A 115,934-nucleotide genomic window follows, 5' to 3' on the forward strand; every position below is an offset into this window, starting at 1 on the left:
ATCGGGCCTTGTGTCCACTCACATGAAGCCAAATCCCAAATCCCCACAAGATAGAGGTCTCTATTTTCAATTATTGATATGAAACTGTGTATTTTCCGCTTACGGTCGCTACGTTCTTGACTTTTGACCTACTGACCTCAACAGAAATAAGGTTCATCTGCTGGTTATAACAACCTGCCAACAAAGTTTAAGGTCCTTGGGCCATAGCGTTCATTAGACATTGGGGTAATCTTATCAACGCACATATCATAGGATCGCTTCTTCGAATTATTATATTTAAGTAAACATACCCTCTGTTTCAAAAATGAATGCTTTTCTGGCCAGTTTAAGCTAAGTGAATATATATTTGGAATAAAAACTATCAATTTAAGTTGTGACACTTAATAAATATTAAACAGACATTCTTGATATTACGATATGTTGTCGTCCGACCGTTGAAAAGATGACCCAAATCGGAAATCGATTTTCAGATTAAGGTCATAACCATCTTGACCTTTGATTCACTGACATATTTTCTCATTTTAATCATCTGCTGGCCATAGCCGATGATAATACCAGATTCGAGGTCCCTGGGCCTACCCATTCTTTAGGTATTGACTGTAATTAGATGTTCAACTGAAGTTCACCCCGACCTTGACCTTGGACCCAATGACCTACAAATCAATAGAGTCCATATGATGGCCATCGAGAACCTTCCTACCTAGTACGTTTAAGATCCCTGAGCCTAGGTGTTCTTCATATATTGAATGGTAACCGATTTTCAACTGAAGATAATCGTAAGGTGACATTGACCTTTGACCAACTGACATCAAAATCACAAAACTGACCTTGGAAACCGTGGGGACGGGCGGGTGGATGGACAGAAGTTTAGATAACTATATGCTACCCTTTCGGGCATAATAATCCCAGGTACCATTACCATTACAATTATAAACTTAAGGTTAAATGATTTAGTTACGAGTTAAGTCACGTAAGCTTTGGATGAAATTCTAAACTATTTCAGTTTATGAGGGTACGATAACACAAACTGAGCTGGTATCCATAAAACGGAAGTCGGACTAAACTATACTCTATATGAAATTATTTGTTGGTGCATTCGTCAATATCGATCGACGTTAAATTAATGAACAGAAAATTAAAAAAAATCCCCGGTTGCCAATAACCAGATTTAGGGTTTAACGCTTGGTTTTAAAAATGAATGGAATAAACCGATATACTTTTTCTTTTATTTCACGTTTTACCAATAAAAAGCGTTCTACTCGTACATTTAAAAATGTTGATTGATAGTATTCATTGGTGTATGCGAGGTTGGTTTAAAGTAAGACACTGTAAGCCTAGTTTTAATGCCTTGTATTTGCGAGATAATTAAACAGAAGCTTAATTTACAATAAATCATTCTATAAAATAACGATATAATATATAACTCTATAAGTTAACACTGATTTATATTACAACTCTTTACTATATAACTATATTTTTAACATAACTTACGGTGCAGGAGTGATATAACCCCATGCAATATTTTTCACATATAACTAGTGTAATAATTATGCAAATTAGGTAACCGCATCACAGAAAAATGTATTCATACGCGCTGTCAATGAATGTCAATAAACATTAGAAACGATATTTCAAAAGAAATCATGTCGGTGTCAACAAACTCAATTCCACGATGAAACGAATGGTGAAGAAGGCTGGGCTTAATCCAAACTAACACCTCCCTGATCATAGCGCCAGAAAATACGTCGTCAAGAAATTAAATGACAACGATGTTCCTGCGAACCAGATTATGCAAACATCGGTACACAAGAACATCGCATCTATAAACAACTATAGCCACATTAATCCAAATCAACACAAGGAAATGTCCAGCATCCTGTACTCCAGTGAAAATACCCCGTCTACTTCATTGCAAAATGCTCATTCTAGGCAGTTCGCCAGCAATGATCAAGTTTAAACACTGTCATGCAGTCACTGATTCCACATCAAATCCTACTTTTTCTGGTGGATTTCACATTTATGGTGCTCCAATTCACGGAGGTAATGTCCTGGCGCACATCCATCAAAATCCATGCTGTAATCGACCAGCTACAAAGCGAATTCGCACTTTTGAAAGCGACTGTGACGCTGAATTATGTTCTTTTTAAACTTCAACCGCCAAATGGCATGTACACACTCGCGTAATGACGTCACGCAGTCATGACATTGTTCTTCTTTATTGATTTGCTTGATTTAAATGGATTGAAATATATATGTTTGTTATTTTTAAGTGAATCGTTTCAAAATGGGTTGATTATTGAGACATAATTTATGTTTCTTTATTGTTTATAAAAAGTTTTATGTCGGGCTATTTTCTTTTCTGCGGATTACGCATCCTAATAACAAACAAGGTAAATACTTCGCACTATAACAAGAGAGGTGTATTGAAGAAACTTTGACATATAATTCGACCGTCAATGAGTTATGTAATAAATATAATCTTAAATTCGTGTTAACTTTGTATCAAATTCATTAAACGAATTATTTAAAAATGAACTCGTTTAATAAATTCGATATAAAATTAACACTCATTTTAGATCTTCTATATCAAATAATAACTTTTTATTGTATATTTTTTGTCCTCATAATCGATGTCAAAATGGACTGCGCTGTTGTAGATTTATAGTGTATTATGTGCTGATGGCCTATATACTTAGATACTAATTGTTTACCATTGACTTTTTGTCCGCCATGAACGCTTCATTTCGTTACTGAATACAGCCTAGAATTTGTTTCTCCATGACTTGTGATTATTTTTAGTGGAATTCCAGTTAATCGGCTGTTCCTAACCTCGGTAATGGATAAAAAACGAAGTAAGCCTTTACGTCAGTACGTTCCGCTTCAGCAGGCCATAATTGTCTTTACATAACTTTCAACAATGGAAGGGCCGCCTCCTAATCAGACCAACGGTTTGAATCTTCAGACCGAGTCGAGGGACTAAAAAACGAACACGATTATCCCGCTGACGGCACCCACACCTATCTTTGCGACTTCGACCGTCACCGCCAACCATCCAAATAGAGCGGATAGAGCAAGTTTTGAAGCGTCATATACCGACACATCAGAGCAGTGTAAGAATGAAACAAATATTGATACAACAATATCTTCTAAGGTTATAGTTGCCGGTAAAGCAGCACACACAACAGATTCAGTAACTGGTAGATCGGCAAAATCGTTTAGGTCCAGGAACTTCCCAAAAGCACAAGAGGAAGGTGAAGAAAATGACGATGATACGATTGCTCGTTTGAGGGAAGACGAAGAACTTGTCGACGGCCTGCGTAGTTTAAAATTAGAGTTTGTGAAAAATGAGGAAATGCGCAATGAAAGCCATCAATTCGAAATCAAAGCTATGCTCGGACACGGCAAAGCGCAAACATCTACAGTTTCTTTCGCTAATGATCATTTTCCACCGCTAACAACTAACATGGCTTAGGATGTTAGCGAGCCCAAAGCCAAGATTTGGACAGAAAAAAACATGGACTAGTAGCAAGCAAGGTTAGCTTAATAAAGGATTATGACTATCAGAGGCTACTTATTGACCGTCCTTCGAAATGGGCGATGACCGATAACCTCTTGAATCCGATGCGGGATGTACATTGCCGACCTGAGATAGCCTAATTGCTATAAATTTTCAACAGCTTGAAACTGTCTTTCAGTGCTATGATTCGTAACAGGTTTGATGAAATATGTATAAGACATTGAACCATTTTGTACACAAATCATTTTTTCTAGTGAAATCCTAACACTCCTGGAGATCCTGCTCAGCCCACATGTATTGTTTTATCAGATGATTCGTGCTTGATACCCTGCTAAACCCAAGTTTACACCTTTTTCAGATGTTTAATGCTCAATCAAGTCAAGGCTTTCCATACGATCCGTGTTAATAGGTACAGCTCAGCTGCCAATTATAAGCTTTCCAGATGCTTGGTCTCAAGCTAAGTCCCCAAACCATGGCTATCCAAATGCCCCATGTACACTCTAAGTCTCAACTCTAATCACAATTTTCCAAATGTTCAACATTCGATCCCCTTAATTGACTAATTACAATATGTACACATACCAACAAATAAAGAGTATCATATTCTTCACGCTAAATTTTCTGCACAGCCCCATGCAAGGCCCCCAGGATGTTTTTTTCGTTCCCTGCTTAAAATATGCATATAGTTTTGTACCCAGCTCACTCCCGTTTTACATCTTTTCAAGCCTCGAGAAACTTGATGTGTGAGTCCCTGCTCAGCCCCAACTCATGCCTCCCCAGATGTCCCATCATCGATATCACGCTCAATCTTAATCAAAGCTTAATCAAGATGCTTGATGATATTTTATATCCCCTACTTAACCCCTTATTATGTCTTCCATGTTCGATTCCCTGCAAAACCCCAAGTCAATGGTTTGCACGATGGTTATGTTTGATCTCCTTCTTGACCCCTAATCAAAACTGTCCAGCTACTTCAGTTTTGATACCCTGCCCAACCCCAATTAAGGTGGTTATGATGCGGTATAACCCCTTATTATTGCTTTCCGGATGATACATGTTCTTTTTCTATTTCAGCTCAATGCATTATCTTCGATTACCTTGATAACCTGTTACTTATATTGCCCTTTTACAATTTAACGATTTGCCGACGATACCACAAACGCCAAGAACTCAGCTTCTTAGCCTTTTTAAAAAACGTTCAGTGCCTTTAATAAATAAAACACATTTAAATTGCCGTGATCAAATTTAAAGTGAAATACGATTTAAATATAATGCTGTTCATTTGTTTAAATCACCGCTTTAATGGAGAAAAATAATCAAAAAGTAATTATCAGTTGTCATAAAAAGTTGGCTTCTCAACACAATGTAGTTCATGGCATTCACTTGTTCATTTATAACGTAACTCACTGATGCAGATTTTTTAAAAATTAATAAATCTGAATGTTGTTCATTATTGAGTTATTCCCGATCATTGAAATCAAAACTAATTAAAAACTCTTAGTTAACATTCATCTCGAAACATGTCTTTTATCCGTGCACTTTCAAACATAACTTGATAATGTTGCTTGTGCAACCATCTGCGAAAATTTGCGTAAACTTTAAGCTAGGATGAAGGTTTATATATTGCGTTTGCAATAACTATTATCATTTCGAAAGCTACCGTTATGGTGAAGTTATTTCAGTTTCGCAATGTTATTCTATGGCTGACACTGCTGTCGTTGTCATGCCGACTGGATGCCGGTCAGGGTGTGAAGGCGACTCGTTCAAAGTTCAATGCCGCCGTCATCCAAGCGGCAGTCGGGGTGGACGCGAGGATTGCCGAGGCAGACAGACTTGACAAGAGCGCATTTGATGAAGGTACGGCAACCTTATAATAAAAATGTATTATTTAAATATAGATTTTGAAAAAAAAGTTAAATAAAAAATCGTGTTATACATATTTTGATCAATCAAAATGTATCCAGTCCAGTTCTGGCACAATATACATACACATACAGTTTACCTTTACTACAAACCACTTTGTTACATGTCCATTGTTTTTACAAATGTCAAAACATCCAAATATGTGCAAAGGATATATACTACACATCCATTAAAAACATACCAAATGTATGTAAAAATGTTCATGCAAAACTACAATATAACATTTGTTTATACATAACCGAGAAGGGTTTTAGTGCACCATGAACGCGTGTTTCAACAAAAACGTTTCAGCTGTTCTTTATTGATGTTATAATTAAAAACGTTTCAGCTGTTCTTTATTGGAGTTATGATTCCGTTTTGCATGCCTTCAACTTGGACTATATACATTGAAAACTTTGCATAAGAACATGAAACAAAACATTTAAATAATGCAATTTAAACTGTTTGATCTTGTTGCTTACCCTAATAATTTTACACACACATATTTCTATGTGTGTGTGTATGTGTATATATGTGTGTATGTATATATATATATATCAATGTGTTATCCTTTTTCTTGTACTGAACCAGCTTAAACTTGACAAAAAATGTAACTTACTGATAGTCAATGTTTCTTGCATGTTAAGGAATCATAAATAACCACTGTTTTTGGTTAACTATATATAAAATTTCTGCTTCTTAATCTGAAATTATACGATCATTTACTCGAATAAATATAACAATCTTCTTAATTGAATTTATCTTCGCCAATACTTTAAATATATCCGTATAATAATTTAACCTCAAATACCATTTAATAAGATGAACAAACTACTAATTTCTTTATACCTCCTCAGTTTTAAATTATCTGGTTTTAATGTTTGTTTTCTCCATGGTAAACGTTTTTTGTCATGTTTGAACATATGCCTTGTAAAGTTTATATATATATATATATATATATATATATATATATATATATATATATATATATATGCTTTAGTTCGTTCCGGTACTAAATGTCACATGTTAAAGTTAGCTAAGAATTTAATTTTATAGCCTATTATATTTTATTGGACTAACTTCTTCCGATGAAAATGCTTTTTTTTTTAAATCAACTAAACACTTTAATGTTCCATGATCCTGTCAAATTACTTGTCTTGGTTTTCCTCTTTGTTGTAAAAATGCATCTTTAATAAGTGTCGTGATGTTATTAACATAATTATGTTAATAGGATTAAATATGTCATGAAATTAAAACTCAGTATTGTTACTACCTGATTGAGCTAACACTGTCATCATACTGCGATGCTTTCAAGCTGCTAGCACTATCTATATATACATATATGTGTGTGTGTGTGTGTGTGTGTGTGTGTGTGTGTGTGCGTGTGTGTGTGCGTGTGTGTGTGTGTGTGTGTGTGTGTGTGTGTGTGATGTTCATATTAACACCGAATCACTGTTTGTTCTCTCCATGAATGAACGTACTATCACCATGATACTAATTCATTCAAACAATAAAAATTATACAAATAAATTCGCATCGTTGCTACATCAGCATCAATATCCGCTCACACGAATAAAGTACATCCTTACTTTATCGTTTGCCACTGGACAGATTAAACACTTAAAAACTTACATACTAAAAAAAATCAAATTACTTACGTTCCAAATGATCACATATTCCCCATTAATAATAAATTAATATAGTCGTAATGTCACACAAAGAATTAAATCTCATCTATTAATCCGTATACACTGACAGCAAAGACTTTTATTGATAAAATGAGATGTAGGCCGATCTGACGTAATTTTGATCCTCGTCTGTCTGGAGAAAAGCGTGCACACCTATTGACACATTAAAGGCACATACTCACTCGCACTAAAATTCTGCAATATTCGGTAAAAATATTTCTTAACATATTTTCTAATCCCGCGGCACTAGTTCCACAAAGTTTGGAGTATCTGTCAAAGAATAGCCTTTCTCATATGTTGCACGAGCAACATCCAGAAACATTTACGTTCTAACATTAGATCTGAAAAACAACAATTTCAGGTTTCTTTGGTAGCTGCTTCTTTAAAAATTGTTACGTATATATTGGTAGGAAAAGTCGATTTAATGCTGTCATGTCCGTAAACACATCGTATCCATGAGATATACTTTAAGAAAATGTCGACCCTATAATACTACTGTATATAAAGCTTTTCAGACGCTACTCGCATTTTATAATAACACATCCTGTAACTAATTCTGCATAAAAGTGCGTAATAGAATTTTCCCATTCGCGCAATACATTATTAAATGCATCCAAACCCAACTTATTTAAGAGAACTCCCTATTTACAAGTACTTGTTGTGTTACTCAGGTACTTCCTCCATACATTCTTTCCTCCTACTTCCTCTTTCTTTTCCCTATATCTCCGTAGTACAGGTCAGTGAGTATGTAGATATCCCTCATTCATAGAGCTATATGACCACGGTTGACACTATTATAAATGTCTATTTAAATAGGCACATATCGGATGAGGGTCGGTTTGTTCTACTATTTTTAAGTTCAACCAAAAGGTTTTACACATTAAACACATTTTGAATGAATTTGTTGGTTGTCTATGCTTCTAATTCTTTCCGGTGATGTTCATGAAAATCCTCGTCCTACATCAACTCTGTAAACCACCTCTTCTGAAGTTTTTACTGCGATTGTTGGTACAGTTAAGTACATTACAATGTGCAGAGCTTTAACGGCAAAAAGACGTTTTGTATGCCGACCTACATGACTTTGATACCCTAGCCTTTACTGAAACATGGCTCACGCCTTACATTGAAACTTCTGAGTTGATATTTCCTGCCTTCCATATTCCATTTAAAAGAGATAGATCTACTAACCCCCATGGAAGTGTCTTAGTCTATATTAAATCTGACATATTTGTGTAAGAGCGACGTGATCTAGAAGTAAACGATGTAGAATGTCATTGGCTCGAATTACGCATAAAAACAAAACGTCTTTTGCTTGGTACTTTTAATAGACCTCCTAATTTCACTTCATATGTTCTTGAATCCATCACCAACTCAATGCCACTGGCGGTTGATACTGGTATAAAAGATAAGATTGAGTCATCATGGCATAATTGAATCCGTCACAATTAATCCGTGACGCTACTCATTTTACCGAAACGTCGGAAACCCTTCTCAACTTATTCTTAGTTTCATCATCAGATATTGTACTGAAAGGTGGTGTAGGCGAATCTTTTCTGGATCAGTTAGTTCGTTACCATTGCCCTATTTTTTGCATATTAAAATTCAACAAAACGGTCGGATCAACATTTAAACGAAAAGTTTGGAAATTTTCACAAGGGGACTACTTCAAACTCCGAACGCTTGTGTCATCCTTTGACTAGAATACATGTTTCACACGAAAATTGATATATACGCTAAACAATTTACCAATCAACTGATGATGTTTTGTGAAATATGTATACCGTCAAAGTCTATAACAATTCGCAATCAGGACCCCCGTGGTTTCACAATGAAATTCGTAAACTACTCCGTCAGAGACGAATGACATACAAAAGGGTCAGATGTTCAAACTATGAAAATCACTGGCAAGCTTACAGGACTATTCGCAATCATGCTAACCATATCTCAAAAATTGTCAAACAATCACATTATGAAAAACTTGCTTCGAAACTTCCGGGATATACCTTTATCTCTTCTGATTTTTTGGAAAACTATTAAATATTTTACTAGTGCTACGTCGGATTCGATGCACATTCCCCCTCTCATCCACGATGGCACCGTCTACGAAACTAACATTGACAAAGCAAATCTTCTGAATAACTTTTTCCAATCACAGAGCCTTCTGACTGTATATAACAGACCTCTTCCTACTGTCTCTGATGTCCCATTCCTGTAAGATTTTGATATTTCCATCAAGATGTTATAGACTCAATTAAGTAACTAAAAACTGGCAAGGCAACAGGAACTGACTCTGTAAACAGCTTTGTACTAAGGGAGATAGCCATCGAAATTTCACAGCCCCTTCGAGATCTTGATAATTACTCTCTTCGTTCTGGTAAAGTACCTAACCAGTGGAAACTGGCTCATGTCTGTGCGATTTTTAAGAAATCAGATCCCCAAGCTGTTGGTAATTATCGTCCATTATCCCTTTTGAGTGTTATTAGTGAGGTTCTAGAAAGTATTTTGCATAAATACATGTTTAACTTCTTCCGTCAAAATGACATCTTAACCCCATTTCAGTCAGGTTGTGTTCCAAATGACTCCACTGTATATGAGCGTGTATCTTTCTATCACTCCTTCTGCCTTGCACTAGACGAGAGTAAAGAAGTAAGGGCAGTATTCTGTGACATCTCTAAAGCCTTTGATCGCGTATGGCATGAAGGTCTACTTTTCAAGCTTCGTGAAAGTGGTATTTCCGGTTCCCTATTATTTTGGCTAACTGATTATCTCAGTGAAAGAAAACAGGGAGTTGTCTTGTCTGGTACTATGTCAGATATGGTTTCAATATCTGCCGGAGTTCCATAGGGTTCGATTCTTGGACCCCTACTGTTTCTTGTCTTTATAAATGCTATCGTCCGGGAAATAAAATCACCCATACATCTTATCGCAGATGATACTTCCGTGTATATTGTTGTCGATGATCCTTTGTCTGCCGCTCAGCAACTAAATGATAACATGAACAAAATCCATATGTGGGCAGAAAAGTGGCTTGTATCATTTAACCCCGCGAAAACCGAATCATTTTTAATATCTCGAAAAACAAACATCCACCTATCTTTATGGATAATGTTTAAATAGCGTAAGTTACTACTCATAAAAATCTCGGCGTCTAACACTCGCCAATAACTGCTCATGGCATGAGCCCGTCAAAACCAAGGCATGGCAACGTATTTACCTCATGCGATCATTTAAATACGTCCTTGATCGCAAATCGCTTGAATATCTATGCGAAAAGCTACAGAAACAAGTTCAGTCCCCTTTATCGTGCACAAAGGCATCATCTATTCAACCAACTGTCTACTATTATGCCTATGTCACTTCAAGTACTACTGTTTGGTTCAAGAAATGGGACGGATTTGACCAACTCAACAATAATCAATCACGTTCAACACTACATTCGCCAAACTAAACACTTTTGATCTCTTAAGATAATACGAACAAACCAGATTCTACAACTGACCTGACATGTACATGCCCTGCCCCGTCTTCCTGCTTCTTGACGTTTCTCTCTATGTTGATTTTATCATACTTCCAACGCATTCTGCTAATTCCTTCATTTGTCATTCACCTTTCATCTTATTCATCAAATTGTAACGGTAACGAAAATATAAAAATCAGAACAACCTTTTACACCATAACAAGCAGCTTGAAATGTGACGGAAGCGAGACACAGTATAAGCTTATAAGCTTCCTCTTTAATTATGTTGTGATTATTTTGTAATATGCATATATCACTAAGTCTTGCGTATTTTGCCTGTATTATTATGTAAGACAACCTTTTATTATTCATTATGCTCTTACCTTGTGTATTCCTTTTTAAATATATCTTTTGAAATAAAAATTGTTTAAACCGAACATTTAATTAAACGTTTTTTTTATTATGTCAAATTGAATTCAAAGTTGAAGATTTTGCATAAACCACATTCAAGTGTTTTGATCATTATCTGGTGAAATCATAACACACTTTGACGTTTGTTGTTAGAATATTTCAACATATATCATGACAAAATGCATGTATGCGATAAAAGTTGCCAATGTGATATGATAAAGGAAAAAGGAAGAATTCTGTATATTCTATTACAATATGTGAATCAGATTTACTAGTATTTATGTATTTTGTTAGCTTGTAGAATTTCAATTCAATAAATTTAATAGTTGCCTCCTTAAAGAAAATATGAAAATGCATGTACATTTATAACAAGAAAATACATTTACAACGATACGACTAGCATATTATGTTAATATTTGCATTGTGCTTGGATAGTCACGCAGGACGTACCTTTCTGTGAGTGATCCCCCCATCCCAATTATGCATATTACAAGCAATCAGAAATAAATCGATATGACGTCAACTTCGCTCATCTCCGATCATTTTTATATACATCGTAGATTGTGAATATATCATTCATTTAATGATGTGCAAATTTCAGTTTCTTTCAGGAAGTCACAATAATTTGCATGACCAGTCTCTTGACAGAAAATCGTCGTAGAAAAATCTGGGATTTTAATAATTTCTCATCACCATGTGTGACTGCATATAGATTTGCTGTTGCAGGCACAGACCGAGTAATACCCGGTCGGAAGGATTCTTCAGGGCCACATCTGCTGACTTCCGCTACCGCAAATGGGATCGGTCGGATGGGTCGGGCCTTCCTAGAGATCGCCAGAAATATTATAAGCAGGTAGGTGTGCCATTCTCTGTTATATTTTAAACTGGCAATGCAGGGAATCAAGGTCTTGAAAATTATTTAAGCAATAATCTATGCTCAACGTGTGTCTGTATACGCAACCAACAGTTTTCGATCGTAACCATTATTTTGTAACATCCGTATTTCTAGCATGAAAATTCATCCTGAAGACGCTGGTCGGCAGATAACCGCCGCTAGGATCACGCCGCCGAAGGCCCTGCACTGTCCTTTCCAAAAACCCAACTGTGACCGTTCAGTGAAGTTCCGGACGATAGATGGATCTTGTAATAACGTGGCCAATCCCCTGTGGGGGAGATCGCAGACGCCTTTTGAGAGATTATTGTTGCGTATGACAATGTTTAATACCATTCTTGGCATATGCATGATCATATGATAAATAAAGAAATACAATTTTGACAACTGTTTCTTTAACATCATAATATTAGACTCTGGCACGTTTCACAGGAGTGTCTGAGCCCCGGGCCGCCAGCGTGTTTGGAGGACCACTGCCGAACGCGCGCCTCATTAGTCGGAAGTTCCACGATAGCATGTCGAATTCTCTAGCCGGCTCCACGCACCTGCTAATGGAGATCGGCCAGTTCATTAGCCATGACGTAGAATTTCAGGCGCTCTCGCAAGATTATAATTTATCCCCTCTTGCACGTTAATAAATCCCCTCGTGCGTGCAGTTTTACATCATTTACACATAAGTTATCATAATCAACTTCTGAAAATATGTAGGATGTTTCTGGGACAAATGGTTAAGATTGATGACTTCAATTTACTCACGTAAAAATAATAATGGGTGGAAAACAAATGGCATTCAAAATTGATGTTAGGTAAATTAAAAGTAAACCATTTTTCAGGTCATGCAAAGGCCAACTTGGATTGCTGCACGAAGCCAAAGAGGTGACTTGTATTGATTTAGATTCATGAACATGTTGATAAAAATATACTTTTTATCGAAACAAGTGATTAACTCAAAGGGATTGTTCACGTATATGCTGATCTGGTTTTCACTTAGTAATAGTTTTCCATTTTATTTGTGTTTTAGGCCAGGTTGCTTCCCAATAGATATCCCACCGAATGACCCTTTCTTCCCGCCAAATCGCACGTGCATCAACATGGTTCGAGCTCTACCAACAACTCCACTTGACTGCACCATAAGTAATATTAGCTCCTTCTCATTTATTGAGCTCTTTATAATTTCTTGAGGTATTGCGTCCGTTCATAGTTTGTGCATTCACTGTAAATACCATCAACTAATGCAAAACATCCTTAGTCGTTTTTATTCTGAAAATCTTTTTTTGCTTTTTTGTTTTATAAACGCTACAACTTCCTAAAATACCGCCATAGACCGAGTTCAAATGACATTTTATAATTTCGTGATATGAAAAGTATTTAATATTTAAATATTTTATCTAGTGGAACGGTAATGACTGATTGTAGTTTGATTGAGGAGATTGTACTCTTATATATTTATATAAGATATCTTAGTTTTTGATGTTAAGCCTAAATAAACCAGTAACTGTTTAGAAAGCTTTTACTATATGATATGCCTGGGGAAAAAGTTCACATAAAGTAGACTTAATATTTTCAATACAGACAGATCTGACAGAACTTTTTGAAACCAAGTCATTTAGAAGTTAATATGTTTAGAGTTTAACTTAGTAGTTGTTGTATTGTCATTAATATTTTTAATTATCCTTGTTCAGTATGAAATTATTCTGGTTTTGGTATAAACATACAAGCGCTAAACATTAAGTTCGCTAAATATCCTGTATGGTGGTATCGATTATTTTCATTCATCATTCGCATATACATTTATAAACCTTTGGCCGAACTCGTTCTAAAATGTCAACATTACCGTACCCCCATATTTCACCACCGTAAAGTAAACTCAGACGAATTGCTTTAACAAATAAATCAATTTGAATATCATACGGTAATGAAATAATCTTTGATTTCTTTAACAGCGCAAACATAGCCTTTGAAGCCTGGTCAGTTAGGATTTTTTGTCTTAACATTTAATCCACGTTAGTAAACTATAATCCAAGATATTCATATGCATGAATAATTTAAGGTTAAGACATCCATTGTACTATCTTTATTCACACGTTGAATATCAATTTGATCAAGATATGATCAACATGATTTAAAACCATAGAAATACGAAAAAGAGATACATTGTCTCCTTGCCTATCCCCTGATAAACATTCAAAGGTTTGAGAAACACCTTCTGAAGTCATAACTTTGGATTGTATGTTCTTGTACATATTAACTATAAGTATGAAACAAGATCCATTTATATCATTATTTTTTTACGAAAACCTGCTTGGTTCACAATTATAAGGTTAGGGTTTCCTGCATAGGTGTTAAGTAAATAATTTAAAACGCATGTAAAACGTTTGCCTGAGCAAGTTCAAAGAGATATCGTTCTATAGTTTTAATGGTTTTTATGATCACCTTTATTTTTATAAATTGGTTTAATGATACATTCCGTTCAACTGGAAATTAACCTTATATTCGAATGACATTAAAACAGGAAAACATTAGACAAGAAGCAAACTGTGTTTAGTTGATTTGATGTGTTTATTAAGGATACTATCATCACCCGATGCTTTATTGTTTTTACTGATTAAACCGCTTTAATCTTCAATACCTTCATTTGCTTGCATGCTTCTTTCACATTGCAAATTATAATCATTTGAATTGGGAATCTCAATTACCTTCTTGTAAAAATGACAAAGTCATCTGTGGATGAAATTGTGTTGTTTTTTTTCTTGTAAAATCAGAGTTAAAGATTTTCCAAGAAAAAATTGGGTCAGAACTTTTGATAGCTCTTAACTGATTAATTATATTTGAGTTAAATTTATTTCAAGCTACAGGGATCGTATTCTTTAATTGCTTACTTATTTGTTTTGTCGCATTCTTTAAATATATACTTTTATACTTAATATAAGCTTTTTTTGCCTTATGTGATAATGTTTATTACCCTGTGGCATTTACTATTAAACCAGGGGAATTTGTGTGGTGTGTTGATATTATTGTGGTTTCGCTTTCTATGCACTCTACTAAAAGAAACCAACTGGTACTAAAGACATTATATATAGTACAAGCAATATAATCAATATTTTTCAGAGAAAAATAATTATAAGAATCTATTTATTTTAATTCTGTTTAGAATTTCATTAACAACTGTATTAATATTATTTTATAAAAAAAACATGTTTTTTATGCTTTATCCATAATTAAGGGATTTTAAGTTTGTTTTATGTCTCAAATCATGAATACTTAAGTATATGATATTCTCAAAAACATTAGAACTTCAACTTGATATGACATAATCAACTGTACTACATACCCGACAAGAAAACTTTGGATTACAAATATCAGATTCAATACAATCGTTTAGCAAAAACAAATTATTATTTTTGCATATTTCTATAAGCATATTACCATAGTAATTCACATTTTGGTCGACAACATTTCTATACAGTGGTAAATTCAGTATCTCAAAAGCTGCAAATACGTTTGAATCATTGTTGTATATATCCTGCATATTAAACAAATCAGATAATAAAAGTTAGAATAAGAAAATTGTAAAAGTAATTTAAATCAGAAAAAGATGGATTAGTAACATTAAAAAGGTTCGAAGACAAATAATGTTAATTCAAAATTTCAAACAACAATTGACAATTAACAATTACTTAATTAATCACCTGCAAATGAAGTTCACATTTACGTTTGGATGCACGTAGTTTTACAAAACAATGCTTTCAAAATAACTTTGAATTAATATAAAGAAAAGGAGTTTACACGTATGATGATATGAACGATTTTGGGAGGTTCGTTGATACCTCTTTACCACCAAAAAGTATTTTTATTTTCAAATAAAAGATGAGGATAAATCTAATGATGACTACAAACATGCACACAATCTGGAAGTAATTTGGCTCTAAAACAATATAAGATTATTTGACATTTACTTAAAAACAGATGTTCTTTTATAAGCAGATTTACAACAAAGTTAGATCCATTCCATTACTTTAGTTCTCATGGTCTCTCATCGGATGCATGACTGAAAATGACAAAAACAGAACAAGAATTAATTATTAATATTGGTATGCAATTTATTATTGTTAAAGAGCTACGCGGCGGCAAAGGTTACATCTCGTACAGATATTCAAAAGCAAATAATAAGAACATAAGTAATTATAATTAGAACGAAGATGATACACTGTTTATCCGAAATTATCGCTATTGCGAAATTATTTTTCGGTCCCGATTTTACTCCTGTTGTTTTAATAAAGAAGTATAATTACGAATTATTTGTCAATTATTAAAGACTAAATCAACAAATATGTTTCTATACGAAAGATAACTCAAACCGAGTGTATCGTATTGGTAACGTGTAACCCACATTGCAATCTTCACGACTTAGTATTTCACGTCATCTTTCATTCGCGAACGCTGTCATTTGCGGACAATTGTTAATCCGAAACACCGCTATTCCGAAGTAATTTGTTGGGTCCTTACGACTTCGGATTTAAGGTGTTCAACTGTATTAAAACAAGCGTATTAATTATTGATTGTGATCCTGGATACCCAAAGGAGATTGATGGCATTCATTTTGTTTATCAACTAGCACCTGAAAAGTCATTTGTAAAAGATGAATGGCTCTTCCCTTACCGTGCAGAACTTAAAAGTGCATTTCAGTCAGCAGGCTATAACATAACAAAACCAATCCCATTTTTTTCATATAGAAAGGTATGCACTTTAAAAACAGATCCCTTATTTATTTCGTAGTTTTGGAATGAAATAAACTTACACAGGTTATTATAATTTGATTAAAGGTAGTGGCTAAACGAATCTTGTATTTAATACACAAAAACAACTAACGTCAAAAATGCATTTTAAAAAGATTTCTTTAAATTGATGACCCAGTATTTGGAAGAACAATGAAAATTCTTTGTTGAAGAGTATGTTTTTCTCTTACACATGATGAAAAATACTTGAAAAGCTTGTAAGTTAGAAAACATTTTTTTTCTGCTAAAATGTTTAACGACAATCTATAAGCAATGAATACAATTTAAGATCAGTTACTTCTAGTTTGTCATTGCTATGTTTTAATGGCTATTCTTGAATTTTGTAAGGACCTAATGTACGATTTTCATTACAATTACATTTTGAAGAAAAACGGTAAAGAGAATGTAATCCTACTGACACTGGCTCTCTTCGTTATTTAATAAAAACAAAAGATGCATGTGAGGATTTGTTTAAAGATAAACACCTGTTGAATAACAGTGAAAACCCCAATCAAAAAATACCTGCTATTAATAAGCATGTTGGACTTCGGTCAAAGATGTATTCCTACACACTAAATGACATATGCGTCAGGGATAACCAGTTGTAACGTATAATATAACTTTTGAAGATTACAAAGAAACACTATTCAAAACATTATCAAAGAAACATAGAATTAATACCATAAGATCACACAAACACAATTTTAAAAGCTACACTATTACAAAGACTAGTTAATCTTGTTTTGATAATAAGAGATTTATTTAAGATAATGGGATAAATTCAATACTTTATGGACACTATTCAATTAATCCCTCGAAGTGTACCCAGGAATTAAAGTCATGGGAATAACCTCACTATTTTACAAGAGCTTTTTTTCTTTTCTGTTATCTTTTCTGATGACCTTTTCGATTCTGACAACAGATTGTTTTGCGTGGATAAGCTCTCGTCCATAAAAGGAACCCAAAATAGATTTTCAAAACTATTTTAATTGATAAGTAATTGTGTCTTTCCTTAATATTTTATCTTCAACAAATATTCCTTCGGTCCAATTTGGTGTAATAACTTTTTCAAAGTGGTGTTTGTGTTTACTTATGCAAACTTTATCTCCTATTTTGTACTTTAATGTTTCATTCTTTATTTTTTTATGCAAATTAGAATTTAGATTAAAGTTAACTTCTCCTTTATTTTCTAACTTGTTTACTTCCTTTGGTGGCATTTAAATACCACTATGTCTTGTCTTATTGTTATGCTGAACCATATCTTGTAAAGCGTCTATGCGATAATGGTGTTATGTGCAGTAAAATATTGTCTTTTCTTTTCTCTTTAAAGGGTCAATTAAAGAGTTCAATAACATCGGCCTTCCCTTTATTAAATGTAAATATACTTTAATAAAATTCATGGTAAAAAGGTTGTCCGAGTGATAACTCGAATTTTATCTAGTCCAATGGAATACTGTTTATTTTCATTCAAAACAACTGGTCTATCCAATACAGTTGTAAATTCGCTCGGTGTATTTGATACATCAATTTGTCTAGCCCTTACGGATGAAACTGTTTAGTTCCACTGTTTATTAATAATGATAATATACTTTTATTGTGTTATTTAAGATAATAGCCTTATATCCAATAAGTTTCATCGGTATTGAGAAGAAGAAAAATCCAGGATTAATATATTTTGTGAGTGTAAATACATCCACTTACTTTGGATAAATTTTACCTAGAGATCTTTCAGCTGACCACGAAGAATAACCACTATAACCTGACCTTATAATTGTTTGCCCTCTATTTCATACTTTTGAATTAAATAGGTATTCCCAAACAGGAATGTTAAACCATCTAGTGGCAGTTTTAGTTTAGTATTTTCCTGCTTTATTGTATCAAATTCAACACTTTGTAATGACTGTAAATTAATTTCTAAATTGTTCACCTTATCTGATAATCGTATGCCTTCATCAACATTCAAACCTATATTTTCATTTATGTCTTATTTTCTTTCTTAAATTTAAAACTTTGGCAACATTTCCTAATGATGATATCATACCTTTAAATCAAATAATTCATCTGTAGCGTACTTTTGTTCCCTAACGGTTCTATGCAGCTTATTTAATTGCTACTCCACATTCCTTATCAATAATGTCACCTGCTTTATTTTGGAATCATAAGCTTTTACTTTTGTGTTTAAAGAATTATATTGCGCATCACGCTGAGTACAATGTTAATTTGAAATGTTGTCTTAGTTTTTTTTTTGTAACTCATCTGTGTCATTAACTTATTTTTGTTATTTTCTTCAAATGTTTCATTACAGATTTCATTGTTTACACTGTCCTGTGCTTCATGAATTTTAGATCTGTAAGACTGAATTTTGTTTTAAGTTTTCTTAGATCATCATCTGTATGTTGTGTTTAAAGATGCACTCTTGCTCCCAAATAAGATGTACCGCAATTTATATTTTTTCCACTAAGAATGAATAACGAAAACAATGATTATTATGAAGGATACCGTGTTTATTTTGAATGAAAGGTGCAGAATTTCTACCTTATAAGACAATAGTTGGTCACTGTAAATCTTTTAAGACTCACCAGCCATTGACTATGTGTGCGTTTTCAGATATTAAATAGGTAAACAGATTTATCATTCAAAATTTATGCTTGTTAAACATGTCTTGATATTAAATTAGAGTACTTCTTTAAGTCTCAATCATATCTGGCAACATTCCAATCTCATAAAATTTAGGGTTAAGCAAATTGCTTTAACACAATCATATTGTTCCTTAGGATCCCCAAGATTTTCTATTTTAGTATTGTGCATGTCAAGATTCCTATGTCAAATATTAACATGGTCTGTTTCTTTGTCAAGGTAATTAACTCTTTCTCTTTAACATAATCTAATAGTACTATCGTGTCTAAAAGGTATTTAATGTACTTGTTGCTGTCTAGTTGTTGTTGTTGTTGTTTTTGTTTCTACGGATATATCATTTAGTAACCCCATATAAAAGTAATGGTTCCTTTAATTGCAGAATTGTTAAGAGATTCATGATTTTTCTGTTCAACACAGATGCTGCCTGATTCCCTTTCGATGGAGACCCCAAAAATATGTAATGGGAACAAGTTAATATTTTGTCTGTGGCGACTTGTAATATGATTGAGAAAGATAACAAGTACAACAATGTTTATGTCTACCCTGAATAAAGTAATCAATTTTGCCTTTTTGATTTTTCTCGCAAAAATAATCATCAATTATTACTACTTTCTGCTGTTTACTATCTATCTCTATAACAAGTATTATTTCATTGCTTGAGGTGTGTAATATGTATTTTAGTTTTTCTTGCAATCTCATCCATTTTATTAATTAAGTGTTGATGTTTTGAATGCTCCAAATATTTAGCATAAAATAAATGTTATTATAATAAATAAATGGTTTCAATAGCATATAAAGAATCGTATGAGTCTTCCATGAACGACTATTGCCAGAAATCAAAATTCTAAAACAAGACATTGGCATGTAATCTTTAATTTGTTAAAAGAATTAATTTTCCGTTTAGCATTATATTTTGGAAGTTTCATTATATCATTTTGATATGTTAGCGAAACCTGGAATTGAGCAAGCATCGCAAATTTAATACTAATGTTATAACATACATGTCTACCTCTAGCATCTAGAGGCAAATGGTTTGTTCAGGTGATTGGAGTATAATAAAATGTAGCATGCAACCAATACTGGTAGTTTATTTTTACCTATGCGTAATTTCTGTTTTTCTATTTAAAAGATGCACTCTTACTCCCAAATAAGATATACCACAATTATAAAATTTTCTCGAAAAGGATGGAGTATTATCACAAACAATTAGGGATGGGAACGAGTAGTAAAATTGGTACTCGAGTAATAGGACAATCTTCCGATCGGGTACTCGATTTCTCGGATAACTTGAATTGTAAATCGGGAATGACATGTTCGTGTATACATGTATCGTTCATGTACTTCGTTCGTTGGTCGTGATATTGGCCATTTTCATCCCTTAACAGAAACAAAATCTATAAAAAGAAAACATGCTTTTAATTTGTCCTTTTCATTTCATTTTATACATACATATGAAAGTTTAACTCGGATTATAATAATTATTCGGATAGATTATCGAGACTACAGTTCCATTATAAAGAACATTTATCTAATACGCGTTTGTTCATGTTCTAAACTTGAGAGACATGGAGACGACAACCGTGTCGATTTTTGTATGTTTAAAACTCGCATACACACTGAAAACTGTTTATTCAGTATATTGGTAATTTATGGTTTATTCTTGGCCCTTTTATTCGTGGTTATCTAATTAACCACTGACCAGTGAGGTTAACTTACGTTTAAGAAGTATGCAATATAAACCCAATATTGCATACTAGTCATGTTGCGAAAAACTGCTAAATGTATCAATTTAAAGAAATTAAAAAGAAGAGAGTAGTCTAATGAATCAACAAAATCGTACAAAGAAGTCCATGTTGAATAGGGAAGAAGCTCATTATTACTCGGACGCGTTAACGTGATTGTAGGTCAACTAGGCTTTCCGTTCTTGTATGTTTCAGGTGTCCGTCAGCAGTTGAACACAGATCACCCACTACCTGATGGCTCGCCCATCTATGGCTCCTCGGACGACGAGATCCGTGACCTCCGCACTCTCACTGGAGGTGGGTACTTATTTCTGAAGTGTCCAATGGCCCTAACTTTCACATAGCCCCCGTAACTTCCCATGGACGTGAAGTGCACAGTTAAAGTATGTAAGATTTGTTTGCGAGGAATGATAAAAGTCTCAAAACGTTTGTCACCTATGATACAAAATATAGTAATACAAATTCTTTAAAACTTTAAAAACTATTTAATTGTGTTCGCAGGTCTTTCTTAAGACGAGCTCCAACAACCTGTTACCGACTGCGCCTACGACCGGAACTGGCTGTATTTCTGACCACCTCGACAAGGCCGTGCTTCAAGGCTGGTACTAGCAGTATTCAATCCACAGGAGCGATAACAATATCTAATCTTAAGAAATTCAGTAGTATAGTAGTTAGTAAGATTGAAAGGATAAAAGTATTGGTATGTGGATAAGATAAACACATTTACTATCATTTAGTAAAATTCATCAATACTAATGAAGAAATCCCCACTCAAATCAATAGTAGACATCTAAAGTCGTTCTGAGTTTCCTTTCCACACAGGTGACGTCCGTGTGACCAGCAGCCGATGCTGATGTCTATGCACACGGTTTGGGTGCGGGAACACAACCGCCTTGGCGCGCGGCCTCGCGCGTCTCCTCAATCCAACTGGGACGACGAGCGACTCTTCCAGGAGGCACGCAGAACTTTGGGGCGCCGAGCTCCAGCACATCACATACAACGAGTTTTCTTCGGCAATACTGGGCGCAGAGTTATGACAAAATACGGATTGAAGCCACTTTCAAACGGTTATTTTAATGGTAGTAAGCTGATCATCTTTGAACATGTTTTTTTTTTTTTTTTCAAATGTAACAAGAGATGTTTGTCAAACAGTATGCCCCCCTTGCGCCATGTTTTCATGATTATTTGGACTATTGAATGAATTTGCATGGTCCTCCAAGTCAAGTTTGAGGGCCATGGGTGCAGGCAGTGTCCAAGTTATCACACATACAACCTTCTTCTGCGTTAAAGTCACTGTGACCTTGACCTTTGACCCAATGACCCGTTAAATTAAAAGGGACCATCTACATCTCAGGTCAACCCCCAAGTCCGTTTGAGGGCCATGGTGAAGGCTTGTCGAGTATCACTAAATACATTTTCGCATTCAAGATCACTGGACATTGACCTTTGACCCGATGACTTCTCAAATCAATAGGTTTCATCTACTGGTCAGTCCTAGCCTTCATGTCAAGATTGATCATAGGTCCAGCTTTGTTGAGTTATCACTGGGAATAGCTTTGTTAACTTTTTCGTGCTAAAGGTCAACTGTGACCTTGACCTTTGACCTGATTAAACCCAAAATCAACACGGGTCATCTACTGGTCAGGCCCAACCTTCATGTCAAGTTTGATGACCATAAATCCAGGAATTGTGAGTTTGGCTTCAAGGTCACTGTGACTTTGACGCAGACCCGATGACCCCCAAATAAATGGGGTCATCTACTGGCCTGGCCCAGCCTCCAAGTCAACTTTGAGGGCCATGGGTGCAGGCATTTGGCGAGTTAACACTCGGACAACCTTAAATCATTCAGGCTAATAATAGCTTGACCTTTTGCCCGATGATCCCCAAAATCAATATGGGTCATCTACTGGTCAGGCCCAGCCTCACATGTCAAGTTTGATGACCATAGGTCTAGAGCATTGTTAATAATCACTCGGACAAGCGTTACAAAGGCAGTCCAAGAAACGGCTACATCCCCCGCCGTTGTTTTTTTAGTATATTTTTGTTTTTCTCTGCAACCTGACTGTACGTTGAATCTGACCAAATTGTACACAACCACTGGTCAGGAGTGGAATATAGGAAATACAAGTTGTTTGATCGGTAATCTAAATATTCTTGGATATTTTATTTGAACATATTATAAAAGGATATTTGTTAAATTTTTTTATATGTTGTGTAGTGTAGGTAAGATCAGGGTCAGGTTATTTTGGCTAAACATAGGAAGAAAATGAGTCTTTGATTTATAATATCGATGAAATAGTAAGTCTTAAGTATTTTCGATAAAGTGATACATATATATTGTGGTGACGTCATAACATTGTTTTACTGCTTTTGAAGAGAAAACACATGTTATAAATATATTATCACATTTGTGTCCATTTGTTTTTTTAAATATTAAGCTTGTTGCACATAATGATAATGCTTGGTAGAGTGCGCTAAATATCAATCTGTGTACTTGTTAAACACTTTCATTAACATTTATATCTTATCCTCTATTTAGCATTGTCTAATATGGACCTAAAACTTAATGATGGAATACTGGAACAAATTGCAATTAGTTTGAGTTCTTCGATAAATTCAGTAACTGTTGCTAAGAACATGAAATTTATAAGGTCAATAAATCCAGTAAGATTTGACTACCTAACTGCTAGTAAGAATTGACATACCTAAACTGCTTAATGTGAAAAGCCCGGACACAAGCATGTGTACTATGACCTTTAAATGTCATGTGACCTTGACCTTTGAGGTATGAGCCCGGTCAAGGACCACTGCACATTATCTCAAAAAGGAAAACATTTGTCCTAGTAATATGTGTTATCCATCATGCATAAGTAAGTTATGGCGCGGAACACGAATGTTACAGCCAGACGGACAGACGGACGGACGGACATACTGACAGACGGACAAATGCCATTCCTATAATCCCCTCCCCACTCCGTGGTGGGGGATTAAAAATCCTTTTTACCATTTAAGGTCACTGTGACCTTGAACCTTTGACACGATGGCCTCTAAAATCAATAGGGGTTATCTACTAGTCAAGGCCCTTCTTATGTGAAGTTTCGTGACCATAATGTGCAGGAATTGTTGAGTTATCCACTCGACAAGCTTTGGTCTACCGACGGACCGACGGACCGACAGACCGACCGACAATTGCAAGGCAATATACCATAATTATGTATAATATAACTAATTATGTAAACATAGACATCAAGGTTATTTTCAAATTGTCAGAACACGCAAACATTTTATTGCTGAAAAACATATTTCAAGGCTACGACGCGAGCGAGCAGCCAATGGTACGGAGCGCATTTGTCGACGGCGGCCTACCGTTTGGCCACAGCCTCATCTGGCAGGAGAGTGCTTGCCCCAATGGCGCCATCAAGGTGTCCGATCGCCTCCTCAAAGAACGAGTTCCTGATCCGACCTCGTCTATACGCGGGGTGTCGGGGACATTTGTCCGGGGCCTCACACGTTCACCGGTGGAAAAGGTGGCCAAATCGCTCACTGAACAGATAACAAGTCATATATTTCACTGTTATACAGCATTTATTATCATAATACATCTTTAACCAACACAATGTAAAAGTACAGACAGGTGTAATTAGAATATATTGATATCAGTCTTGCGCTTAATACTTTTTGTGGCAGCATACATGTACACGGGCATGCACGTTTTATGAGGATCTCATTTTATGCAAACAAACAAACACACACAACATAAGCCAATCGTAATCAAAACCCTTTGTCCCTGTTTACAGTCACCTGTTTGAGCGGAAAGGGTTTTCGGCGGGGACCTCGCTGCAACAAATATCCAACGGGGCGGACTATGCCATCCCTGGCTACCAGCTTATCGTCGCCTCTGTGAACTTCACGGCCATTCTCTCACACACGGATTTGTACAGCGAAAGCTCAACGATATCTACAGGTAAACAACGATTGATACATGTTCCTTTGCGGTGGTTTTTTAAATACAAATTTAGGCTTCTTCTGAACTCTTAAATCATAACAAATACATCATACATGGATATTCCAAATACCGTTTGCCACAACAAACCTGACATTTATTTTCTTTTCATTTTTTTTGGTTAATGACATTAAAAACGCTCATGAATACCGACTGGACAGCTTTCTCTATTGCTTGTTTATCAAGTCTCAAGAATATCAATTACAGGTCACCAGAGGACATGATCTGTTTCCCGTGGCGTGTCTGAAATCCCCGTCAACGGGAGAAGGTTGGCCCGACCTTTGCCTGCCTCATTGGACGCCAGTTTTAAATCACTAAAGAATGGAGACAGATTCTACTATGAAAACAGCGCGACACCGCATTCTCAGGGAACACATGCAGGAAATTAGGAAGGTTATCGCTCGCTTCCCTCTTTTGTGCTATACAGACATTGGTACCATACAGCCGTCTGCATTGAAAGAGCATCCGCGAGGAAACACTCTGTCAACTGCAATAACATTCCGCACTTAGACCTAGAATCCCGGCGGCGACCGGCTGTGTCCCTGTAAACGGCGGCTACTCGGCCTGGGAGCGAACGCGCTGTTTTGTGGACATGCGGATCAGGTATCGGATTTGTAACAATCCTCTGCCAAACGAGTGCGGCAATCATGTCCACGTCAGTTTGAATCCAAATAGAACCGTGCGGTATCCGTCCGGCCTGGTTTTCGACGGGCAACGCGGTCCCCAGATGTAGCCATGGTAAGCGCAGAGGTTCACGGCTGTCGGGGGAAAGGATTTCCGCTATTGACGATCACTTATGACGACGCCATGAAGGTTTTCGGCATTTTTAAATATATTATTTTATATATATATATATATATTGTCCTGTAAAATTCTTTGACATTCATCAATTTTAATGTATTGTGTATGTTTGATTTTGAATAAAATTGTACCTTCTTGATCAACTCAGCGGTTCATCTAATATACTGGACAAGTGGGTTTTTTAATTATTCGCTAATATAAAATACAGAAGAATATATTTTTAAAAACGCATACAGCTTTGGAGTTAGAGCGTACACTTTATACGTTTTTTTTTTGTCTAGACGTCACTAGTACTGGCCTACTAGTGACCTGGCTGTAGTCTTCCCGTTAACTTAATGATGTTGTTTTATAAGTTATAAAACGCGACCTGTGACTTATGACATGACCTAGGGCACTGCCTAGTCTAGGCTCTAGCATAGGTTGCAGTGGTCCCCTTTGTCCGATTTTAAGGCATCACCGATATACATTGTTGGACAGATCGGGCCCTTGTGTCCCACTCACATGAAGCCAAATCCCAATCCCCACAAGATAAGGTCTCTATTTTCAATTATTGATATGAAACTGTGTATTTTCCGCTTACGGTCGCTACGTTCTTGACTTTTGACCTACTGACCTCAACAGAAATAGTTCATCTGCTGGTTATAACATACCTGCCAACAAGTTTAGGTCCTTGGGCCATAGCGTTCATTAGACATTGGGGTAATCTAATCAACGCCATATCTAGGATCGCTTCTTCGAATTATTATATTTAGTAAACTACCCTCCTGTTTCAAAATGATGCTTTCCTGGCCAGTTTAAGCTAAGTGAATATATATTTGGATAAAAACTATCAATTTAAGTTGTGACACTTAATAAATATTAAACAGACTTCTTGATATTACGATATGTTTGTCGTCCGACCGTTGAAAAGATGACCCAAATCGGAAATCGATTTTCAGATTAAGGTCATAACCATCTTGACCTTGATTCACTGACATATTTTCTCATTTTAATCATCTGCTGGCCATAGCCGATGATAATACCAATTCGAGGTCCCTGGGCCTACCCATTTCTTTAGGTATTGACTGTAATTAGATGTTCAACTGAAGTTCACCCCGACCTTGACCTTGGACCCAATGACCTACAAATCAATAAGAGTCCATATGATGGCCATCGAGAACCTTCCTACCTAGTACTTTAAGATCCCTGAGCCTAGGTGTTCTTCATATATTGAATGGTAACGTTTCAACTGAAGATAATCGTAAGGTGACATTGACCTTTGCCAACTGACATCAAAATCACAAAACTGACCTTGGAAACGTGGGACGGGCGGGTGGAAATGGACAGAATTTAGATAACATAATGCTAACCCTTTCGGGCATAAATAATCCCAGGTACCATTACCTTACAATTATAACTTAAGGTTAAATGATTTAGTTACGAGTTAAGTCACGTAAGCTTTGGATGAAATTCTAAACTATTTCAGTTTAGAGGGTACGATAACACAAACTGAGCTGGTATCCATAAAAGGAAGTCGGACTAAACTATACTCTATATGAAATTATTTGTTGGGCATTCGTCCAATATCGATCGACCGTTAAATTAATGAACAGAATTAAAAAAAAATCCCCGGTTGCCATAACCAGATTTAGGTTTAACGCTTGTTTTAAAAATGAATGGAATAACCGATATACTTTTCTTTTATTTCACGTTTTACCAATAAAAGCGTTCTACTCGTACATTTAAAAATGTTGATTGATAGTATTCATTGGTGTATGCGAGGTTGGTTTAAAGTAAGACACTGTAAGCCTAGTTTTAATGCCTTGTATTTGCGAGATAATTAAACAGAGCTTATTTACATAAATCATTCTATAAAATAAACGATATAATATAACTCTATAAGTTAACACTGATTTATATTACAACTCTTTACTATATAACTATATTTTTAACATAACTTACGTGTGCAGGAGTGATATAACCCCATGCAATTTTTCACATATAACTAGTGTAATAATTATGCAAATTAGGTAACCGCATCACAGAAAAATGTATTCATACGCGCTGTCAATGATGTCAATAAACATTAGAACGATATTTCAAAAGAAATCATGTCGGTGTCAACAAACTCAATTCCACGATGAAACGAATGGTGAAGAAGGCGGGCTTAATCCAAACTAACCCTCCCTGATCATAGCGCCAGAAAATACGTCGTCAAGAATTAAATGACAACGATGTTCCTGCGAACCAGATTGCAAACATCGGTACACAAGAACTCGCATCTATAAAACTATAGCCACATTAATCCAAATCACACAAGGAAATGTCCAGCATCCTGTACTCCAGTGAAAATACCCCGTCTACTTCATTGCAAAATGCTCATTCTAGCAGTTCGCCAGCATGATCAGTTTTAAACACCTGTCATGCAGTCACTGATTCCACATCAAAATCCTACTTTTTCTGGTGGATTTCACATTTATGGTGCTCCAATTCACGGAGGTAATGTCCTGGCGCACATCCATCAAATCCATGCTGTAATCGACAGCTACAAAGCGAATTCGCACTTTTGAAAAGCGACTGTGACGCTGAATTATGTTCTTTTTAAACTCACACCGCCAATGGCATGTTACACACTCGCGTAATGCGTCACGCAGTCATGACTTGTTCTTCTTTATTGATTTGCTTGATTTTGGATTGAATATATATGTTTGTTATTTTTAGTGAATCGTTTCACAAAATGGGTTTGATTATTGAGAATAATTTATGTTTCTTTATTGTTTCTAAAAGTTTTTTATGTCGGGCTATTTTCTTTTCTGCGATTACGCATCCTAATAACAAACAGGTAATACTTCGCACTATACAATAGAGTGTATGAGAACTTGACATATAATTTCGAACCGTCCATGAGTTATGTAATAAATATAATCTTAAATTCGTGTTACTTTGTATCAATTCATTAACGAATATTTAAAATGACTCGTTTAATAAATTCGATATAAATTAACACTCATTTTAGATCTTCTAATCAAATAATAACTTTTTATTGTATATTTTTTTGTGACCTCATAAATCGATGTCACAATGGACTGCGCTGTTTTATATTTATAGTGTATTATGTGCTGATGGCCTATAGTACTTAATACTAATTGTTTACCATTTGATTTTTTGTCCGCCATGAACGCCATTCATATTCGTTTACTGAATACAGCCTAGAATTTGTTTCTCCATGACTTGGTGTTATTTTAGTGGAATTCCAGTTAATCGCTGTTCCCTAACCTCGGTATGGATCAAAAACGAATATTTTGTAAGCCTTTACGTCAGTACGTTCCCGTCAGCAGCCATAATTGTCTTTACATAACTTTCAACAATGGAAGGGCCGCCTCCTAATCAGACCAACGGTTTGAATCTTCAGACCGATCGAGGACATAAAAAACGAACACGTTTTCCGCGCTGACGGCACCCACACCTATCTTTGCGGATTCGACTCGTCACCGCGCAACCCATTCCAAATAGAGCGGATAGAGCAAGTTTTGAAGCGTCATATACCGACACATCAGAGCAGTGTAAGATGAAACAAATATTGATACAACATATCTTCTAAGGTTATAGTGCCGGTAAAGCAGCACACACAACAGATTCAGTAACTGGTAGATCGGCAAAATCGTTTAGGTCCAGGAACTTCCCAAAGCACAAGAGGAAGGTGAAGAATGACGATGATACGATTGCTCGTTTGAGGAAGACGAAGAACTTGTCGACGGCCTGCGTAGTTTAAAATTAGAGTTTGTGAAAATGAGGAATCCGCAATGAAAGCCATCAATTCGAATCAAAGCTATGCTCGGACACGGCCAAAGCGCAACATCTACAGTTTTCTTTCGCTAATGATCATTTTCCACCGCTAACAACTAACATGGCTTAGATGTTAGCGAGCCCAAAGCCAAGATTTGGACAGAAAAAACATGGACTAGTAGCAAGCAAGGGTTTAGCTTAATAAGGATTTAGGACTATCAGAGGCTACTTATTGACCGTCCTTCGAAATGGCGATGACCGATAACCTCCTTGAATCCGATGCGGGATGTACATTGCCGACCTGAGATAGCCTAATTGCTATAAATTTTCAACAGCTTGAACTGTCTTTCAGTGCTATGATTCGTAACAGGTTTGATGAAATATGTATAAGACATTGAACCATTTTGTACACAAATCATTTTTTTCTAGTGAAATCCTAACACTCCTGGAGATCCTGCTCAGCCCACATGTATTGTTTTAATATCAGATGATTCGTGCTTGATACCCTGCTAAACCCAGTTTACACCTTTTTCAGATGTTTAATGCTCAATCAAGTCAAGGCTTTCCTACGATCCGTGTTAATAGGTAAACGCTCAGCTGCCAATTATAAGCTTTCCAGATGCTTGGTCTCAAGCTAAGTCCCCCAAACCATGGCTATCCAAATGCCCCGACACTCTAAGTCTCACCTCTAATCACAATTTTCCAAATGTTCAACATTCGATCCCTTAATTGACTAATTACAATATGTAACCATACCAACAAATTAAAGAGTATCATATTCTTCACGCTAAATTTTCCTGCACAGCCCATGCAAGGCCCCCAGGATGTTTTTTTTCGTTCCCTGCTTAAATATGCATATAGTTTTTTGTACCCATCTCACATCCCGTTTTACATCTTTTCAAGCCTCGAGAAACTTGATGTGTGAGTCCCTGCTCAGCCCCAACTCATGCCTCCCCCAGATGTCCCATCATCGATATCACGCTCAATCTTAATCAAAGCTAATCAAGATGCTTGATGATATTTTATATCCCCTACTTAACCCCCTTATTATGTCTTCCATGTTCGATTCCCTGCAAAACCCCAAGTCAATGGTTTGCACGATGGTTATGTTTGATCTCCTTCTGACCCCTAATCAAACTGTCCAGCTACTTCAGTTTTTGATACCCTGCCCAACCCCAATTAAGGTGGTTATGATGCGGTATAACCCCTTATTATTGCTTTCCGGATGATACATGTTTTTCTTTCTATTTCAGCTCAATGCATTATCTTCGATTACCTTGATAACCTGTTACTTATATTGCCCTTTTACAATTTAACGATTGCCGACGATACCACAAACGCCAAGAACTCAGCTTCTTAGCCTTTTTAAAAACCGTTCAGGCCTTTAATAAATAAAACACATTTAAATTGCCGTGATCAAATTTAAAGTGAATACGATTTAATATAATGCTGGTTCATATGTTTAAATCACGCTTTAATGGAAAAAAATATCAAAAGTAATTATCATTGTCATAAAAGTTGGCTTCTCAACACAATGTAGTTCATGGCATTCACTTGTTCATTGTTAACGTAACTCACTGATGCAGATTTTTTTAAAAATTAATAAATCTGAATGTTGTTTCATTATTGAGTTATTCCCGATCATTGAAATCAAAACTAATTAAAAACTCTTAGTTACATTCATCTCGAAACATGTCTTTTTATCCGTGCACTTTCAAACATAACTTGATAATGTTTGCTTGTGCAACCATCTGCGAAAATTTGCGGTAAACTTTAAGCTAGGATGAAGGTTTATATATTGCGTTTGCAATAACTATTATCATTTTCGAAAGCTACCGTTATGGTGAAGTTATTTCAGTTTCGCAATGTTATTCTATGGCTGACACTGCTGTCGTTGTCATGCCGACTGATTGCCGGTCAGGGTGTGAAGGCGACTCGTTCAAAGTTCAATGCCGCCGTCATCCAAGCGGCAGTCGGGTGGACGCGAGGATTGCCGAGCGACAGACTTGACAAGAGCTGCATTTGATGAAGGTACGGAACCTTATATAAAAATGTATTATTTAAATATAATTTTGAAAAAAAAGTTAAATAAAAATCGTGTTATACATATTTTGATCAATCAAATATGTATCCAGTCCAGTTCTGGCACAATATACATACACATACAGTTTCCTTTACTACAAACCCACTTTGTTACATGTCCATTGTTTTTTACAAATGTCAAAACATCCAAATATGTGCAAAGGATATATACTACACATCCAATTAAAAACATACCAAATGTATGTAAAAATGTTCATGCAAAACTACAATATAACAATTTGTTTATACATAACCGAAAGTGTTTTAGTGCACCATGAACGCGTGTTTCAACAAAACGTTTCAAGCTGTTCTTTATTATGTTATAATAAAAACGTTTTCAGCTGTTCTTTATTGGAGTTTATGGATTCCGTTTTGCATGCCTTCAACTTGGACTATATACATTGAAAACTTTGCATAAGAACATGAAACAAAACATTTAAATAATGCAATTTAAACTGTTTGATCTGTTGCTTTACCCAATAATTTTACACACACATATTTCTATGTGTGTGTGTATGTGTATATATGTGTGGTATGTATATATAATATCAATGTGTTATCCTTTTTCTTGTACTGAACCAGCTTAAACTTGACAAAAATGTAACTTACTGATAGTCAATGTTTCTTGCATGTTAAGGAATCATAAATAACCACTGTTTTTGGTTAACTATATATAAAATTTCTGCTTCTTAATCTGAAATATACGATCATTTACTCGATAATATAACAATCTTCTTAATTGAATTTATCTTCGCCAATACTTTAAATATATCCGTATAATAATTTAACCTCAATACCATTTAATAAGATGAACAAACTACTAATTTTCTTTATACCTCCTCAGTTTTTAAATCTATCTGTTTTAATGTTTGTTTTCTCCATGTAAACTTTTTTTGTCATGTTTTTGAACATATGCCTTGTAAATTTATATATATATATATATATATATATATTATATATATATATATATATATATATTGCTTTAGTTTCGTTCCGGTACTAAATGTCACATGTTAAAGTTAGCTAAGAATTTAATTTTATAGCCTATTATATTTTATTGGACCTAACTTCTTCCGATAAATGCTTTTTTTTTTTAAATCAACTAAACACTTAATGTTCCATGATCCTGTCAAATTACTTTGTCTTGGTTTTCCTCTTTGTTGTAAAAATGCATCTTTAATAAGTGTCGTGATTTTTTACATAATTATGTTAATAAGGATTAAATATGTCATGAAATTAAAACTCAGTATTGTTACTACCTGATTGAGCTAACACTGTCATCATACTGCGATGCTTTCAAGCTGCTAGCACTATCTATATATACATATATGTGTGTGTGTGTGTGTGTGTGTGTGTGTGGTGTGTGTGTGTGTGTGGTGTGCGTGTGTGTGTGTGTGTGTGTGTGTGTGTGTGTGTGATGTTCATATTAACACCGAATCACTGTTTGTTCTCTCCATGAATGAACGTACTATCACCATGATACTAATTCATTCAAACAATAAAAATTATACAAATAAATTCGCATCGTTGCTACATCAGCATCAATATCCGCTCACACGATAAAGTACAATCCTTACTTTACCGTTTGCCACTGGACGATTAAACACTTAAAAACTTACATACTAAAAAAAATCAAATTACTTACGTTCCAAATGATCACATATTCCCCATTAATAATAAATTAATATAGTCGTAATGTCACACAAAGATTAAATCTCATCTATTAATCCGTATACACTGACAGCAAAGACTTTTTATTGATAAAATGAGATGTAGCCGATCTGACGTAATTTTGATCCTCGTCTGTCTGGAGAAAGCGTGCACACCTATTGACACATTAAAGCACATACTCACTCGCACTAAAATTCTGCAATATTCCGGTAAAAATATTTCTTAACATATTTTTCTAATCCCGCGGCACTAGTTCCACAAAGTTTGGAGTATCTGTCAAGAATAGCCTTTCTCATATTGTTGCACGAGCAACATCCAAACATTTACGTTCTAACATTAGATCTGAAAAACACAATTTCAGGTTTCTTTGGTAGCTGCTTCTTTAAAAATTGTTACTGTATATTGGTAGAAAGTCGATTTAATGCTGTCATGTCCCGTAACACATCGTATCCATGAGATATACTTTAAGAAAATGTCGACCCTATAATACTACTGTATATAAAGCTTTTCAGACGCTACTCGCATTTTATAATAACACTCCTGTAACTAATTCTGCATAAAAGTGCGTAATAGAATTTTCCCATTCGCGCAATACATTTATTAAATGCATCCAAACCCAACTTATTTAGCAGAACTCCCTATTTACAAGTACTTGTTGTGTTACTCAGGTACTTCCTCCATACATTCTTTCCTCCTACTTCCTCTTTCTTTTCCCTATATCTCCGTATACGGTCAGTGAGTATGTAGATATCCCTCATTCATAGAGCTATATGACCACGGTTGACACTATTATAAATGTCTATTTAAATAGGCACATATCGGATGAGGGTCGGTTTGTTCTACTATTTTTTAAGTTCAACCAAAGGTTTTAACACATTAACACATTTTGAATGATTTTGTTGTGTTGTCTATGCTTCTAATTCTTTCGGTGATGTTTCATGGAAAATCCTCGTCCTACATCACTCTGTAAACCACCTCTTCTGAGTTTTTTACTGCGATTGTTGGTACAGTTAAGTACATTACAATGTGCAGAGCTTTAACGGCAAAAGACGTTTTTGTATGCCGACCTACATGACTTTATACCCTAGCCTTTACTGAACATGCTCACGCCTTACATTGAAACTTCTGAGTTGATATTTCCTGCCTTCCATATTCCATTTAAAAGAGATAGATCTACTACACCCCATGGAAGTGTCTTAGTCTATATAAATCTGACATATTTGTGTAAGAGCGACGTGATCTAGAAGTAAACGTGTAGAATGTCATTGGCTCGAATTACGCATAAAAACAAAACGTCTTTTGCTTGGTACTTTTAATAGACCTCCTAATTTCACTTCATATGTTCTTGAATCCATCACACTCAATGCCACTGGCGGTTGATACTGGTATAAAAGATAAGATTGAGTCATCATGGCATAATTGAATCCGTCACAATTAATCCGTGACGCTACTCATTTTACGAAACGTCGAAACCCTTCTCAACTTAATTCTAGTTCATCATCAGATATTGTACTGAAAGTGGTGTAGGCGAATCTTTTCTGGATCAGTTAGTTCGTTACCATTGCCCTATTTTTTGCATATTAAAATTCACAAAACGGTCGGATCAACATTTAAACGAAAAGTTGGAATTTTTTACAAGGGACTACGTCAAACTCCGAACGCTTGTGTCATCCTTTGACAGGAACACATGTTTTCACACCGATATTTAATATATACGCTAAACAATTTACCAATCACTGATGATGTTTTGTGAAATATGTATCCGTCAAAGTCTATAACAATTCGCAATCAGGACCCCCGTGGTTTCACAATGAAATTCGTAAACTAACTCCGTCGAGACAATGACATACAAAAGGGTCAGATGTTTCAAACTATGAAAATCACTGGCAGCTTACAGGACTATTCGCAATCATGCTACACATATCTCAAAAATGTCAAACACATCACATTAATGAAAAACTGCTTCGAAACTTCCGGGATATACTTACTTTATCTCTTCTGATTTTTTGAAAACTATTAAATATTTTTACTAGTGCTACGTCGGATTCGATGCACATTCCCCCTCTCATCCACGATGGCACCGTCTACGAAACTACATTGACAAAGCAAATCTTCTGAATAACTTTTTCCAATCACAGAGCCTTCTGACTGTATATAACAGACACTCTTCCTACTGTCTCTTGATGTCCCATTCCTGTAAGATTTTGATATTTCCCATCAAGATGTTATAGACTCATTAAGTAACTAACACTGGCAAGCACAGAACTGACTCTGTAAACAGCTTTTGTACTAAGGGAGATAGCCATCGAAATTTCACATGCCCCTTCGAACTTGATAATTACTCTCTTCGTTCTGGTAAGTACCTAACCAGTGAAACTGGCTCATGTCTGTGCGATTTTTAAGAATCAGATCCCAAGCTGTTGGTAATTATCGTCCATTATCCCTTTTGAGTGTTTTAGTGAGGTTCTAGAAAGTATTTTGCATAAATACATGTTTACTTCTTCCGTCAAAATGACATCTTAACCCCATTTCAGTCAGGTTGTGTTCCAAATGACTCCACTGTATATGAGCGTGTATCTTTCTATCACTCCTTCTGCCTTGCACTAGACGAGAGTAAGAATTAAGGTGCATATATCTGTGACATCTCTAAGCCTTTGATCGCGTATGGCATGAAGGTCTACTTTTCAAGCTTCGTGAAAGGGTATTTCCGGTTCCTAATTTTTTGGCTAACTGATTATCTCAGTGAAAGAAAACAGGGGAGTTGTCTTTTGTCTGGTACTATGTCAGATATGGTTTCAATATCTGCCGGAGTTCCATAGGGTTCGATTCTTGGACCCCTACTGTTTCTTGTCTTTATAAATGCTTATCGTCCGGGAAATAAAATCACCCTACATCTTATCGCAGATGATACTTTCCGTGTATATTGTTGTCGATGATCCTTTGTCTGCCGCTCAGCAACTAATTATAACATGAACAAATCCATATGTGGCAGAAAAGTGCTTGTATCATTTAACCCCGCGAAAACCGAATCATTTTTAATATCTCGAAAAACAAACATCCACCTATCTTTATGTGATAATGTTTTAAATAGCGTAAGTTACTACTCATAAAAATCTCGGCGTCTAACACTCGCCAATAACTGCTCATGGCATGAGCCCGTCAAAACCAAGGCATGGCAACGTATTTACCTCATGCGATCATTTAATACGTCTTGAATCGCAAATCGCTTGAATATCTATGCGAAAAGCTACAGAAACAAGTTCAGTCCCCTTTAATCGTGCACAAAGGCATCATCTATTCAACCAACTGTCTACTATTATGCCTATGTCACTTCAAGTACTACTGTTTGGTTCAAGAAATGGGACGATTTGACAACTCACATAATCAATCACGTTCAACACTACATTCGCCAAACTAAACCTTTTGATCTCTTAGATAATACGAACAAACGATTCTACAACTGACCTGACATGTACATGCCCTGCCCCGTCTTCCTGCTTCTTGACTTTTCTCTCTATGTTGATTTTATCATACTTCCAACGCATTCTGCTAATTCCTTCATTTGTCATTCACCTTTCATCTTATTCATCAAATTGTAACGGTAACGAAAATATAAAAATCAGAACAACCTTTTACACCATAACAAGCAGCTTGAAATGTGACGGAGCGAGACACAGTATAAGCTTATAAGCTTCCTCTAATTATGTTGTGATTATTTTGTAATATGCATATATCACTAGTCTTGCGTATTTTGCCTGTATTATTATGTAAACAACCTTTTATTATTCATTATGCTCTTACCTTGTGTATTCCTTTTTAAATATATCTTTTGAAAAAAATTGTTTAAACCGAACATTTAATTAAACGTTTTTTTTATTATGTCAAATTGAATTCAAAGTTTGAAGATTTTGCATAAACCACATTCAAGTGTTTTGATCATTATCTGGTGAAATCATAACACACTTTGACGTTTGTTGTTAGAATATTTTCAACATATAATCATGACAAAAAATGCATGTATGCGATAAAAGTTGCCAATGTGATATGATAAGGAAAAAGGAAGAATTCTGTATATTCTATTACAATATGTGAATCAGATTTACTAGTATTTATGTATTTTGTTAGCTTGTAGAATTTCAATTCAATAAATTTAATAGTTGCCTCCTTAAAGAAAATATAAAAATGCATGTACATTTATAACAAGAAAATACATTTACACGATACACTAGCATATTATGTTAATATTTGCATTGTGCTGATAGTCACGCAGACGTACCTTTCTGTGAGTTTTGACTGGAAGCCCGTCTCCACTTTTATCCATGATTGTAGTAAGTATCATTAATTTCTAAATCGATAGGACGTCACTTCGCTCATCTCCGATCATTTTATATACATCGTAGATTGTGGAAATAATATCATTCATTAATGATGTGCAAATTCAGTTTCTTCAGGATTCACAATAATTGCATGACCAGTCTCTGACAGAAAATCGTCGTAGAAAATCTGGATTTTAATAATTTCTCATCACCATGTGGTGACTGCATATAGATTTGCTGTTGCAGGCACAGACCGAGTAATACCCGGTCGGAAGGATTCTTCAGGGCCACATCTGCTGACTTCCGCTACGCAAATGGGATCGGTCGGATGGGTCGGGCCTTCCTAAGATCGCCAGAAAATATTATAAGCAGGTAGGTGTGCCATTCTCTTTTATATTTTAAACTGGCAATGCAGGAATCAAGTCCTTGAAATTATTAAGCAATATCTAGGCTCAACGTGTGTCTGTATACGCAACCAACAGTTTTCGATCGTAACCATTATTTTGTAACATCCGTATTTCTAGCATGAAAATTCATCCTGAAGACGCTGGTCGGCAGATAACCGCCGCTAGGATCACGCCGCCGAAGGCCTGCACTGTCCTTTCAAAAACCCAACTGTGACCGTTCAGTGAAGTTCCGGACGATAGATGGATCTTGTAATAACGTGGCCAATCCCCTGTGGGGAGATCGCAGACGCCTTTTGAGAGATTATTGTTGCGTATGACAATGTTTAATACCATTCTTGGCATATGCATGATCATATGATAAAATAAGAAATACAATTTTTGACAACTGTTTCTTTAACATCATAATATTAGACTTCTGCACGTTTCACAGGAGTGTCTGAGCCCGGCCGCCAGCAGTGTTTGGAGGACCACTGCCGAACGCGCGCTCATTAGTCGGAAGTTTCCACGATAGCATGTCGAATTCTCTAGCCGGCTCCACGCACCTGCTAATGGAGATCGCCAGTTCATTAGCCATGACGTAGAATTTCGGCGCTCTCGCAAGATTATAATTTATCCCCTCTTGCACGTTAATAAATCCCCTCGTGCGTGCAGTTTTACATCATTTACACATAAGTTATCATAATCAACTTCTGAAAATATGTAGGAGTTTCTGGGACAAATGGTTAAGATTGATGACTTCAATTTACTCACGTAAAAATAATAATGGGTGAAAACAAATGGCATTCAAAATTGATGTTAGGTAAATTAAAGTAAACCATTTTTCAGGATCATGCAAAGGCCAACTTGGATTGCTGCACGAGCCAAAGAGGTGACTTGTATTGATTTAGATTCATGAACTGTTGATAAAAATATACTTTTTTATCGAAACAAGTGATTAACTCAAGGGATTGTTCACGTATATGCTGATCTGGTTTTCACTTAGTAATAGTTTTCCAATTTTATTTGTGTTTTGGCCAGGTTGCTTCCCAATTAATTCCCACCGAATGACCCTTTCTTCCGCCCAAATCGCACGTGCATCAACATGGTTCTGAGCTCTAACACAACAATCCACTTGACTGCACCATAAGTAATATTAGCTCCTTCTCATTTATTGAGCTCTTTTATAATTTCTTGAGGTATTGGTCCGTTCATAGTTTTGTGCATTCACTGTAATACATCACTAATGCAAACATCCTTGTCGTTTTTATTCTGAAATCTTTTTTTGCTTTTTTGTTTTATAAACGCTACAACTTCCTAAAATACCGCCATAGACCGAGTTCAAATGACATTTTATAATTTCGTGATATGAAAAGTATTTAATATTTAAATATTTTATCTAGGGGAACGGTAATGACTGATTGTAGTTTGATTGAGGAGATTGTACTCTTATATATTTATATAAGATACTCTTATTTTTTATGTTAAGCCTAAAAACCAGTAACTGTTTTAGAAAAGCTTTTACTATATGATATGCCTGGTGGAAAAGTTCACATAAAGTAGACTTAATTTTTCAATACAAGACAGATCTGACAGAACTTTTTGAAACCAGTCATTTAGAAGTTAATATGTTTAGAGTTTTAACTTAGTAGTTGTTGTATTGTCATTAATTTTTAATTATCCTTGTTCAGTATGAAATTATTCTGGTTTTGGTATAAACATACAAGCGCTAAACATTAAGTTCGCTAAATATCCTGTATGGTGGATCGATTATTTTCATTCATCATTCGCATATACATTTATAAACCTTTGGCCGAACTCGTTCTAAAATGTCAACATTACCGTACCCCCATATTTCACCACCGTAAAGTAAACTCAGACGAAAAAAATGCCTTTAACAAAATATCAATTTGAATATCTACGGTATGAAATAATCTTTGATTTCTTTAACAGCGCAAACATAGCCTTTGAAGCCTGGTCAGTTAGGATTTTTTGTCTTAACAATTTAATCCACGTTAGTAAACTATAATCCAAGATATTCATATGCATGAATAATTTAAGGTTAAGACATCCATTGTACATCTTTATTCACACGTTGAATCATTTTGATCAAGATATGATCAACATGATTAAAACCATAGAAATACGAAAAGAGATACATTGTCTCCTTGCCTATCCCCTGATAAAACATTCAAAGGTTTGAGAAACACCTTCTGAAGTCATACTTTGGATTGTATGTTCTTGTACATATTAACTATAAGTATGAACAAGATCCATTTATATCTTATTTTTTTACGAAAACCTGCTTGGTTCACAATTATAAGGTTAGTTTTCCTGCATAGGTGTTAAGTAATAATTTAAAACGCATGTAAAACGTTTGCCTGAGCAAGTTCAAAGAGATAATCGTTCTATAGTTTTAATGGTTTTTTATGATCACCTTTATTTTTTATAAATTGGTTTAATGATACATTCCGTTCAACTGGAATTAACCTTATATTCGAATGACATTAAACAGGAAACATTAGACAAGAAGCAAACTGTGTTTAGTTGATTTGATGTGTTTATTAAGGATACTATCATCACCCGATGCTTTATTTGTTTTTACTGATTAAACCGCTTTATCTTCAATACCTTCATTTGCTTGCATGCTTCTTTCACATGCAAATTATAATCATTTGAATTTGGGAATCTCATTACCTTCTTGTAAAAATGACAAGTCATCTGTGATGAAATTGTGTTTGTTTTTTTTTCTTGTAAAATCAGAGTTAAGATTTTCCAAAAAATTGGGTCAGAACTTTTTGATAGCTCTTAACTGATTATTATATTTGGTAAATTTTATTCAAGCTACAGGGATCGTATTCTTTAATTGCTTACTTATTTGTTTTGTCGCATTCTTTAAATATATACTTTTATACTTAATATAAGCTTTTTTTGCCTTATGTGATAATGTTTATTACCCTTGTGGCTTTACTATTAACCAGGGGAATTTGTGTGTGTTTGATATTATTGTGGTTTCGCTTTCCTATGCACTCTACAAAAGAAACCAACTGGTACTAAAGACATTATATATAGTACAAAGCAATATAATCATATTTTTCAGAGAAAAATTAATTAATAAGAATCTATTATTTTAATTCTGTTTAGAATTTCATTACAACTGTATTAATATTATTTTATAAAAAAAACATGTTTTTATGCTTTATCCATAATTAAGGGATTTTAAGTTTGTTTTATGTCTCAAATCATGAATACTTTAAGTATAGTGATATTCTCAAAAACATTAGAACTTCAACTTGATATACATAATCAACTGTACTACATTACCCGACAAGAAAACTTTGGATTACAAATATCAGATTCAATACAATCTTTTAGCAAAAACAAATTATTTATTTTGCATATTTCTATAAGCATATTACCATAGTAATTCACATTTTTGGTCGACAACATTTCTATACAGTGGTAAATTCAGTATCTCAAAAGCTGCAATACGTTTGAATCATTGTTGTATATATCCTGCATATTAAACAAATCAGATAATAAAGTTAGAATAAGAAAATTGTAAAAGTAATTTAAATCAGAAAAATATGGATTAGTAACAATTAAAAAGGTTCGAAGACAAATAATGTTATTCAAAATTTCAAACAACAATTGACAATTAACAATTACTTAATTTAATCACCTGCAAATGAAGTTCACATTTACGTTTTGGATGCACGTAGTTTTTACAAAACATGCTTTCAAAATAACTTGAATTAATATAAAGAAAAGGAGTTTCACGTATGATGATATGAACGATTTTGGGAGGTTCGTTGATACCTCTTTACCACCAAAAAGTATTTTTATTTTCAAATAAAAATGAGGATACATCTAATGATGACTACAAACATGCACCAATCTGGAAGTAATTTGGCTCTAAAACAATATAAGATTATTTGACATTTACTTAAAAACAGATGTTCTTTTATAAGCAGATTTACAACAAATTAGATCCATTCATTACTTTAGTTCTCATGGTCTCTCATCGGATGCATGACTGAAAATGACCAAAAACAGACAAGAATTAATTATTAATATTGTATGCAATTTATTATTGTTAAAGACTACGCGGCGGCAAAGGTTACATCTCGTACAGATATTCAAAAGCAATAATAGAACATAAGTAATTATAATTAGAACGAAGATGATACACTGTTTATATCCGAAATTATCGCTATTGCGAAATTATTTTTCGTCCCGATTTTACTCCTGTTTGTTTTAATAAGCAGTATAATTACGAATTATTTGTCAATTATTAAAGACTAAATCAACAAATATGTTTTCTATACGAAAGATAACTCAACCGAGTGTATCGTATTGGTAACGTGTAACCCACATTGCCAATCTTCACGACTTAGTATTTCACGTCATCTTTCATTCGCGAACGCTGTCATTTGCGGACAATTGTTATTCCGAAACCGCCGGGGGGTAATCCGAAGTATTTTTGGGTCCTTACGACTTCGGATTTAAGGTGTTCAACTGTATTAAACAAGCGTTTATTATTGATTGTGATCCTGGATACCCAAAGGAGATTGATGGCATTCATTTGTTTATCAACTAGCACCTGAAAAGTCCTTTGTAAAAGATGAATGGCTCTTCCCTTACCGGCAGAACTTAAAAGTGCATTTCAGTCAGCAGGCTATAACATAACAAAACCAATCCCATTTTTTTCATATAGAAAGGTATGCACTTTAAAACAGATCCCTTATTTATTTCGTAGTTTTGAATGAAATAAAACTTACACAGTTATTATATAATTTGATTAAAGGTATGGGCTAAACGAATCTTGTATTTAATACACAAAAACACCTAACGTCAAAAATGCATTTTAAAAAGATTTCTTTAAATTGATGACCCAGTATGTTTGGAAGAACAATGAAAATTCTTTGTTGAAGAGTATGTTTTTCTCTTACACATGATGAAAATACTTGAAAAGCTTGTAAGTTAGAAAACATTTTTTTTCTGCTAAAATGTTTAACGACATCTATAAGCATGATACAATTTAAGATCAGTTACTTCTAGTTTGTCATTGCTATGTTTTAAGGCTATTCTTGAATTTTGTAAGGACCTAATGTACGATTTTCATTACAATACATTTTGAAGAAAAACGGTAAGAGAATGTAATCCTACTGACACTGGCTCTCTTTCGTTATTTAATAAAAACAACAGTGCATGTGAGGATTTGTTTAAAGATAAACACCTGTTTGAATAACAGTGAAAACCCCAATCAAAAAATACACTGCTATTAAAAGCATGTTGGACTTCGGTCAAAGATGTATTCCTACACACTAAATGACATATGCGTCAGGATAACCAGTTGTAACGTATAATATAACTTTTGAAGATTACAAAGAAACCTATTCAAAACATTATCAAAGAAACTAGAATTATACCATAAGATCACACAACACAATTTTAAAAGCTACACTATTACAAGAGACTAGTTTAATCTTTTTTGATATAAGGAGATTTATTTAAGATAATGGATAAATTCAATACTTATGGACACTATTCAATTATCCCTCGAGTGTACACCCAGGAATTAAGTCATGGGAATAACCTCACTATTTTACAAGAGCTTTTTTTCTTTTCTGTTATCTTTTCTGATGACCTTTTCGATTCTGACAACATATTGTTTTTGCGTGGATAAGCTCTCGTCCAAAAAGGAACCCAAAATAGATTTTCAAAACTATTTTAATTGATAAGTAATTGTGTCTTTCCTTAATATTTTTATCTTCACAATATTCCTTCGGTCCAATTTGGTGTAATAACTTTTTCAAAGTGGTGTTTGTGTTTACTTATGCAACTTTATCTCCTATTTTGTACTTTAATGTTTCATTCTTTATTTTTTTATGCAAATTAGAATTTAGATTAAGTTAACTTCTCCTTTATTTTCTAACTTGTTACTTCCTTTGGTGGCATTTAAATACCACTATGTCTTGTCCTATTGTTATGCTGAACCATATCTTGTAAAGCGTCTATGCGATAATGGTGTTATGTGCAGTAAATATTGTCTTTTTCTTTTTCTCTTTTAAAGGGTCAATTAAAGAGTTCAATAACATCGGCCTTCCCTTTATTAAATGTAAATATACTTTAATAAAATTCATGGTAAAAAGGTTGTCCGAGTGATAACTCGAATTTTATCTAGTCCAATGGAATACTGTTTATTTTCATTCAAAACAACTGGTCCTATCCAATACAGTTTGTAAATTCGCTCGGTGTATTTGATACATCAATTTGTCTAGCCCTTACGGATGAACCTGTTTAGTTCCACTGTTTATTAATAATGATAATATACTTTTATTGTGTTATTTAAGATAATAGCCTTATATCCAATAAGTTTCATCGGTATTGAGAGAAGAAAATCCAGGTTTTTCTGCTAAAATGTTTAACGACAATCTAGCAGAAAAATGTTTAACGACAATCTATTTGCAATAAAAATAAATAAAGAACAGTTACTTCTAATTCCTCTATGTTGGAATGGCTATTCTTGAGTTAAGTAAGTACTTAATGTACGATATCCATTATTGTTACATTTTATAGAAAAATGGTAAAGAGAATCTAATCATACTTTTTTACAGACACTGGATCTCTTTGTTATTTGATAAAAACAAAAGATGCATATGAGGATTTGTTTAAAGATGAACACCTGTTTAATAACACTGACAACCCAAATCATAATAACCACCTCCTTTTAATAAACATGTTGGACTTCGAACTTTATTTTGAACTTTAATGGTTTTACTTTATTATGTAAATTGAAATATAGATTAAAGTAACCTCCTCCTTTATTTTCTAACTTGTTTACTTGTATTGGTGAAATTTAAACACCAATATGTCTTGTCTTATTGTAATGCCGAACCATATCTTGTAAAGCGTCTTTGTGATTATTGGTGTTATGTGAAGTAAAATTATACCACATTACTTACCATATTTTATCAATACCACTAACCATAACACGCCTTCTTCGAAACTTTCTGTTAATTGGTTTGTGCAATTCTTCTGCTCATGTGTCAGACCACTTGGACTCAAAACAAAATCTATTTCGTTACAAAAATCTACGTAGCTAGAGTCCTTATCCCGTTTTTTCATTCATTTTCACTAAATTCTTTGCAACCTTTACTCCGAATAATTTTGACTTACTTGTTTTTAATTTCTGTAACATTGTTTTATCACACAACGATTTATTATTTCGGTCATCATCATAACAATGGTCGTGTTGTTCACATATGACATATTATTCATTAATTGCTTGTCCACTATCCAATGTATTGCCTGGTCCACAGTACTAATATCCAGGTGAGCTTCATCCGTTTTTAGGAAGTAATGGTAACATCTGTAACTGGGTGCCTCGGACTGTTCTTTCTCTGGCATAATGGACAGTTTCCAATAGTTCACCCTTACTTTGATAACTCTTTCATAATTATATTTCCTGTTGGCGTTACTTGCGTTGCTTGCCTTGTTGTATATTTTAACCCAAAACGATACAACCTTGTTACCAGTAATTGAAATTTTCCATCAATGCATTACTTTAGATTTTAAAGGCTTATCATTCAAAATTGATGTTTGTTATACATATGTCTTGATTTTGAATAAAAGTATCACTCTTTAAGTCGCAATCATATCTGGCAACATTCCAATGTCATAATCTTCTTGTGTTTTGCAAATTTGCTTTAACACATAGCGTTTGTTAACACAATCATATTGTTTCTTAGGATCCCCAAGACTTTATTATTATTATTATTATGCATGTCAAGATTTTTCGTGTATAAAATATTTAGTGTACATGTTGCTGTCTGTTGTTTTTCCTTGAATTGAATAACCGCATTATATTATATTTTTCCATTAAAAGTTCTTTTAACCAACTTTGTTGGTTTGTCTAAATTTATAAAATAAAATTGTTCCTTGAATTGCAGAATTGTAAAGAGATTAATGAATATTATGTTCCACACAGATGCTGCCTGATTTCCTTTTCGATGGAGATCCCCAAAAATATATAATGGGAACTTCTGTCGTCTTTCGCGTCTTGTACTATGATTAAGAAAGATAACAAATACAACAATGTTCATGTCTGCCCTGAATAAAGTTATCAATATCGATATTTTATTTTTCTCGCAAAAATAATTATCAACTATTTCTACTTTCTGCTGATTACCATCCGTCTCTGTAACAGGTACTATTTCATTGCTTGAGATGTGTTATATGTATTCTAGTAATATTTTAGTTTTTCTTGCAATCTCATCCATTTTATTAATTAAGTGTAGACATTTTGACTGCTCCACTTTCGTAGCATAAAATAAATGTTTTTATAATGAATAAATGGTTTTAATAGCAAAGAAGAAGAAGCGTATTAGTCTTCCGATACCCACTATTTCAGAAATCAAAATTCTAAAACAAGACTGTGGCATGTAATCTTTATTTATTTTTTTAAATTATGTTTTTTTTAGCATTATAATTCGGAAAATGAATCATATTAATTTCTTTAATAAATAAAACACCGAAGTTTCAAAATACAAGCATTAAAACATAACAAAGTCAAATGAATGTTTATCAATTCAATTTCAATAAAAGTTTTTATTAATGACTGGTACAGTACACTTGATATTACAATGTCAATTAAACTTGTATGAAAATCACTACAACGGTTTCGCTTTTCGCACATGTATTTTTTCAGTAATTTAGATCTGCTTACACCTACCTTACCTCTGAATTTAAACCACAATTGCACAATCATATGAAGCGTGTTCATCACTTGTCTGTGAAGAACAAAGTAACATCTGCATTCAATATTTTTCATTAATATCGCCATGCGCAATAGTTGCTTTCAGTTTTTACCATGAATCTTCACACAAGTCATTTTCTAATAACGCGTTTGTTCATTTCTAAACTTGAGAGAAATAACGACACCGGTGTCGATTTTTGTATGTTTAAACTCGCATACACACTGAAAACTGTTTATTCAGTATATTGGTAAGTTTATGGTTTATTCTTGGCCCTTTTATTCGTGGTTATCTAATTAACCACTGACCAGTGAGGTTAACTTACGTTGTAAGAAGTATGCAATATAAACCCAATATTGCATACTAGTCATGTTGCGAAAAACTGCTAAAATGTATCAATTTAAAGAAATTAAAAAGAAAGAGAGTAGTCTAATGAATCAACAAAATCGTACAAAGAAGTCCATGTTGAATAGGGAATAAGCTCATTATTACTCGGACGCGTTAACGTGATTGTAGGTCAACTAGGCTTTCCGTTCTTGTATGTTTCAGGTGTCCGTCAGCAGTTGAACCAGATCACCCACTACCTTGATGGCTCGGCCATCTATGGCTCCTCGGACGACGAGATCCGTGACCTCCGCACTCTCACTGGAGGTGGGTACTTATTTCTGAAGTGTCCAATGGCCCTAACTTTCACATAAGCCCCCGTAACTTCCCATGGGCGTGAAGTGCACAGTTATAAAGTATGTAAGATTTGTTTGCGAGGAATGATAAAAGTCTCAAAACGTTTGTCACCTATGATACAAAATATAGTATACAAATATCTTTAAAACTTTAAAACTATTTATTGTGTTCGCAGGTCTTCTTAAGACGAGCTCCAACAACCTGTTACCGACTGCGCCTACGACCGGAACTGGCTGTATTCTGACCACCTCGACAAGGCCGTGCTTCAAGGCTGGTACGAGCAGTATTCAATCCACAGGAGCGATAACAATATCTAATCTTAAGAAATTCAGTAGTATAGTAGTTAGTAAGATTGAAAGGATAAAATATATTGGTATGTGGATAAGATAAACACATTTACTATCATTTAGTAAAATTCATCAATACTAATGAAGAAATCCCCACTCAAATCAATAGTAGACAATCTAAAGTCGTTCTGAGTTCCTTTCCACACAGGGGACGTCCGTGTGAACCAGCAGCCGATGCTGATGTCTATGCACACGGTCTGGGTGCGGGAACACAACCGCCTTGCGCGCGGCCTCGCGCTCCTCAATCCAACCTGGGACGACGAGCGACTCTTCCAGGAGGCACGCAGAATCTTGGGCGCCGAGCTCCAGCACATCACATACAACGAGTTTCTTCCGGCAATACTGGGGCGCAGAGTTATGACAAAATACGGATTGAAGCCACTTTCAAACGGTTATTTTAATGGTAAGTAAGCTGATCATCTTTGAACATGTTTTTTTTTTTTCAAATGTAACAAGAGATGTTTGTCAAACAGTATGCCCCCCTTGGCGCCATGTTGTCATGATTATTTGGACATTGAATGAAATTTGCATGGTCCTCCAAGTCAAGTTTGAGGGCCATGGGTGCAGGCAGTGTCAAGTTATCACACATACAACCTTCTGCGTTAAAGGTCACTGTGACCTTGACCTTTGACCCAATGACCCGTTAAATTAAAAGGGACCATCTACATCTCAGGTCCAACCCCCAAGTCACGTTTGAGGGCCATGGGTGAAGGCATTGTCGAGTAATCACTAAAATAACATTTTCGCATTCAAGATCACTGTGACATTGACCTTTGACCCGATGACTTCTCAAATCAATAGGTTTCATCTACTGGTCAGTCCTAGCCTTCATGTCAAGATTGATCATAGGTCCAGGCTTTGTTGAGTTATCACTGGGAATAGCTTTGTTAACTTTTTCGTGCTAAAGGTCACTGTGACCTTGACCTTTGACCGATGATATCCAAAATCAACACGGGTCATCTACTAGTCAGACCCAATCTTCATGTCAAGTTTGATGACAATAAGTCCAGGGTATTGTGGAGTTGCCTCAAGGTCATTGTGACCTTGACCTCAGACCCGATGACCCCCAAAATAAATAGGGTCATCTACTGGCCTGGCCCAGCCTCCAAGTCAACTTTGAGGGCCATGGGTGCAGGCATTTGCGAGTTAACACTCGGACAACCTTAAATCATTCAAGGCTAATAATAGCTTGACCTTTTGCCCGATGATCCCCAAAATCAATATGGGTCATCTACTGGTCAGGCCCAGCCTCCATGTCAAGTTTGATGACCATAGGTCTAGGCATTGTTAATAAATCACTCGGACAAGCGTTACAAGGCAGTCCAAAGAACGGCTACATCCCCCGCCGTTGTTTTTTATATATTTTGTTTTTCTCGCAACCTGACTGGTACGTTGAATCTGACCAAAATTGTACACAACCACTGGTCAAGAGTGGGAATATAGGAAATACAAGTTGTTTGATCGGTAATCTAAATATTCTTGGATATTTATTTGAACATATTATAAAAGGATATTTGTTAAAGTTTTTTTATATTGTGTGTAGTGTAGGTAAGATCAGGGTCAAGGTTATTTTGGCTAAACATAGGAAGGAAAATGAGTCTTTGATTTATAATATCGATGAAATAGTAAGTCTTAAGTATTTTCGATAAAGTGATACATATATATTGTGGTGACGTCATAACATTGTTTTACTGCTTTTGAAGAGAAAACACATGTTATAAATATATTATCACATTTGTGTCCATTGTTTTTTTTAAATATTAAGCTTGTTGCACATAATGATAATGCTTGGTAGAGTGCGCTAAATATCAATCTGTGCAACTTGTTAAACACTTTCAATTAACATTTATATCTTATCCTCTATTTAGCATTGTCATAATATGGACCTAAAACTTAATGATGGAATACTGGAACAAATTGCAATTAGTTTGAGTTCTTCGATAAATTCAGTAACTGTTGCTAAAAGAACATGAAATTTATAAGGTCAATAAATCCAGTAAGATTTGACATACCTAAACTGCTAGTAAGAATTGACATACCTAAACTGCTTAATGTGAAAAGCCCGGACACAAGCATGTGTACTATGACCTTTAAATGTCATATGTGACCTTGACCTTTGAGGTATGAGCCCGGGTCAAGGACACTGCACATTATCTCAAAAGGAAAACATTTGTACCTAGTAATATGGTTATCCATCAATGCATAAGTAAGTTATGGCGCGGACACGAAATGTTACAGCCAGACGGACAGACGGACGGACGGACATACTGACAGACGGACGAAATGCATTCCTATAATCCCCTCCCCACTCCGTGGTGGGGGATTAAAAAATCCTTTTACCATTTAAGGTCACTGTGACCTTGACCTTTGACACGATGGCCTCTAAAATCAATAGGGTTATCTACTAGTCAGGCCCTATCTTATGTGAAGTTTCGTGACCATATGTGCAGGAATTGTTGAGTTATCACTCGGACAAGCTTTGGTCTACCGACGGACCGACGGACCGACAGACCGACCGACAATAGCAAGGCAATATACCATAATTATGTATAATATAACTAAATTATGTAACATAGACATATCAAGGTTTATTTTCAAATTGTCAGAACACGCAAACATATTGTATTGCTGAAAAACATATTCAAGGCTACGACGCGAGCGAGCAGCCAATGGTACGGAGCGCATTTGCGACGGCGGCCTACCGGTTTGGCCACAGCCTCATCTGGCAGAGAGTGCTTGCCCACAATGGCGCCATCAAGGTGTCCGATCGCCTCCTCAAAGACGAGTTCCTGAAGCCCGACCTCGTCTATACGCGGGGTGTCGGGGACATTTGTCGGGGCCTCACACGTTCACCGGTGGAAAAGGTGGACAAATCGCTCACTGAACAGATAACAAAGTCAGTATATTTCAACTGTTATACAGCATTTATTATCATAATACATCTTTACCAAACACAATGTAAAAGTACAGACAGGTGGTAATTAGAATATATTGATATCAGTCTTGCGCTTAATACTTTTTTGTGGCAGCATACATGTACACGGGCATGCACGTTTTATGAGGATCTCATTTGTATGCAAACAAACAAACACAACAATAAGCCAATCGTAATCAAAACCCTTGTCCCTGTTTACAGTCACCTGTTTGAGCGGGAAAGAGGTTTCGGCGGGGACCTCGCTGCAACAAATATCCAACGGGGGCGGGACTATGCCATCCCTGGCTACCAGGCTTATCGTCGCCTCTGTGAACTTCACGGCCAATTCTCTCACACACGGATTGTACAGCGAAAGCTCAACGATATCTACAGGTAAACAAACGATTGATAACATGTTCCTTTGCGGTGGTTTTTTAAATACAATTTAGGCTTCTTCTGAACTCTTAAATCATAACAAATACATCATACATGGATATTCCAAAATACCGTTTGCCACAACAACCTGACAATTATTTTTCTTTCAATTTTTTGGTTAATGACATTAAAACGCTCATGAATACCGACTGACAGCTTTCTTATTGCTTGTTTATCAAGTCTCAAGAATATCAATTACAGGTCACCAGAGGACATTGATCTGTTTCCCGGTGGCGTGTCTGAAATCCCCGTCAACGGGGGAAAGGTTGGCCCGACCTTTGCCTGCCTCATTGGACGCCAGTTTAAATCACTAAAGAATGGAGACAGATTCTACTATGAAAACAGCGGCGACACCGCATTCTCAGGGAACCAGCTGCAGGAAATTAGGAAGGTTACGCTCGCTTCCCTCTTTTGTGCTAATACAGACATTGGTACCATACAGCCGTCTGCATTGAAAAGCATCCGGCGAGGAAACACTCTTGTCAACTGCAATAACATTCCGCACTTAGACCTAAATCCCTGGCGGGCGACCGGCTGTGTCCCTGTAAACGGCGGCTACTCGGCCTGGGAGCGAACGCGCTGTTTTGGGACATGGCGGATCAGGTATCGGATTTGTAACAATCCTCTGCCAAACGAGTGCGGCAAATCATGTCCACGTCAGTTTGAAATCCAAATAGAAACGTGCGGTATCCGTCGGCCTGGTTTTCGACGGGGCAACGCTGGTCCCCCAGATGTAGCCATGGTAAGCGCAGAGGTGTCACGGCTGTCGGGGGAAGGATTTCCGCTATTGACGGATCACTTATGACGACAGCCATGAGAGGTTTTCGGCATTTTTAAAATATATATATTTATATATATATATATATATGTCCTGTAAAATTCTTTGACATTCATCAATTTTAATGTATTGTGTATGTATTGATTTTGAATAAAATTGACCTTCTTGATCAACTCAGCGGTTCATCTAATATACTGGACAAGTGGGTTTTTTAATTATTCGCATAATATAAATACAGAAGAAATATATTTTTAACAACGCATAAGCAGCTTTGGAGTTAGAGCGTACACTTTTATACGTTTTTTTTGTCTAGACGTCACTAGTACTGGCCTACTAGTGACCTGGCTGAGTCTTCCGTTAACTTAATGATGTTGTTTATAAGTTATAAAACGCAGACCTGTGACTTATGACATGACCTAGGGCACTGCCTAGTCTAGGCTCTAGCATAGGTTGCAGTGGTCCCCTTTGTCGATTTTAAGGCATCACCGATATACATTGTTGGACAGATCGGGCCTTGTGTCCACTCACATGAAGCCAAATCCCAAATCCCCACAAGATAGAGGTCTCTATTTTCAATTATTGATATGAAACTGTGTATTTTCCGCTTACGGTCGCTACGTTCTTGACTTTTGACCTACTGACCTCAACAGAAATAAGGTTCATCTGCTGGTTATAACAACCTGCCAACAAAGTTTAAGGTCCTTGGGCCATAGCGTTCATTAGACATTGGGGTAATCTTATCAACGCACATATCATAGGATCGCTTCTTCGAATTATTATATTTAAGTAAACATACCCTCTGTTTCAAAAATGAATGCTTTTCTGGCCAGTTTAAGCTAAGTGAATATATATTTGGAATAAAAACTATCAATTTAAGTTGTGACACTTAATAAATATTAAACAGACATTCTTGATATTACGATATGTTGTCGTCCGACCGTTGAAAAGATGACCCAAATCGGAAATCGATTTTCAGATTAAGGTCATAACCATCTTGACCTTTGATTCACTGACATATTTTCTCATTTTAATCATCTGCTGGCCATAGCCGATGATAATACCAGATTCGAGGTCCCTGGGCCTACCCATTCTTTAGGTATTGACTGTAATTAGATGTTCAACTGAAGTTCACCCCGACCTTGACCTTGGACCCAATGACCTACAAATCAATAGAGTCCATATGATGGCCATCGAGAACCTTCCTACCTAGTACGTTTAAGATCCCTGAGCCTAGGTGTTCTTCATATATTGAATGGTAACCGATTTTCAACTGAAGATAATCGTAAGGTGACATTGACCTTTGACCAACTGACATCAAAATCACAAAACTGACCTTGGAAACCGTGGGGACGGGCGGGTGGATGGACAGAAGTTTAGATAACTATATGCTACCCTTTCGGGCATAATAATCCCAGGTACCATTACCATTACAATTATAAACTTAAGGTTAAATGATTTAGTTACGAGTTAAGTCACGTAAGCTTTGGATGAAATTCTAAACTATTTCAGTTTATGAGGGTACGATAACACAAACTGAGCTGGTATCCATAAAACGGAAGTCGGACTAAACTATACTCTATATGAAATTATTTGTTGGTGCATTCGTCAATATCGATCGACGTTAAATTAATGAACAGAAAATTAAAAAAAATCCCCGGTTGCCAATAACCAGATTTAGGGTTTAACGCTTGGTTTTAAAAATGAATGGAATAAACCGATATACTTTTTCTTTTATTTCACGTTTTACCAATAAAAAGCGTTCTACTCGTACATTTAAAAATGTTGATTGATAGTATTCATTGGTGTATGCGAGGTTGGTTTAAAGTAAGACACTGTAAGCCTAGTTTTAATGCCTTGTATTTGCGAGATAATTAAACAGAAGCTTAATTTACAATAAATCATTCTATAAAATAACGATATAATATATAACTCTATAAGTTAACTGATTTATATTACAACTCTTTACTATATACTATATTTTTAACATAACTTACGGTGCAGGAGTGATATAACCCCATGCAATATTTTTCACATATAACTAGTGTAATAATTATGCAAATTAGGTAACCGCATCACAGAAAAATGTATTCATACGCGCTGTCAATAATGTCAATAAACATTAGAAACGATATTTCAAAAGAAATCATGGCGGTGTCAACAAACTCAATTCCACGATGAAACGAATGGTGAAGAAGGCTGGGCTTAATCCAAACTAACACCTCCCTGATCATAGCGCCAGAAAATACGTCGTCAAGAAATTAAATGACAACGATGTTCCTGCGAACCAGATTATGCAAACATCGGTACACAAGAACATCGCATCTATAAACAACTATAGCCACATTAATCCAAATCAACACAAGGAAATGTCCAGCATCCTGTACTCCTGTGAAAATACCCCGTCTACTTCATTGCAAAATGCTCATTCTAGGCAGTTCGCCAGCAATGATCAAGTTCAAACACTGTCATGCAGTCACTGATTCCACATCAAATCCTACTTTTTCTGGTGGATTTCACATTTATGGTGCTCCAATTCACGGAGGTAATGTCCTGGCGCACATCCATCAAAATCCATGCTGTAATCGACCAGCTACAAAGCGAATTCGCACTTTTGAAAGCGACTGTGACGCTGAATTATGTTCTTTTTAAACTTCAACCGCCAAATGGCATGTACACACTCGCGTAATGACGTCACGCAGTCATGACATTGTTCTTCTTTATTGATTTGCTTGATTTAAATGGATTGAAATATATATGTTTGTTATTTTTAAGTGAATCGTTTCAAAATGGGTTGATTATTGAGACATAATTTATGTTTTTTATTGTTTATAAAAAGTCTTATGTCGGGCTATTTTCTTTTCTGCGGATTACGCATCCTAATAACAAACAAGGTAAATACTTCGCACTATAACAAGAGAGGTGTATTGAAGAAACTTTGACATATAATTCGACCGTCAATGAGTTATGTAATAAATATAATCTTAAATTCGTGTTAACTTTGTATCAAATTCATTAAACGAATTATTTAAAAATGAACTCGTTTAATAAATTCGATATAAAATTAACACTCATTTTAGATCTTCTATATCAAATAATAACTTTTTATTGTATATTTTTTGTCCTCATAATCGATGTCAAAATGGACTGCGCTGTTGTAGATTTATAGTGTATTATGTGCTGATGGCCTATATACTTAGATACTAATTGTTTACCATTGACTTTTGTCCGCCATGAACGCTTCATTTCGTTACTGAATACAGCCTAGAATTTGTTTCTCCATGACTTGTGATTATTAGTGGAATTCCAGTTAATCGGCTGTTCCTAACCTCGGTAATGGATAAAAAACGAAGTAAGCCTTTACGTCAGTACGTTCCGCTTCAGCAGGCCATAATTGTCTTTACATAACTTTCAACAATGGAAGGGCCGCCTCCTAATCTGACCAACGGTTTGAATCTTCAGACCGAGTCGAGGGACTAAAAAACGAACACGATTATCCCGCTGACGGCACCCACACCTATCTTTGCGACTTCGACCGTCACCGCCAACCATCCAAATAGAGCGGATAGAGCAAGTTTGAAGCGTCATATACCGACACATCAGAGCAGTGTAAGAATGAAACAAATATTGATACAACAATATCTTCTAAGGTTATAGTTGCCGGTAAAGCAGCACACACAACAGATTCAGTAACTGGTAGATCGGCAAAATCGTTTAGGTCCAGGAACTTCCCAAAAGCACAAGAGGAAGGTGAAGAAAATGACGATGATACGATTGCTCGTTTGAGGGAAGACGAAGAACTTGTCGACGGCCTGCGTAGTTTAAAATTAGAGTTTGTGAAAAATGAGGAAATGCGCAATGAAAGCCATCAATTCGAAATCAAAGCTATGCTCGGACACGGCAAAGCGCAAACATCTACAGTTTCTTTCGCTAATGATCATTTTCCACCGCTAACAACTAACATGGCTTAGGATGTTAGCGAGCCCAAAGCCAAGATTTGGACAGAAAAAAACATGGACTAGTAGCAAGCAAGGTTAGCTTAATAAAGGATTATGACTATCAGAGGCTACTTATTGACCGTCCTTCGAAATGGGCGATGACCATAACCTCTTGAATCCGATGCGGGATGTACATTGCCGACCTGAGATAGCCTAATTGCTATAAATTTTCAACAGCTTGAAACTGTCTTTCAGTGCTATGATTCGTAACAGGTTTGATGAAATATGTATAAGACATTGAACCATTTTGTACACAAATCATTTTTTCTAGTGAAATCCTAACACTCCTGGAGATCCTGCTCAGCCCACATGTATTGTTTTATCAGATGATTCGTGCTTGATACCCTGCTAAACCCAAGTTTACACCTTTTTCAGATGTTTAATGCTCAATCAAGTCAAGGCTTTCCATACGATCCGTGTTAATAGGTACAGCTCAGCTGCCAATTATAAGCTTTCCAGATGCTTGGTCTCAAGCTAAGTCCCCAAACCATGGCTATCCAAATGCCCCATGTACACTCTAAGTCTCAACTCTAATCACAATTTTCCAAATGTTCAACATTCGATCCCCTTAATTGACTAATTACAATATGTACACATACCAACAAATAAAGATATCATATTCTTCACGCTAAATTTTCTGCACAGCCCCATGCAAGGCCCCCAGGATGTTTTTTTCGTTCCCTGCTTAAAATATGCATATAGTTTTGTACCCAGCTCACTCCCGTTTTACATCTTTTCAAGCCTCGAGAAACTTGATGTGTGAGTCCCTGCTCAGCCCCAACTCATGCCTCCCCAGATGTCCCATCATCGATATCACGCTCAATCTTAATCAAAGCTTAATCAAGATGCTTGATGATATTTTATATCCCCTACTTAACCCCTTTATGTCTTCCATGTTCGATTCCCTGCAAAACCCCAAGTCAATGGTTTGCACGATGGTTATGTTTGATCTCCTTCTTGACCCCTAATCAAAACTGTCCAGCTACTTCAGTTTTGATACCCTGCCCAACCCCAATTAAGGTGGTTATGATGCGGTATAACCCCTTATTATTGCTTTCCGGATGATACATGTTCTTTTTCTATTTCAGCTCAATGCATTATCTTCGATTACCTTGATAACCTGTTACTTATATTGCCCTTTTACAATTTAACGATTTGCCGACGATACCACAAACGCCAAGAACTCAGCTTCTTAGCCTTTTTAAAAAACGTTCAGTGCCTTTAATAAATAAAACACATTTAAATTGCCGTGATCAAATTTAAAGTGAAATACGATTTAAATATAATGCTGTTCATTTGTTTAAATCACCGCTTTAATGGAGAAAAATAATCAAAAAGTAATTATCAGTTGTCATAAAAAGTTGGCTTCTCAACACAATGTAGTTCATGGCATTCACTTGTTCATTTATAACGTAACTCACTGATGCAGATTTTTTAAAAATTAATAAATCTGAATGTTGTTCATTATTGAGTTATTCCCGATCATTGAAATCAAAACTAATTAAAAACTCTTAGTTAACATTCATCTCGAAACATGTCTTTTATCCGTGCACTTTCAAACATAACTTGATAATGTTGCTTGTGCAACCATCTGCGAAAATTTGCGTAAACTTAAGCTAGGATGAAGGTTTATATATTGCGTTTGCAATAACTATTATCATTTCGAAAGCTACCGTTATGGTGAAGTTATTTCAGTTTCGCAATGTTATTCTATGGCTGACACTGCTGTCGTTGTCATGCCGACTGGGTGCCGGTCAGGGTGTGAAGGCGACTCGTTCAAAGTTCAATGCCGCCGTCATCCAAGCGGCAGTCGGGGTGGACGCGAGGATTGCCGAGGCAGACAGACTTGACAAGAGCGCATTTGATGAAGGTACGGCAACCTTATAATAAAAATGTATTATTTAAATATAGATTTTGAAAAAAAAGTTAAATAAAAAATCGTGTTATACATATTTTGATCAATCAAAATGTATCCAGTCCAGTTCTGGCACAATATACATACACATACAGTTTACCTTTACTACAAACCACTTTGTTACATGTCCATTGTTTTTACAAATGTCAAAACATCCAAATATATGCAAAGGATATATACTACACATCCATTAAAAACATACCAAATTTGTAAAAATGTTCATGCAAAACTACAATATAACATTTGTTTATACATAACCGAGAAGGGTTTTAGTGCACCATGAACGCGTGTTTCAACAAAAACGTTTCAGCTGTTCTTTATTGATGTTATAATTAAAAACGTTTCAGCTGTTCTTTATTGGAGTTATGATTCCGTTTTGCATGCCTTCAACTTGGACTATATACATTGAAAACTTTGCATAAGAACATGAAACAAAACATTTAAATAATGCAATTTAAACTGTTTGATCTTGTTGCTTACCCTAATAATTTTACACACACATATTTCTATGTGTGTGTGTATGTGTATATATGTGTGTATGTATTATATATATATCAATGTGTTATCCTTTTTCTTGTACTGAACCAGCTTAAACTTGACAAAAAATGTAACTTACTGATAGTCAATGTTTCTTGCATGTTAAGGAATCATAAATAACCACTGTTTTTGGTTAACTATATATAAAATTTCTGCTTCTTAATCTGAAATTATACGATCATTTACTCGAATAAATATAACAATCTTCTTAATTGAATTTATCTTCGCCAATACTTTAAATATATCCGTATAATAATTTAACCTCAAATACCATTTAATAAGATGAACAAACTACTAATTTCTTTATACCTCCTCAGTTTTAAATTATCTGGTTTTAATGTTTGTTTTCTCCATGGTAAACGTTTTTTGTCATGTTTGAACATATGCCTTGTAAGTTTATATATATATATATATATATATATATATATATATATATATATATGCTTTAGTTCGTTCCGGTACTAAATGTCACATGTTAAAGTTAGCTAAGAATTTAATTTTATAGCCTATTATATTTATTGGACTAACTTCTTCCGATGAAAATGCTTTTTTTTTTAAATCAACTAAACACTTTAATGTTCCATGATCCTGTCAAATTACTTGTCTTGGTTTTCCTCTTTGTTGTAAAAATGCATCTTTAATAAGTGTCGTGATGTTATTAACATAATTATGTTAATAGGATTAAATATGTCATGAAATTAAAACTCAGTATTGTTACTACCTGATTGAGCTAACACTGTCATCATACTGCGATGCTTTCAAGCTGCTAGCACTATCTATATATACATATATGTGTGTGTGTGTGTGTGTGTGTGTGTGTGTGTGTGTGTGTGTGTGTGTGTGTGTGTGTGTGTGTGTGTGTGTGATGTTCATATTAACACCGAATCACTGTTTGTTCTCTCCATGAATGAACGTACTATCACCATGATACTAATTCATTCAAACAATAAAAATTATACAAATAAATTCGCATCGTTGCTACATCAGCATCAATATCCGCTCACACGAATAAAGTACATCCTTACTTTATCGTTTGCCACTGGACAGATTAAACACTTAAAAACTTACATACTAAAAAAAATCAAATTACTTACGTTCCAAATGATCACATATTCCCCATTAATAATAAATTAATATAGTCGTAATGTCACACAAAGAATTAAATCTCATCTATTAATCCGTATACACTGACAGCAAAGACTTTTATTGATAAAATGAGATGTAGGCCGATCTGACGTAATTTTGATCCTCGTCTGTCTGGAGAAAAGCGTGCACACCTATTGACACATTAAAGGCACATACTCACTCGCACTAAAATTCTGCAATATTCGGTAAAAATATTTCTTAACATATTTTCTAATCCCGCGGCACTAGTTCCACAAAGTTTGGAGTATCTGTCAAAGAATAGCCTTTCTCATATGTTGCACGAGCAACATCCAGAAACATTTACGTTCTAACATTAGATCTGAAAAACAACAATTTCAGGTTTCTTTGGTAGCTGCTTCTTTAAAAATTGTTACGTATATATTGGTAGGAAAAGTCGATTTAATGCTGTCATGTCCGTAAACACATCGTATCCATGAGATATACTTTAAGAAAATGTCGACCCTATAATACTACTGTATATAAAGCTTTTCAGACGCTACTCGCATTTTATAATAACACATCCTGTAACTAATTCTGCATAAAAGTGCGTAATAGAATTTTCCCATTCGCGCAATACATTATTAAATGCATCCAAACCCAACTTATTTAAGAGAACTCCCTATTTACAAGTACTTGTTGTGTTACTCAGGTACTTCCTCCATACATTCTTTCCTCCTACTTCCTCTTTCTTTTCCCTATATCTCCGTAGTACAGGTCAGTGAGTATGTAGATATCCCTCATTCATAGAGCTATATGACCACGGTTGACACTATTATAAATGTCTATTTAAATAGGCACATATCGGATGGGTCGGTTTGTTCTACTATTTTTAAGTTCAACCAAAAGGTTTTACACATTAAACACATTTTGAATGAATTTGTTGGTTGTCTATGCTTCTAATTCTTTCCGGTGATGTTCATGAAAATCCTCGTCCTACATCAACTCTGTAAACCACCTCTTCTGAAGTTTTTACTGCGATTGTTGGTACAGTTAAGTACATTACAATGTGCAGAGCTTTAACGGCAAAAAGACGTTTTGTATGCCGACCTACATGACTTTGATACCCTAGCCTTTACTGAAACATGGCTCACGCCTTACATTGAAACTTCTGAGTTGATATTTCCTGCCTTCCATATTCCATTAAAAGAGATAGATCTACTAACCCCCATGGAAGTGTCTTAGTCTATATTAAATCTGACATATTTGTGTAAGAGCGACGTGATCTAGAAGTAAACGATGTAGAATGTCATTGGCTCGAATTACGCATAAAAACAAAACGTCTTTTGCTTGGTACTTTTAATAGACCTCCTAATTTCACTTCATATGTTCTTGAATCCATCACCAACTCAATGCCACTGGCGGTTGATACTGGTATAAAAGATAAGATTGAGTCATCATGGCATAATTGAATCCGTCACAATTAATCCGTGACGCTACTCATTTTACCGAAACGTCGGAAACCCTTCTCAACTTATTCTTAGTTTCATCATCAGATATTGTACTGAAAGGTGGTGTAGGCGAATCTTTTCTGGATCAGTTAGTTCGTTACCATTGCCCTATTTTTTGCATATTAAAATTCAACAAAACGGTCGGATCAACATTTAAACGAAAAGTTTGGAAATTTTTACAAGGGGACTACGTCAAACTCCGAACGCTTGTGTCATCCTTTGACAGGAACACATGTTTTCACACGAATATTTATATATACGCTAAACAATTTACCAATCAACTGATGATGTTTTGTGAAATATGTATACCGTCAAAGTCTATAACAATTCGCAATCAGGACCCCCGTGGTTTCACAATGAAATTCGTAAACTACTCCGTCAGAGACGAATGACATACAAAAGGGTCAGATGTTCAAACTATGAAAATCACTGGCAAGCTTACAGGACTATTCGCAATCATGCTAACCATATCTCAAAAATTGTCAAACAATCACATTATGAAAAACTTGCTTCGAAACTTCCGGGATATACCTTTATCTCTTCTGATTTTTTGGAAAACTATTAAATATTTTACTAGTGCTACGTCGGATTCGATGCACATTCCCCCTCTCATCCACGATGGCACCGTCTACGAAACTAACATTGACAAAGCAAATCTTCTGAATAACTTTTTCCAATCACAGAGCCTTCTGACTGTATATAACAGACCTCTTCCTACTGTCTCTGATGTCCCATTCCTGTAAGATTTTGATATTTCCATCAAGATGTTATAGACTCAATTAAGTAACTAAAAACTGGCAAGGCAACAGGAACTGACTCTGTAAACAGCTTTGTACTAAGGGAGATAGCCATCGAAATTTCACAGCCCCTTCGAGATCTTGATAATTACTCTCTTCGTTCTGGTAAAGTACCTAACCAGTGGAAACTGGCTCATGTCTGTGCGATTTTTAAGAAATCAGATCCCCAAGCTGTTGGTAATTATCGTCCATTATCCCTTTTGAGTGTTATTAGTGAGGTTCTAGAAAGTATTTTGCATAAATACATGTTTAACTTCTTCCGTCAAAATGACATCTTAACCCCATTTCAGTCAGGTTGTGTTCCAAATGACTCCACTGTATATGAGCGTGTATCTTTCTATCACTCCTTCTGCCTTGCACTAGACGAGAGTAAAGAAGTAAGGGCAGTATTCTGTGACATCTCTAAAGCCTTTGATCGCGTATGGCATGAAGGTCTACTTTTCAAGCTTCGTGAAAGTGGTATTTCCGGTTCCCTATTATTTTGGCTAACTGATTATCTCAGTGAAAGAAAACAGGGAGTTGTCTTGTCTGGTACTATGTCAGATATGGTTTCAATATCTGCCGGAGTTCCATAGGGTTCGATTCTTGGACCCCTACTGTTTCTTGTCTTTATAAATGCTATCGTCCGGGAAATAAAATCACCCATACATCTTATCGCAGATGATACTTCCGTGTATATTGTTGTCGATGATCCTTTGTCTGCCGCTCAGCAACTAAATGATAACATGAACAAAATCCATATGTGGGCAGAAAAGTGCTTGTATCATTTAACCCCGCGAAAACCGAATCATTTTTAATATCTCGAAAAACAAACATCCACCTATCTTTATGGATAATGTTTAAATAGCGTAAGTTACTACTCATAAAAATCTCGGCGTCTAACACTCGCCAATAACTGCTCATGGCATGAGCCCGTCAAAACCAAGGCATGGCAACGTATTTACCTCATGCGATCATTTAAATACGTCCTTGATCGCAAATCGCTTGAATATCTATGCGAAAAGCTACAGAAACAAGTTCAGTCCCCTTTATCGTGCACAAAGGCATCATCTATTCAACCAACTGTCTACTATTATGCCTATGTCACTTCAAGTACTACTGTTTGGTTCAAGAAATGGGACGGATTTGACCAACTCAACAATAATCAATCACGTTCAACACTACATTCGCCAAACTAAACACTTTTGATCTCTTAAGATAATACGAACAAACCAGATTCTACAACTGACCTGACATGTACATGCCCTGCCCCGTCTTCCTGCTTCTTGACGTTTCTCTCTATGTTGATTTTATCATACTTCCAACGCATTCTGCTAATTCCTTCATTTGTCATTCACCTTTCATCTTATTCATCAAATTGTAACGGTAACGAAAATATAAAAATCAGAACAACCTTTTACACCATAACAAGCAGCTTGAAATGTGACGGAAGCGAGACACAGTATAAGCTTATAAGCTTCCTCTTTAATTATGTTGTGATTATTTTGTAATATGCATATATCACTAAGTCTTGCGTATTTTGCCTGTATTATTATGTAAGACAACCTTTTATTATTCATTATGCTCTTACCTTGTGTATTCCTTTTTAAATATATCTTTTGAAATAAAAATTGTTTAAACCGAACATTTAATTAAACGTTTTTTTTATTATGTCAAATTGAATTCAAAGTTGAAGATTTTGCATAAACCACATTCAAGTGTTTTGATCATTATCTGGTGAAATCATAACACACTTTGACGTTTGTTGTTAGAATATTTCAACATATATCATGACAAAATGCATGTATGCGATAAAAGTTGCCAATGTGATATGATAAAGGAAAAAGGAAGAATTCTGTATATTCTATTACAATATGTGAATCAGATTTACTAGTATTTATGTATTTTGTTAGCTTGTAGAATTTCAATTCAATAAATTTAATAGTTGCCTCCTTAAAGAAAATATGAAAATGCATGTACATTTATAACAAGAAAATACATTTACAACGATACGACTAGCATATTATGTTAATATTTGCATTGTGCTTGGATAGTCACGCAGGACGTACCTTTCTGTGAGTGATCCCCCCATCCCAATTATGCATATTACAAGCAATCAGAAATAAATCGATATGACGTCAACTTCGCTCATCTCCGATCATTTTTATATACATCGTAGATTGTGAATATATCATTCATTTAATGATGTGCAAATTTCAGTTTCTTTCAGGAAGTCACAATAATTTGCATGACCAGTCTCTTGACAGAAAATCGTCGTAGAAAAATCTGGGATTTTAATAATTTCTCATCACCATGTGTGACTGCATATAGATTTGCTGTTGCAGGCACAGACCGAGTAATACCCGGTCGGAAGGATTCTTCAGGGCCACATCTGCTGACTTCCGCTACCGCAAATGGGATCGGTCGGATGGGTCGGGCCTTCCTAGAGATCGCCAGAAATATTATAAGCAGGTAGGTGTGCCATTCTCTGTTATATTTTAAACTGGCAATGCAGGGAATCAAGGTCTTGAAAATTATTTAAGCAATAATCTATGCTCAACGTGTGTCTGTATACGCAACCAACAGTTTTCGATCGTAACCATTATTTTGTAACATCCGTATTTCTAGCATGAAAATTCATCCTGAAGACGCTGGTCGGCAGATAACCGCCGCTAGGATCACGCCGCCGAAGGCCCTGCACTGTCCTTTCCAAAAACCCAACTGTGACCGTTCAGTGAAGTTCCGGACGATAGATGGATCTTGTAATAACGTGGCCAATCCCCTGTGGGGGAGATCGCAGACGCCTTTTGAGAGATTATTGTTGCGTATGACAATGTTTAATACCATTCTTGGCATATGCATGATCATATGATAAATAAAGAAATACAATTTTGACAACTGTTTCTTTAACATCATAATATTAGACTCTGGCACGTTTCACAGGAGTGTCTGAGCCCCGGGCCGCCAGCGTGTTTGGAGGACCACTGCCGAACGCGCGCCTCATTAGTCGGAAGTTCCACGATAGCATGTCGAATTCTCTAGCCGGCTCCACGCACCTGCTAATGGAGATCGGCCAGTTCATTAGCCATGACGTAGAATTTCAGGCGCTCTCGCAAGATTATAATTTATCCCCTCTTGCACGTTAATAAATCCCCTCGTGCGTGCAGTTTTACATCATTTACACATAAGTTATCATAATCAACTTCTGAAAATATGTAGGATGTTTCTGGGACAAATGGTTAAGATTGATGACTTCAATTTACTCACGTAAAAATAATAATGGGTGGAAAACAAATGGCATTCAAAATTGATGTTAGGTAAATTAAAAGTAAACCATTTTTCAGGTCATGCAAAGGCCAACTTGGATTGCTGCACGAAGCCAAAGAGGTGACTTGTATTGATTTAGATTCATGAACATGTTGATAAAAATATACTTTTTATCGAAACAAGTGATTAACTCAAAGGGATTGTTCACGTATATGCTGATCTGGTTTTCACTTAGTAATAGTTTTCCATTTTATTTGTGTTTTAGGCCAGGTTGCTTCCCAATAGATATCCCACCGAATGACCCTTTCTTCCCGCCAAATCGCACGTGCATCAACATGGTTCGAGCTCTACCAACAACTCCACTTGACTGCACCATAAGTAATATTAGCTCCTTCTCATTTATTGAGCTCTTTATAATTTCTTGAGGTATTGCGTCCGTTCATAGTTTGTGCATTCACTGTAAATACCATCAACTAATGCAAAACATCCTTAGTCGTTTTTATTCTGAAAATCTTTTTTTGCTTTTTTGTTTTATAAACGCTACAACTTCCTAAAATACCGCCATAGACCGAGTTCAAATGACATTTTATAATTTCGTGATATGAAAAGTATTTAATATTTAAATATTTTATCTAGTGGAACGGTAATGACTGATTGTAGTTTGATTGAGGAGATTGTACTCTTATATATTTATATAAGATATCTTAGTTTTTGATGTTAAGCCTAAATAAACCAGTAACTGTTTAGAAAGCTTTTACTATATGATATGCCTGGGGAAAAAGTTCACATAAAGTAGACTTAATATTTTCAATACAGACAGATCTGACAGAACTTTTTGAAACCAAGTCATTTAGAAGTTAATATGTTTAGAGTTTAACTTAGTAGTTGTTGTATTGTCATTAATATTTTTAATTATCCTTGTTCAGTATGAAATTATTCTGGTTTTGGTATAAACATACAAGCGCTAAACATTAAGTTCGCTAAATATCCTGTATGGTGGTATCGATTATTTTCATTCATCATTCGCATATACATTTATAAACCTTTGGCCGAACTCGTTCTAAAATGTCAACATTACCGTACCCCCATATTTCACCACCGTAAAGTAAACTCAGACGAATTGCTTTAACAAATAAATCAATTTGAATATCATACGGTAATGAAATAATCTTTGATTTCTTTAACAGCGCAAACATAGCCTTTGAAGCCTGGTCAGTTAGGATTTTTTGTCTTAACATTTAATCCACGTTAGTAAACTATAATCCAAGATATTCATATGCATGAATAATTTAAGGTTAAGACATCCATTGTACTATCTTTATTCACACGTTGAATATCAATTTGATCAAGATATGATCAACATGATTTAAAACCATAGAAATACGAAAAAGAGATACATTGTCTCCTTGCCTATCCCCTGATAAACATTCAAAGGTTTGAGAAACACCTTCTGAAGTCATAACTTTGGATTGTATGTTCTTGTACATATTAACTATAAGTATGAAACAAGATCCATTTATATCATTATTTTTTTACGAAAACCTGCTTGGTTCACAATTATAAGGTTAGGGTTTCCTGCATAGGTGTTAAGTAAATAATTTAAAACGCATGTAAAACGTTTGCCTGAGCAAGTTCAAAGAGATATCGTTCTATAGTTTTAATGGTTTTTATGATCACCTTTATTTTTATAAATTGGTTTAATGATACATTCCGTTCAACTGGAAATTAACCTTATATTCGAATGACATTAAAACAGGAAAACATTAGACAAGAAGCAAACTGTGTTTAGTTGATTTGATGTGTTTATTAAGGATACTATCATCACCCGATGCTTTATTGTTTTTACTGATTAAACCGCTTTAATCTTCAATACCTTCATTTGCTTGCATGCTTCTTTCACATTGCAAATTATAATCATTTGAATTGGGAATCTCAATTACCTTCTTGTAAAAATGACAAAGTCATCTGTGGATGAAATTGTGTTGTTTTTTTTCTTGTAAAATCAGAGTTAAAGATTTTCCAAGAAAAAATTGGGTCAGAACTTTTGATAGCTCTTAACTGATTAATTATATTTGAGTTAAATTTATTTCAAGCTACAGGGATCGTATTCTTTAATTGCTTACTTATTTGTTTTGTCGCATTCTTTAAATATATACTTTTATACTTAATATAAGCTTTTTTTGCCTTATGTGATAATGTTTATTACCCTGTGGCATTTACTATTAAACCAGGGGAATTTGTGTGGTGTGTTGATATTATTGTGGTTTCGCTTTCTATGCACTCTACTAAAAGAAACCAACTGGTACTAAAGACATTATATATAGTACAAGCAATATAATCAATATTTTTCAGAGAAAAATAATTATAAGAATCTATTTATTTTAATTCTGTTTAGAATTTCATTAACAACTGTATTAATATTATTTTATAAAAAAAACATGTTTTTTATGCTTTATCCATAATTAAGGGATTTTAAGTTTGTTTTATGTCTCAAATCATGAATACTTAAGTATATGATATTCTCAAAAACATTAGAACTTCAACTTGATATGACATAATCAACTGTACTACATACCCGACAAGAAAACTTTGGATTACAAATATCAGATTCAATACAATCGTTTAGCAAAAACAAATTATTATTTTTGCATATTTCTATAAGCATATTACCATAGTAATTCACATTTTGGTCGACAACATTTCTATACAGTGGTAAATTCAGTATCTCAAAAGCTGCAAATACGTTTGAATCATTGTTGTATATATCCTGCATATTAAACAAATCAGATAATAAAAGTTAGAATAAGAAAATTGTAAAAGTAATTTAAATCAGAAAAAGATGGATTAGTAACATTAAAAAGGTTCGAAGACAAATAATGTTAATTCAAAATTTCAAACAACAATTGACAATTAACAATTACTTAATTAATCACCTGCAAATGAAGTTCACATTTACGTTTGGATGCACGTAGTTTTACAAAACAATGCTTTCAAAATAACTTTGAATTAATATAAAGAAAAGGAGTTTACACGTATGATGATATGAACGATTTTGGGAGGTTCGTTGATACCTCTTTACCACCAAAAAGTATTTTTATTTTCAAATAAAAGATGAGGATAAATCTAATGATGACTACAAACATGCACACAATCTGGAAGTAATTTGGCTCTAAAACAATATAAGATTATTTGACATTTACTTAAAAACAGATGTTCTTTTATAAGCAGATTTACAACAAAGTTAGATCCATTCCATTACTTTAGTTCTCATGGTCTCTCATCGGATGCATGACTGAAAATGACAAAAACAGAACAAGAATTAATTATTAATATTGGTATGCAATTTATTATTGTTAAAGAGCTACGCGGCGGCAAAGGTTACATCTCGTACAGATATTCAAAAGCAAATAATAAGAACATAAGTAATTATAATTAGAACGAAGATGATACACTGTTTATCCGAAATTATCGCTATTGCGAAATTATTTTTCGGTCCCGATTTTACTCCTGTTGTTTTAATAAAGAAGTATAATTACGAATTATTTGTCAATTATTAAAGACTAAATCAACAAATATGTTTCTATACGAAAGATAACTCAAACCGAGTGTATCGTATTGGTAACGTGTAACCCACATTGCAATCTTCACGACTTAGTATTTCACGTCATCTTTCATTCGCGAACGCTGTCATTTGCGGACAATTGTTAATCCGAAACACCGCTATTCCGAAGTAATTTGTTGGGTCCTTACGACTTCGGATTTAAGGTGTTCAACTGTATTAAAACAAGCGTATTAATTATTGATTGTGATCCTGGATACCCAAAGGAGATTGATGGCATTCATTTTGTTTATCAACTAGCACCTGAAAAGTCATTTGTAAAAGATGAATGGCTCTTCCCTTACCGTGCAGAACTTAAAAGTGCATTTCAGTCAGCAGGCTATAACATAACAAAACCAATCCCATTTTTTTCATATAGAAAGGTATGCACTTTAAAAACAGATCCCTTATTTATTTCGTAGTTTTGGAATGAAATAAACTTACACAGGTTATTATAATTTGATTAAAGGTAGTGGCTAAACGAATCTTGTATTTAATACACAAAAACAACTAACGTCAAAAATGCATTTTAAAAAGATTTCTTTAAATTGATGACCCAGTATTTGGAAGAACAATGAAAATTCTTTGTTGAAGAGTATGTTTTTCTCTTACACATGATGAAAAATACTTGAAAAGCTTGTAAGTTAGAAAACATTTTTTTTCTGCTAAAATGTTTAACGACAATCTATAAGCAATGAATACAATTTAAGATCAGTTACTTCTAGTTTGTCATTGCTATGTTTTAATGGCTATTCTTGAATTTTGTAAGGACCTAATGTACGATTTTCATTACAATTACATTTTGAAGAAAAACGGTAAAGAGAATGTAATCCTACTGACACTGGCTCTCTTCGTTATTTAATAAAAACAAAAGATGCATGTGAGGATTTGTTTAAAGATAAACACCTGTTGAATAACAGTGAAAACCCCAATCAAAAAATACCTGCTATTAATAAGCATGTTGGACTTCGGTCAAAGATGTATTCCTACACACTAAATGACATATGCGTCAGGGATAACCAGTTGTAACGTATAATATAACTTTTGAAGATTACAAAGAAACACTATTCAAAACATTATCAAAGAAACATAGAATTAATACCATAAGATCACACAAACACAATTTTAAAAGCTACACTATTACAAAGACTAGTTAATCTTGTTTTGATAATAAGAGATTTATTTAAGATAATGGGATAAATTCAATACTTTATGGACACTATTCAATTAATCCCTCGAAGTGTACCCAGGAATTAAAGTCATGGGAATAACCTCACTATTTTACAAGAGCTTTTTTTCTTTTCTGTTATCTTTTCTGATGACCTTTTCGATTCTGACAACAGATTGTTTTGCGTGGATAAGCTCTCGTCCATAAAAGGAACCCAAAATAGATTTTCAAAACTATTTTAATTGATAAGTAATTGTGTCTTTCCTTAATATTTTATCTTCAACAAATATTCCTTCGGTCCAATTTGGTGTAATAACTTTTTCAAAGTGGTGTTTGTGTTTACTTATGCAAACTTTATCTCCTATTTTGTACTTTAATGTTTCATTCTTTATTTTTTTATGCAAATTAGAATTTAGATTAAAGTTAACTTCTCCTTTATTTTCTAACTTGTTTACTTCCTTTGGTGGCATTTAAATACCACTATGTCTTGTCTTATTGTTATGCTGAACCATATCTTGTAAAGCGTCTATGCGATAATGGTGTTATGTGCAGTAAAATATTGTCTTTTCTTTTTCTCTTTTAAAGGGTCAATTAAAGAGTTCAATAACATCGGCCTTCCCTTTATTAAATGTAAATATACTTTAATAAAATTCATGGTAAAAAGGTTGTCCGAGTGATAACTCGAATTTTATCTAGTCCAATGGAATACTGTTTATTTTCATTCAAAACAACTGGTCTATCCAATACAGTTGTAAATTCGCTCGGTGTATTTGATACATCAATTTGTCTAGCCCTTACGGATGAAACTGTTTAGTTCCACTGTTTATTAATAATGATAATATACTTTTATTGTGTTATTTAAGATAATAGCCTTATATCCAATAAGTTTCATCGGTATTGAGAAGAAGAAAAATCCAGGATTAATATATTTTGTGAGTGTAAATACATCCACTTACTTTGGATAAATTTTACCTAGAGATCTTTCAGCTGACCACGAAGAATAACCACTATAACCTGACCTTATAATTGTTTGCCCTCTATTTCATACTTTTGAATTAAATAGGTATTCCCAAACAGGAATGTTAAACCATCTAGTGGCAGTTTTAGTTTAGTATTTTCCTGCTTTATTGTATCAAATTCAACACTTTGTAATGACTGTAAATTAATTTCTAAATTGTTCACCTTATCTGATAATCGTATGCCTTCATCAACATTCAAACCTATATTTTCATTTATGTCTTATTTTCTTTCTTAAATTTAAAACTTTGGCAACATTTCCTAATGATGATATCATACCTTTAAATCAAATAAATTCATCTGTAGCGTACTTTTGTTCCCTAACGGTTCTATGCAGCTTATTTAATTGCTACTCCACATTCCTTATCAATAATGTCACCTGCTTTATTTTGGAATCATAAGCTTTTACTTTTGTGTTTAAAGAATTATATTGCGCATCACGCTGAGTACAATGTTAATTTGAAATGTTGTCTTAGTTTTTTTTTGTAACTCATCTGTGTCATTAACTTATTTTTGTTATTTTCTTCAAATGTTTCATTACAGATTTCATTGTTTACACTGTCCTGTGCTTCATGAATTTTAGATCTGTAAGACTGAATTTTGTTTTAAGTTTTCTTAGATCATCATCTGTATGTTGTGTTTAAAGATGCACTCTTGCTCCCAAATAAGATGTACCGCAATTTATATTTTTTCCACTAAGAATGAATAACGAAAACAATGATTATTATGAAGGATACCGTGTTTATTTTGAATGAAAGGTGCAGAATTTCTACCTTATAAGACAATAGTTGGTCACTGTAAATCTTTTAAGACTCACCAGCCATTGACTATGTGTGCGTTTTCAGATATTAAATAGGTAAACAGATTTATCATTCAAAATTTATGCTTGTTAAACATGTCTTGATATTAAATTAGAGTACTTCTTTAAGTCTCAATCATATCTGGCAACATTCCAATCTCATAAAATTCTAGGGTTAAGCAAATTTGCTTTAACACAATCATATTGTTCCTTAGGATCCCCAAGATTTTCTATTTTAGTATTGTGCATGTCAAGATTCCTATGTCAAATATTAACATGGTCTGTTTCTTTGTCAAGGTAATTAACTCTTTCTCTTTAACATAATCTAATAGTACTATCGTGTCTAAAAGGTATTTAATGTACTTGTTGCTGTCTAGTTGTTGTTGTTGTTGTTTTTGTTTCTACGGATATATCATTTAGTAACCCCATATAAAAGTAATGGTTCCTTTAATTGCAGAATTGTTAAGAGATTCATGATTTTTCTGTTCAACACAGATGCTGCCTGATTCCCTTTCGATGGAGACCCCAAAAATATGTAATGGGAACAAGTTAATATTTTGTCTGTGGGCGACTTGTAATATGATTGAGAAAGATAACAAGTACAACAATGTTTATGTCTACCCTGAATAAAGTAATCAATTTTGCCTTTTTGATTTTTCTCGCAAAAATAATCATCAATTATTACTACTTTCTGCTGTTTACTATCTATCTCTATAACAAGTATTATTTCATTGCTTGAGGTGTGTAATATGTATTTTAGTTTTTCTTGCAATCTCATCCATTTTATTAATTAAGTGTTGATGTTTTGAATGCTCCAAATATTTAGCATAAAATAAATGTTATTATAATAAATAAATGGTTTCAATAGCATATAAAGAATCGTATGAGTCTTCCATGAACGACTATTGCCAGAAATCAAAATTCTAAAACAAGACATTGGCATGTAATCTTTAATTTGTTAAAAGAATTAATTTTCCGTTTAGCATTATATTTTGGAAGTTTCATTATATCATTTTGATATGTTAGCGAAACCTGGAATTGAGCAAGCATCGCAAATTTAATACTAATGTTATAACATACATGTCTACCTCTAGCATCTAGAGGCAAATGGTTTGTTCAGGTGATTGGAGTATAATAAAATGTAGCATGCAACCAATACTGGTAGTTTATTTTTACCTATGCGTAATTTCTGTTTTTCTATTTAAAAGATGCACTCTTACTCCCAAATAAGATATACCACAATTATAAAATTTTCTCGAAAAGGATGGAGTATTATCACAAACAATTTGGGATGGGAACGAGTAGTAAAATTGGTACTCGAGTAATAGGACAATCTTCCGATCGGGTACTCGATTTCTCGGATAACTTGAATTGTAAATCGGGAATGACATGTTCGTGTATACATGTATCGTTCATGTACTTCGTTCGTTGGTCGTGATATTGGCCATTTTCATCCCTTAACAGAAACAAAATCTATAAAAAGAAAACATGCTTTTAATTTGTCCTTTTCATTTCATTTTATACATACATATGAAAGTTTAACTCGGATTATAATAATTATTCGGATAGATTATCGAGACTACAGTTCCATTATAAAGAACATTTAGAATGACAGTGAACGGAAATTATTTATAAATTTGTTTAGTTGTTTAACTTAAGAAATGATATTTAAAATGACAGGGGGTGAGCTTATTTACCCTCGCCATCGGGTTATACCAATTCGGCGAGCTCGCTACGTTTTACAATAATTCTACAGTTTTTATTAGATTATTTTTCTGCTTCGTTGATCGTGGCTGTAATGTATCCTGTACTAGTAAGTCGATCGATCTTCATTCGATAAATTAAGTATCACTTGGAAGCTTGTACTATGTGTGTTATAAGCGTCTAGATGATGTTGTTTAAATGGCGTAATTAAATTAAAGATCGTGTTGTAAACAATACAGTGGCATGGGCGCTATGGACTATACAATATGTAAAATTCTACACAATTAAGTAAAAATCTACGGTTAGAAGTTCAAAATTAAAATAATATCTTAAGATTATATCACATACATTTTAAAATGGAACGATTTAGATCCATAATTAAAAAATCTTCAAGACGGGATTATACTCTATGAATATAAAAACATTTAGGCTCAGTCTACATTTATATAAAGAGAAGGTCTCAAAAGTAAAAGAATCTATGAGTATATATATTTCATATATATGTTTAGATAGAATGTTTCCTTGGCATTATATTAACTAGCTAGTAGTAAATTTTTATAATGAAGGATTTCTTACCAGCTAGTTTCCTTAACCTCCCCTATCATTGACTGGGGCGGAAGTGCTGGTTTGCACTAAGGACTATGCCTCAGTGCGGTAGCCTGGATTTTATTATTTTATTTTTTTATTAATGACATTTTTTTGTCCCCAGCGAGATTCAAAAGAAAAAATAGAAGTATGTTTTGAAAAAAACATAATAGTGTTCTATTGTTGATGTGTTTTTTTGTTTTGGGGTTATTTTAGGACTTTTCAACCTGGGGCTACCCATGCTGGCATCACTGAATTAGGATATTTATAAGGTGCCGATATGTAACACAGTGAATCTAAGAGTCCCCGTGTAAACCAACCACAGCGGCCGCCCAAGGTTTATTGAAGCATGATAGTAAATGACAAATTAATATTTTATTGACAATTAAGTTATCTCGCCGTATGACCAGGCAAACCAGGATGGAGAATATAACCAGTCCCAGCATAAGACTCCAACCTTTGGTGTTACAATATGAGTTGGGCTTGCCAAGGATTTTTTAACAAAAGAAATAAAATAAGAAATGTTTGTTCCTCCTGGGTGAATTTAAAAGATACACTAAAATCGTTTCCGCATGGTAGTTAAATGTTGGCATAAACAAAGACTATACTAATTATGAAATTGAAAACGATCCTTTTTAGGGCCACTGTTAAAATATTAAATAGTATTTTAAAATGATATATACATTATTTCCATAAAAGTAACTGTACTGTACTGCAAAAACAATGATTTGTATTCTTATGGTTCTTATGAAGGATACCGTGGTAAATTTTACAGAAAAGTACAGAAAACACCGTATTTGATTAATGTAAATTTTTAGCTCTCACCAATCATTTAATATATGTGTGTTTCCATCTATTGAATACACGGTAACAATATATTTATTAGTAATTAATGTTTCCATAAATGCATTTTTCAGTAAGTAGTTAAAGGTTTATCGCTTAAAAATTATGTTTGTTATACATTTGTTAGTAATGATTTTAAATAGGAGTGCAACTTTAAGTTCTTTCAGTAAAGTTTATTGTTTGTTCCTGGCCTTTTTATAAGTGATTATTTTATTTACCACTGACCAGTGAGGTTAACTTACGCTGTAAGAAGAATGCAATATAAACCCAATATTGCATACTTGTCAATGGTGAAAAGCTGCCAAAATGTATCAATTTAAATTCATTTTAAAAACAAAACAAAAAAAAAAGTAGTCAAATTAATCAACAAAAAGTACAAGGTAGTCCATCTTGAATAGGGAACAAGCTCACCATTACTCACTTTCTCGTGATTTTACGTCAACTAGGCTTTCCGTTCCGTATGTTTCAGGTGTCCGTCAGCAGTTGAACCAGATCACACACTACCTGGACGGCTCGGCCATCTATGGCTCCTCGGACGACGAGACCCGTGACCTCCGCACTCTCACTGGGGGTGGGTACGCCTTTTATTTCCAGTCAGGTCCAGTGACCCTAACTTTCACATATGCGCCCGTCAAATCCCGTTAAAGTGGAGTGCAGAGTCATAAGGTCTGTAAAATTTCTTTGCTATGATTGATAAGCATCTCAAAACGCTCGTTTAATACTTTTGATACAACATATAGTATACAAATCACTAAAAAAACAATTTTATATATCGCAGGACTTCTCATGACAAGCCCCAACAACCTGTTACCGACTGCGACTACGACCGAAACTTGCTGTATCATGTTCGACCCGAACAAGAAGTGCTTCAAGGCTGGTACGAGCAGTAATTAACCCACTGGAGCAATAAAACAACTAATCTAAAGTAATTCAGTTATATAAAACTGAACTTTAAATTAGTAAGATTGAAAGTATATAATACTATTTGTATAAAATTCATCAATTCTAATGAAGGAATTCCTACTCAAAGCAAGAGCAGACAATCTAAAGTCGTTTCGTGTTCCTGTATCCATCTTTATATCTGTTCCCTTCCACACAGGGGACGCCCGTGTGAACGAGCAGCCGATGCTAATGTCCATGCACACGGTCTGGATGCGGGAACACAACCGCCTTGCGCGCGGCCTCGCGCTCCTGAATCCCACCTGGGACGACGAGCGACTCTTCCAGGAGGCACGCAGAATCTTGGGCGCCGAGCTCCAGCACATCACATACAACGAGTTTCTTCCGGCAGTACTGGGGCGCACAGTTATGGAAAAATACGGATTGAAGCCACTTTCAAACGGTTATTTTAATGGTAAATATGCTGATGATAATATTATATATATATATCATATTTTTTATCAAATGTTATGATGGAATAATGTAACATAGACGTATATTCATATTGTCAGCATACGCAAATAAATGGTTTTGCTGAAAAACATATTCAAAGGTTACACGCGACCGAGCAGCCAATAATACGGAGCGCGTTTGCGACTGTCGCCTTCCGGTTTGGCCACAGCCTCATCTGGCAGAGAGTGCTTGCCCATAATGGCGCCATCAAGGTATCCAATCGCCTCCTCAAGTACGAATTCCTGAAGCCCGACCTCGTCCATACGCGGGGTGTCATGGCCATATGTCGGGGCCTCACACGTTCACCGGTGGAAAGTGTGGACAAATCGCTCAATGACCAAATTACAAAGTCGGTATAATTCCACTCTTGTACAACATTTCTCATCATAATAAATCTTTATTAAATACAATGGCTAAGTACAGACAGATGGTATTTAGAATATATTTATATCAGTCTTGCGCTGAGTACTTTTCTGTGGCAGCATACATGTACATGGGCATAAACGTTTTATGGGGAGCACATTTGTATGCATACACAAACACAACATAAGCCACTCGTTTTAAAAACCCTTGTCCCTATTAACAGTCACCTGTTTGAGCGGGATGAAGGTTTCGGCGGGGACCTCGCTGCTACAAATATCCAACGGGGGCGGGACTATGCCATCCCTGGCTACCAGGCGTTTCGGCGCTTCTGTGGACTGGCCGGCCAGTTCTCACACACAACGGCTGTACAGCAACAGCTCGAACATATATATAGGTACAGACAATGTTGATAATATGTTTCTTTGCACTGGTTTTTAAAATACAATTTAGGTTTATTTTGATTTCTTAAATCATAACAAATAAATCATACATGGAAATTCCAAAAGACGATTTGCCAAAATAGTCTTGTGAATTTATTTTCCGTCATTAACTTTTTGTAAATGACATTTGAACGCTCTTGATTACCGGCTGACAGTTGTTGACGTCGCGTTTGGGATAGGTCTCAATGTTGTACCATGGATGACCACGTGATCAAAATGGACCAGCCATATTACGTATTATTGTAAAATAAAACTATACAATTTGTTTGATAAAAATACAACCTTTACAAACAACAATTGTATAAACTGATTAAAGAAAAAGAAAATATCAAGATAAAATCAGAACGTATGTCTTGTACCGTTATTATAATCCTTTAAGCACATTTAACGGGTATTTAATAACTCGCCCCAAAAATCGTAGGCTACGGTTTTTGTTACAGCTTGGTTTACGAACCTGAAGACCCGATTCATCAAAGCTCAAAAAAAAGTTTCGGAGGATGTTGTGCTTATTTCAAATAATCTGATTTTTAATAAATTGGTAAACTTGAAAAGTCTAGGACAATTTATTACAAGTAACAGTATCAATGATAAAATGTAGGAACTGTAAGTAGCCAAACAATTACTTAGGCTCACACGATAACCCGTCATCCAATCAAATCGCAGAAATTTCCGGTGGTGGTGCTAAAACCCGATGCCTTGTATCGATATTGGGAAAAGCCGTTATCACAGTTTATGGTACCGGATTATGTTGATACCGGGTTGTTAGTCAAATCGGTAACGGGAAATATAGAATTATGGAAAAAATCCCGGGATCGATCGGCCCGATTTCAATGTCCACAATAATCTACTATGACTTTGAAAATGTTAAACAACATAATAAGCATGTATAAATAGGTAGACAGTATTGATAAAATTACACAATTTCAACATACTTTCGTTTTGAGTTCACCTTTAAGGTCGGTGGGCAAAAGGTCAAGGTTGTTGTGACCGTAAGCTGAAAATACACAGTTTCCTATCAATAATTGCTAACAATATATAATATTATTAATAATAAAAACTATAAGGCCTAGAGACCTCGAACTAAATTAATGTCCTTCATACATGACCAGCGCCATAACTATTTTGACCCCAGTTGGGCTGAGATCAAGGTCGTGGTGAAAATCCGATTTCTTTTAATAACTGAAGAATGCTGGTATCCAGGTTCTTCAAACTTGATATGCTAGCAAACTGCATCTGCATTCTTTAAGTCTGGTTTCAACAACATTCGCCACGTCCTTGATGCTTTGTATCAAAATTAGTCCTGTTTTTACTTGTATATCAAGTCACAAAAATATATTATTGCAGGTCACCAGAGGACATCGATCTGTTTCCCGGTGGCGTGTCTGAAATCCCCGTCAACGGGGGAAAGGTTGGCCCGACCTTTGCCTGCCTTATTGGCCGCCAGTTTAAATCACTAAACAATGGAGACAGATTCTACTATGAAAACAGCGGCGACACCGCATTCTCAGGGAACCAGCTGCAGGAAATCAGGAAGGTTACGCTCGCTTCTCTCTTTTGTGCTAATACAGACATTGGTACCATACAGCCGAAAGCATTGAAAAGTATACGGCCAGGAAACACTCTTGTCAACTGCAATAACATTCCGCACTTAGACCTAAATCCTTGGCGGTCGATCGTCAAGATGTAGCCTTGGTAAGCGCAGGGCTGTCGCGACTATCGGGGGGAAGATTTCAGCTCTTCGCGGTTCGACTATGTGACAGCCATGAGAAGTTTTCAGCTTTATTAAAATATAATTTCTGTACTTATGTCCTGTGAAAATCTTTGACATTCGTCATTTTAATGTATTGTGCATGCATTGATTTTGAATAATTATGACCTACTTGATAAAATCATGGACTGATCTAGAATACTAAACAAATGCGATGTAACATTTTTGGTTTTGCTCAAACTTAATAAAACGGCAATGACTGTATGTTATTCTTTGATTTTAAATGATTGCACTTAAAATAAATTCAGAATTATTTATTTCTAACAACGCACTAGCAGCTCCGGAGAGAGAGGGTACACTTTTATGCGGCTTTTTGTCTAAACGTCCCTAGTACTATCCTACCAGTTATCTGGCTGAGTCTTCCGTTAACTTATTTGATGTTGTTTGGCAACAGATAGAGGGCCAGGCAAGCTACCCTAGTCATTGCATGTGTGTGAAGTTCTAAAAGCGCAGACCAATGACTTATGACATGACCTACATGACCTAGGGCACTGCCTAGACTACGCTCTGGTAAAGGTTGTAGTGATCCCCTATCTCAATTTGAAGGCATCGCCGCTACACATTGTTGGATAGAACAGGGCCTTGTATCACCTCAAATGAAGCCAAATAAAAAAAACACAACCTGCCTAAAATAGAAAATCAATGATGTATTGCATGACCAAGGGAGAACCCTAGAATACGATGAGGTATAGGTGGCACTGGCCCCCTTTCTCAATTTTAAGGGATAATAGCTTTAAATAGTTGAAATTATAACAGAATTGGCTTAGTGTATTCGCCTAAATGAACCAAAACCCCATAGCCATGCCTTAAATCACAGACGCATGACCTATGCCATGACGGACCTGGTATCCACTTTAATTAACCGAGTTCACACAGCCTGCCTAGAAATGCAGACCAATGACCTATGCCATGACGGGCCTGGATTCTACTTTAATTACTGTAACCGAATTGCCACAGCCTGCCTAAAATCGCATACCAGTGACCTATGACCTAGGGCAAGGACTAGGCTACGATGTGGTATAGATGGCAGTAGTCCCCTTGTTCACTTTTGATGAATCATCGCTTTAAATAGTAAAAAAATATGATAAAATGTGCTCGCGGTATTTGTTGAAATGTACCTAAACTTTGGCAATGCATCTAGGCTACGCTGTGGTAAAGGTGGCATTGGTCACATTTCTATTCACTGTTATACATTGTTGAAATTGTATAAGAACGAGCATATAATGTAATTAAATGAATCGAAACCCAGCAGCCTGCCTAAAATTGCAGATCAATGACCTAAGGCAAGGACTAAGCTACGATCTGGTATATGTGGCATTGGCCCTCATATTTTTTTTCATTTTAAAGGACCGCCGCATACCATATGGCAAAGACTCGGGTACGATGCGGTATTGGTGGCATTGGTCCCTTTTCTCAATGCAAGGTATCACCTCTATGAATAGTTGAAATTGTGAAAGAACATGTCTAGGGTATATGCCTGAATGTACCAAAACCACACAACCTGTCTAAACTCGAAGAAAAATGGCCTTTGCTATGACCTTGGTCGATGGCTAGGTTACGCTATGGTATAGATGGCACTGGTCCCCTTTCTCAAAGGTATCACCGCTATGCATTGTTGAAATTATGTGAAAACGGGCCTGGTATCTACTTTGATTAACTTAAATCCCACAGCCTGCCTAAATTTGCAGACGTATTACATGACCTATGGCAAGGACTAGACTACGATGTGGTTTAGCTGGCAGTGGTCCCCTGTCTCATTTTAAGCGCTATAAATAGTTGAAATTATGATGGAAAGGGCTTAGGTTATCCGTCTAAATGTACCCAAAATACCACAACCTGGCCTAAAATGCAGACCAAGGGGGAATGCCATGACCAAGGGCAAGTGTTAGGCTACTCTGTGGTATTGGTGGCCTCAGTCCCATTCCTTGTCTAAATGGGTTTTTTCTCCATAGCAAAAATACAAATTGTAATAAAGAACTACAAGTACATGTAGCAGACTGTCTAAAAGCTATTAGCCTTCCATTAACCACATGCCATTCATTTATTATTGTGATATGAATGTTACATATAAACCGTTTAAACAATGATACAAAGTATCTTATCATTCATAAATATGCTTAGGTAAAATTCCCGTGATGCGATGATAGCAACGTGACGCGGCGATACGCTGCTGCGGTGCTTCACGCACATAGACATGGTATTAAATCTCATGTACAGTTGATAAAGTAGTTGATCTAAAAAGGGGTTAAAATGACTGTAACACAGTATTGTTCAGTTTTATTTGCAGGGACATTACTTCACTTAGTCTGTCACCTAATTATCTCCTTCTACGACCTTGGCTTTATAACCTTCTTCTCCGACCTTGTCTGTGTGGAGTATTGCTGTACCCTGATTACCGCCTTTTACGCGCTTGGCTGTGTTGGATATTATTGTAGCCGTATAACCTCCTACGACCTTATCCGTTTGAAGTCTTGCTCTAACCTGATACTAGTATCAACTTTTATTTTAACTGCCATTTGACAATTATCGTTTTGCCGCCGATATCACAAGCATTCAGTACTCTTTTTTATAAAAACCCATATAAACTCAGAAACTTCCGTGATAAACTTAAAGTGAAATACGATGTAAATGTAACGCTGTTTATTGGTTTACATCATCATGTCTTATTAGGGAAAACATTCATCAGTTGTCAAATACATCCGCAATGTCAACTCGTTGTGTCTGTTAAAATCCGGTTTTGCAAGTCGATTTAGGTCAAGGTCATCACTGGATCATTTATAACGCAACTTTTAACATAAAAATCTATTCGAGGGTCTACTGTTATATAGTGGTGAACTAACATACAAAAAACATTTGGTCGCCATACGTTCATCTCGAAACATGTCTTAATCCGCGACTTAAAAGTAAAACAGATAAATTGGGTTGCTGCTGAATTATAAATATTATTTTTAAACTTAAACTTGGTTCTTTGGATGTTCAACCAACAGCGATCAATTACGTCAACTGTACGATAGAAAGAAGGTTATACGATCGTATTTGGCGTTCACAAAGACGGTTGACATTCCAACAGCTACCGTTATGGTGAAGTTAAGTCGGTTTCGCAATGTTTTGCTACAGCTGACACTGCTGTCGTTGTCATGCCGACTTGGTGCCGGTCAGGGTTTGCAAGCGTCTCGTGCTCAGTTCATGGCCGCCGCCACCCAGGCGGCAGTCGGGGTGGAGGCGAGGATGGCCGCGATGGACAGACTTGACAGGAACGCGTTCGAAGCAGGTACGGCATCACTATTTAAGAAATATTACACACCACTGAGGGTCATATCACATTATAAGGACCGGTCAATCAGCGACCTAAAGTGTATATGGACTGAGGCGTAAGCCGAGGTCCATTCACCTTCGGGGGCTGACTAGCCGGTCCTTATAATGTCATATGGCCCGAAGTGGTGTGTTAATATTTCTTATATTATACCGAACATTTTATATTACCATTCAATATTTTTAAAGCACTTAAGATGTGTTTTATTGAATAAAGCTAATATAAATGGTAACTTGCGACAATTTTTCGTCGTTGTGAAAATAGCAAGCAGCACTTACCAGTTGGGTGACGTCAGCGGTCCATATTAAATTTTTGGCGCGGTCCGGACCAGCCTAAAATATGATATGGCCCGCTAACGTCATAAAACTGGATTTTCATCAAAATACTGTGATATACGGACCGATCAAGTAATGAGATCAAAGAAACATATTATTCAAGTATATATTTATATTTGTATGATTTCAGTAAAGACTTCGCGTAAATCGTATATAATGAGACTGATTATTGCCTGGTGACGTCATACACTATGACGTTTGATGTGTGCCGCTAATTGTGAGAGTTCTCCACTTAAATCTGTATTAAATGCATGCACACTATAAAAGCTGCCACATTCTGTAAATGACTGATATTATACAAACGTGCTACTCAGGCACGCCATAGCATAGATAAACGGAAAAAGCTGTGAAACTTTTTTTCTTATTTCTTGCTTTAGCCTGCAGAATATTACATATGAGTTGATTATTACACAATACAAACCTAGTCGTACGGTCGCTGTCACTCTCTTGGAAGGAATTAATTTGATTGTTATCACACAATCTATTTTCTAATGTAATTAGTTAATTAAAACAGTCTGGAGTTTATGATGTGCATGCATATTAATTCGCACCCACTATAACCAAAATACTTTTTCTACTATTATTTTGTATACGGATGTCACTATCAATCAATTAACATGACGCGGCCTGTCAGTCAAACTGGCCGGATTATACCCGACTGACCAATCAGCGTCCAGATTAGGCGGGGCTTATCAGTTGCCCGTTGCTATCCGCCATGACCTCCGACAATCTGCACTTACCAGCAGTAGTGTAATTACTCTGTTTTCTATATATTAAACACAAAATATGTTGTTGTTTTTATAACTGAGAGATATTAAAGACAAGGAAATCCATAATGCTGACATTTTCCCTTATTGCTGCTCAAATTATTCTAAATTATGCATTTTTTTGGAATTTGTTTGATAACAAAGTGACCTTTCGGTAGACAATTACAACCCTCCAAATTCTTAATGTGATCGTACATAATATACGTATCTTTTTCGTTAGTCGTAAAACAAGAAATGTAATTATGAGTATTAGTGCGTAATATTGACGACATCTTCCGAATTATTTTGATTTTGATTTTTTTCTCCTTCTTGTGCGTAATGTTTTAAATCCGAAGCATTTACATTTGCTTTTAAGTTTGTTTTACAAACTGTTGGTGAAAAAGATAATTCTGTTAATTTGAGTTACATTTTTTTATTAAATTTAGATAAAATATCAAATATCATATATCTAAAGGTCACAAAACGTAAATATGTATAGATAAAACAAAATCATCTTCAATCGTAAATGACGCAAATCATTAATAAACCTATGCATTTATAATGACTATGATCACTTCTAACTCCTACATGTATGTTCCTTGTAGGAACAGTTTCGTATTTCATTTAATACGGATATTAATTCATTGAGAGAAATATTACGGTAGTTATATCAATAATATTAATTCACTAAACTTGTATAAAAGGTGATTTTTAATTGAGAAAGGAAGAAAAACAGCAAAATCAATTTGATCTAAACAAACGTCAACATTAATTTGACTTTCGTAAAGTAAATTAATACATGTTTTGTTTTCATAAATTTGAGGTTTACAATAGCCTTTTTACTGAAACAAAATTTCGATGTTATTTAGATATTAATTATTTTAAAGTTTAGACATTAAATTATTTCTACCTGAATCAAACATTGAATTTAACTTATTATAATAATTAACTAATTTAATGTTGAACTAGCTTTTATTGCTATGTTTTACCATGTTCCATACATTTTTTATCGGATTGTCATGTAAAAAATCTGTATAGTTATCGTCTGCTTCTGTGTTCATGTCGGAGGGCCCCTACTGATGGGTCACGTGACACTGCAGGCGTAGCCTTATCGTAATCGGCGTGGTGTCAATTGTATGGCCAGTCTCTTGACAGTAAACCGTCGCAGAAAAAAATATTGGTATTTATTTTTATCACCATGTGTGACTGCATGTAAATTTGCTGTTGCAGGCGTTGACCGAGTAAATCCCGCTCGGAGTGATTTTGCAGGGCCTCACCTCCTGACTACGGCTACCGCGAATGAGATCGGTAGGGTGGGTCAGGCCTTCTTAGACACCGCCAGAAGCACTGTAGAAAGGTAGGTCCGCCCTTCTCTGTTCTGTGTAGGAATTCTTAAAATTTCTTATTAATTCAACCAGTTGTTTCCGTTCACGCGACAAACAGTGTCCGATCGTCCGACCTTCATTTCCTAATCCAAAATTCTAGGCTGAGTATAAGTCAAGCAGACGCGGGTCGCGAAATAGCCTTCGCTAGGATCCAGCCGCCGAACGCCCTGCGCTGTCCTTTCCAACCACCCAACTGTGACCCGACAGCCAAGTTCCGGACGATGGATGGATCCTGTAACAACGTGGCCAATCCCCTGTGGGGGAGATCGCAGACGCCTTTCGAGAGAATGCTCGCCCCCATCTACAATGACGGTAACGTTTATAGAACTTTAAATTGTGCTTTTTAAAAATATTCATTATCTATCCTGATATTTTATTATCATGTGATAAATATCAATTTAAACATGTGGAACCCTGATTCTTAATATGATAATATAATATTCCGGCACATTTCACAGGCGTGTCTGAGCCCCGGGCAGCCAGCGTGTTTGGAGGTCCACTGCCGAACCCGCGCCTCATCAGCCGGCAGTTCCACGACAGCATGTCGAATCCCCTCGCCGGTTCCACGCACCTGCTTATGGAGATCGGCCAGTTCATCAGCCATGACATAGAGTTCCAGGCTCTCTCACAAGGTAATCACTTACCCCTCGTGCAGTGTTATCATTAATCATCTCGTTTAGGGTTATCATTAATCACCTCGTAAAGAGTTATCATTAATCACCTCGTGCAGGGTTATCATTAATCTACTCATGCAGGGTTATCATTAATCACCTCGTGCAGAGTTATCACTAACCCCTCGTACAGGGTTATCATTAATCATCTCGTGCAGGGTTATCATTAATCACCTCGTTCAGGTTTATCATTAATCACCTCGTTCAGGGTTATCATTAATCACCTCGTTCAGAGTTATCTTAATCACCTCGTACATGGTTATCATAAATCTCCTCGTACAGGGTTCTCATTAATTACCTCGTACATGGTTACCATTAATCACCTCGTTCAGGGTTATCATTAATCACCTCGTTCAGAGTTATCATTAATCACCTTGTACAGGGTTATCATTAATCACCTCGTACAAGGTTATCATTAATCATCTCGTTCAGGGTTATCATTAATCACCTCGTACAGGTTTTTTCACCTCGTACATGGTTATCATTAATCACCTCTTGCAGGGTTATCATTAATCACCTCGTTCAGGGTTATCATTAATCACCTCGTACAGGGTTATCATCAATCACCTCGTTCAGAGTTATCATTAATCACCTCATTCATGGTTATCATTAACCACTTCGTTCAGGGTTATCATTAAACACCTCGTAAAGGGTCATCATTAATCACCTCGTGCAGAGTTATCATCAATCACCTCTTTCAGAGTTATCATTAATTACCGTGTGCAGGGTTATCATTAATCACCTCGTACATGGTTATCATTAATCACCTCGTTCAGGGTTATCATTAATCACTTCGTTAAGGGTTATCATTAATCACCTCGTGCAGGGTCATCATTTATCACCTCGTGCAGAGTTATCATTAATCACCTCGCACAGGGTTATCATTAATCACCTCGTACAGGGTTATCATTAATCACCTCGTTCAGGGTTATCATTAATCACCTCGTACAGGGTTATCATTAATCACCTCGTACATGGTTATCATTAATCACCTCGTGCAGGGTTATCATTAATCATCTGGTACAGGGTTATCATTAATCATCTGGTACAGGGTTATCATTAATCACCTCGTATTCGGTTATCATTAATCACCTCGTTCAGAGTTATCATTAATCACCTCGTTCAGGGTTATCATTAATCACCTCGTACATGGTTATCATTAATCACCTCGTTCAGGGTTATCACTAATCACCTCGTTCAGGTTTATCATTAATCACCTCGTTCAGGGTTATCATTAATCACCTTGTTCAGAGTTATCTTAATCACCTCGTACATGGTTATCATAAATCACCTCGTACAAGGTTATCATTAATCACCTCGTTCAGGGTTATCATTAATCACCTCGTACAGGTTTTTTCACCTCGTACATGGTTATCATTAATCACCTTGTGCATGGTTATCATTAATCACCTCGTACATGGTTATCATTAATCACCTCGTACATGGTTATCATTAATCACCGTGTGCATGGTTATCATTAATCATCTCGTACATGGTTATCATTAATCACCTCGTACATGGTCATCATTAATCACCTTGTACATGGTAATCATTAAGTACCTCGTTCAGGGTCATCATTAAAATTGAAATGTTATGCGCATGCGTGAAAAATGATGGCGGATTTTCAATCAGTGACAGAAAAAAGGAATATTTTTCCAATTTAAATCACGTTTCAAAACCAATTACGTTCTTTTTCTGGTTCTGGAGTAACTTCTCAATGTGTTAAATGACTAGAAAGCGAAAAAAGGGCAAATCGTCACCAGGGGACGCCAATTTCCAAACACCTGTGAAACGGCGGGAATCCAAACCGGTTCAAACAATGGCAGAAGCGTTGGCCGAGGCAATCACACCCAGTGGAGAAAATATGCAGCCGATGCATTATACTGGTCAAGGCATGTATCAATCAAGCCCAAACTATGTGTTACATCAAAGTATGCCTTATAATGGAAACACTGTATGGAGCCCAGGCCCAGGGTATGCCCAATGTGCCACACCTGTATCCATTGGTACATCGCCACAAAACGTAAACAACGATTTATGGGACAAGGTTATGAATAAATTGGACATAATGGACAAAAAACTGGCGCAACTAGATTCCATTCAATCTAGCGTAAATAACCTAACTGTCCGCATGGACAGCATAGATCACAAGATCAGTGACTTTGAGGGCAAAATCCATGACATAGAGATCAGTCGGGTATTCGATAGTAAAACAGTCTCGGATTTAGCAAAACAACACCAAGATCTAGAGTCACTGGTGAAAAAGCTGTCAAAATTTGAACAAGAACAATCACAGAAGGAAAACTCTCTCAATAATGAGATACAGGACTTAAAATGTCGCAGTATGCGGGACAACCTTCTGTTCCACAAAATCCCTGAAGAGAGAGACGAAAATTGTGAACATAAAGTATTAAAACTCATTGAGGAAAAGCTTAAAGTCACAAATGCATCAACCGATATTCGGATCCAGCGCGCCCATCGCATAGGCGCTTTCAACGCAGCCAAAACGCGGCCGATCGTCGCCAAATTCGCCTTCTACCCAGATCGCGAGCGGGTACGTCAGGCAGCCCGCCAGGTCAAGGACGATTCCATTGGCGTTTCCGAGCAGTTTCCGAGGGAGATCATGGACAAGCGCCGGAAACTGGTCCCAATTATGCTCAAGGCACGTGAGGATGGGAAGGAGGCGTACATCAGGGTGGATAAACTCTACATCAACAAGCGTCTCTATAGAGACAGTGAGTAGGACGGTGGTGAGGATGGTCTGAAGTGTATTTCATGGAACATTGAAGGTCTTACAGTAAATAAACAATCGGACTCGGATTTGGTGAATTTGTTGTGTGGATATGATATTATCTGTTTAAGCGAAACGTGGACCAATAGTAAGTCAAATATTAATTTTAAAGGCTATGATAACCCAATACATTCATATAGAAAATACCAGAATCGTAAAGCCAAACGCTCTAGTGGCGGAATTATAATATATGTTAAAAATAGTATTAGAAAAGGCGTAAAAGTTGTTAAAAACGATATCGATTGTCTTGTATGGTTAAAGTTTGATAAATATTTCTTTAAAACAAACTATGATATTTACATGGGCGTTACATATATAGCGCCAGAATCATCTCCTATACATAACATGTATAATGTTGACATTTTTAGACAAATCGAAGAAGATTTCACGTATTTTAGCCATATGGGTAAAACTTTTCTCACAGGTGACACCAATAGTAGAGTAGGACGTAAAAATGATTTCATTGATAATGACCGCCGTATTGATATTGATGACATAACCCCGGTTGATACGCACACGAATCGAAAGTCACGTGATCTAACATCCAACCGCTTTGGGGATTATTTACTTGATCTTTGTAAAGCTACAAATATCCGTATTGTAAACGGCCGATGGGGAAATGACCGTGGGAATTTCACGTGCATGACCCACAATGGACAAAGTGTTGTCGATTATTTGTTATCATCTTTCGACAATTTCAATGCATTAAGGAGTTTTATCGTTGGGGATTTTAATACCTTTTCTAATCATGCACCTCTATGCTTTTCATTTAAAACACATACTAAACTCGATGATTGTGTTTCAAATAACAGGATATATTATAAATGGGACACGAAATTTAAAGATAACTTTGTAGCGGACGTATGTGCAGATATTCACAATTTAGAGAAGGATTTACATGATGCAATTTCCAAGGAAGGAAATGTAGACGAATTAACTAATATCTTTACGACCTTTCTGTGTAATAAAGGTCAGAAATACTTTGAGAAAAAGGCCAAATGTTCAGCATATTTTGATAATGCACACACAAATAGGAAGGAATGGTATGACCAAGAATGCAGACGAAAATATATTGTTTATAAAAACGCTGTTTCTCAGTACAATATTTCATTATCTGATGTAGATAGAATAGCAGCTTTTAAAGGAAGGAAGGATTATAAATATCAGTGTAGAACGTCCAAAAATAATTTTAATAAAGAGCGATGCAAAAAAATGAATGACATGCGTAAAAAGTCGCCTAGAGAATTTTGGAAGATATTTAAGAGGAAGACAAGTAGTAATTCCGGAGACAATATATCAAATAGAGAATTTAAGGACTATTTCCATAATTTAATATCAAATATAGAGGTTCAAGTAGACGACGAAAGTAGGGAATATGTCGAAGATTTCGATACTAAACCCTATAATGGCCCTACGTTTGATAATTTAGATAAACCTATAAGTGACGAGGAAATTATAAATGCTGTTAAGAAATTAGGCAGCAATAAAGCCTGTTCTCTTGATAATATACTCTATGAGTATTTTACGGCATCAATACCTATTATAATTAAACCTCTAGGATTATTTTTTAATCATATAGTTAATACCCAATCATTTCCCAGATCATGGGCAACAGGAGCCATAATTCCTATATATAAAAAGGGAGATACATCTGATCCTAATAATTACCGCGGTATCACGCTCCTAAGCTGTTTTGCTAAATTATTTACAGTTATACTAAATGACCGACTTAAAATGTGGGCTAAAGAGCAAGATATTCTGACTGATGCTCAATTTGGTTTCAAAAGCAAGTACAGTACGGTTGATCCGGTTTTTGTACTCAACTCAATTATACAAAGGCAATTAGCAAAGAAGAAAAAACTGTATTGCTGTTTTGTTGACTTCCGTAAGGCATATGATTGCATTGATAGGGGGCGCCTCTGGTATAAGCTCATCAAACTTGGTATAGATGGAAAGTTTTTGTCCCTGTTGCGGTCGATGTATAACGAGGTGAAAATGTGCATAAAACACTTGGGGTCTTTGTCTGATTTCTTTGAAAGTAACATTGGCTTGTTCCAGGGGGAAATAACCTCCCCGATTTGCTTCTCTCTCTTCCTCAATGATATCGAACTCCATTTACAACAAAGCTTAAATGCAGGTCTCACAGTCAATGAGATCTCAATATATTTATTGCTGTTTGCAGATGACGCCGCTATTCTGTCAGAGACGAGGGAGGGGTTACAGGAATCCTTGAATAATTTAAGTACTTATTGTAGCAAATGGAATTTGACGGTCAATGTGGAAAAAACTAAGATAATGGTATTTAGAAAAGGGGGGCGTATAGGAAAATCCGATAAGTGGACTTATAACGATCAGGCTGTTGATATAGTCAATTCATTTAACTACCTCGGTATTGTATTTTCCAGTGGTGGATCTTTCATGCAGGCAGCTACCACGCTGGCGGGAAAGGCATTGCGCTCTATGAATGCACTTAAGGCTCTGCTCAAGCATAACCGCGTCCCTATTGATATTACGTTTAATCTGTTTGATGCACTTGTTCTGTCTATATTGAACTATAACTGTGAAGTATGGGGCTATATCCAGACAGAGGTTATTGAAAAAGTACATAGAAAGTTTTGCAAGTGGGTCCTAAATGTCAAACGCTCTACAAATACCTTGTCACTTTATGGAGAGCTAGGCAGATTTCCATTATATATTGAGCGACATATTCGTATTATTAAGTATTTTCTCAAGTTATACAATGAGAAACAAGATAACTGTATTCTCATGGCAATTATTACAGAACAATACCGGGAACTTCGGGTTAACCCACAAAGTCTAAACTGGGTCGACAGAGTTAAAACTATCCTTCAGTCATCCGGGTTTGCGGACGTTTGGCAATTTCCTGAGTCTGTAAATGTACGTGCATTTGTCCCCATGCTCAGAGACAGATTACGAGACATGTATATAACCGGTTGGCGGGCTACCATGGAAACACATTCATCCTTGTATTTGTTTAAGGAAATCAAGGAAACATTTAAAATATCAACTTACCTTGTTTTAATGGAAAATTTCAAATATAGAAATATTTTAGCTAAGCTCCGATTATCCTCCCATAATCTAAACATTGAACTTGGGAGACATAACTGTATTCAAAGACAAGATAGAAAATGTACACTGTGTAATTTAAACGATATTGAAGATGAATTTCATTTTGTATTAGTTTGTCCAATTTATAATGATATAAGGCAGAATTATATTCCTAGATATTATGTCAGACATCCTAGTATGGTAAAATTTATATCATTACTCAATTCTGACAATAAATCTCTGTTAGTAAGATTAGCTATTTTTTGTACCAAAGCTTTTAAAATAAGAGACTTGAATGTATAATTCACCCCTAAAGACCTCCTCACATTCACTTCTGCTAAATTAGTAATTTAAAGTTTGCTTTTTCTCTCTCATGGTATTGTGTAACTCGATTGTAAGTAATAGAATGCAAATTATTCTTTTTTGTTTTTTCATGCATGCAATATTGATTTGATTATGAATATTGAATTGATTAGGTGTATTTATTTTTGTGTTTATAACGATGAGCTGTATATGCTTAAGTTAAATAAACATTCTGTTCTGTTCTGTTCTGTTCTATTAATCACCTCGTGCAGGGTTATCATTAATCACCTCGTTCAGGGTTATCATTTAACACCTCGTGCAGGGTTATCATTAATCACCTCGTGCAGGGTTATCATTAATCACCTCGTTCAGGGTTATCATTAATCACCTCGTTCAGGGTCATCATTAATCACCTCGTGCAGGGTTATCATTAATCACCTCGTGCAGGGTTATCATTAATCACCTCTTGCAGGGTTATCATTAATCACCTCGTGCATGGTTATCAATAATCACCTCGTGCAGGGTTATCATTAATCACCTCGTGCAGGGTTATCATTAATCGCCTCGTGCAGCGTTATCATTAATCACCTCGTACAGGGTCATCATTAATCACCTCTTGCAGGATTATCATTAATCACCTCGTACAGGGTTGTCATTAATCACCTCGTGCATTGTTATCATTAAAGCTTCACTCTCAAAGATTTACCGTTTTGACCATGTTTTATTTGTTTGGGTTGAAATAAGCCAATGTCTGCGTAAATATCTGCAAACCAGTGATATAAGACTGCTGACATAAAAAACAGATCGCAGATTTTCATATTTAAGTTAAAAAAAAGAAAGATATTTTATGCATTTTTCTTAAACCGTTAGTAACGCTTTTAGCCATAATTTTTTTTTGAACGGAAGTATGAAAATCTGCGATCTGATCTTTTGTCAGCAGTCTTGTATCACTGATTTCCATGCATTTTTGCATACATTGGCTTGTTCCAAGACAAAAAAATAAAAAAGTTGTCAAAACGTTCAATCTGTGAGAGTGCAGCTTTAATCACCTTGTGAAGTTTAACAGCGTTGATACATAGTTTATTTTAACTACTTTTGAAAAAGGGACGAATGTTTTATTGGGTTTTTTTGTAAAATGTGCTTCTTTTTGTACTAGTATGTTCTCTAAAATATTTTCACTTATGTTAGATACTCGGCAAAGAAAATGGGCGGAAGATAACGATATACTAACACGATATAAATTTGGGTTTAGGCAAAATAAAAGTACAGTTGATTGCATTTTTGTTTTACAATCAATTATTAGTTTACATATATAAGGGATTTGTCGTTACGTGATTGGTCGATTGACATTATTACATGATGTTATCAATGTATTGTTAAAAAGTCAAAATATTCATCACTATTGCATCAGTTCTGGTGGCCAAGTGGTGAAGGCGAGGATTTTCTGTTTTTTTCATGACTTTACCGGTGTGAGTTCGCACCCAACTAAAACCAAAGTACCTTTGTATACTATAATTGTATTTTTTCTGCAATGTCGACATCAGGGAATAAAATAATGCTAAATAGGTGTTTTTAGATGAATTACCGGGAAAACTAATTATTGGTTCAAAAACATGAGCGAGTCCCTTTAAAGTATAAAATGATAGCATTTTTCCACAGGTAGTAACAAAATATTCCGGATTCTATGTCAATTTCAATTTCTTGATTTGAATTCAGTTTGCTTACCTAAATGAGCAACACCATGGAATTTTCAGAATGCTATTAAGGTGGGGGAGTTGTTTTATTCATCCTTGATTATGTCGTACAAGAAAACAGATAAAAAGCAGGATTACCTTTTTTGGCCGGTCCGAGCAAGTGTTTTTTTGAATACTGACCGCTATTTGTGACCATATATTTGTTCCAAATTGTTAGTGTCGCTATTTGGACAAAACTGACGTTCAAACATCATTTCAGACCAAACAATGAAACATATTGTACAACATATACGTCAACAGGTCAATTTTTAGCCATGAGTATCAGAAAATCAGTTAAAAGCCTTTTGAGCACCTTGTGTGTTTTATCACCATGGCAAACATTTCACAGTCAAATGATATGTCATTTTAAGACAACTAGCTGTTGTCTTTTTTTTTTTTTTTAAATCAAAGTTAAGTTATCATTTCAGTGAGAAAACAACATTTCACCACATACATGTTTACTGGCATTCGGAGCTCCCCGGCATTTTTTATCGAAAGCAACCTCGGATATATGCCGGTACATCAGTAGAAGTAGTTTGTATTTGTTTGTAACTATATCATTAACTAAATGTATTGTTTTAGCTTGTATTTGTTCATCTAAATTTCAATTGATTGCCAGTGAAGTGTAATATTGCAAACATAATTAAGATGTCCAAGAGTTAGGTCATTAAGTTTAACTGCTAAATTGTAGCGGACTTAAAGTGTGCCGATTTCTGACATTGTAAACCGTCTATATACATCTGCAAACTCCGCGCAGTGTTACTTCCCTTGCAGTACAGTAATCACTGCCACCACAAGATTTTCATCCAAAATTGGATGAAAACTTTTAATGGCATTTTTTTTAATCATATATATTTATTCTTATATCCTTTCTTAAATAATTACTTTACGCCAGTTGATAGGCATAATATGTTTTATAAAAAAATAACAATTAAAAAAAACATTCGGAAATGTTCGGTCTTTTTTCAAATTGAAAGTAGGATTTACAAATTACAATATCAACATGGATGTGTTGTTAGCTATTCAGACATGTATCGAACGTTTTTAACCAGGATTGCAAGCAAAACCAAAACAAATCGAATGTTGGCGGCATGTTCTTGCAGAGGAAGACAAAACATGTTGCTGGAATTTCTTTTAAAGGTGTTCCGTCCATTTTGTAAATTGCAATCACGTGCCGTTTTATCTATCATCACGTGATATTTGTGAAGGCAGTGATTACTGTACTGCAAGGGAAGTAACACTGCGCGGAGTTTGATACATCTGAGGTGTTTTTCGATAAAAAGTGCCGAGGAGTTCCGAGCTGAATATGGAAGTCGCCATTTTGTTTGGAATTATTGACATCTCAGCTAAACCGGTTTATTAAACTCCACTCACCAGTTACTGCCCTTTACACAAAAATTCTTATAAACTGTGTATGGTCCTTTTACTTTTATTTCATTCATTTAATATGAAGTGCATAATGATTTTTTAAAATGGCGTGGTAAATCAGCAGAACGAGACATGACTTTGGGGTGGCCTGTTGATCATTCAAATGACGTTTTATTTAAAGGTTAACCTTTTTTTCCAGGTTATGCCGGGGCCAACTTGGATTGCTGCGCAATGCCAAACAGGTGACGTATCTTGATTAACATTTATAAAAATATTTTGATAAAAATAAACGCTTGTTTTTAAAACTAGTTCATATCTTCGGAGTTCGGGAAAATGCTGATCTAATTTCCATTCAGTGTACCTTTACTATATAGTTTTCCATTCAATACTTGTTTTAGGCCAGGTTGCTTCCCTATAACCATCCCGCCGGGCGACCCTTTCTTCCCGCCAAATCGCACGTGCATCAACATTGTCCGAGCTCTACCAACACCTCCACTTGACTGTACCATAGGTAATACTAGCTCTTTCTCAGTTCTTAAGGAGTGTTTGGCAAGGCGTCCTAATACACGGCAAAGAGGCAAAGCCGATTCTTTCCGTCAATATTCCGAATTTGAGACGATGAAGACCTTTATCATTAATTTAGGGTGTTTTTTTTCTCAATATCTTCGTTTTATAAAGGCAACTACTCATTGCGGGAAACGGATTCTAGTGGTATTGGCACATTGGATAGTGATTGTTTTTGAGTATTTACAACTGTTATGCTCGAAGAACTTGTGTTATTTCAATAAAGGTTTACTCTGATGCACTCGCCTAAATAAGGACAAAAAGAAAAAAATCTGTTTGCGGCAATGGTATCAAAAATGGTAGGTAGAGTCGGGATATTTCTTTTTACTAAAATTCTCCTCAAATAAAATAGGTTGTTTTCGTTGCTTAATGGACATTTTGTGGTGGAAAGGATTGTTTAAGATGAAGAGGTCTTTCTAAATAATGAAATGTGAATCTGTCCGGCGTTCCCAATTGTGGATGAGCCTGAAAAATAATCAGTGCTATCGTCTCCAAGGGTGGTATCTAGAGAATTACAACAACACAACAATAAAATATCTATATTGTTCAGAGGAAACTAACCGAAGAATAACGCAAAAGGTAAAACATTTACTGATTTGTATTCATAACCTATAATACAAATAACATATCTGATATAACTCCAGAGCATGACATAACGGTTTCGCTGAATTACAGTCCGTTGATCCGCGTCCAATGACATCAATTTAACGTTGCGTCAAGTATGGCGCTAAATCTACTGCGGATGAAACGTCCGAATACCATATAAAAACGTGGATTGAATTTGAAAACGATGTCCTTTAGCGGCCTCTTGATTTCTGTTAATACCGCAAAAATCATTGGCGCGAGATCTGGCGGTATGGCGGATGCGCGACGGTTTCCAAGTCTAACAGGCTGAGCTAATTCCTTTAGATAGGAGTTATCTTCACTATATACACAATTGACCATTTTTTTCATTTATCAAAATCCAATTTAAGGATTAATATTGGCTATTGAAATAAGCTTCTTAAGCCTGGTAAACTAAAGAACTTTCGAGAAATCGGGGCCTGGTCGATGCAGCAGTGTATGCTTTGGCATTGTCCATTTGCAATTAAATCTCATCCAAAAGCTAACACCCAGCCTCTTTTTAGCGATTGCATTCGCCAGTTCTCTTCAAAACAAAACTTATATACTATGGCATTATGCCGAATTTGCTAGATAATGCCTTTGCATCATATCATTTCAGTTTTGTTTCAATGTTGTGAAAGATACACAATAAGTTTGTAAACGTACATTCTGGACGGTGCGCCAACCGTGCGTTCGTGTTATTTTAAACCACGTAGTTTTTCAATAAACCTCGTGATCGATGGACTCTTTGAAAACGATATTCATGAACGTTAAAATGATTTGGACAGAACATATAGATAACATGTAAACAGTTAGCGTCATTGTTGATCACCCATCGTATTTAGGGCAGGTATTCAATATTCAACTTAATCTTATGGTCACACATCACTGACGTCATTCCCTCCCTCTATTGGTCAGTAACAAATAACCATGAAGTTATCCGATTAGCTACATCGTTCTTAGATTTAATTGAGACCAATATTGAATACAAGCCCTGAACAGTTGAACGAATGTTGAACATTTTTTTCTTAAGTCTGACATTGCCTTTGAATGGGTCTCTTCGTTATTTTCTCGAACACCGAATTCTTTTCTTTTGTGCGGCTCTCAGTGAATTGATATCTGGTCGGGTTGCGTCCGATGACAAACAAGTAGGTGTTATTTGTGATGAATCATTTATTTATTTTTTGGTTTTAAATTCATGGTTATATTTCGAGAATTATTGGATATTCTTTCCCGACAAAACAAAAACACACAGATTAAATGTTAGATATAGTGCGAGTGTCAAAATATATCGGGTGCCGAAATTTCGCACTCTCGTACACCAGAGTGATGAAGATTATTAAAACTCCAATGAATGAGAATGGAATTTCTATGCAACTGTTTATGATAGATAGAATCCGGAGCTTCGCTGAGCCGACTTTCAAGAACTAATTTTACATTTGTATTGGTATCCCATATGGCATATATATATATACAAAGAAAAAAACTAAATATTACCATTAATTAACTTATTTATTTTTTTGTGAAGAAACGTAATTATCAGGATGTATATAGCTTGTATATGTCCATAATGTGTATATAGTATATAACTATTAAGGTTTCAATTGCATAGTATTTGTTATCAAAATCAATCAAACTTCGATTCTTGTGTTATCAAAATATAATTAGGTCATTCCTCAGGTATCAAATCACAAACATAAAAAATATGCTGTTTTTCCAAACAAATGTATTGGCAAAATTCCATTTTTAACATTAATGACAGACAGATAACGCGCCGGCACCGGAATGGAACCCACAGGTACGGAATAATGACTGGAAAATCCTTTTGCATCATAAACGAAAATAATCCTATTAGATTCGGTTTTGACTAAAATAGTAAAAAGATAAATAAATAATACAATTTTGAACTAATTTATATATATCAAAATTTTCAGAATCGTTTAAAAAATATTCTTGTTGTTGCTTTTGTTGTTGTTTTCTAAAAGAGAATTCAGCTTCTATAAAATGTATTTTTACGCTTTTCTGTGTTTTATAGGTATTCATCAGTGACATTTTCTAATGTTTCAATTAGTGAACCTACTTTTCAACCCCGATCGTGATCAATAGAGCATCTATCAGCTATTTACTAACATTTGTTAATATGAACAATGTCTGCGTCCTCTTTCTGCAAAATATCGTTTGGTCCATTCGTTTTGCACGGTTTTGGTTCCTCTGTTCCGTCTATTCAATGTGTACGGTGTCTGTGTCCTCTTTCTGCAAACTATTGTTTGGTATATTCAATGTGCACAGCGTCTGCTTCCTCTTTGTTGCATAACTACCGCTTGGTATATACAATGTGCACGGTGTCAACGGCCTTTTTCTGCATACTTTCGTTTAGTCTATGCAATGTGCACGTTGTTCTCGTTCTCTGTCCGCATTCTACCGTTTGCTCTATTCAATGTGCAAGGTGTCTGCGTCTTCTTTCTGCATACTATCGTTTGGTCTATTCAATTGGTCAGGTAAGCGGGGACAGGTTTCGGCTTGCAAAACATGTAGAAACAGACACAGCATGTGGAAATAGTGCAAAACTATGTAGAAACAGTTTAAAAAAATGTAGAAATAGTGCAAAAAGCTTGCAGAAACTATGCAAAAACATGTAGAAACACGAAGAAAAAGTGCATACAAATTAAGAAATAGTGCAAAGACTCATTTTGGACACAATATATTGTACAGCATGTGAAAAAGAAAACTTAAGTACTTTTAGTTACTTATCTATCTATATGTCATTTTTTACTTTATTCTTCATTGTTTTTATTAAAGGTGATGCTCACTCTGATAAGTTTACAACTTGAGTTGTTTCTGGAGCGCCGGCTATATTTGATATTGTCCAAAAAGTGTTCCAACCTAGGAACCAGTTCATAAATTGCACAAGAACGCTTTCGATATTTCGCCCAGTAGGGCCTCGGCTATATTTTATATTGTCTGAAATAATTCTCTAACATAGGGAACAGTTCATAAATTGCAGAAGAATGCTTTCGATATTTCGCCCAGAAGGACGCTGGTATATAAAGTCGTTTTTATAGTGTTGTGCCGATGATCGATTAAAATCGACAATTGATAGCCCTCATCGGCGACAATCGATACTTGAATTTGAACAATCGATTATAGAAACAAGGGGCGTAACCGCTACCGACTAATTTTCTTTTCTTGGTTAATGCTAGTTTATGTTGAAATGTTTAAATAAGGTGTTACTATGTTACGTTATCTAGTCATATTTTTATCAAGTCAGTAAGTCACTACAGTACTTGATTATAAATTTTCTTTGTAATTTAACTGCTTAAGACTTGGTTCTCAAATTCTCATGGTTGTGGTTTTAAAAAAGATTTTTATAACATGTTACTGTTTACTTCTAACCATGTGAGAATTTAGTTTTCTCAGTTTTCTGAAAGAAAATATTCTTGTGAAATATGTAGAAAATTCAATTGCTTGTTGTACTTGCTACTGACTGATTATTAAAAGGAAATTGATATCTTTATTTGTGTTTATTTTGCACATGTATACAATACTAAATGTAAGACAAAAATGAGAACCTGTGGTCTCAAGTTCTGTAATAGTAACTTGTAAAGACTAAAGATAGTTGCGTTCTGAATAAATAGTGTAATTTATGCAAAGAAATGTACAAAAAATATTATAAGGGAACATTGGTGCTTAAAACTGGTGCATGTACTGTATCTATTGCATGCCTTAAATATGATAATTACAAATAATTAAATAATTATTAAATCGATTAATAATCGATCCTTGATCGGTTTCATAAACCGATTATCGATAGTATTTTTTTTCTGTCCGATTCCCAACACTACCTTTTTATATTCCCGTTCTAATTAAACAGAAAAGTGTGTTCACAACAACAAATACAATTGTAACAGTATCATCAACATTAATGTTGTTCGAACATATGCATACCTAACATGTTATCATTGAAGTAAAAAACACTTTTTAGGTGATCTACATGCATGTTATTTTTCAATTTGTATTGTGCCTATGTATTGCTATGCATTCATTTTTGTTGGGACAAGTGTGAGGGTTTGGCCAGTGTTAGCCCCCAACAGACTCGTGTTTTACTGACCATTCCAATGCGGTAATCCCAATAGTTATCGGTCAAGCTATTTTGATGAGTGTGTGGTCTGTCTGTGGTGGTTGTAGTGTTGTTTGCGGTGTTCGTGTCTTTAGTTGATTGCCGTTAGGGCCATTACTTATGGCTCGAAACAGGTTTTATTTTTGAATTAACGACTGTTGTTTATATTGAAGTATTACACTTTAATGCATGTTAATTTGTGTAGTAACGTGGTGAAAAGCTCAGTTATTTCATGGCCTTGATTAAACATGTTAAGAAAAGCTACACACGTGTAGCAATTTAAATAAATAAAAAAAGAAAGAAAGAAGTCCCATGCTTATTAGGGAATGATGCTACTCGGACTCTTTCTTGTAATTTCAACTAAAGTTCCGTATGTTTCAGGTGTCCGTCAGCAGTTGAACCAGATCACCCACTACCTGGACGGTTCGGCCATCTATGGATCCTCGGATGTAGAGGCCCGTGACCTCCGCACTCTCACTGGGGGTGGGTGCGGCTTTCATTTTATTAAAGAGATGGCTCAAGTGGCTTAATTGGCCCCAATATTTTCATATGCAGCCCGTCCATTTCCGTCCAAGTGATGTGCTCAGTCAAACAATCCTGTTTTGTGAGAAATTATAGAAATATTTTGGGATTCGCTGCTGGCTCATGTAATTTATAAAACAACATAAGTACACAAATCCCGTTTAAAACTGTTAAATATGTTCGCAGGACTTCTCGAGACGAGCCCCAACGACCTGTTACCGGCTGAGCCTACGACCGGAACTGACTGTATCCTGTCCACCCCGACCAGGCCGTGCTTCAGGGCTGGTACGAGTAGTAAACAACGATGGCCATACATACGCCCATCGGGAGAAATAGCAATCACTCCTCATTAAGCTTTAGAAAATCAGTTTTATAAAATTGACTATAAACCCTGATTGAATCTACATGTATATTAACAATTAAGATGTGGATTAACATATTAGGTAAAAGTCATCAATATTAATCAAGAAGTCCCCACTCAAACCAAGAGCAGATAATCAATAGTCGTTCCGTGTTCCTGTCTGTACCCGTCTTTACTTCCGTTTCCTTCCCAATAGGTGACACCCGTGTGAACCAGCAGCCGATGCTGATGTCCATGCACACGGTCTGGGTGCGGGAACACAACCGCCTTGCGCGCGGCCTCGCGCTCCGCAATCCCACCTGGGATGACGAGCGACTCTTCCAGGAGGCGCGCCGTATCCTGAGCGCCGAGCTTCAGCATATCACATATAGCGAGTATCTTCCGGAAGTACTGGGCGACAACATTATGGCACTATACGGATTGACTCCACTTTCAAACGGTTATTTTAATGGTAATTATGCTGTTAATAATATTTAAAACCAATTTTCGTCCAATGTTATGATGAATATCTTAAATTAGACAAAACCAGACTTGTATTCAAATTGTCAGCATACAACCAATATGACAAATCTTGCTAAAAAAACGTATTCCAAGGTTACGATGCGAGTGTGCAGCCAATGATACGGAGCGGGTTCGCGACGGCCGCCTACCGGTTTGGCCACAGCCTCATCTGGCAGAGGGTGCTTGCCCACAATGGCGCCATCCAGGTGTCCGATCGCCTCCTCAAAGACGAGTTCCTGAAGCCCGACCTCGTCTATACGCGGGGTGTCGGGGACATTTGTCGGGGCCTCACACGTTCACCGGTGGAAAGAGTGGACAAATCACTCACTGAACAGATTACAAAGTCAGTATATTCTTTCTTTCATATAGCATTTCTGATCGTATAGATATTTTACCCGACACAACGTATTAGTAGAGATAAGTGGTATTTAAAGAAACTCGCTCATGCGTATGAGGTGTTTGTCGAAAATTCAGTTTCACCGGTAATTCATCTCGAGGGGGTGAAAGCGAAAAGGTTCTATCTGGTTTTTTATTTAATGTCACTTAGAACCTTTTCGCATTCACCCCTCGAATTTCTGAAAACATATATTATTTTTTTCATTATTTAACTATATTATATCGAAATTGAAGAAATAAAACAACGCCGGGAAAGTTAATATATTTTAAGAAAAAAAATCGCTTTAACCACTAGGCAACATTAACTTATACATCAGAGATTGATATTTTAACCTAAAAAACAACAACATTGATAACATCGCGTTATAATACCAACCAACCAATCACGCAACAACGAATTCACTGGAAGCCGTTAATAATGTTATTAAAAATTGTGGTATTCAAAGACGATATTATAGCAAATATCAACATTTGCTAAAGGGTTTCAGCTGCCAGTATATTAGTTTTAACACTCCTGCTGATTTTTCACACTTAATTTTCTAATAAAAACAAAAAGTGCACTTACATACCACGAGCGAGTCACTTTAAAACATATGTATAAATCAGTCGTGCGCTGAACATTATACTTAGTCAGCAAACACATTCTGAGAAACACTTTGTACCCATACAAACAAGCAAAACAAATAAACTCATTGTGATAAACCCCTTTGTCACTGTTAACAGCCAGCTGTTTGAGCGGGAGGCAGGTTTCGGCGGGGACCTAGCTGCTATAAACATGCAACGTGGGCGGGACTTTGGCATCCCTGGCTACCAGGCGTTTCGGCGCTCCTGTGGACTGGCCGGCCAGTTCTCACACACACCGGCTGTACAGCAACAGCTCAACAATATATACAGGTACACACAAGGTTGATAACTTGTTTTGTTGCACTGGTATGTTTAATACAATATAGGCTTCTGTTTTTAAATCATAATAAATGCATCATACGTGGATATTACAAATGAAAGTTTGCAAAAATGATCTGGGCAATTGGTTTTCTCTAATTTTTCGGCGATATCTGTATAATCTCAGTTTTGACTTAGATGTTATGACAAATGACTCAGATTGTACACCAATCAAATATTGTGTTTAATAAATAAAGGAGAAATAAAGGAAATAATTCGTTTTGATTGGTTTATGGTTAAATAAGTCGGTGAGCCTACGAGGGGCACTAATAAGATGAAGTTTTAAATTGAAACTTGACACCGACTTCTAATTGCTTTCCATCAGCATAACTTTTTTGTGAAAACACATGACATGTTATATATAAGTGCATATTATCAAATTGGTTTTAAAGCATGATGTGTTTTCAGTTATTTATCGTCAATAGAAACTTATTACCCCCTTGCGAGCCTCTCGTTATATCCAGTTATATGACGTATATATGCTTCTAATCGGAAGACTTTGGTAATTTATTTATAGAAAACAAGAACTGTGTTTGTTCTTCCCAAAATTAGCCTCTGAAATTCCACATTTTCAGAAACATTTCAAAACAAAAAAGCAATATTTTTTTCTCATCTCGCAGCCTCGTTCTGATATAAGCCTACCTAAATATAACTTTGGCAAAACCAAGCCATGAGTTCAGGATCTAGAACTCTAATGGATGCCTTTTTGTTCAACAATTAAAAACTTCGGGCCGCGTCTATTGAAGTTGGCTGGAGATGGCCGACTCGAGTACTTACAATTCGTTAACAGCATAACAAAAGTTTATTGCTGAGTTTTAAGTTTAACTTTTTCACAAATTTCATACTCATTAATATTAATGGCAGAGTTATATTTTTTTTGCCAAAGATGTGCGTAATTACTCTGAGAAGGTTTGTGCAAAGTTTTATTTCAATGTGTATTAAGTACCTTTAATTGTTAAAGCAAAAATGTGCACAACTAAGCAGATATCATAGTAATCATTATTGTATAAATCGGACTAATCAGAATGATGAAAGGCATTAAAGTTGTGTTATTTTGTCTCTAGAGTGTCAGAAATTATAATTTTTAGGATCAACAAGAAAACGGATTAATCTTCAATATGTAATAACTTGTATTTTAATAATATCACGGACCTATAAACATGTACATGGTAAAATAAACAATCCGTATGTTTGTCAACAACAAACAGATATTTGAATAAAACAATATGCACATGAAAAGTTCATACTGCTTTTTTCATTAACTCTATATGACTTTGTTTATAAATTGATCGCCGTTTATCTTTTTAAAGATAGTTCTCGTTATTAATGATATTAAAACGCTCTTTATTACCGACTGACAGTTGTTTTTACTTGTATATCAAGTCTCAAGTATATATAATTGCAGGTCACCAGAGGACATTGATCTGTTTCCCGGAGGCGTGTCTGAAATCCCCGTCTTCGGGGCCAAGATTGGCCCAACCTTCGCGTGCATTGTTGGCCGACAGTTTCAATCGCTGAAGGTTGGCGACAGGTTTTTTTATGAAAACAGCGGCGAAAACGCTTTTTCCGTTGATCAGCTTCGGGAAATCAGGAAGGTTACGCTCGCTTCCCTCTTTTGTGCTAATACAGATATTGGTACCATACAGCCGGCAGCATTGAAAAGCATACAGCCAGGAAACTATCTTGTCAACTGCAACAGCATTCAACAGTTAGACCTAAATCCCTGGCGGTCGACCGGCTGTGTCCCTGTAAACGGCGGCTACTCAGCCTGGTCGCGAACGCCCTGTTTTGGAACATGGCGGATCCGGTATCGGATTTGTAACAATCCTCGGCCAAACGAGTGCGGAATACCATGTCCACGTCAGTTTGAAATTCAAATAGAAACGTGCGGTTTCCGTCCGCCTTTTCGGCCGGTATTTAGTCGGGCAGACGCTGCTCCACCAAATGTAGCCATGATAACCGAAGAGGTGTTACGATTGACTGGAGGAGGGACTTCCGCCATTGACGGCTCCACAATACAGGCAGCCATCGCACGTGTTCAGCCTTTTCAGCAGCAGCCTTTTCAGCAGCAGCCTTTTCAACAGCAGCCTTTTCAGTAACAACGATTTTAAGTATAAATGTTTGGTGAACATTTTTTTACATACATCATATTCAATTATTGTGCATAAATGGTTCTGAATAAATATTACTTCCTTGACCATGTCAGAGGAAGGTCCAGGAATTGGGAGTAGCGTGGCATAACATTTTCGTCAGTTGTTGTGGCAATGACTGTGTGTTATTCTTTGTTTTAAATTTCTTGAACATACAAGAATTCAGGAGAACTTGATTTAATGCAAAGTATTTGCTGCGGCTCATCGAGCGAGTTAAAAACACGACTTCTTCGAAATATAAATTGAGTTCATGTACATCTTTATCTTAAATGGTTTTGACACCAGATGGTCCCAAAATCGACAAAGACAATATTCCCCATAACAAGCTTAGTGTTTGCCCTACATTTTCAGCCTATCAGGGTCGTTAGCTTTTTAAAATGTTTAAAATTAGTTTCTTATTTTTGAACATTGTAACCTCAGGCTGAAGACGACCGGCTATTCGTGATTTAGTTAATTGCTATGACTGTGCATGCGCATATAGCCACGCCTACTGTTCACAACAACAACAACAACAACAAATATCTTTATTACACTCAGGTCATACATACATGACAACATGAGGACAAATAAGTTTAGTCAGCAGTGTCAATAAAAGCTTAATTATACTAATACGAAGAAGGGAGGCTTTGTCTCGAGTGGCGGAAATAAAATGGTTTTGTATTTTTTTCATGGTCATACATGTATCGAATATATATCTTATCATGGAAAAGAGGGAGACGGTTATTTTAAATATCTTTACAAAATATGAGGGATAAAAGGGATATTCAATATAGTGCCAGATTTCAAAGTCTGTGCCTTGGACAAGCATATCGTATAAATAAATTACAAACGTTATTGGGGAACTCGGTATAATTAATTTAAATTAACAAAAACCTAGAGAAATTACACTGGCTGACATGCGTTGCGTATTAAATGTTTCACAAATAAGGCTTCTCTTGTCAATAGTTTAACATTTGTGCAAGTTAACAGTTCCTTGTATTTAATTGTATTTGACCTATTGAAATAATAGGTTGGTAGGTGTTTTCTTCTGACATTCGAAAAGGATGGGCAAACTAGTAAGAAGTGGTATTCATCACCAAGGTCTGACCTACAAATATGACAGTATCTTTCTGCGTAGTCAACATTATTATACCTTCCTATTTCTATCGGGAATTTGTGGTTCGCCATACGGAATTTACTCATAAAGAGTTTCAAATTAGGAGCAAGATTTAAAAAGTATTTTTTCTAATTCGAGGGTTTCCTTGAACAATGAGTAGTTTTTGCCTTTAGAAGAATGCCAATATTGTTTAAACTGGTCGATAAGGACTTGTTTAAGCATATAAGCAGGCGTGCTCATTTTAGTTTTTCTTATTTTTCTGAGAAAACTAAGATGAACGTGCTCAATAATTTTTAGGTTTTCATAGCCCCATACCTCAGCAGAGTATACTAGTATTGGCAATATTGTATGGTCAAATAATTGTAATTGTAAGTCTGTCGGTATATCTAGATTGTAAATACGTTTATATAGTATGTGCATTGCCTTTTTGGCCTGTTCATCTAAATGTTTTTTTTGCGTTAAGAACACTTCCAGAGCTTGAAAAGAATACTCCTAGGTATTTATATTTAGTAACCGTTTCTATTATATTTTCTCCTATTTTGAAATTATAGCGAGTCGGCCTATTAGTGCCAAAAACAACTACCTTTGTTTTATCGATATTGACCTTTAAATCAAAAGTACTGCAATAATTATCAAAATCATCAATCATTTTTTGCAAATCTGTTTCAGTTTCGCTAAGTAGCGCTGTATCGTCAGCGTAAAGTAGGGCGAGTATTTTTAAATAGGTAACCAAATTTCGCTTGCTCCCATATGCACAGAACAAAACAAAGTTTATTTCGTATAAAACAGTTCACATAATAAAGACAATGATATAAGTCAAAGATGACCCTTGATCATTGATAAATTGAATATTATGGATATATACATTGCAATCGGTTTAAAAATGAATGAAAGCTTGAAAAAAGAAAGAAAAATTTAAAATTAAATAAATACTGTTTAAGCTATATTCCTATTACAAGGTGTCTTGTGTAGGTATCTCTACGTGATGGTGTTAGTACTAATGTCATTCACAAACAATAACATATTGTAATCAACGAAGTGCATTTAAATACGCAATTCTTTGAAACTATACATAATGAAAAAAGTGCAATTTACAAAATGACAGGTAAGGGAACAACAATTAGTGTAACAGTTGAGCATTTCTATTTCTCAGTTCAAAAGCCTTGTACACAAAGATGAGTACGTAGTATACGTTTATTTTATTTATTAATGTAATTCATTCACGAATATATTACTTTTAAAAAACTCTAAACTATACCTAAAACTAATTAAACGAGCTAGTACTTGGCCGATTATTCATCTTTTTAAATGATTTATATAATAGACGTCATGTCGTCCTCAGCTGCTGACTTTCCCCTTTTAAAAATAGTGCAGAATGGTTCCGTTAATTCGTCGAAGTTGTTAAGCAACAGACAGAGAGCAATGCAAGTTTCCCGAGTCATTAAATCTCATGTCTAGTTTATAAATTAGGGTGCAAAAGCGGGTGAGGAAGGCCAAAAAATAAAAAAGTTCAAAAACTTGATGCTTTATTACGTTTTAATGAACAATCCTTTCAGCAAGAAAAACATACATCCTTTGCGACCAGTTTTGTGGTTATAAGGAGTTGACCAAATTTTACGAAAGAAGATTTTATCAGATTTTGGACCCAAAAGCATTTGCATTTTTTTCGACAATCGACAATATAACTATGTGTTTGTGTTTAATTGCCCCAGACTGATTAATTAACAATTTTTTGTTGGTTTTGGATGATATGTTTTTAAATAAGAAAGATATTCAATAATGTAATGGATAAAATGCATGGCCGGGTAACAAAAAGGCCATTATATTTCGTAAGATAGCTGCAATGTCCACAATGCTTCAAGATATTGTTGATTGGGAGTACTGACTATTTTATCACAAAAAAACATATTTATTTTGTATAGAAACAAGATTTTTCTGGAGAAATGAAGATTTTTTTTATTATAAATCTGATTAAATATTAGTTCGTAAGATTTGCTCAACTGCTTATTACACCTGCATAAGTTGCAACGAATATATGCATTATGCTTGCTAAATATTAAAAAAGCGAAAAACAAAACAAAGATATTGCCTTTAACATGTTATGTCCTTCAAACGACATTTGCACTGTGGAAGGCCCTAAAGTTGACTCTAACAAGTCACTCATCAGAATTGTTAGCATGGACATTAATTCACTGAGTTTGTCTGCAACACGGTCTTGGCAATCAAAACCTGTTTTCTGTGCCATCTTAGACGACTCTTCAAATATGATTTCAGCATCGTTGTTTCTGGCAGCAGACACAGCATTTGGCATTCTATTTGTGTCAAAGATATTCAGAGTCAAGCCCTGCAATTATCAGCTTAAAGAAAAAGGGTGTGTGTGTGTGTGTGTGCGTGGGTGCGTGCGTACGTGCGTGCGTGCGTGAGTGCGTGCGTGAGTGTGTGCCTGTCTATCGGAGTGGGATTAGTGTTTCATGGCCTTAAAAAAGCATAATGCATTCATAAAGCACATATTTTTCGATAGCTACAGTACTGTTAAGACCAAACTTGACAGTTAGTGAACTTCTTGGTCACTATCAGTTCACCATCAGTGCACTTCGTAGTGCACTAGGGTAAGACAAGGGGAAGACCAGGGAAAGACTAAATGTAGACAAGGGGCTGACCAGATAAGGCTTCTTCAGTCTGCCATAAAAGCTATATTTACAGTGAAACTTAGAATGATGTGTGTAGTTTAAACAGATGTTTTAATGTTAATAGAATAATTATAATCCATTTGGACCTTTCATGTAATTAATACAGATTTATTAAATTAAATAACTGATGTTGTTTTATTTAAAAGAAATTGTCAAAACAAAGAAATTTAAATGTTTTTTTGTTTTCTTTATAAATATGCATTGCATTATTTTGATATTAATTGATAGGTATAATGATATAACTTTGGTTCTGGGTTAAAGGGTTTCATCTTCAAACACTTATTGAACATAACGATTAAATGAATTCATGAGCATTTATTTAAACTTTTTCACAAGGTGATAATTACAAATTGTTCGTTATTTGAAATAGTTAATCATCAAAGTTCATGCCTTATTGTTCCAAGCTCAAACTGAAATTGTTGTGCCGTTTTTGATTCATTCAAAGGTTATATAAACCAAGATTTTCTTCCAACTATTCTAAAACTTTCAATTTTATGTTTATTTTTGTTTAACAAATGTATTATGATTTAAGGTGACAGCCTAGCAGCAATCATTATCAAATAAGTACACCATTAATTATAATAGTATATTTTCTAAATTGTACCCAGATTTATTAATTGCATTTCTGATTTGAAACACAGAATAAATAAACAAATATTTTAGAGGTTTTGTATAATTGGTTCTGCTGCGACATTATTAAATGAAATACTATCCATTGAAGGCTACCCTAAGCCTTCTTTAAGTGCCCCCCATAGTACACAATTCTGTGTATTGATCTTTATCTTTATAACAATGCTTTAGAGTAAGAATAAGAGTAATGTTAGATATTATTAATAATATCCCATTTATATGATTTATATCATACAACATAAATGTATTAAATGTTACTTTATTTGTTTATTATTTACTTCTCATCTGTCAAATTAATACATTGGCTATGCATATATCGTTTATGCAAGAGTATGTTGTGTATTAATAAGACATTGCTATTTTCTACTGTCACCTCCAAATGGCCCCGAGCCAATAAACAAATACACAGGAAATTGGCCCTGCAATGACAGCAGTGCAATAAACAAGGGATACACAGCAGAGAATTAACATGACAATCTTCTTAAAACTAGGCCTTTGAAGGAAACTCAATAAATGTTTTACAAATTTGGTTTTAGAGAAGAGATGGTAACAAATATGTTTTTATAAAAGATGGAAAATAGTTTATAATTTGTGTTGCAACTGCATTATAAAATAAAAATTATATTTCTTTACGACACTTTTCATCATATGTTAATCAAATTGTTAAGACGTTTGAGTAGAGATATTTAATATTTACCATGCATATCATGTATTTTAACATCAAATAGCAAGTTTAATAGCACTTATATTCATTGTAATGCCTGTTTAATGGTTGGATGCATAGGATAATTCCCTTTTTTGCCATTTTTAATGTAATCACAGCAGGGTTCATGATACTTCCTGTGTATTGTTTATTACCTCGGCCTATCGGGACTAACATTGTTACAATGGGTAATCTCATTACAAAAGTATGAATAAGCATTTTATCATTTTCTGAAATTCAATTTTAATGCCTGGTAAGTGGGCCATTTGGTAGGATAATTCCCTTTTGTGCTGTTTTTATAGATAAAGATAAATAGATACATTCAGTATCAAATGCTTAAACTAGGCTTTTAAGATGTTTATTTATGAAAAGTAATGAAATTAGTCGTGAATATAGTTAGTAACATCTATACAGGAAAGTTACAGACAATTGCAAATTCATTTAAATAAGTATTTATAAACTTTTTGATGAAGTTGTAATGTAATGCATGTATGAAAAAGCTGTTTCTGAAGAAATAGCCTGAGCTTCTATTTTTAAATCTAATTAAGGGTGAGGTATTTTTTATCAACACTTCTTCTTTTAAATTACAATTACCTTTTTTATCATAAACATTGGATTTGCATTCACAGTTTGAATATATAATAGTGCTGTTCACTTATATACTTAGGATTCAGAATTATTATTTTGTAATCACTAATTGACTTTAATTAAATGTCTAAATTACCAAAAAAAATGTTTGGATGTTACAATAGTAGCACAATTATATGTATAACAACCCTATTTTCAAATATTGGCTTACAAAGAAATTTATTGTATTTATTTAAGAAATGTTTTATTCTTATTTCACCTACATTAGAATTTAAAAAATGACAAATATGACAAGTAAATGATGGGTAAAACTCCTTGTCTTTAGTTACTGGCCCATTAAATGATGAACATCATAAAGTCATCAATAAATGCACTATACTAAAATGTTTTGTCACAAGTTAAACAATGAACTACTAGAGAAAATGATCTTATCAGTAAAATTAAATCAATGGTAAGGCCAATCTGAGTGGACCAGGAAAATCAATACTGGCTTATCTAATAAACTACAGACTACATTAGTTTATTAATAGTGCACAAATTGTTCACTAATAGTGCACTCCTAGTGAACAAGAGTGTAAAGTTTGGTCTTAACAGTACTGTATCATGCCATGACCTTCATATAGCTCCCATCAACAAAAATGCCAACAATTCCACTCGGAACCAATTATTCGCTGTTTTATATTAGTTATTTGTGTACTTTAATCGGAATGTTCCATCCCGATGACACGTTGTTACTGCTGTTTAAAAGTCATCTTACCAAAACGTACTTGTCAGTTAATGAAACCCGTTCGCACGGTCATTTTGCAACCAACAGACATACATTTTGTACCTACCAAAAAACTGTTTCGAACAAAAGTTTTTGGCACTTCGAAGAGCTTCGTTTGTAACCGAATCACTCTTGTGGGCGTTATTCAAAGGTACGATTTAATTGGTATGTTTATGTAAAGTCAATGCAAAAAATTGAATGTATGGATACTTTGTGAGGGTATGCCAGCTCGCCTCTTCAGTAGAAAGTTCATGGTGATACGTCAAAGTATATGCTAAATCGTTGATGACTAAAGTCGGTTTCCTCTGATGTGGAAAGTCGATGGACAGGCTATATATGTTTCACATGATTTCAAATTCACTTGACGGATTAAGGCAGTCTAAGCCACGATAATTTATTTCATAAAATATTTCGAATGCTGAGAATATGCTAGAGTTTAAATTTGACGATCTACAGAAAACAGCGGTCGAACCTCGGTCGCACAAAATGAACAGAAATTTGGTTACAACGCTTGATTGTCATTGGCAGAAACAAAAATGCAAATACAAGTCTTTTTGCAAACAGAAGTGTTTTATAGAAAGTAGAGTCATATTTATTTGTTTCAGTTAGTTACTTGACAAAAAAACTATCTTAAATATCTTTAAAAGAACAACTATTGTTTTTTTTATAAAGAAAATAGTGTCGCTTAAAAGCTGAAAACCTAGCAAATATAGATGGCATGAATATGTTATAACATCATTAAAAGCTTAAGCATTCAGGCAATTATTCATCAAACTCAAGTAAATTAACCAAAAAGTCACGGTTAATAGTTTTCATCATATAATTGCTTTAAAAATGTATAGACTGTATACTCTTTTAAGGACATGAAACTGCACATTCTAATTATATAAGTTCAATATTAGTGAAATTAGTCATTGACAACTTGAGTAAGAATCTTACAACGACTGTACACATTAAAATCATACAGAGATGCGTTGCTTGTAGCAATATATATATAATCTAGTTGTTGAACCTTGTCCTTGGCAAAATGGTACAACCAGTAGCTTCACCCACTGCTCTTGTCATTGACAATATGGTACAACCAGTAGCTTTAACAAATACTTTTGTCCTTGACAATATGGTACAACCGTATTATGGAACAACCTTGCGAAACACCAACCCTCGAAAGAGATCACAGGCAATGATATAATATCAGAACCGATCTGGCTGGTTATTGTATATTATTATTAAAATCGTCGCGGTTTAGACGATGGTTTTTACAGATAGACCCGACCGGCTTAGTGTACATCGTGTAGAATTTTGGGCCCAGTACCGATCCTTGAGGAACACTGAATTTCATAAGGACCGGTTCAGAGAGTTTGCCGTCGATGCATACCGTTTGGTAGCGGTCTGTTAGGTATGATGCGACCCATTGACGAGGTTTATCTGCAAATCCAAAGTCAGATTCGAGTCTTTGAAGAAGGGTGTTATGGTCAATGGTGTCGAATGCAGCCGACAGGTCCAGCATCACGATTACTGTAACATCACCTGTGTCTAATGATTCGAGAATGTCGTTTTGAACTTTTACCAATGCGGTTTCAGTTGAATGAAATTTCCTGTAGGCTGACTGGTTTATTTCATGTAATTGATTGTTTGTCAAATGTTCCTCAATTCTTTTGTTTACCACTTTTTCGAGGATTTTTGAGAGATTACAAATTTGATACTGGTCTGTAGTTCTTGGGTATGTTTTTGTCAAGACTAGGCTTTTTTTAACAATGGCCTTATTCGTGATGCTTTAAATGATTTAGGCACGATTGAACTTTGTAGCGAGATGTTAACAATTTTCAGCAAAATTGGTAGAAGTTCTTTGTACACGATTTCAAGAGCCATATAGGAAGAGGGTCTAGTTCACAAGACTTGTTAGCTGACTGTTGAACAAGCTTTTTCAACTCCTCCTCTGTTGCTGGAATGAAATTATCCATTCGCGCAATATCACGTACTTCTTTGCGTCGATTTTCTAGTACTGATTCACTCTGATGCTGAGATGAAATGTTCGTTCTGATTGTTTCTACTTTGTCTATAAAGAAATCGCAGAACTCCTGTGCTAGAACTTCTGGTTTCTTACCCGGTGGAAGTGCACCTTCGCTTGGGCCATTCAATAAATGTTTCGTTAATTTGAACAAACTTTTTTGGTCCCGTTCACTTGATTCTACTTTCTCTGAGTAATAATTAATAATTGCCTTTTTCAACATTTTGTTAACGATTGCGCATTGGTTTCTAGACATTAAATGGTCAACGTTGAGTCTTCAAATCTGCCATTTACGTTCTAGCATACGCTTCACATGTTTGGCACCGTGAAGCTCCTCCGTGTACCAGGGACAAGATGGTCTCAATGTGATGGTTTTTAAACACAATGGCGCGTGATTGTCTATTAAAGCTGAAAGTTCACTATTGTATGATGAGACAAGAGTGTCTGCATCTGACGTGCTCTGAGACAATTTCAAAAGATCGGATGATAGTATATCTCTCTTGGCCGCTTGAAAATGGCTTTCATAAATTAACTTTCACTATTCGACAAATTGTTCCTACTCGAAAACATTTTTTGATGCACGCAATAAATAGTTTTTTTTTTGATGATAATGTCACAAACAGATTCTTCAAAAAAATGACTTACAAACATCTCTTTTTTATAAGAACACATCCAAAGAAATGTTTCACTTTTTTAATATAAACCATGATTTCGATTGCAATTAGGCCAAATATACAAACACTATGCAAGTTGTTCTGTTTAAAGTTTTCATCTCGCATGGAATGACCTCATCAATTGTAAAGTTCACCGTTATAACGATTGAATTGTTAATAGGAACAATATGAATGGCGTTACTGCCAATAATAAAGGTCATTCAATTGCTCACTATTACAGACACATTGCTTGTAAGCATCAATATTGGTTTGTTTGACAACGCGCCAATTATAACCGGATATTCATGGTTTATTGGCATTCTATCTTAAAAGAAAGACCATGGTCATTTAACCTTTGTGCCGCTCAGATCTTTCTGGAACTGAAACGTTCTAGGTATTGGTAGCATTTGTCGCAAAAATGAGTAATACGAGTGTAAAGTCAATGCTATGTATGCCAATTACATCGATGTTTCGGATGATATTACATGATCAGCAAGGTAGCTTGAGAAAGAATACTTCCCGAAACATGCCAAGTAGAGATGTTCAAGGTAAAAAAGCAAATATACTTAGTACATTATTTAATTCTAACATACTTGGCCAGTGATGAGTGCGGTTGGTAATTAAGAAATGGAAGATCTATCATCACCGCGGTCAGACAGGAGATGAACTAATTAGTATTCATTTGAAGCTTTACATAACCTAGCATATACTTAAAGCCAAAATTACTTACATAAATAAAAAGTCGTATTGCAGGTTTTGGCACACATTCTTGTTCTTATTCTTACAATGTATAAACTGGTAATATAAAATACAGCTTATCTTTATCAGACATGTTTTGAAATAATGGATTGATGATTTTCGCCTTTTCTAACAATGGCATTCTTATTGTATCGAATAGTCTTCAATATAACAACACGTGAGTTTCTGACTCAACATTATCACAAAAAGGGCAAAGACGATCATTCAATGAAAGTCTAAAAGCCTTACCAGTAGTTTATCTCTATATCAATGAAAAGTTAACGTATGCATGATTTGTGTTTTCGCGCCAATCAATATTGCTAGTAAGACTAAAAATTACTTCTGTTGTTGTTGTTTTCCGAAAACCGCGCTGTTCCTCCTGTAGTTACTTTTGACCTTCGACCCAATAACTAAGCCGGTATTTAAAACTGGAGCAGTAAATTTTATACAGAAATTAGGCAAGACTTATTCCTCTATATATATATAACAATGGATTTTTTAGGATCTGCACTTGATTACTTTGGTATCGGCTATACTATATATTTATTCCAGATACTTGGAACAGTACTAGAAATGAAACACACATTGAATAAAACATGCAAAAATAATATAGCCGAATGACCTTTTAAAACTTCACACTATAAATTGTCTGCACCCACAACATAGCTTATTCTACATCTTCCTTAACTCCCATAACAGAAATATTTGCATTAAATCGAAAATTATCATTATATGTACAGACATCATTATCCAACGTAGATATATATAAAGAGGATTGAATAAACTAAAAGTATTAAAACTTGATTTCATTTATCAAGCACAACATTAACATCATGACTTGTAAAGCCGTCACCTAGTATCACTTTCATTGGAAAACGTTTCTTTTTATCCTGATTAATTCCTATCCTACCAATAGATTTCAAAATTGTTATTATTTGTACTTGCCTCATTTAAAATATCATGTTGCTTACTCTTCCAATATTTTCCTTTAGCTCTCTGTATCTCTCTGTCAAATGGCTATCTGGCAGAAATATATTCAGTCTTTAATATATTTGACCTTTACCAACAGATCCTAGCCAGGCTTTTTCAGTAGTACACATATTCGACCACAAAACAGTCAACTCACTCTACCATGGTTTGCTTGGTCTATCATTACATCTGGTAGTACAGTTTTATGTACGTGTTGACGCTATGTTTTTTCATTGATATTTAAATAAAAAACATAGTTTTTCTTACTTGTTCACAGTTGTGTGTTCCTGTGTACATATGTGGTGAAACTTCGCCTGGACAACATTCTTTGGATTTGTGTAACTATTCGAAGAATGGTGTATTAAATATTTAGGGTCTGTGTACTTTCGTAAACGTGCAGTTTCAGTTCATTTTTCAGTCATTGTATAGTCTTTGTTACATATTGTCAACATCATGTTTTTACATTTTTTCGCTAGTGTTTTTTACCATGTTCTAGGTAAAAGATT

At 35.3% G+C, this 115,934-nt stretch overlaps 3 protein-coding genes across 3 annotated transcripts; all 3 read left to right on the forward strand.

Annotated features, from left to right (window-relative positions):
• The first annotated feature begins 4,820 nt into the window (after positions 1-4,820).
• LOC128213850 (peroxidasin homolog) lies at positions 4,821-52,129 on the forward strand. The gene is made up of 15 exons (XM_052919914.1): positions 4,821-5,374; positions 11,702-11,828; positions 11,985-12,181; positions 12,701-12,743; positions 12,889-13,001; positions 21,217-21,318; positions 24,331-24,502; positions 24,819-24,985; positions 29,407-29,567; positions 47,275-47,452; positions 47,658-47,756; positions 47,978-48,232; positions 50,476-50,725; positions 50,966-51,136; positions 51,380-52,129. The coding sequence occupies exons 1-15, from the start codon at positions 5,182-5,184 to the stop codon at positions 51,981-51,983; spliced, it is 2,832 nt and encodes a 943-aa protein (XP_052775874.1). The 5' UTR covers positions 4,821-5,181; the 3' UTR covers positions 51,984-52,129.
• Positions 52,130-57,647: 5,518 nt separating this feature from the next.
• Positions 57,648-78,636, forward strand: LOC128213851 (chorion peroxidase-like). Its single transcript, XM_052919915.1, has 11 exons — positions 57,648-57,821; positions 64,119-64,245; positions 64,402-64,598; positions 65,118-65,160; positions 65,306-65,418; positions 75,224-75,325; positions 75,533-75,631; positions 75,854-76,122; positions 76,257-76,495; positions 76,733-76,903; positions 78,294-78,636. Exons 2-11 carry the CDS (start codon positions 64,202-64,204, stop codon positions 78,634-78,636), a joined length of 1,620 nt encoding a protein of 539 aa, XP_052775875.1. The 5' UTR covers positions 57,648-57,821; positions 64,119-64,201.
• Positions 78,637-81,540: 2,904 nt separating this feature from the next.
• On the forward strand, positions 81,541-104,750 carry LOC128214368 (peroxidase-like). The gene is made up of 12 exons (XM_052920792.1): positions 81,541-81,988; positions 84,342-84,468; positions 84,597-84,808; positions 84,955-85,128; positions 94,631-94,673; positions 94,830-94,942; positions 100,097-100,198; positions 100,424-100,522; positions 100,795-101,049; positions 101,193-101,442; positions 102,219-102,389; positions 103,843-104,750. The coding sequence occupies exons 1-12, from the start codon at positions 81,796-81,798 to the stop codon at positions 104,534-104,536; spliced, it is 2,433 nt and encodes an 810-aa protein (XP_052776752.1). The 5' UTR covers positions 81,541-81,795; the 3' UTR covers positions 104,537-104,750.
• The last annotated feature ends 11,184 nt before the right edge of the window (positions 104,751-115,934 follow it).

This window comes from Mya arenaria, chromosome 13 (assembly GCF_026914265.1).
Source record: "Mya arenaria isolate MELC-2E11 chromosome 13, ASM2691426v1".
Taxonomy (NCBI): Eukaryota; Metazoa; Mollusca; class Bivalvia; order Myida; family Myidae; genus Mya; species Mya arenaria.

Bases quoted from the DNA above. Each gene is read 5' to 3' on its own strand.
- LOC128213850 (XM_052919914.1), top strand. From the start codon at position 5,182: ATGGTGAAGTTATTTCAGTTTCGCAATGTTATTCTATGGCTGACACTG. The intron at 11,829-11,984 runs GTAGGTGTGCCA...CCGTATTTCTAG, and splicing joins GCCAGAAATATTATAAGCAG to CATGAAAATTCATCCTGAAG. The intron at 29,568-47,274 runs GTAGTTTAAAAT...CATGTTGAATAG, and splicing joins AGAACTTGTCGACGGCCTGC to GGAATAAGCTCATTATTACT.
- LOC128213851 (XM_052919915.1), top strand. From the start codon at position 64,202: ATGGGTCGGGCCTTCCTAGAGATCGCCAGAAATATTATAAGCAG. The intron at 65,161-65,305 runs GTGACTTGTATT...TTTGTGTTTTAG, and splicing joins TGCTGCACGAAGCCAAAGAG to GCCAGGTTGCTTCCCAATAG. The intron at 65,419-75,223 runs GTAATATTAGCT...CGTATGTTTCAG, and splicing joins TCCACTTGACTGCACCATAA to GTGTCCGTCAGCAGTTGAAC.
- LOC128214368 (XM_052920792.1), top strand. From the start codon at position 81,796: ATGGTGAAGTTAAGTCGGTTTCGCAATGTTTTGCTACAGCTGACACTG. The intron at 85,129-94,630 runs GTAATCACTTAC...CTTTTTTTCCAG, and splicing joins GTTCCAGGCTCTCTCACAAG to GTTATGCCGGGGCCAACTTG. The intron at 100,523-100,794 runs GTACGAGTAGTA...CCTTCCCAATAG, and splicing joins CAGGCCGTGCTTCAGGGCTG to GTGACACCCGTGTGAACCAG.